This window comes from Arvicanthis niloticus, chromosome 2 (genome assembly GCF_011762505.2).
Source record: "Arvicanthis niloticus isolate mArvNil1 chromosome 2, mArvNil1.pat.X, whole genome shotgun sequence".
NCBI classification, from domain to species: Eukaryota; Metazoa; Chordata; class Mammalia; order Rodentia; family Muridae; genus Arvicanthis; species Arvicanthis niloticus.
Genome location: NC_047659.1, coordinates 135,891,791 through 136,001,477, shown reverse-complemented (window position 1 = coordinate 136,001,477; position 109,687 = coordinate 135,891,791). Strand labels below are relative to the sequence as shown.

The 109,687-nt window shown below is 45.9% G+C and overlaps 2 protein-coding genes across 5 annotated transcripts; both read right to left on the bottom strand.

The window, feature by feature from the left end:
- Positions 1-3,434: 3,434 nt before the first annotated feature.
- Arfgef2 (ARF guanine nucleotide exchange factor 2) lies at positions 3,435-85,282 on the bottom strand. Of its 4 annotated transcripts, none has more exons than XM_034494264.2 (39): positions 84,980-85,282; positions 70,176-70,206; positions 69,507-69,630; positions 63,853-63,999; positions 62,695-62,874; positions 62,008-62,263; positions 55,739-55,807; positions 52,526-52,677; positions 49,331-49,461; positions 47,018-47,252; positions 46,239-46,338; positions 44,219-44,358; positions 42,567-42,675; positions 40,996-41,179; positions 38,395-38,506; positions 37,701-37,906; positions 35,535-35,619; positions 35,255-35,426; positions 34,238-34,389; positions 32,605-32,733; positions 31,482-31,640; positions 30,467-30,614; positions 29,267-29,366; positions 29,076-29,116; positions 28,806-28,975; positions 26,924-27,075; positions 25,660-25,832; positions 24,382-24,542; positions 22,651-22,781; positions 22,328-22,457; positions 18,000-18,135; positions 16,692-16,830; positions 16,530-16,584; positions 13,838-13,952; positions 10,426-10,556; positions 7,560-7,728; positions 6,080-6,218; positions 4,365-4,482; positions 3,435-4,011 (listed from the first exon to the last, which is right to left on the bottom strand). In XM_034494264.2, exons 1-39 carry the CDS (start codon positions 85,098-85,100, stop codon positions 3,835-3,837), a joined length of 5,379 nt encoding a protein of 1,792 aa, XP_034350155.1. In that variant the 5' UTR covers positions 85,101-85,282; the 3' UTR covers positions 3,435-3,834. The 4 variants fall into 4 exon arrangements, with proteins under 4 accessions (XP_034350155.1, XP_076786377.1, XP_076786378.1 ...); XM_076930262.1 differs by having other exon boundaries at positions 52,526-52,674; XM_076930263.1 differs by lacking the exon at positions 55,739-55,807.
- A 17,652-nt stretch (positions 85,283-102,934) lies between these two features.
- LOC117703631 (EKC/KEOPS complex subunit Tp53rkb-like) lies at positions 102,935-105,409 on the bottom strand. Its single transcript, XM_034495378.2, has 2 exons — positions 105,093-105,409; positions 102,935-103,717 (listed from the first exon to the last, which is right to left on the bottom strand). Exons 1-2 carry the CDS (start codon positions 105,400-105,402, stop codon positions 103,239-103,241), a joined length of 789 nt encoding a protein of 262 aa, XP_034351269.2. The 5' UTR covers positions 105,403-105,409; the 3' UTR covers positions 102,935-103,238.
- Positions 105,410-109,687: the final 4,278 nt, after the last annotated feature.

Here is a 109,687-nt window from a genome sequence, read left to right as displayed (position 1 = left end):
GGGAACTAAAAGCTGGAGAAGGCACTGCAGCTCCTGGGCATGGCATGGCATGGCTGGCTCCTGGAGCCTCGAACTCCCAACAAGTATGAGGACACACCGTGACTAACAGGCTACCCAAACAATGAAGCCCAGCAAATAGAATGCTCCAGGAATCTCAAGTTAGGAGACAAAAAAAGCCCGGACCCGCTCGGGGACAACCCCCCCCCCCCCCCACCGCAAGACTTGCTAGACTACCTTGCAAGGATCTGAGAAAACGTGAGTCAGTGGTTGGTGGGACCACATACCTTGACCAGGACTGCGGTTACGAATATTGCTTGCCTTCTGCTTTAATTTTTATTTTATGATTGTGTAGCTGTGTGGGAGCATCAAGGCCAGAGGAACCTTTGTGGAGTGAGTTCTCTGTCTCCCCCTTTACATGGGCCCAGAGGTCAGACCCAGGTCACCAGCTTGCTGGACAAGCACTTTTACCCAAGCTATCTTCTCTGCCTGGAGCCAAATCCTACTCCCAGCTGGAAACTGCGAGTTTGTGTCTGCCATGGCAACAAACTCAAACTAGCCCAACCCATGGCTTGATAGGATAAAAGTGACGACCTTAGGCGCAGCTTTACTGTTTAAAACTTTATTGATTTTCCACCTGATCAAAGCATGGGGTATTTAACAGTATTATACATAATATTTTTACATAGAAAACTTTACATAGCATTTCATATTATATAATTCTGCTTTATTCTTTCAAAAATGTTTACATCCATTGGGCAAGGAATGCTTTTCATTAAATCACCAATATTAAATGCACTTAATCATTGTGTATAGATGAAATCAAAGAAGCTGGTAACTAACTCAGACATTTTTAAAGAGCAAAAACATACATCTTGCACATAAATGTTTGATGCAAATATGCAAGATAAAATTTTTTAAAAATTAGAACACTGAGAAAACCCACATGTTGGAAGAGTGTCATTTTCTGAGAGTAAGGGTTTCCAGAGGGAGTCATTCCTTAGATGCTCAGCTTCAGTGCATTTGTCTCCCAAACCACAAAGCCACTGGGAGCACAGCTGAAGGTCACACTCGAGCTCCAGGTGTTTCCACCTCACCACAAACAGTGACACAGAGTCCAGAAGGATCCATGTCTACTGCACCCAGTATCCATTAGCCTTGTAGCAACAAAGAGCTGAGTGGGGCGGCCATGCCTACCTGTGTCAGCACGTTCTTTTAATAACTAGAAAGACAACTAAACATACAGCCAGAATCACAAAAGAACAACAAAAAGTGTTTAGGCTTTTTTTGAGGGGCTTCTTTACAGATTCTCTAAATTTTGTACAAAAGTCACGGGTTGGAGAAAGGTGTTGTGTTTCCAGATATTAGTATACAATTTCATAATGTCTGTTCTTTGGTTGTACGTGAGGGAGGGTGTGTTTGACTCTGAGGTTGCACATCGGAAATCACGTCTCCCATTCATTGTTGGTCACATGCCAAAGCTGGTGATTTCCTTAACAGACAAGAACAAAACTGCTCGGAGCAGCAGCTTGGGAACAGAAATTTCTTTAGAGAACCCAGTACACACAGCCAACATTTAAAGCATTCTGAAAAAGAAGTAAGGCCTTGGAAGACGCTACGCCATTGCTCCTGTGCTACAGCGGGGCAGCATCCACGTGAGGATCCAGTGCTGCCCCCATCTGCGCTGGTGTCTGGTGGGCTCCAGCTACATTGGCCATGAACAGACTTGTTCACCACAAGGAATTTATACTGCATGGCTTGTTTCTGGAGGTCAGGGATGCCACTGGCCACTGAAGAGAAAAATTACCCTGAATGGTTTTACATCATTTTAAAAGATCTATTGCTAGACAGTTTAAATGCATCACTCAGAAAAGTTCATCTTTTACAGAACAAAATTATAAAGAAATTCAAGCTGAGAATCTTAGCAAGAAGAAAATACATCGACACATTCCCTACCATGTAAGGGGCAAAAAATTACAGAGGCGGCAGGGGACAATGAGGGCACTGGGCTAGTGTAGATGAACGAAATGTCACAGGACAGGGGAGGGAAAGCCACCAGTCAGGGACACAGCTTAGGCGGGTTGCACCCACTGAACGTGCATGCATGTCCCGATTACATGCGTGGTACAAATGCTGCAGGAACACAACAGCTGAGGGCCTGCTGAGCAGTAACACCAGAGAGCACATCTCAGCCTGGTGCCATGAAAAGCTACACTGGATTCCAGGACGTGTCAGTGAAATGTGCTCACATTCTCCAATCAGTAACGTTCTCCCACAGGCCCTCAGCCTGCTTCCACCCCCCCCCCCCCACTTTGGTAGAGAAATTAAAATACTTTTGAGGAAAGAAAAGCGTACACGTTCTGCTGGCCAGACTGAGCATGTGCCAAGGCTGTCAAAAACAAGAGAGAAAATAGCAAAAGCACCAGGAATCCCTCTCTAGAAAGAAAAAAGGGTCCAGTTTCACAGACACATTCCCAGGGAAAACTAACTTCTAAGGCACCAGAGTTGACATCAATACAACCCCAATTCGTAGGACTCGATGTAGGCAGAAGTCTGACTTTCCAACACACTTCACGACACAGTTTAGCCTCTCAGTGATGCTCCAGGTGAGCGGAGGGTGTGAGCAGACAAGAAAGCATGTGTTCTTTTTCTCATGGGCTCCAAATCGATTAAGCTTCTAGCTTGGCTGCTGTGGGTGTTGGGAGCACCCAGATTTTGTTCTATTTTGGTTCTGGACACCACACCATTACCAACATAAGGATCCCAGAATCTAATCTTGCCTAAGAATTCAGCTCCCAGCTCACGCTAACAGAAGCTCTAGGTGCTACCTCTGTTACTGCCACAGCCCAGCTGTGCAGGTCCCACAGGGGCTCCGGTTCCACTCATGATTCATGGCTGAGAGGGACACACAAACTGTCCTTCCCTCTGACATCCCTTTAGCAGGGACTGCAAAGCAGCCATACTAACACTCTGCTGAGGTAAAAACTAAAAAGGTTTACTCAAAGATAAACCAACTCAGGGTAAGTTACTTCATTTTTATCATCATTTCATAGTCTAGATTTCAGGAAAAGATGTGCAATGCATTCTGGAAAATTTAACGGAACATCCACCCACAAATACTTCAAGGAAGGCTAATACCTTCTTTAGATTATTTTTTTCCTATAGACTTTGTCTCCCCAAGTTACTAAACTGGGGAGCCACGAGGCACTACATTTTCTTTAAACCTTGCAAGCTTTTAAGTCTACTAAACTCTGCCTTTAATCAAATTTTTAATAATATATCTTTGTAAAATATTTTAGAAATCACTCAAACAATTACAAAACAAGACATAAGGAACACTCCTCTTTCCCTATCTTTATCTAGGCTGACCCAAAACTGACACAAACATTCAAACTTCTCTAACACATTCAAACAACAAAACACCGAGTGTACTTAGGTGGCTGTTAGCTATTACAAGGAATTTTATTAACATACTCGCTAATAAACACGAACCTATACAGCAATGCTCATTGCTTCTCAGGAGAGTGACTTCCTCCAACAAAACATTTATGGCCAGTCTTAGAGGTCGGCGAGGAAGTGGTGGCATTCACAACGACAGGTCTGATAGTTCAGTCAGTGAAATGGAATGACAGATGGCACAGACTCCCCACCCACTGAGTTACTGGGATGTGACAGTTTAATGAGACACTGTGAGCCTCCGCTGGGGACTGTGCTGACCAGGGGCCAGGCCACTGCTCTCCAGGTCCAACCCCAACATGGTGGGTGTCCCTTCGTTGGCCAGCTGGGACGGCATGGCGGGTACTCTGCAGAACCACAGCAGTGGCCGTGGACCCAGTGCTACCAGGCTGATGACAGTGCTGCTGGCACTTGCGACGGCTCTTCTGGGATCCATATCTTATACACCAGGCCTATCCGCAGGAAGAACTTTCTCAGAACTGCTCGGAGCTCAGGGATCAGGTCAAACTGCATAATTTCACACAGGTAGGGGTAGTACATTGACGCATGTGCTTTGAACTTGCGGGGGAAGCAGAAAGCCAAGTTAGCCATAGAATTTTTTTCATTATAATAGTCTTGCTGTCCTCACTAGGCTTCTTTCATTCTGTAAAGTAGGCTTTAGTCTACGCCACCACTGCATGGTCTCAAGCCTCTTTTCCTGTACTGAGACCATCAGCACTATCCCCAACAGCCACACACGGTCCACACTTCATCCCTTCTCAGCGGGGGTTCCTGGGAAAAGCCATTTTCTGAAGGCACCCACTTTCCTAATGAACTGTCTCCAACAATCATCTCAACTGGAGGAAAAGCACCCCGCCCCCGCCCCGCCCCCGAGACCAGAGCCTAATGGAGAAGAAGAGCTCACTTTGTACCTTTTCATCGTTTATCTTGAGGGTTTTGGTTAGAAGTAACAGCAGGAGGCTCGTCCATGCTTCCCGATGGCTCTCCGAGTTCACAGTAATGAAATAGGCAAGCGCTTCACTGCACACACTAGACGTAAGAGACAAGCTTGTCAAGACAGTAGTCGGCATGACACACCCAGCAGACAGCCAGATTCTTTCAGCAGTCTACTGAATACACACTGGCTGGGCCGGCCTGGGCAAAGCAGCAGGCCCTCACTTCTGCCAGATGCCAGCATGGCTCTGGAGCGGCTAGTGCAGCCCTGTCAGCCCACAGCACACTCACTGCTCCTCACTGTTATTGAGGCCCTCCTCACTCCATAGCCTCGTCAGACTGTTCCTAGATTTAAACGTTACACCACAACCCTGACTAGAGAAGCTAGGAGGCAATGCAGGTGATTACCCTTTAGGCCTGAGTTAGGAAATGACCTCTTATGGGTCTGGGGAGAGTGAGGCAGGAGAATTGTGAGTTCAAGACCAGCTTGAGGTCACATATAGGGAAGACTGTCACCGGAAAGGGTGGGAAAGAACTATTTTCTTTCTTTTAATTAAATAACGCTTTCAGCAGAGACTTCTTAGTGCTGGGTGTGCTGGTGCACACATGTAATCTCAACAGTTAGAAGGTAGAGGCAGGAGACCAGGAATTCAATGTCATCCTCAGCTTTATGGTCAGTCTGAGGCCAGCCTGGGCTACGTGAGACCCTATCTCAAAAGACCAAACAAAAGTCAATTATATTTTTACTGTTAGACAACTGGAAAGAGAATAAAATTGTAACAGTAAAAGAGGAGGGAAGAATTCCATTATTTTAGAGGACACATGACTACTGTAGCCTAGTCTCCTCTTCCCTCTCTATTTCTGGGGTGTGTGTGCATACAACGCTAAGAGATGAACCTAGAATGTCACATATGGTAGGCAAGTGCTCTACTTTGTACTCAGCCCTTCTCCCCAAATGGCTGTCAATATTCCATTATAGAATACACCAACACTAATATATTGATAATTGATACACCCACTTGGCAGTTAAGATCACTGAATGACCCGAGTGCTGCGGTGCTGTGCTGGAGACTGCTGCCTTCCTGCCAGATCATCGCTGTGTGCTCATGTTTCAGGAGTTCAGCAGTACAACATGCACAAGGCCAAATTCACAGCCCAGCATCAAAGAAAACCACAAAACCCGAGGCTCTCCAGCCTTCTGGTGATGCCCAGGAAGTGGGTGGAAATTGGTAGCCTTCTGCTTGCATTGTGGCACTTGTGTGTGCTCATCCTGCTAACCCTATGATCCCCCTCCTCCTCGGAGGAAGGAATGAAGGGGTGCCAGGGCTCATGGTCGATCCATGGACCTCTACCCAGGAGGGCCGGTAACCTACCCTCCCTCTGTCTCAGGACTCAGAGATCAGCCCCAGGGAGGAGCTGGAACACAAGGCGGTAGCCCTGCCCACTCTGCTCAGCATCCTCCAAGCTGAAGTGATGAGGCAGCAGAAGCCAGCCAGTCAGGGCTCCTTACTGAGTAGAGATTTCTCACCTGCTCTTTTGTATGTAGTCCTGGCTGGCCTGAAACTCAGAGAGATGCATTGCTTCTGCCCCTCAAGCACCAGCATAGAAGGTGTGCACCACCACACCTCCCCCCCCCCTCCTCTCTCTTCCATTCACAGAGTTAGGATATGAAAATAACAGGAAAGGATCTCACGTTAGAAGTCGCTGCTGTATCTCGCCCCAGGAGTCCCTGCGGTCCTCATCCACATACATGCGAAACAGGATCCTCAGGCAGCAGGCCAGGCTGCTGGTTTCTTGTTTGAGAAGATTCGGTTTGGACTTGCCCTTGAAGCCTAGAGACAAGGCAATCACATCAGCTGTGCACGTTACCAGCCAGGACTGAGCCAGCGACTCTGCAGGTGACCTGTGCAGATGCTGGCATAGTTCTTCACGTGCTTGGGGAAGCCATTAGTCTCCTATTAAGTCTCTCTTAAGAATGCAACTGCTCAAGGCGTCTAGAGGGCTCAGCAGGTAAAGGCACTTACTACGTGTGTGCAAGCCTGGAGACCTGAGTTACAGTCCCCAGAACCCACATAAAGGTAGAAAGAGAGAGAGAAGTGACTCCACAAAGTTGTTCTCTGACCTCCACAACACACACGCTATGACATGTGTACACTCTCATATCATGCACATACAATTTTTAAATTTTAAAGAAAGAATGCTAGCACCTTTTTAAAGTTAATGGCTTTTTTTATTTGCCTACAAAATACATATAAAAACACAATTTAAAAAGAAAAAAGTATAAAAATCCCAGTCAGCCAGGGATGTGCCAAACACTCTGAACAAAACTCCCTACAGACAATGGCATGGACAAGACCCTCCCACAGAAAAAAGACATTCTCAGTGTGGTTTAAAATGGTGGCTTAAGCCAGGAATGGTAGCACACGCCTTTAATCCCAGCACTTAGGAGGCAGGAGGATCTCTAAGATAGAAGCCAGCTTGGTCTACAGAGTGAGTTCCAGGACAGCCAGGGCTACACAGAGAAAGCCTGTGTCAACAAACAAACAAGCAAACAAATGAACACCTCAGGATGAGGCATAGTGGCACACACCTATAATCCCAGTAATCAGGAGGCTGAGACAGGGGGACTACTGTGAGTTTCAGACTAGCCTGAGCTACCAGCAAATTCTAGGTTAGCCAGGGTGATAGCAAAAAAAAGAATTTTGTTTCAACAAAACAGGCATCTGGGGAGAATGTTAAGGGATGGAAACAAAAGTCTATACTGTGTCTCTGCAAAGTTCAGAATAGTAAAATTAGACTTTCCACCCTTGGAAAAATAAATACTATCTAAAAATATAGGTTAGAGAGATGGCTCAGGAGTTAAGAGTCTCTCAGAGTTAAGGTCTTCCAGAACACTCAGGTTCAGTACCCAGTATGTACATGGAGGCTCACAACTCTAAAACTCCATTTCCCAGGGATCCAGTCCCTTCTAACCTCCTTGGACACCAGGCATGTAGGATACAAGGCATAAATGCAGGCAAAACACTCAATCATACACATAATGAAATTAAAAGCATATTAAAATGAATTTAAAAGCATATTAAAGTATCAGAATTCTCCAAAGGCTTTGGTGTTTCAAGGTGTGGCCAGTGTGGCCTGTCACAAGTCACGAGTCATAAGCCTGTGTGCCTCACCAGCTCGCCAGAGGACGGTCCGCTGCTCATAGTTGGAGTTGAAGGCCTTGGAGAAGGAATGGGACTCCTGCAAGCAGTCCAGCAGCTTGAAGAGGTGCTGGGATGACATGAACTTGTACATGCCCTGATTCTCCGTCTCGATGTGGATATCAGCATCTAGTGTGTCTTGCTGGAGGAAAGAAACAAGATGGTGAGTGAAGAGCTTAATGGGGACTGAGGCATTCGGGGAAGGCAGACAAGGCATTCCAGTTCTCCCAGAGTCACCCTTGGAACCGTCCACTCAAGAGTCTGTGTCTGACTGGGAACACGTCCTGAGTGGCTGTGTGCTGTCTCTGTGGCATCAGCGGGTGTGTGTCCAGCATCACTACAGCACTGTGGGTGTCTGTGTGACAAAAGGAAGGCCTGAGTTCCACGCGTAACTGAACAGCACAGAAAGGAAGCAGAGCCTAGCTCGTCCTTGGAGCTCAGGCGATCACTCAAGCCCGTGACTGCTGTCAGCTGACCATGTATAAAGTACTCCAAATTGTTAGTCAATGTGGAGCCTAAAATCTGAGACACACCCAGAGAGTTCTGAAGTTCTTGAGATTTCTAGGAATCAGCTGTAGCCTTCATAAGAGGTGAAGAGAGAAGACAATAAAACTTCCTAAATTGATCTGTAACTCTGGAGCACTCCTTATCAAACTCCCACTGATGCTACATGTGCAGACACGCACCTGTATCCCAGCTGAGACAGGATGATTGCAACTCACATCAAGGCTAGCCTGGGCTACACATGAGTTCCAGGCCAGTCTGACCTATACAGTGAGACCCTACTTTAACAAAGCTGATGTTAAACTCCATACGTGATCTGGATTGGCCAGTAAATCTTGAAAGTGAATTGGAGGGCTGAAATATTGAAAAATATTAGAGGGATGACATGCCCTGCTTCCAAAACAAATACTAAAAAGCTCCAGTAATCAGGATAGTGTGGTGCTGGCACACAGGTGAATTAGTCAGCACGAAGACATAAGAAATAGCCCTTATAATAATGGTAAACTGACGTCTAACACAAGTGCCAGGAAAATTCACCAGGGAAAGAAAAGACTATATCAGACAGTGCTGAGGACATGTGACCATCACACGCCAGAGACAAAAGGCAGGTCCCACCTTACGCCATTAACAAGAACTATAGTGCAGTTAAAGATCCAAGAGAAAACTTTACACTAAGAGCTCTTTTTCCCCCGAGACTGGGTCTCTTTTACATAGCGCTGGCTGTCCTAGAACTCACTCAGTACATTAGACCAGCCTAGAATTCAGAGATTCAACTGCCTCTGCCTCCCAAGTGTTGGGATTAGAAGTGTGCACCACCATATCGGGCCACTTAAATAAACCTCTTTCCAAGGGATCTGGTGCCCTCTTCTGGCTTCCTTGGGCAGCAGGCACGCACTAAGTACACAGATACTCATTTAGGCAAAGCACCCACACAAATAAAATTTAAAAAAGAAAAACCCATAAAACCTCTTAAAACATAGTTTTATAGCTAAGCATGGTGCTGGGCACCTGTAACTGCACTGGGGCCGTAAAGTTGGTGAACTGAACAACAACAAACCCACAAAAGCCAACGGAGCACGACTGTCAGCTTCAATCTTTGTGAACTTGAACTGGAGAATGTTTTCCTAAATCTGACATCAAAACCACAAAGGACAAAGAAAACTGGTGACGTGACCCTGGACCTCTTCTTCTCTTTTTTTGTGTTTCAAAGAAACTGAAAATGATCTCGGCATAGTGGCACACAACTTTATTCCCAGCACTCAGGAGGCAGAGGCAGGCAGATTTCTGTGGGCCAGCCTGGTCACACACTCTATATGAGATGCTCTGAACAGGCAAATCCAGAGACAGACATCTGATGAGTAACTCAGGGTCAGGAAGGAGAGACCACTGACGGCTGTGGTGTTGTTCTCACAGGGGTCAACACATTCTCAAAGGGCACTGGCAGTGTCTGCACACCGTTGTAAAAGCACATAACTAAACTGCACAGTTAACAAAGTAAAAATAAAACCATGTGTTTAATCCCAGCACTTGGGAGGCAGAGGCATGTGGATCTCTGAGTTTGAGGTCAGCCAGTCCACAGAGCAAGTTCCAGGACAGCCAGGGCTACATGGAGAAACCCTGTCTCGAAAAACAGGCTTGGCAGCAAATGCTCACCCAGTGAGCCGTATCACTGGCTTCAGGGCGTTCTACATACACACTGTCCCTCTCTTGTTTTTGTTTTCTTTTTATCCTCTGGCTTGATTTTCTGTTTGTGATTTTTGAAACAAGGTCCCTTGTAGCTCAGGCTAGCTTCAAACTGGCTATGTAGACAAATGTGTAGCCTTGGGCTTAGGGTCCTCTGCTTCCATCTCCCAACTACTGGGATTACAAGTGTGCCTCACTATACCAGGCTTGCTCTCCTAACAGTTATTGGTGGTTGTTTAAAAAGAGGTCTCCCTCTAGCCCAGGAAGGCCTTGAACTCATGTCAAGTCTCTGACCTTAGCCTACTGAGTGCTGGGATCTCAGGCATGTGACCTCACATGGCTTCCCCATCCCCAGTTATGGGTGGAGAAATCGTACAGCAAGGGCAGAAAGTCATCCCAATGATTACTCTCCCTAGCACCAAGAGAGGGGTGGCATCTGAACAGAGCTGTAGCTCAGGGGATCACAGAGCAAGCTTTGACTTCCAGTGCTCTGTCTCTGTGGCATATGCTGTCTCCTGGTGCCCGATCTTCAGGGGCCAACACAATGAGGATGATGGGCTGGGGACGGACCATCCGTGCTGGCTCCACCATGCTGCGGCTGCTCAGACTCCCACTGACAAGACTGCTCCAGCCCAGGCCCTGGGGTGCTCACCTGGGCAGCCACCATGTGCTCTGCATCCTCCTTTTTGCTGGTTGCAGGGTAGAACACGATGTTGTCAATGGTCTGTATCAGCTCCAGCTGAACCACACACTTGATGAGGAGGCTGGCCAGCAGTTTCTGATCTATATCAGATGATAAAAATTAACCCTGATGATGACTTAGCACTCACTGAGCTCCCCCTGTGTACCCAGCACTTCTTGGTGCTGGGGCATCGCCATAGATAATAACTCTGCCTCCCGTTCCCGAGCACCGAAGACACGAGCTAACACTTAAGAGAGACACCCACTGGCAGATGGGGCAAAGAGTAGCATCAAGGTTGAATTGCAAGTTTAAATAAGATGCCAGGAAATGTCTGTCCAAAATATGGTTATGAAACAACAAAAGAAGAAAAAAAGAAAAAGGGATGTGGGAAAAGAGGGAAATTAAGACAAATTGGAAAAGAAGGCAACCACAAGGTCTGCAGGGGAGCTGACTGTGGATCCTGGGTTGTCAGCCACAGCTCTCGGCCATCACAGTGTGCACTGCACCCTCCTGGCAGGTGGGCAGGCTGCAATGCCAGCCAGCCAGCCAGCCAGCCTCTGTGAGCAGGCTCGCCTCAGCTTGGGTGGGAGAGTGGGCAGCAGGAGAGCTCTTCTAAGTTCTCAGTTTGGGGCCACTGTTTGACAGTGCAGTCTTCTGCACGTCCGATTTCTCTGTGCCTGCTCTTTAGGGTACTGGACCCATGAGGGTCTGGATTTGATTCACACCCCTGGGAGGGAGGGTATGAGGAGGTACTCTGTGGGGTGGTGAAGCTTTCACTGGTCAGAGTTCTTTATCCTGACTTCCCTGTTCACATCCACAGTGAGGCTTCTGCCACTGAAGACTGACTCCATCTACCCTCGTGTCTCCAACTCCAGAGGTTTAGGCAACTCAAGTGTTGGCTGATTTATGATCCACTATGGTAAAATGAAAGACTTTCTCCCAGTGCATGAGAGAACTAAGATGGGGGAAGTTCTGTATAGCTGTAGATAGGAAGATAGAAAGCAGCTGTCTTCTGGTTTTTAAACATGGGTGTAACAGTCTACAACCATGGAACACTGCTCTATGCAGAATGTTCCCACTTTTGAGGGGCCAAGGATTCAGTTCTGTGCTAGAATGTTTCCTTGGCATGTGACTTCTTGGGTTCAGTCTCCAGCAACACCTAAAATAGTTTTTGTTGTTGAATGTGTATGAATGTTTTGCCTGCATGTATGTCTGTTTCCCATGTGCATGCCTGGTACTCATAGAGCTGACAAGAAGCCACTAGGTTATGAACCTCCATGCAAAAATGAGAACCAAATTCAGGTCCTCTAAGACAGCAGCCAGTGCTCTTAGCTGCTGAGTCATCTCTCCAGCCACCTAATGAATTTTAACTTTGAAATTGGCCAGGAATGGTGGCACACTTCTAATTCTAGCACTTGGGAAGCACAGGTGGATGCAGCTCTGTGAGATCCAAGTCACCCTGGTCTAAAGAGCAAGCTCCAGGACAGCCACGCCTACATGGAGAGGCCTTGTCTCAAACACACAAACAAACAAAAAGCTAAGCTATACAGCCAGGGCATGGTGGCCATATCACTCTGGAGGCTGAGGCAGAAGTGGGAGGACTGCAGGTTCAGGCCAGCTGGACTGTGATACTAGATTCTGTCTCAAAAACAAAACAAAAAAGAAATTCTATAAAGATCTGGGGCTCAGAGGGGAGGGAGGAGAAAGAATTGACTGTTGGCTGGAGGCACAGCAGCGGCTCTGGGCCAAACACCTCTCCAGACACAGACATCTAGCTGCCCTGAGTTTTCTCCTATGGGAAGGAATTTAGACCTGACCCTGTCCAACTAATGTCCGTAGCTAGAGGCGATGAATTATCAGACACCTGTCTCCCCTGAATGTGGAGGGGACTGGCTGTGAGCAGTTTCCAAAGGACAGTACCTCAGTCCCTGGAGGCTTTTTAGTGGATTTCAAGGTGACTTATATTCCTTCAAAAGATAAAGGGATCACACTCTGCTTTATTCTACTGTGGTGCAACCTGACATGTGAAGAATGGGATGGAATTGTTCTGAAGATAAAGCATAGGGGTCCCCACTTCAGACAGAATGGAACACTTTGAAGTTCTGATTCCTTAGTCTGCCAAAGGCATGTGTATGTGGCCCTGACTACTACATATTGGTAAGTTATACTACCTGTCATTCAAATGCAAAGTGGCTTCTTCAAAGGCCAGCAGAAGAGTAAATGACAGTGCCTGGCACATCACATCAAAGGTCTGACAGTGCAGCTCAGGATGGCCTGGAACTGGCTATACAGATCAAAGTAGAGGCATCAGATCCAGAGATCCACCTGCTAGAATCTAAGGCATGCATCACCATGCCCTACATCAAGTCCAGTTCTTTTGTTCAAAGATTTATTTCTTTTATGTGTGTGGGAGTGATGTCTACATCATCACTCTGTGATGTCTTGTGGTGTCTGGACACCACAAGAGGGAATTGGATCCCATGGGACTACAGTTATAGATGGTTATGGGCCACCATGTGGATGCTGGGAATCTAGGATCCCTGAAGAATGGCCAGTGCTTATAACCACTGAGCCATCTCTCCCATCCACATTCCAATTCTTAAAGCTGCTTTCAGAAAGAGAGAGAGACTCCCCATGAGCGTCACTAAGAGACAAACCAGAGAAATGACTGGGATTGGTTTGCAGAGCACCCACAGCCCCAGGTAAGTGTGAGAGACACATAGTGGGCCCTCAGGCACATGGAAAAGGTTCCAGTCAATCATAATTTAAAACAGAAAATCATTCCAAAGACAGGATTTTATTGAGGTATTCCCAAAGATCATGCAAGCAGGTGTAACCTTAACAGATGTCAATTTGGAAACATCTGTCAAAAATCAATGCTCTTGTCACCCTACCCCAGAGCTAGTTAATTTCTAGGAATTTTCTAACTAGTGATGTGTTAAAATATGTCATGCAGAACAGTACACAGGGTGATAGTCACAAATAAAGTAATAAAACCATAAGTGTCCATTATTAAGACCCATTTAAACAAAGATGCTTCTGTTGGAATAATATGAAAAAACGTGCCAACTTTATGTATCGATAGCTAACAACGCACTAAGTGAAAAGTGGATAGCGCACACTATCCCATAACTGCACAGAAGGGGAGGGGCATATGTGTGCTGGTACATATGTGAATGTGTATGTATGTACATGTATTAGAACACATATGGATGAAGTGACTGCAGAGAGAGCCTGGCAACACTGTGGCACAGAAGAGAGAAGGAGCGGGAGGGAGGTGTATCCTCTGGCACCTATGTGCTTTCCAAATATGTGAGTCACACAAATGTGTTGTCCAACTAAAATAAATAAGTAAAAACGCACCCAGAACAAAAGGTCTTACTTGCATACGGTACTCCCTTCCAGCTGTCATCAGTGGGGTTGGACAGCTGGCTCTGTCCTCTCTCGGAGGCGTTTCTGTCTATGCTGCTTAAAGACTGGCGGTCCAGGTCCACATCCTAATGTAAACCAGAAAAGAATAACAATGTTCGCTGCTTTTCAGGGTCCAGCGCAGATACGACTCTCAACATCAAGGATCCATGTTAAATTCAGTTAAAATTTCACATTCTCCTATTTAAACTCAAGACATTTCTCTACACATTATAGAGATGAGTGTGACAGATTCTTTCCTTTCTTTGCTTTCTATCTCTTCCTTCCTTTCCTTCCTTCCTTCCTTTCCACCCCTTCCCCCCTCAACAGGGTTTCTCTGTGTTCTCTCAAGACAGCTTTGGCTGTCCTGGAACTCACTCTGTAGACCAGGCTGGTTTTGAACTCAAAGATCCACCTGCCTCTGCCCTCTGAGTGCTGTGATTAAAGATGTGTGCCATCACCACCAGGCCCGAGTGTGACAGATAAAAATTAGGTCAAGTTCAAAATTAAATAAAAAATGTTGTAGCTGTTTCTTTTCTTCTACTGATATTAAAATGAAAATTTAAAAACAAAATTAAAAAAAAAAAGTGCAGGGTTCCCTTCAGAACAAGATGTGGAACTCTGAGCTCCTTCAGCATCATGTCTCTCTGGATGCTGTCATGCTTCCTGCCTTGATGATAATGGACAGAACCTCTGAACCTGTGAGCCAGCCCCAATTAAATGTTGTCCTTTATAAGAAAACAAGAAAGCCACCAAGATGGCCCAGCAGGTAGATAAGGGTGCCTGCCCTGAGCACCATGACCCATGTGATGGAAACAAAGACCTCACTCCTGCAAGGCTTCTTTTTACCTCCTAAGTGTCCCAAGCAGCAGACATACTTCTCTCTCTCTCTCTCTCTCTCTCTCTCTCTCTCTCTCTCTCTCTCTCTCTCACACACACACACACACAGAATTAAAGAAGAAAATGTTTATTTTTAAATGTTTTGAAAGACAAGGTTCCCATTCCGTAACCCTGGCTGACCTGATCACTCTGTAGATCAGGCTGCGCTTGAATTCACAGAGACCCACTTGCCCTTGCCTACTGAGTGCGGGAGGTCAGTGCGAGAGGTGAGTACCACCACACCCAGCAGAACTAGATGTTTAAATACCATGCTTTACTTTGAACTGAATAAACTCGTGGGCAGTGAGATGGCTCAGGAGATAAATGCACTTGCTACTCTGTACGATGACCTAGGTTCATCCCTGGAGCCTGCATGGTGAAGCCTAACTCTTCTAGCTGTCTTCTAGCCTATACCACACACGCACAGACACACACACACACAATATTTCCAAAAACTTCAAGAATAAAAACTGAATAAATTTTGACTTCACCCATCTTCAAGTTTAAGCCCCAAATCCTTTTCAAATCTAATGGTTATTTTGAAATCTTAGTGTTATTTGGGAATGCAAATCAATAATTCTCAAATTCATATACCTTCATGCAGAAGTGGTAAAACAGTTTTAAAGTGAGATTTAATTTAGACCTTTGAGGGCTGAAGAGCTGGCTTAGCGGTTAAGAGTGCTGACTGTTCTTACAGAGGACCACAGTGTGGTTCCTGGCACCACCCGGTGACTTTCTAACCTCCTTTAACTCCAATTCCAGGGGATCCAATGCCCCTTCTGGCCTCATTACACTCTCACACACAAATCTACACTCACACATATACACATAATTACAATTTTTAAAATCAGAATTTATGTGACTTCACACTAACTATAAAGCAATCATTTCTTTGGTGAGTAGGGCACTGTTAACTCAGGACAACAACAAGCAAGAAGCCGCTCATAACAGTCACCAGAGCTGTTTCCAGAGAGAATAAACAACAGCAATATGCAGCTCAAGAGAGGGCCATTATGAAAGATTTAAAGACACAGACACATGCTCACAGGCTTTGCACCCATCCCTCTTCATGGCAGCTGAGTTCGAGACCATGGCAAATGCAGACACAGAAGATAAGCAACAAATGCACACAGTGTTTTCTACTGCAGAAGGAGATTCTTGTTTTGTCTTCAGACAGGGTAACCTTGGCTGTCCTGGAACTTGTTCTATAGAACAGGCTGGCCTCAAACTCACAGAAAATCACCTACCTGTTGCCTCCTGAGTGCTGGGATTAAAGGTGTGCCACTACTGCCCACAGGAGACTATTTTAAAAAGTACTTTCTGTACTTTGTAGGAAATGATAAAAGCCTATTAATTCTCTTGGGGGCACAGAGAGGCTCACTATGTATTCTCTGGCTGGTCTAGAACTCAGAGATCTGCCTGTTTCTGCCCTAAGTGCTGGGATCAAAGGTGTGTGTGCACCATCACACCCAGAAGACATATTAATTTTAGGTTGTACAAACTTTTTCATTCTCATAAGAAAACTTCAAAACACATAGGCTGACTACTGTTTTAAATTACATTTTATTTGCTTATTTTATGTATTAGGGTTGGGCAGGAGGGGGCCTTGTGCCTGTGAGGGGTCTGAGGACAACTTGCACGGGTCACTTCCCTCTCTCGACCATGTGGGTTAGGGCACTGAACTCAGGTCACTGGCTGGGTGGCAAGCACCTTTACCCACTGAGCCGTCTCATCAGCCTAGGCTGATGAACCTTGTTGAGATATAAGAAGAGAATAAAGGAACCTACCAGATGTCTATCTGACACCTCCTCCTCCATCCCCGCAGGTCTCCACGTCAGCAAACTTAAGGGAACAGGAGAGAAGCGGAGATCAGCATCCGTGGCACCTGGAAGCCTGGCGATAGACAGCTCCAGGTCACACGGACACGTCCCACATGCCTTAGCACTTACACATGTGGGATGGTGGTTTTGAAAATATCCAGCATGCAATTGCAGGTTTCATCCCAGACAGCAGGGCTGAACTTCTCTCCATTGGATATCACTAGGTTCTCTAAGCAATTCGTACCTGATCGGGCCAACTGCTCATTATCTGTAAAATTCAACAGCATCTGTCATTCAATTTTAACTGTTGTCCTGATACCAACCAAACAGGATCCAGGGCTGACAGGTCCATGGTCTCTATCTGACACTGTGAGGTGGGGATTGTAGCTGGAGGTCTATAGGCTTTAATGAGGCAGGCTATGCAGAGTCAACTGCTATAGCTGAAGGATGCCATCCCAGGGATCTCTTCTGGCCTTCATGGACATTCGGCACACACATGGTGCACAGACATACATGTAGGAAGAATACCCATGCACATATAATTTAAAAAATAAAAAAATAGTTTTTTAAAGAAGTACAATGATTCTGTCAGTTTTGCCGAGGGGCGTTTTGTAACTTTAACTGGTTCACATGCAGGAAATGGCATAAGATGCATGAAAATGGTATTTCCGATTTAATCACTAACTACCTTTCCAATTTTTGATATCAAAATAGTACAACTATTTGCTGCCTCCTTTAAAACGCTGTCATTTTCACCAGAAGGGCATGGTGGCACACACCTTTGACCCCAGCACCTGGGATGCAGAGGTAGGCAGATCTCTGTGACTCTGAGGCCAGTCTAGCCTACAAATCGAGTTCCAGTACAGCTAGGGCTACACAGAGAAGGAAAAAAGGAGTCACTTTTCAAAAAATCGTAATTGAATTTAACTTGCCCTAGGCCAAAATGGGATCCAGTCTGAAGGATACATGATGTCTATCTGGTATACCCAAAATGGGATCCAGTCTGAAGGATACATGATGTCTATCTGGTATACCCTGACATGAACACAACACCACTCAAACAAAAGGATGTCCAACGATGGAGCTACCAACAGTCACTCCAAAAGTACTTTAAAAAACAGTTTACTACAAAAAATTACAAACACATAAAACTTGAAAGAAGGGAGTTGGGGGAATGGCGCATGGACACACGGATGGACAGACACAGGCTGGGAGGAGAGGAGGAAGGGAAGGGAATTTAAAAAAACTTGAAAGCACAAAAGTGCATATCACCTTTTAAAACAAAAACAACAAAATCCATCTTTAAAATGTGCTTTATAAACCAGCCTGGGAAGGGACTAGTGGATTAAACTGTACACAGTGCCCCTTGGCATTGCATTAGTTTCCCGTAAATATTGTGTAAGAGGAAACACTGCCCTCCCCCCACTTAGTGAATACCTTGTTTCACACACCACTGCAGCTGTGCAAACACATCAGAGAGAAGCACTTCATTCAAAGCCTCGTAGAACTGGGTGAATACATCACAAATAGCGTACAGTGCATGATTGCAGGTGGTCGTCATCCACTCTGATTTCTGAAAGAAAAAAAAAGACATCTTCAAAACCAACAACTCTGGGGTGAGATGACTACTCTTGTAAGCTAGACTGTCATTTACAGTAAGTATGAACATCTCCAAACTGTCCACGCCCACTCACTCAGAACCACTATCTCCACGGTCAGATCTTACAGAAACAGGTGTGTGAGCAAATGTTTGCCAAAAAAGATGTCCACTCTGAAAACTACATAGTGTGATACACTCCACAAATACTCAACTGTCCCTTAAAATAATACGGGAAAATGAGAACAACTTCATACAGGCTGGAGAGACGGCTCAGCAGAGCACGTGCAGGCACTCATAAGAGCTGGAGTTCCGATCCCATACCCTGGTAACAAGCTTGCCATCCCAGCCACCATTACTCCACGTCTGTGGGAAGGGCTGAAGGCAATTCAGCACTGTGCGTGCCAAGTGGAGAAAGTGGGAGCCTCACATTCACCAGGAGACCCTGACTCAAAGTAATAGTGGAATATGAAAGAAGAGGTCACCAACACCTTATCCTGGCCTATGTGTGTGTGCACATTCATGAACGCACGCGCACATACACACACACACACATTTACACAGTCATAGAAAAGGGAAGTGTCACTAAACAGGATTCTCAAAGTAAAAGTCAGAAGGAAACAAAACTGAAACCCTGGTAACTTAAGAGCTGAAGTAAAGACCGCACACGTGCTGGCCAGCAGGGCCCAACCCCTGACCAAGAAGACATTTGCAACTGACAGCTGCCAGTAAAGGGGAAATCTGCTTTCCTCAATGGAGTGACACCGAGTATGGGAGTCATACTCGGAGTGTGTGTGTGTGTGTGTGTGTGTGTATTTTTTAAGACAAAGAGAAGAACGAAGTCGGGTACACAGGAGAATGTGGGAACAGTTAGAGGAGGGGAAAAACACAATCAAAATATATTGTGTGAGAAAAATTTTAAGCTGGATATCAGTGGTGCACATCTTTAATACTAGTATCTGGGAGGCAGAAGCAGGCAGATTTTTGGGAGTTTGAGGCTAGCCTGATCTACATATTGAGTTCTAGGATAGCCAGGGCTGTTACAAAGAAAAAAAACCAAACCAAACCAAACCAAAAACCCTGTTTCAACAGCACTGCCTCCAATACCCCTCCTCCACAAAAAAAACCTAAATTAAAAAGAAAATAAAGATACCAATGAAAAAGTGACCTCTAGGCTCATCCATGCTAGAGGATGAGATCCTGTTTCAAAAAACAAACACACTAATAAACCAACCAACAAACAAACAAAACCAACCAAATCCAGCCCCTCAACAAACAAAAAGAAGAGGAAGCAACTGGGAAAAGGCCATGACACCAGACAAAAAGCCAGGTCACACTAGACAGAATGTGGTCATCAGCAGTGGCAGGACACATGTGACCTAGGTGGCCAGGAAGAGCCGCTGCATGTGCAGAACACTGACGTAATTAAAGTGTAAAGGGCTGCAGTGGTGTGGAGAAACAGGATTCCCCACACTTTGCTGACAGGCATGCAAGCAGCCTGGTGTATGGACATGAGTGCAGAAGGAAGGTCTCCAGCCTTCTTGTCCCCAAGAGATGAGAACCCAAGAGCAAGTGATTTTAAGAAGCATCACTTCAGAGCTGAGGTGGCAGTGTAGCCGGGGAAAATCCTTGCCCAGCAAGTATGAGGACTGATTTTATTTCCTAGAATCTATGTAAAAAGCCAGTGCCGGGGTTGGGTGTTACAGAAACAAAACCCTGGAGCTGGATTCCACGATGTACCAGGAGGTAGCTTCCTGCATGCTAGCTAAACATTTTTCTGAAATGAAGATTTACCTACTTTATGATGAGGAAAAATTTACTCTAACATTAAAGAACAAGACAAATTTCTACACTATGACCTCAACTGTATCAACTGTTGGAGCAGGAAAACACAACCCAGTGGTAGCTTTGTTTCTAGGTAATAAAGGATTTAACTCTGTGTCCAGAATAGTTCATCAGTACATGTTATTTTTATGCTGACGTGAGGAGGAAATGATGTTCCTGAAATAATAATTTAACAAAGGACCAGTCAGGTGGTAGTGGCACACACCTGAAATTTCAGCACTCAGGAGGCAGAGGCAGGTGGATATCTATGAGTTCAAGGACAGCCTGGTCTACAAACTTAAGTTCCAGGTCAGCCAGGGCTACACAGAGAAATTCTGTCTTAAAAAGCCAAAAAAGAAAAAAAGAAAAGAGGAGGGGCTGTGCTTGTTTTATCCGTGTGTTTCTGCTATTGCTGACCCTCCACTGTGAGTCCCATGGGACCAGGTCAGAGTGTGGAACACAGAAGAGGAGTAGTCACGAGCCTGCAGAGTTGCAGGCAGTGTTCAGGGCCAGGAGGGAAAACCATGAAGTACTTCCTCTCCCTTTTCCCAGAAAAGGATCTCCCAGAACTAGCTTACACTGGTCTAGGACAGTGCTTCTGTCCACTTGTAGAAGCACCTTAAATAGTTGTGTGTTTCAAACCCCTGCTATCTGGCAACACAACCCCAAGAAGGAGAACAGCTAGGCCTTAGGCCTATCACATCCAATCACAGACAATGCTGTATACATGACATTCACTCACAGGCCATGCTGTAGACAGGACATCCACTCACAGACAATGCTATAGACATGACATCCACTCCCAGGCCACACTGTAGACATGACATCCGCTCACAGGCCATGCTATAGACATGACATCCACTCACAGACAATGCTATAGACATGACATCCACTCACAGACAATGCTGTAGACATGACATCCACTCACAGGCCATGCTGGAGACATGACATCCACTCACAGACAATGCTGTAAACATGACATCCACTCACAGACAATGCTATAGACATGACATCCATTCACAGACAATGCTGGAGACATAACATCCATTCACAGGCCATGCTGGAGACATGACATCCACTCACAGGCCATGCTGGAGACATGACATCCACTCACAGACAATGCTATAGATATGACATCCACTCACAGACAATGCTATAGACATGACATCCACTCACAGACAATGCTATAGACATGACATCCACTCACAGACAATGCTGTAGACATGACATCCACTCACAGACAATGCTGTAGACATGACATCCACTCACAGACAATGCTATAGACATAACATCCACTCACAGACAATGCTGTAGACATGACATCCACTCACAGACAATGCTGTAGACATGACATCCACTCCCAGACAATGCTATAGACATAACATCCACTCACAGACAATGCTGGAGACATGACATCCACTCACAGGCCATGCTGGAGACATGAAATCCATTCGCAGACAATGCTGTAGACATGACATCCACTCACAGGCCATGCTGGAGACATGAAATCCATTCGCAGACAATGCTATAGACATGGCATCCACTCACAGACAATGCTATAGACATAACATCCACTCACAGACAATGCTGTAGACATGACATCCACTCACAGACAATGCTGAGACATGACATCCACTCACAGACAATGCTGTAGACATGACATCCACTCACAGACAATGCTGTAGACATGACATCCACTCACAGACAATGCTGGAGACATGACATCCACTCACAGGCCATGCTGGAGACATGAAATCCATTCGCAGACAATGCTGTAGACATGACATCCACTCACAGGCCATGCTGGAGACATGAAATCCATTCGCAGACAATGCTATAGACATGGCATCCACTCACAGACAATGCTATAGACATAACATCCACTCACAGACAATGCTGTAGACATGACATCCACTCACAGACAATGCTGAGACATGACATCCACTCACAGACAATGCTGTAGACATGACATCCACTCACAGACAATGCTGAGACATGACATCCACTCACAGACAATGCTGTAGACATGACATCCACTCACAGACAATGCTGAGACATGACATCCACTCACAGACAATGCTGTAGACATGACATCCACTCACAGACAATGCTGTAGACATGACATCCACTCACAGACAATGCTGGAGACATGACATCCACTCACAGGCCATGCTGGAGACATGAAATCCATTCGCAGACAATGCTGTAGACATGACATCCACTCACAGGCCATGCTGGAGACATGAAATCCATTCGCAGACAATGCTATAGACATGGCATCCACTCACAGACAATGCTGTAGACATGACATCCACTCACAGGCCATACTGGAGACATTACCCACCTCCGACTGTTGCTCAGGGAGTTTCATGTTGTCAAAAATTCGAAACACAATTCTGAACAGGTCCTGCCACCAGTGCTTTGCAAAGGTGTGGCCATAGCTCTTCATGATTTCAAACATGACTGTGAGTCCTCTGGAGGAAAAATAAAGGACAGCAGGTGAGGAAGAAAATGTCAAACTGAGAAGGGGTGAGAAGCAAGGGGTGAGAGTGGGGAGGTGTGAACCTGGGGAGTGAGGGTGGGGAGGTATGAGCCTGGGGATGGGGCAAGAAGTGACTCATTTTAGTAACATCGACCAGTGTCCAGCTGCCCTGGAGATCCAGTTACCTTGTGCGAACATCTAACTTGCATCTGTTAATGATGCAGGAGAGCTCAAACAGGATGGGAAACCAGCCTCTGACCCAGACCCTGTCACCCGGAGCCACATTCATGTCATCACTAGTGTACTCTTGCAGTACCTGAAATGAAAATCATGTCTCAGATATAGCCTAAGCAAGCAGGAGGCAGAAAAGCAGCCACACAAAGACTGAGGCTCCAATCTTTTCCCCAAACTCTCTCTTCAGCAATATAGAAGGTCAATTCCAGAGACAGAGAGAGACATTCCCCTGCCCACTGAAGGAGTCATCCCCATGAACCTACAGACCAGAGTGAGGCAGCTCACAAGAGCCCTGGGGCAGAGAGTGTTACATTAAGAAACATGGTCACAATCAAAGGCTGCTGACCAGGTATCCAGAATTCCATGTGTTTCCAGTAACTACTGCAATACAGCACTCAGTAGCAGTAGCTTCTAGTCACAGAGTGCTTGCTATGTGCCCATTTTACTGACAAGCTGCCTGGGGCAAAGGCACTGACACCTAAGTGGCTGTCCATCATGTAGCTGCCCTACCCCCCCAAGCTCTCTACAGCGTGGTGCAAGGCCCCTGGCAACCAGGATGTCTGTTCATCATTTCAATGATTTGCAGCCTTCCTAAACTGTTTACAAATTAGAAAGATGAGACCTATAAGAAAAACCCAGCACCTTCAGAAGCAAACAGAAGGCGTCTTCTTCCTTGCTTTGCTTTTTCTTTCTCTATTTTTTCCTTTTTCTCTTTTAGAGAGGGTGGTTGTTGCATGCAAAGCTGTCACAAAGCTCCATGCCCAATCCATAGATGCAATTTGGAACTGTAATTTCTCAGTGTGTCACAGTGAGGCAAATGTCTTTTTAAAAAGATTTATTTATTTATTTTATGTATGTGAGTATACTGTCGCTGTCTTTCAGACATCTCAGAAGATGGCATCAGATGCTATTACAGATGGCTGTGAGCCACCATGTGGTTGCTGGGAATTGAACTCAGGACCTCTGGAAGAACAGTCAGTGCTCTTAACCGCTGAGCCATTTCACCAGCCCCAAATGTCATTTCTTACAAGGGAGACTTTCTTCTTTGTTTTTGAGAAAAGGTCTCATTATATAACTCTGGCTGTCCTGGAATTCATTCTTTAGACCAGGCTGATCTCAAATTCTCAGAGATCCACCTGTCTCTGCCTCCTGAGTGCTGACATTAAAGGTGTGCACCTCCACTCCTTGTTTCTATGTTTAACATTATGTCGATGGGAGTGTGCACTGAGTATGAGCTTGCAGTGTGCACTGAGTATATGAGCTTGCAGAGACCAGAAGCTGTCTGATCCTGGAGCTAGAGTTATAGGCAGCTGAGAGCTATATAATGTGGGTGGTGCTGGGATCAAACTCAGGTCCTCTGAAAGGCAGCAAACACTCTTCATCATGTCACCAAAGTCCGACTGTTTCCTTTCCTTCATAAGGAACATCTAGCTTCTTAACCTTTCTGCTTAAACATGACAGCTAGGATACTGACACCTTTTAGTTTGTGGAGAAAAGCTCAGTATGAAGAACTGCCAGGTGTAATGGTAAATGCCTGGAATCCCAGCACTCAGCAGACTGAGGCAGAAGGATTGCCTTAAGTTTGAGGCATGCACATGCAGCGCCAATGGGAAGGGCTCTGTCAGTAGTTTTGGCCCCATGACTTTCTGGACTGCCCATAGAAGCAAGAAAGGGAGACACACCCGAGGCCTCTCTGAGACATATTTCCCACAGAAGCGGATGAGCCGGATAGCCTCCATGCTGGTGTCAGGGAAAGCTGCGTTGCAGGCAAACTCAGACAAGCACTTCACAGCATCCTGGAAGGAGTCGATGGCTGCAGGAAAGTGGTGCTGGAAGATGGTGGCTGGGGAGACAAAGGCAGCAAGGTTTGGAAACGGACATCAGGGACAACTGCCTTCGAGAATCCAGTCACAGCAGGGCTGCTGAGAAGAGAAGGCTTCTCATAGCTCACATATTGCCGCTGTGCCTCCATTTCCTCTGATAAAATGGAGGAAACAAAGTCTCAGTAGTTCTGTTTACAATGTCCATGAACACAACTATGGAATACTAAACGTCTGCTCCCAGGGGAAACAGAAGCTTCCCATGACCCTGTCTTACTCATTAACCAGTGACCAAGAACTTGTCTGTGTTTTTTTTTTTTAAAGAATATATATATATATATATATATATATATATATATATATATATATATGTATTATATATGTATTATATATATTCTCTTCAGACACACCACACCAGCAGAGGGCATCAGATATCATTACAGATGGTTGTGAGCCACCATGTGGTTGCTGGGAATTGAACTCAGGACCTCTGGAAGAACAGTCAGTGCTCTTAACTGCTGAGCCATCTCTCCAGCCCCCCTTGTTCTTGACGCCTTGTCTAACAGGTACTGTTAAAACATCAGCACTAAACCAACAGTCAATAGCATTGCAACTCCTGCCTACAGCAAGCTTGTCTTTCTGTACAAGACACATCAATACATACTCTAGGCTCAGCATCATGCTCTGGACCAATTTCAAAGTGAAATCACCAACAGAAAGCATGAGAAGGTGAAAACTGTGGCACGTGGCAGACTGCAGAAGGACCTCTGCATGCCGTGAGGGGAGAGCCGCCTTCGTCTATCTCAGCTCAGAGCGCATCTTAGTGACTTGGGGTTTTGCTCTTCTACATACTCTTGTGTTCTCAAAAGACCACAAAAGCAGAGGGAGAGCGGTGGGGGTCAGGTCCACCTTGTGGACCAGACATGAGACTTGCTAGGATTGAGAACTGACTGTATCTCATTCTCTAGACTGTTGTAAAGATGAACACATGCCAAGTGCTTTCAACCATGCCAGCATGTTTATCTCATCATGGCAGAACTTGAGCAAGGAAGTCCCCACAATAGTAAGATGGACAACTAAGAAGAGGTCACCTGCTAGACTTCAAGTGAGATGTCAGCCAGGTGAAACTGAGACACTTACAGACGATATGGCCTGTGGTTTGGAAGGCCAGCTCCACAATGTTCCCATCGTGGTCAGAGGCGGCCTGGTGGAACACAGCAAAGATGTTCTTCCAGCCCGAGCGGATGTTGGCTGCCTGGGAGCTCACCATCTGGGCGATGCATCGGATCACCATGTCCCGGATGGTAGGGGACCTGGCGAGAGGTGGGAGGGTGGGAAGATAGAGACACTCTGACCTCTCATCACGTTAGAAAACTATGTTTGAAAGCACATCATAATGTATACTCGCTTAGCTCAGCTCTCCTATCCCACTCTGGAATCAGAGTGACCACCCTGCAGCCATAAGGTTAAGAAGAAAGTGCTACTCAATGTCACACAGAATCAGGGAATGGAGGGATCTGGGTTTATAAGGATTTGGGCTGTGGAGCCAGAGCTGGGGCTAGGTATCTCTGACTTCTTGCTCAACAATATACTGCCTGTGGCTGAAGCCACTCTGTTGGCTTTTGTGCCTTGCCCACATTTCAGTCAGTGACTCACCATGCTACCAAATCTTTGAAACAAGGTCTATGTTCATGCTAAACACACAACAAGGATTGGAGATACAGTATTTTACATTTACTAGTACGTGATGCTAGGATGAATGGTTCAGTCCCTGCCATTGCAGCAAGTTTAGACACATAGTGTCTGAATACTTGTGACGGATGCGCATGCATGCCGGCAAAGCTAGGAAGCCACACAGTCATGGGCAAACCCTGGTATCTCACAAACGGGAAGAAGCAGGCTGCACAGGCCGGTGTTCACTGACCACATGGCAGCCACTCGGAGAAGGCAAAGAGAAAGCCCACAAAGTAAAAATGTGACTGGCAGCAAAGAAGGGCTGACTTTGAAACTTCATAAAACAGGATTTCTGGTTGTTTTCTACACAGATTTTTCAAATTTCTTGGAGATGTGTGTGTGTGTGTGTATATATATATATATATATATATATATATATATATATACATACATATTTTCTTATGCAAGTACACACATATATGTCTGTGTATCTGTGTGTGTATGTGGGGAGATACATGCTGGGGATGAGAACAGACCTTCAGACATTCTAAGCAGGGGCAAAGATAATCCCAATTCTTTGAACTATTCATTGATAAAAGGAGTTTTTATCCATTTGTTCAACACTACCACCAAGAAGACAGAAGAGAAGTCATCATGTGGTTAGTGGTGAGAGAGACTTAAGACACCGACAGGGAGTGAGACCCAGGCCCTTCACAATGATGTGCACTACCTGTTTTTCTTCATAATATGTTCAAATGGCCTCAGAAAATCCTTCTGAAACCGGAAGTTGGCTAATTCTCCCTTCTCCAGAAACTTCATGGAGAGTTGCCGCAGTGAGTCAACAGCAAAGATGGCCACATCTTCATTGGGGTTACAGCCGACCTGGCAGGACAGGAAGCGAAAAGTAGGTTCAGCGGGACAGCAAAGGCAGGCAGCCCCTGCAATCTCTGCTGGACGCACATCTAGATACAGAAAATGCTACTTCTTGGCTAAGACCTGTCTATTGTTGTGCAAGTGTCACAATGACAGAGCAGCCAGCCTCTTGCCTCCTTCCTTGGCTGGGATTACATGTGTGCACCACATGGCAGCATGTGCTTGTTCTTTCTTTCCTTTTAGGTATTTGTTATTTTGGGTATGTATGTAGTATATGCATGTGGAGGGGAGAGGTTGAAGTTGGATGTGTTCCTCTGCTGTTTTCCACCTTATTGTCTGAGCCAGGGTTGCTCACTAATCCTGAGCCCACTGATTGGTTACATCAGCTGGCCAGTGAGCTCTAAGGAGCTTATGTCTGCCACTACCTGAGGTCACAGATGTGCCCTGCCTAGTCGAGCCTGTCTGTGGGTTCTTGGATCAAACACAGGTGCTCATGCTTGCATGACAGGAACTTGAGACTGAGTCACGGCTCCAGCCCTCTCAACAGAATGAAACTTTGAGTAGAGAAGTATAGTCACACTGGCCTATGCCAGCAGCTAACTGATTTAGAATGGCTGTCCTGGATGCCTCCTGGCTTGTCTCTGACTTACAAACAAGTGACAGTTTTAACAGTAGCAATGGGAGCCTGTGTGTAAGGAATTCTGATGCCCAACAGTGTGTGAGCATGACTTCACAGTGGGTTGTAGGAAGGACCATACGGCTCCCCATGCCACCAAGCCCCAGCAGGTGTCCAGCTACTACAGTAACATTTGTGATGTTAGCCTTACTGGATATGGGTTATTTTTAAATCAGAGGAGCAATAATATGTGCATGGCTGTGCATGGTGGTGCAGGGTGGTACATGCCCTTAATCTCCCTCCACACTTGAGAGAGAGAGGCAGGAGGATCTTCTGTGGGTTTCAAGTCAACCTGATCTACATAACGAGATCCAGGACAGTAGAGATATAGTGAAACTGCCTTAAAGACCTTTAAAAAAAGAAAGAGGAAAAAAGAAAGAAAGAAAGAGAGAGAGAGAGAGAGTGAGAGAGAGAGAGTGAGAGAGAGAGAGTGAGAGAGAGAGAGAGAAAGAAAGAGAGAAAAGAAAAAGAAAAGGGGAGGGGTCATATATCCAGGCTGGCCTAGAGTTTGCTCCATAGCTACTTATGGCCATTAGTTCCGTGCTGGATCACAGGCATACAGCACCATGTCCTATGTATGCAGTCCTGGGGACTGAACTCAGGGCTCTGCGCATGGTAGACAAGCACTCTCTATCAATTGAGCTATAGTCCCAGCCATGGATATGAGTTAATATAGTATTTATTTTATTTTAATTTGTTTTATGTATGTGAGTACACTGTTGATGTCTTCAGACACACCAGAAGAGGGCATCAGACCCCATTACAGATGGTTGTGAGCCACCATGTGGTTGTTGGGAATTGAACTCAGGAGCTCTGGAAGAGCAGTCAGTGCTCTTACCCATCTCTCCAGGCCACCACTGGACTTTTAATTCATTCCACATGACTCCTATCCAAATATAAGCACAACCTTGCTCCTATCAAACTGTCCATGATTTCACAGGGAAAAATGAATGAATGACAAACTCCCCGGATGGGGCCAACGCTTCCCATTACATCCTTCATGAACTTAGCACCTGATTTCCTTCAGTGGCTGCTAAAGTGGTCTTTAGATGCAGACAGTTACCTTATTGAAGTGATCTCCAATGACATGCCATATCCGAGACCACTGCAACCGGATCCGGTTCATGTTGTAGTATGATATCTCCACAATCTTCTGCAGGCTGAACATTCGAGGATGGTGGGGAGAAGCCAGCTCATCCATGGACACAGCACACAGCCACCGGACAAAGTCAACTACAGGAGAGAGACAGCAACACATGGGAAGCCCAGTTAGTGACATTCACACAATTAAATGGGAGGCATATATTGTTGGCACAAAAGTCAAGATACATACCTATTGCATTTCCATCCAGTCTGGTAGAGCCAGTAAAAATTCTAGGAGAGAAAATTGAAATTTCTCAAGTACTCAGAAAAGGCAGAGAGGAAACATAAACAGTTACACAGATTAGAGACCACCACACCCGGAAGCTAACACGCGATGTTAGGCACAAGCAGTGGAGCATCACTGGAGAACAAAACCATCACCTGTCAACTGCGACCACCACACTCTGGGAGCTGGTTTCACCAACAGACTCCTGGAAGCTGGCCATCTGTCTTTTGTCCACACCACCACTCACCAAATTACCTAAAACATAACACAAAATCAGGAGGACTATCAGGAGGACTCCAGGCACCACCCGGTGTTCAGAACAAAGTACCCAGGCTGAGCACAGTGGTGCACACTTATATTCCTAGCATACCAGAGACAGAAGCATAAGGATCAGAAGCTTAAGGCCAGCCTCTGCTACATAGTAAGTCTGAGGCCAGCTTGGGCTACAGGAAACTTTGTTTCAAAAAGAAAAGAAAAGCACACAAACAATGGGAAGCGCCCTTGGCCTCAGGCACATACAAAGGCCATGAATGAGAACCAGGAAGCAAGTAAAACAGAAGCAAGAACAGACTCAGCTCCACTGCAGACAGTAAGGAATTTACACTCTGGGATTACCATAGATCCTTACTGCAGACTCTCCTGCCTGTGGGCAATCCCAGTGCTTAGGAAACAAACTCAAGGCAAGTGAGTAGCCCAGGACGCCTAGAAAACAGTAGCTCTTCTGCTGGGCACTGGTGGGCTGTGCAGGATTTCACTGCAGTCATCGTCCAGGGCACACAAGAAGCAGGTGCTGTCACTGCCTGTGTCCCCAGAACTTGAACTGCAGTAGCTGCACTGGCTGCTCCACTGTACTGCACCCAGCAGCCTAGGCTACCTCCCTGCCACCTGACTCTGTCACATCATTTTTCCCATGCTTCAGTTTTCTGAGTTTATACAATGGGCAGGTAGCAGTCCTCATCTCATTGGATCATTGTGAGAATCAAATGAGCTCAAATATAGAAACTGGGTGCTCAGACTGTGGCCTGGCACATCTGCTTGCCACATGGACTATTATTATCCTTACAACATGGACCAGAGTCCTTCAGCTCACAGCAGAGATGGGAACAACTATTACTCTGAGACCACAGTAGAGACAGGCAGGACAGTGAAGGCCCTACTGCAGGGAACCTTAGCATGGCCCTGCGTGGAGAAGGAACAGGAACCACCACTGGGAAAACACATGCGTTTACTCAATCACAACAAGACAGCTGAAGCAGTAAGCCCATGGAATTCACAGACAGTCCTGCTGTGACAAGAAGAGCTTCATTACTGTTAACTTGTGATTCTGTGCTGGCCAGCTGGGGCTGGTATCTTACCGAGGCCAAGACCCATGAATTCTTCTCCTGCCAGACTGTGGCCCTTCAGGCTCCCTTCTCTTTCCCGTCCAGAGCCAGAAAGGTAGCGAGTCTTCACTCCAGTTCCTATCAGCTGAGCAAGCTCCAGCTGGCTGATGCATTTCAAGATCTACGAAAGAGAAGGTGCCAGAAGTGAAGCCTTGCTTCACGGCCAGAGGATAATACAGTCTTCTGTCAGTCACTGTGTCCTGGAACACACAAATTTTTACTCTAAGAATAAAACTTGAGCCAGGTAGTGGTGGCACACACCTTTAATCTTAGCACTCGAGAGGCAGAGGCAGGCAGATGGATCGCTCAGTTCGAGGACAGCCTGCTCTACAGAGTTCCAGGAAAGCTAGAGATACACAGAGAAACTGTCTCAAACAAGCAAACAAACAAATGTGAACAATAGATAGGAGAACTGGTAAGCTGGGTTCCACACATACAGAATTACATGTGTAACTGCAAACTTCACTGAGTGCTCAACAAAGAAAGACACCGACTGGAGCAGGGCTCTCTTTCCCAGGCCACTCAGCCTGTGTGCCCAGACTCAGTTCCTGCTCCCCAACTCTGTTCCTCAGACTGCACATGGCCTCCCTGGCTTCTACACTTTTCTGTGCCATCTCTCACTTGGCCCGGGGTCTGTGCATTTCTGTTCTTTCTTTCTGGAATGCTACTTCCCCTGCTCATTCCTTCAGCTGTGAGCAGACGTGTGCCCCTTACCAAGATGATTCTCTTAAAACCTCCTGAGCATTCTCTCCAACACCACTCCACGTTGTGTTCACTGCTGCCTGTCACTGGGCCATGTGTTTAGTGATTTATTCTCTGCCATCAGTGTAGAAAGGGCATGAACTCTGTTTTCATGGGTAACTTTCAGATTCATGAGGTAAAGGAAGGCTTCACTTTACCAACCATCCAAGTGAGCAGGAGATTAAAAAAAAAAAAAAAAAAAAATCAGAGGCCTAGAGTCATCTTGAGCAAAGACAGAGATGCTTACCTCATGCCAGGAGTTGCCAAGGTAGTTGCCATCGGTGTGAGCCACAGTGATGAGTGTCTTTATGGTGTCAATGTTTTTCTGCTTCATTTCTGTGATGCTGGAGCTGGCTGTCAGCAGGGAAAAGCGAGCAAGGGCCTGAACATAAGCATCTCGTTCCAGCTGAAAGAGAAGCCCAAGGAGCGCTGTGACTCCACCCACAATGTGGCCACTCATATGGTGGGCTGGTGCACGGAGCTTTACTGCTATTTCCAAATGCACACAGTAGGCTTTTGATGCACCAGGATCCAGCTATCCCATGCTGGCATGCTTCCACCACTGGACCGCCTGAGGCTCGCTGTGCACAACTACACTTGAGAACTAGCTCTCTGCAGTGACCTTAACCATACATTATCCATCTCTCCCATGTTCCAATCAGTGTCTCTGCTGGATGCCAAGGCTATGGAATAAGCACTAACATTTACAGCAGTCCTGTAAGGGGTATAAATGAAGAGATAAGTAGACTTTGAAACCCAGCTTCAGAACCTTCAGAACCATCAAAAGAAAGATGGATGGGGACAGAAGACTGAAGTTTTCTGAACAAATCCATGGCAGATTCTCACTGACTTAGAAGCAAGGAGTAGGAAGAACCAGCCTTGTGACTGCAAAACAGCTCAAAGACTGCACTGATTTGTTTAATGTTTCAGGATTCAAACAAGGTTTATAGAAACATCAATGCTGTATTCAACCATCTGCTTTTCCAGAGCAGGCTAGGAGACAGGGAAATCATAGAAACAATGGCTTACACAAAGCAGCAGCCACTGTGGAAATGCTGAGGACAAATGGAGGGCTTCAGCCAGCTGATCACACCACACACTTTTGTAGGGAGCTATGGCCTCAGCCAGACACATAAACATCAGGGCAGGCCAATGTGACAGGTGGACAAAGAGGCTCTTTTGTCTTTGTTAAGTCAGTTTTAATCTGGACCCCAGTATTCTCCCCATTGAAGCCATTGTTAGCCCAAAGCCATGGGTTGTTTCTCAGTGGGAATGAATAAGTGGTTTGCCGAAACACTTGGTCAACTGGAAATTCCTGGTAGTTTCAAAGCTTTAACAATCTAAAGACACACACATTCACTTCTACCTACCTGCATTCCAAAGATGCAGGCAATGCGGACTGCACACCTGATGCCTTCCAAACACAGGGAGGCCACCTCCGTGTCGTCACAGTTCTGCAGGCCAATGCTATAGGCTGCCAGCAGCGGCGTCCACACCAGCTGCCAAGGAAAAGTTTCAATAACACCCACAATTTCAGCATGGCAAAGAGCACTCAGAGTGTACCACGTCCATTACAGGAAAAGCCAAGATGTCAAGTCTACTACAGCCTGACCGATCTATGTCAGTCACAGTATAAACCAGTTCTTATACACTATGGTCACTATAAATGTACTAGTTACTAAATGGGCAGTTAACATTTGCACCTACAGCATACATCACTAGTAACTCAAAGATGGTCTCTTTCCGAGGAATGTATACAGGGATTGAGAATCAGGTGTTCTAAGATTTATTTTATGCATGTATATTTTGTTTACATGTATGTCTGTCCTGTTAGTGCCTGGTGACCACTGAGGAAGAAAACAGCATCATCTTCCCGTGACACAGGAGCTGTAGATGGTTGCTAGAACAGACTCTGGCCCTCTGCAAGAGCAGCCAGTGCACTGAGAACTGAGCATCTCACCAGCCCTGTTGAATCAGTTCTTACACAGCCGGAGACAACCAGAAGCTGGCATGTAGGTTAAGCACGTGAGTGAGCTGCCTTTAATCAGTAAAACAAAGTGGGTCTCTGTGAGTCAGAGGCCAGCCTGGTCTACATAACAGTTCCAGGACAGTCAAAGCCACATAATGAGGCCCCATCTCAAAAAAAAAAAAAAAAAAAAAAAAAAAAAAAAAAAGCAAACAAAAGGAAATGAAAACAGAGAAAAAGGATGTTGGAGAATATATCAGTGGGTAAAGACTCGTCTGTCACGCCAGACAACACAAATTCAGTCTCGGGAGTCCCCAATGTGGAAGCAGAACTGACTGCAGCATGTTGACCTCTGACCTCCACAGGCAGACTGGGGCAAATGCAAACACACACCCCAGTTTAAAATTATAGTCCTTATTTACGTGTGCGTGTGTGTGTGTGTGTGTGTCTTTGCTAAACATTTATAAGTGTTCAGAGTATGTCTTTTCTTGCACTTCATCTTACTTTGAAGCCAATAAGGTGAGCTGTCACCCCAAAACTGGCCTTGTAGGCTGGGAGAGACCAGTGAGTAAAGGCACTTCCTGATGTCAACCCTGGGGCCCACATGGTAAAGGAAGAGCGCTCATTCCTATAGGCTGCCGCCTCACCCCTACATTCTACGCTGTGCACGCACATAAAAGTCACTGTAAAAACAAAACGGCCCTCTCAGAGCATCATCCCCTCAACAATTAACTCATTCCATCTCCATCAAACTATGAGCACTCTATCCTCATCCCCAGTGACAGAAAATGAACAGAGAGAGAACTACCTGACCAAGGTCACATGCTGACACAGCAGCAAAGCCAAGATTCAAACCCAGACAGCCAGACAGCCAGACAGCCAGACAGCAGAGGCTATCCATGACTGAGCTGGCACCTGCAGAAGCCAGTCCCTGGTCTTTCCTCTCCATTCTCTCCCACTGAGATCTGCCCTACACTTTATATCAGGTCAACTGCAGAATCAGGCTTGGCGACACGCTAACTTCCTAGGACACTCACTTTGAACATTGGCCGGACATGGTCCAAGTGTGTGGCACTGGTGAACGGAGCTTTGGCGTGGCTCACGGCCTCCATCAGAGCTTTGGCTGTCTTAGCCATCTGCTCCATTTCCACGTTGTACAGCAGCCGCCTCTGCTTTTCACTAGCCACATCTGCAAGGAGACAAGACACATACAGAGTGTCTGCCCTGTGCCAGGGACTGCCTCAAAAGCCTAACTAACTCACACATTCCCCAATTAGCTTGTGAACCTGCTACAAATATTACCATTTTACAGATAGGGGTGATGAAGCAGAACGGTTAGGAGGGCCTCCTCTTGGGGTAAGTAATAGCTTGGGCTTGGCCCAAGGAGTGAGCCTATAGATCCTGTGTTCAGCACTGCGCCTGAGCTTCTCAGAGACTGACAGCACACAGGGGCTCATTAAGAGTCCCAGCCACAACAGACACAATCATCTGAGTTAAAGTTTGGGGGAAGGACAATTTTGACAAAGATAGTATAGCTCTTAGATTACATATTTTAAATTCTTTCTTGTTATTAATTACAAATCTAGCATGCATCACATTATGAAGAAACCATATAATCATAATAATTAATTAATCATATTACTATTCAGATATCTAGATATTCAAATTAAATTTATCACCAGCAGCATACTTAATCATACTTTCTGATGTACTCAAAGACAGAGGTGAGCCCGCCCCCTAGACAAAGACCTACAAGCAACTGAGGATTGCTCTGGAGAGAACTAGTCTCCCCAGGGCTGAGGGGTCAGCTCTGAAATCGTGTACTTACAAGCAACACTAAACAGCCTCAGCAGGCATGTTTATACATCTGTGTGTTTTTATCTGTGTGTATATGTAACAATAACAATTTAAAGAAAAAGAGGCCATGAATCTGAGAGGGAGTGAGGGAGAGGCACTGGAGGGGATGTAAGAAGGAAGGAAAGGAAAATGGTGTCATTATACTTTAATGACGGACGTCAGTGCTGCTGGGCAGGTATGCGGCAGGCCGGCCTTACTCTGCTTGGTGGATTTCGTTGCAATTGTGTGCTCCTTTGTCTCCTTCATAGCAATCTTCTTGCCTTCTATCTCTTCGTAGATACTGGACAGATACTCCTCAGGCAGGTCTTTACTATCATTGATGCCCCGGTTCATTTTAATATACTGCTCTTTTGTCATTTTATTCTTTACCTGAAATTTAAAAAGAAGAAAAGAAAAACATTTTTTAAAATACTGAAATGCCCCAACAAATTCAGCCATGTCTGTGGCTACAATCTATATAAATTGTGGGGTATTTACCTGAGGACTGTGCAAGTCTGTAGTTAGCATAATGATGGAATATGCCAGGACATACGCAGTGTCAGCACTAGCGAACAGGGTTTGCCTGCAAGCAAAGAACCCAGATAAGAAACACAACTACAGAGAGTGGCACTAGTGGGGATGGCACTAGTGGGGACACAGGCTACTGAGAGCAGGCCTGCTGAACTGTATGATGAAGCCAGACAGTCTCTTCTAAACAAGAATTACCACCAAACAGGAGTTAACAATCCAGCCACAAAGGGAGCCCATGCATCGGAGCTTGGGCTTCTCTGGGTCGAGCGGCTTCAGATGTTTTAAAAAAGGACTTAAGGAGCATCCTGGGCCAAGAGGACAGGCAAACGAGCACAGGATGCCAAGAGACGTTCTCAAAGGTACCAAGTCTGCTACGGCTCACACTGGGATGAACAACTCTTACTCTTTATATGCCAGGGGCCTCTGGGGCCACTGGAGAGCCTCAATCTGGCAATGAGGCACTACATAAGTTTCTTTTTGGTTATTAGTTATTCACTGTTTCTATTATCCACTGTAGTACTTAACAGAGAAATACAAGGAGAAATGTTTATACTGTTTTAAAGCATATGCTTTCCAACATTTTTGTTTTAGGTAAGGAAAGTAGACACTAAGCTACATTATGTGTGAACTGAACCTGGAAATTCGTCTGTACAAACTGCCTCACCAGGAGAGAGAAATCCCAGGAAATACAGCAAAGGGAGAGCTGATAGGACCTGAATCCACTGACTAGGGCAATGAGCACGGTCTCCAGGTCCACGGAGGGCACACTTAAAGTGAGCAACAAGCCATCACATCTTCTTGTCAAGCAGTCACATCTGTTAGGTTCCAATGACCAGAGGTTGCCTCTCCTGGCCACACAGTGGGAGGGTTGGGACTGATTAATCTGACAATGGAATTGACCTGGGACAGAACTGTCATGGACTGTTCCTGGAGCAGTTCCCCAGTATGCTCAGTGTGTTCAGACACTCACAGCTGCCTATCCAGAGGGAGGCCCATGACGCCTCAGACATCTTGTCTTGGCTACTTCTTAGTTGATTAATTTCAAATTGGGATGCTAACCCTTTCAGAGCCTCAGTTTCCCTCCTGTAACACCGTAACAGGCCTGCACTGACTCAGCATGATGAATGCACAGTGTGTTCTGCTCTCAGCCTCAGTTTCCCTCCTGTAACACTGTAACAGGCCTGCACTGACTCAGCATGATGAATGCACAGAGTGTTCTGCTCTCAGCTCCTTCTCCTCCTCCCCAGTCAGTCCGCACTTCTGCTGGGTGTCATGCATTCCACGTGGACTGTTTCCACTCCTCACCGCAGGTAGGGCAAACCTTCTCTATTTCCTATGAAAACAGCAACTGACTATTAAGCAACCAAGACTAGGGCTGGCGAGATGGCTCTGCAGGTAAAGGCATTTGCCTCGATGGCCTGAGTTCAATTCCCAGAAATCACAGCAAAGTGGAAGGATCAAACTGGTTCCACAGGTGTCCTTTAACCTCTACACCCATGTCATGGCTCACGTTCTTCTACTTCATCAGACACACACATGTACAATAATAAGAAAAATAAAATTTAAAAACACAAGATAAAACCAGGTAATTGTACTTGGAAGGTTTTATTAAGCTACGTGGCCACTTCTGTAGTTTATGTATCAGCATGTAATGAAAGAAAACTAGGCATTCCGCTCCACGCTGGCTGTTCCAGTTAGAGAAGAAGTACCACTCTTTGTCTATTCCTGCTGTACCCCATGATAGCGGTTGAATCCAAGGCCTTATGCATCCAGGGCAAGTGCTCTACCACTGAACTATACCCCAGGCCTTGTTTTTGTTAGTTAAGACAAGGTAGTTCAGGCCTGTCTCTACCTCTTACCTCTCCTGCTTCTACCCCTTCAGTGTTGGCATGCCCAGCCAGCCATGAGACCGTAGACAAGTTACTTAACTTCTCTGGTCTCCAACCTCCTTGTTTGTAGTATGGGCACACAAATAAGGTTGCTGCAAAATCTCATGTGGGATACTGCTTAGCAGAGCCTGACACATAGTGAACAGACATATTAGTGTCTTAGCAGAATTGCAAGAACTAAACCTGAACCTCAAGTCAAGATAAGCGTCCGCAAAGAGGAAGCAGCAGCTGCCACAGTGCTCACCCTTGGTTACATTCTATGTATCGTGCAGCAAACTTCTCCATTAGCCGGTCAATCTTCTGTGCTTCCCCAGGCAGGCGGAAGCCCTCCAGGAATGTCCTCAGGGCTGAGACGAACTCTTTTTCACAGAAGTCCAGTTGGTCCACATAGGCATACATCACCTCCTTGTTAAACCTCGTGCTGTCTCCCAGAAACTCGCCAACCTGGGTCTAAAACAGAAACACACACTCACATCTAAAAACTGCCAAATATGGCCCACAGAAAAAATAAAATAAAAAACCCACTGATGGGGTGAATGAGGTTGGCAGTGGCTGAAAGACAAAGGCCCTAAGTGCCCACAGCAGCTGACTGCTTGGAAGCAGGGAAAGATTGGCCCTGCTTCCATATACAGGGCAGCCTGTCAGAGAGAGAGGAAGAGAAGGAGAAAAAAACTGAAGCTTACATATGGAGGGACAATAAACACACTCAGCCAGAGAACAGCTTCTAGTAATTCCTCAACCACTTTGGACTCTGATATTGTCCCCCGAAGCTGAGTGCATCCTCATCAAGGGATTCTGTCCAGTAGCAAAGGACAGTGAGGCCGCAGGAGCCGGGGTGCAGAGCAGTGTGCACTCAGGGCCAGGCACTCTGGAGGTGTAAGCCAGTGAGATGCAACATCAGCCCACAGGGTAACATGCCATACCAAGCCCCGACTTACAGAATCCAGCCTCTCCTCCTGGTGCAGAAATTGGGCAATGTCTTCTACAGCTGCTCCCAGCATGCCTTGCTCTTGGAGAAACTGGATTCCCCGTTTGGGCTTCTTATTGAAGCTATATCAAAAGGAGACAGAACACAATTGGCTTACTTAAAAATCTGGAGGAGAAAACTAGCATCTGAGGAAAACGGCTATAGAGCACCTTGAACATGAGTTAGCAGTAAGTCAAGAGTTCCATAGCTTCACCAAATTCTACCATCAAGTTTGTCCCACTAATCCATTATTTATTTACATGTGTACACATGTGATCAAGTATGGAGATCAGAGGACCACTGCAGGATTTGATTCTCTAGAACCTGTAATCACCAAGGTTGGCAGCAAGCACCTTTACCCACTGAGCCATCTCACCAGCCCTGTTGTGGCTTTGTTTTAGGTTTTCTTGAGACAGGGTCTCATTTTGCAGCCTAGGCTGGCTTCAATTCACAGAAATCTACCTGCCTCTGCCTCTGGAGTGCTTGGATAGAGTTGTCCGTCACTACACTTGGCCTTGTATTTTGTTGAGACATGGTCCTCACTATATTATACAGGCTGGCCTTGAACCCAAGGAAATCCCCTCCTCTTGAAGACTCCCAAGTTCTGAGACCACAGTACAGTACCTCCAACTGCCGACTTAGCTACCTGTCACCCATGTGCACTGAATCGTGGGCACTGAGCTGGACACAGAGCCACCTGGGATACAGGACGGTGGTAATACAAAGTTCAAACCACCGGTGAGACAGCAGCAAGTAAGGAAATTTCTTTTTATTAATTTTGTTTTTATTTTATGTACATTAGTGTTTTGACACACATGTAAATGTGTATCTGTTACATCCCCAGGACCTGGAGTCAGAGGCAGTTGTAAGCTGCTAAATGGGTACTAGGAATTAAACTCCAGTCCTCTGGTAGAGCAGCCAGTGCTCTTAACCACTGAGCTATCTCTCTAACCCCAAGTAAGGGGACCCATGAGTCAGACAGGGGTGTGTTCTTTCTGACCTCCTCCTTTCCTCTAGCATGTTTGATGACAGATGATACTGCCACAGTCATCTGAAATGACAGGTGGATCAGACATGACCAGGAGCCATCGTAACAGCCTCAAACAACCATGCTGACGTTTCCATCCTGTGTTAAATATACAGCTTAGTCCTAGATATTTACTTCATGCTTTCTAGTAAGGAGAGGCAGAACTACCTAATGGGTAAGTTCGACATTTGCTAGCTCCTGCATGGGAAAGGGATACACAGATAGGCCAGGGCCATGAAGACACAATGGGTAAGGACAGAAAAATGAGACTTGTTCAGCCAAAGTGGCTTTGGAGGCCTCCTGGAGGAAGAATAATGTCCCATGCTTGAGGGATTAAAATGAACAGAGAGCACTCAAAGAGAAGAGCGCTTCACCATAGTGACAGAGGACTGAAAACAGACAGTGGATCAGTGTGCTATCAGGGATGAGCCAGGGAGGGAGGCCCAGCTCACGCCTTAGAACAGGAAGCCGGCAGTGACTTTGGGCAGGGGAGAGGTGAGGCTCAGTTCATGTAGTCAAAGCTCAATCATTGCTCACTGTTCTCTTTGCAGTGAACTCAGCAAAAAGTGTTCCTTCAGTTGTTCTGGGGGAAACCCTTCACCCCAAGGATGGTGAGACAGGAACATGGCTCAGCACTTCCATTCAAAGCCTGAGTGCTTTGCTTCAACTGTTAAGATACGGTGCCTGCTCGTTTCTCAAATGTAGCACAAAAGATGAGGTGCTGAGGCGCATGAAACACTAGGGGGAAGCAAGGACTGAGCACCCACCACAATGATGGTATCATGGTGGCGTGCAGAACACTTAAGTCTCAAACATGTATGTCAAAATATGATGTCGGCTACAAATTACAAGTGGCTGAGAAAAACCTACCCAGTGTAAAGCAAACAGGGTGAGCACTGAGCTTCCCTGGGCGCAGACATGTTCCAGGCAGCAGGTGCTTTCTGTTTGTTTGTTTTGTCTTTACTTTCTTCAAGATTTTATTTATTGTTATTTTTGTGTATAGGTGTCCTGCCTACATGTATGTCTGCAAGCTATATGCATGTAGTAACCCTCAGAGGCCAGAAGAGGGCATCAAACCCTCTGGGGTGAGAGTTACAGATGGTTGTGTGCTGAACACTGAGCCTAAGGAGAGGACCTCTGGAAGAACCACCAGTGCTCTTAACCAATGAGCCATCTCTCCAGCCTGTTTTATTTTTTGGTGGCTTTGTTTTCTCAGAGTTTACAATGTAGCCCAATCTAGCTTTGAACTCAAGGCCATCCTCCTGCCTCAGCCTCCTAAGGGCTAGAATTACAAGCCGAAACCACTATGCCTGGTTGTTTTCTACAGTGTTTTTGTATCAGAACAGGAAATCAAGGCCTGCTGAGTTACACAAAGGCTTCTTCATCCAGAGCATCCCTCTTTCCCTCAAGCACTCCCATGCTCTTCCCTGCCTGGTGGTCAGCAGGCCCTGCACAGGTATTTGACCTGGAGTCAGCCTCTGGTGCTAGAGAAGGAGGAGCTCTGGCCAAGGCCCCGAGACGGCCCAGCACCGCAGCCACACTCACAGCTCAATGCCATGCTCAATGATTTCCTTCTGTTGTTTGATGACCTCAAACTGCTCTGGGTCATCCTGAATGGCTGTCTGGGTCCCCGAGGACACTGTGGACTCCACTGATGTCACGCTGCACCGTCTTGCCATGTCAAGGCCTTTTCCGTCCCCCATTTCCTGATCTGGGAGCCTCTCCTGACCTGCAGTGACATAAAAGCAAACAAAACCAACTAAGCAGATGGAGCAGCTGTTGCTGAGCAAGCTCTGGCTTGTTGCCCTGCTTCCCATCTACCACAGCAGCAGGCTTGCACCCGAGGGGCACGGGGGCCAAGACTATCACTTCAACACATTTCGCAGCCTCACTCGGAAATTCGTTTTACACAGAACTCAAAGGAATTCTAAAATCTCAAGTAAAGAAAATGCAAAAACAAGGCCTCTTAAACAAGCAGAAGGACTTGCCTTACCAAAATCCAAACTTCCACAACTCTACATAGCTCAAGGAGTGTGGCGTTTATGCAAAGCATGGACAAACGAATGTACGAGACCAGGAAGATCCAGCCAAATTCTGAACCAGACCCGACTCAGGGTGGTAGCAAGAATGAGGTCAGAAATAGAAGCCCAGCAGGGCCAGGTCATGGCACAGAGAGGGAGGCTTGCAATGTCTTCTTTCATGAAGCTCTAGCTCTAGGTACTGACGCCCTTTTCTGTCTGTCATGGGAACCTACGTTTATGTGCATATACTTATACACAGATATATATACAGAATAAATAAATAAATTAAAAAATATATAGGACTGGAGAGCTGGCTTAGTTAAGAGCACTCTCTGCTCTTCTAGAGGCCCAGGTTTGAGGCCTATATTAAGCAACCTACTCCAGTTCAAGGGGTGTGGCCTCATTAGTCAACACACACACACACACACACACACACACACACACACACACACACAGCATATAGATACACAAAGAACAAAAATAAATCCCTAAAAATAAATGAAATGTGTACTGGAGAGATGGCTCAGTAATTAAGAGCACTAGTTTCTCTTGCAGAGGACCTGGGTTCAATTCCTAGGACTTACATGGTAGCCTCTAACTTTCTGTAACTGCAGTTTCAGGGAATCTGACCACCTTTTCTGGCCCCCAAGGTGGGCAAAACACCCAAATACATAAAATAATATTTATAATAATAATAAATGAAATAACTAAATCCTTTGGGTGAGCAGCTCAGTGGTAAATCACTTTACTAGCATACATGAGGTTCTAGGTTCAATCTTTGATACTATAAAAAATAAAACAACTTAGCCAGGTGGTGGTGGCACATGCCTTTAATCCCAGCACTCGGGAGGGAGGCAAAGGTAGATGGATATCTGTGAGTTCAAGGCCAGCTAGGGCTACACAGAGAGACCCTGTCTTGAAAAATAAAACAAAACAACAACAAATGCCCCACCTTGCGTGCTTTTGTCAGAGAATCGTATCACAGCTACAGGAAGATAAATTAAACTCCTCAACATTCCACATGTATTGAAGAGCACAGGCTTTACAGTAATGGCAGGCTTTTAGGACATACAGCTGTCTGGCACAGTCACTCACCCAGGGTGGCCTGGTGGTTGGGATTCACATACAGGTCCTTGCTCCATTCCACCATACACTTGAGAATGGACACCAGACACTCCAGGCCTTTTTTCCTCAGACTGAGCTCCTAGAGGTTCAAAGTGAAAAGTACAGGGCCTTTACATACTTAACCATGGCCATTCTGAGGCTCTTGAGCAATCGTGTAAGGCTTCCAGGAAATCACTAACATTCAGTACGCAGACAAACCCAGGGGACTATTATGCCTACATGTGTTAACAGACCATCAAAAAGCCTAGATATCCCTAATGGTGTGAGTCCAGTGTGACCTGTGTGACTTCCTGTATCTTTTAAAAACTCCCCGTGTGCATGTCTGAATGTACATGTGTGCACATCTATGAATGCCAGAGGACAATTTGAGTACCATTCTCAAAACTGCCATTCACCTCCTTGGAGCCTCTCATGGGCCTGAAGCTCATGAAATAAGGTGGAGTAGCTGGTCAGCAAACTCAGGGATCTGCCTGTTTCCATCTCCCCAGGACACTGGGGCTCCAACTACCTGGCATCATGCTCAGCTTAGTATATAAGCTCTGGGGATCAATCTCAGATCTTCATGACTTCAACACAAGCACTTCTCCAACAGCTATGTCCCCGGCCCCATTAACTGAATTTTCAAAAAGAGTTTAGGGCTAGCAGATGCCTCAGTAATTAAGAGTATCAGCTGTACAATCATGAGACCCAGATTTGGACCTCAGCACCATTAACAAGCTGGGCGACCAGCTCGTGCCTGTAACCATGGCTTTATGAGGGGCATGATGGAGATGCTGGCTTCCTGCCTAGCCAAGGAAATAAGAGCCCGAGGTTCAGTGAGACGCCCCGCCTTAAAGAACAAGCAGAGTGTGCTACAGGAGGACTTCAGAAAGGGAAAGAAGGGAAGACAGATAACTCCATTCACTACTTGTGGGATAAAATACCATCAAGTAAACAAAATCTGAAAATATTTTAAATAACAAATTCTTCTTACCTTTGATTCTGAAAAAAAAATTATTTGGCACATGAGTGATTCTGGACAGGACATATACCCCAAACACTGATAAATGTATTTCATTTTAAGGGATACTACAGATAAATAAGAACACTAATTTTTATTAAAGAGGGGTTTTATTTTTTGATAGGGTCTCAATATATAGGCTAGGCCTGCTTGAAAGTTATGCACCTCCTGCATCCTGAGCTGGATGACAGGCTAGTACCTCCCCAGCCACATAAACAGAATTTGTTAGATTTTTAAAAATGAGCAAAAGTTCCAACTGATCTTAAACAAAACCAAAAACAAAGCCTCTCTTTAGACTCACAAGGCTTTAGGCAGCACAAATCCTCCTGTGGTCTAAGGACAGCTCTGGCCTTCCTCCAGGGAAAAGCCCAGATGCCAAGACTCTGCACATGGCACTCAGGGACCAAGAACTGCTTGTCTAGGGCACACTAGTGGGGGCGATCCCCTAACACAGGCAATGTCCTCTCTATAACACATCACCTCTTTCAAGTCATCAGAAGCTATGTCTGAGTCTTTTGTTCCCTGATGTAGACACAGACCTAGTAACAGCACATGACGGCATTCCATGATGGTCACTGAAATGAGTGACGTTTAAAGACAACTATGCACCCTGGTATTTTACCTGTAGAGGTGTCATCCCCAGCTCGTGTCCACTTCTTCCCTGAGCAATTTTGGATAGATCATTTACTAGACGCTCGAAAATGTTAGCAGCATTTAAGTCGCAGTCGTAGTTGACATAAATATCCACAACACACTGGGCATCTTGGAAAGTAACACACACATATTAGAAACCTGGACAAAGACAGATGATTATATCCTCCCTCTCCCTCTTTCCCTCTCCCTCTCTGTCTCTCTCCCTCTCCCCCTGCCCTCTCTGTTGTTGTCAGGTTGGATACTGAACCCAGGGCTTTATGCATACTAGACAAGACTTTATTGCTAAGCCCAGCTATACTTTTTTTTTCTTTTTTGAGACAGGGTTTCTCTGTGTAGCCCTGGATGTTCTGGAACTCAGTTCTATAGGCCATGCTAGCCTTAAACTCACAGAGATCTGCCTGTGTCTGCCTCCCACGTGCTGGGATAAAAGGCGTGTGCACCACACCTGGCTCCAGCTCTGCTTTCTTATTAAAGTTTCTCTGCCAAAAATTCACTCAGTAAACTTTTTATCCAAGGTGGCCACACTCTCCTCATTCTAAGTAGGAAATACATGTTGGAATCATAGGGATAGGGTGAACTGTAGGAGGAGCTAAGGTGGGAGGAGTAAAGAGAGGAAGAGAAGGAATAAGGAGAAGAAGAAGAGAAGGAAGAGGAGGAGCTAGGGGAGAGACAAGATGAGGGGGGGACATGGAGGCTGATGTTCGCTTGTCTGTAGCAGTCAAAGATAGGTGGTATATCTACATTGGGTGTTGGGTTACACCTCTGATTGTATAGGCATCTTGTTATTGATCATTACCAAATATATAGAGCCTTTGGATAATTTAAGCATTAGAGTCTCATCTTCCTATTGGGCCGCGTGGATGGTGGGATGGTCTGGGCAATGCCCAGCCTTGTAGAGACAGTATGGAAGATTGGCAGAGCCATCTCCCATGATGGCGTCTTGTGGATGACAGAGCTGGTGTTTCTGGCTGGCCATTTCTCGCTGCGGCACGCACATGGCCTCTGGCCACAGAACACAGCGGCTGAGCTAGGCAGAGCCACTGCAGCTTAGACGGTCTGCAGCTTAGATGGTCAGCTTGACCAGCGGCTGTTTTAAATAATTACTTCAACAGTGAACCTTTTTTTTTTTTTAATTTTTAAAATTGTTTGTTTTTAAGACAAGAGTTTCTCTATGTAGCCCTGCCTGCCTGTCATTTGCTCTGTAGACCAGGCTGCCTCACACTCAAAGAGATCTGGCTACCTCTGCCTCCCTGAGTGCTGGGATTAAAGCCACTACTACCTAGACTCTCTTTCTTTCTCTCTCTCTCTCCCACTCTTTCTTTCTCTCTCTCTCTCTCTCTCTCTTTCTTTCTTTCTTCCTTCCTTTCTTTCTTTCTTTCTTTCTTTCTTTCTTTCTTTCTTTCTTTCTTTCAGCATGTGTAAGCTTGGTGTGGTAGTACATGCTTTTAACTAACCCCAGTACTTGGGAGACAGAGGAAGGGGTATCTTCACGAGTCTGAAGTCAGCAAGGGCTGCTACATAGTTAGACTCAGTCTCAAAAAGGAAAAAAAATATGTATATATGTCCATGTGAAAGGTTTATGCACATGGGTACAGTGCTTAAAGTGGCCAAAAGATGGTGTCAGGTCCCCTGGAGGTAGAGTTACAGGCAGTTATAAGTCACCTGATACAGGTGCTGGGAACCAAACATGGGTCCTCTGTAAGAGGAGAAAGAGGAGCGGGCTGTGGTGATGTATGTCTCTAATCCAGCACTCAGGAGGCAGAAGGCAGAGTTGAGGCCTGGCTGGTCTGCAGTGTGAGTTCTTAAGAAGAACAAACAGAGCAGGGAGGGCTAGGGCTCTTAGCAGCTGAGTGTCAACCACCCTGTGAAAGGACCTTTAATGGAAAGATCGTCTCTCGCTAAAACACCAAAAAGAAGAATAGAAGACTGATTTGTGCTTGGCAGACAAAAGCTTCAGAAGCCATTCTGAATGTTCCAGGTGAACATACCTGCACAAATCCTCGTCAGGGTCTGAATGACCATCCATCGGTGCTCAAAAGAACTTGTGGACGTTTCTAAAATATTCAGGAAAATCTCTTTGAAAAAGACCTGTGCAGTACGAAGACAAGGGAAGAGCAATGAGCAGTCTCAATTTACAGCTCAAGATGCCTCCGAGGCTAGGCAAGTCCTCTACTAAGTGAGGCAGCCTGGGCAGAGGGCAAAGCAGGGCTACACGTGCTTAAGGAGCATGGGAGCCCAGCCTGGTTGGTGGACTGCTGGCAGGGGCTCCACCCAGAGCTGAGGAACTACAACAGGGCACATATGTTATGATTTGAGAGAAACCAGAAAGTTTTATTTGTGCAATGGAATTTCAATCTAACAATTAATTCAAATTATTTCAAACAATTCTGGCTCAGACAGACATGGGGTTGGCAGGTCTGAGCTGAGAACACAGATCATGACCATAAATCTTTGGTGAACACAACTCTTATGACATGGTCTTTCCCACTCATTCAGAAGTTCCACCAGGATGGCTATCAAATAAAGGTACCTCACTACTTAAGTGCTTGGGTTTTGTTTTGTTTTGTTTTGTTCTTTGAGACAGGTTCTCATATAGCCCAGCCTGGACCAAGTAAGCTACATAGCCTAGGCTGGCCCTGACTTCCTGATGGCCTTGTTTTTAGCTCAAGAGTTCTGGGATTACAGGCATGTGTCACGGCTGGCTCACAAGCAGACTTCTCATCTGGCATTAATGTTCCCAAATAAAAACACTAACTCAAGTATGTACCTCTATCTGCATTTTCAAGTGCATCTTGAAGTTTGAAAGAAGAGTAAGAAAAATAGCAAGTGAGAGTTCGAAGACATCAGGTACTGAGGACACGCCGTTCTTAGAAAGGGCCACACACAGGTACTGCTTAATGGCAGTGACGAACATCTCATGGCTCCTGAAGACTGGGCCAGCATTCTGTAGCACGGAGAGCAGCAGCTGCAGGGAAACCACCTTGGAACGAAGCTCATGGGACCTGCAGAGAGAATGAAAGGCAGTGATGGTACGCTGTGTGGTGCACCAGACGGGAGGCTGCTTTTTGTTTCTGTTTTGAGACAGGGTCTCACTGTGTACAGCTGACCTGGAACTCATCACCCTCCCTCTGCCTGCCAAATATTGGGCACAAACTAAAACTGTATGTTTCCTGAAAAGCCTTTGATCTTTTACCAGCTATGTGACCAAAATGACCTTTAATTCCTGACTTTCCTGTCTCTACCACCCAAAGACTTATATTACAGGAATATACACCATGTCCAGCCATGCAGAATCTCCTGAGGGCAATGATTTAAGAAATAAAAACAGCCCCTACATGCCAACAGGATGAAGGCAGAGAGCATGGGATGGGTCCCTCAGAACCTGCAGGCCCTCTTAGAACAAGAGTGGTCAATTCCTCTCCTTTTTGCCTTCCCCCAACACAGAGTGGATAACGGGCAGGACCCAGGTGAGAGTTGAGTCTGAAGAGGCAGCTCTAGGCTGTGTCCGTGCAGTTCACAAGACTCAGCCCCATACTCTTCATCTGCCATGAGACAGGGCTTGTGATTGTTAATTCTCAAAACTTCGCAGGAGCTAGAGTTACCTAGGAGATAAGCCTTTGGGTATAACTGAGGGATTTCAGATTAAGTTCATTAAGGGGAAGACTGACCCTTAATGTTTGTGGTGCCATTTCATGGGCGAGAGTTCCGGACTGTACAGAAGAGAAAATGGAGCCAAGACCCAGAGTTCATCATACTCTACTTCCTAACTGTGGATACAAAGTGACCAGCCACCTAATGCACTTGCTGCCACGCCTTCCCACCATGATGAACAACTGAGTCCTCAAACTGGGAGACAAAATAAACCTTTAAGTTTTTTAATTCAGGAATTTTGTCACAGCAATTACGTAAGTACCCAATCCCGGGGTCTTTATCCATCAGTCTCAAAGACTCCCCTGACCACTAGATCAAGTCAGAAGTTAAAAAGCCAGAAATCCACCAGGTACAGTAGTTACACATCTTTAAACCCAGCACTTGAATAACAGAGGCAGGTGAATCTCTGTGAGCTAACAGGCCAGCCTTGTCTATAGAGCAAATTCCAGGTCAGTCGGGGCTACAAAGTGAGATTCTCCATCAAAAAACAAACAAAAATAAGAAGACTGACAGGAATGATGGCTCAGTGGTCAAGAGCACTCATTGCCTGAAAACTCAGGCCCCATTCCCAGCATCCATGCAGTACCTCACAACCATCTGTAACTCCAGTTCCAGGGGGATCTGACACTCTTTTTTCCCAAGATAGGGTTTCTCTGTGCAGCCCTGGTTGGCCTCAAACTCACAGAGATCCACCTGGAGTGCTGGGGTTAAAGGTGTGTACCATCACTGCCTGGCCAGATCTGACACTCCTCTGATCTCCGAGGTCACTAGGCACACACATGGTACATATACACACTCGAAGGTCAAACACTGACACACATAACATAAAATAAACAAATCTTCAGGACTGGAGAAATGGCTCAGAGCCATGTGTTGCTTTTGCAGGGGGTGGTTCAATTCCCAGCACCCACATAGTGGTTCACAACCATCAATAACCGCAGTTCCGGAGAACCCAGGAGGCATATACACGGTGTGCATACATGCATATAGGCACAATATTCATATGTACAAAGTAAAATAAATAAAATTAAAAGAGCAATAAAGAGAAATGAAAATGTTCTAGCTGGGCATGGTAATGAATTCCTGTAATTCTAGTACTCAAGAGGATGGCGCAGGTTAGACTAAGTTACACAATGAGAAGCTGTCTCGGAACAGTCTGCAGGCATCTTGCCCCTCCACAGCCCCACAAGGACAGTAAGTCTGTTAGTCAGTAAAAAAGGTGCCACAAATTCCATATGATGACTGTTTTCAATGTACAAACCAAGATCAAACCTGGGCAGGATTCTGTACAGTGGAGACATGGAGGGGGTGTAGGGACTGCTTGGGTCTAAAAAGTGCGAAACCGTCTCACACCAATATTGTGGGGAATGACAGAACACAACCTTCCAGTTCACGGTGTGACAGATAGCCACAGCTGTTAAGAGCTTACTTTGGATCTGGTGGTCCTTCCCCAAGGGGCTTCATGGACAGCTTGCACAGGGAACGAAACACCAGGAAGGCATCCTTCTGTAGAATATGAGAGAACCTAGCAGCCACTTGATGTCCTTGAACATCAGGTTCCTAAGATTAGAAACAAAGAGAAAATCCAAGAAGAGAAGAAATTACTTCATGGAAACTTAAACTCTTATATATGTTCACCTGAGACATAGGGGGAGAAGACATAGACAGATGCCACAGTTCTGTCATCAGAGAAACTGTAAACCTTGTCGTTTACTCTTTAAAGTCTGTATGAAACCAGGTATAGACGCATGCCTGTCATTCCAACACTGGGAGGTGGAGGCTGAGGAGCTGAGTGCAAGGTTCTCCTCAACTACATAGTAAATTTTAGGTCAACCTGGGATATATAAAAACCTGTCTCAAAAAAAAAAAACAAACAAAAGCAGGCTGTGTGTGGTACACGCCTTTAGGCCCAGCACTCTGGAGCAAGAGGCAGGAGGATCTCTGTGAGTTCAAAGTCAGCCTGGTCTACAAAGTGAGTCCAGGACAGCCAGGGTTATTACACAGAGAAACTCTGTCTCAAAAAAGCAAAAGAGAGCCGGGCAGTGGTGGCATACATCTTTAGTCCCAGCACTGGGCAGGCCATGGTTGTGGGGAGTTCAAGGCCAGCCTGGTCTACAGAGTGACTTCAGGGCAGCCAGGGCTACACAGAGAAACCCTGTTTGAAAAACCAAAAACATAAAACAAAATAAAAACAAAGGCCAGTAAGACAGTTCAATGGATGACAGAGTTTGGCATACAAACCTGACAAACTGAGTTTGGTCACTGGAATCGACATGAGAGTAGGCAGGTAGAGAGTCAACTCTAGAGTTGTACTTGATCTCTCGTGTGTGTGTTATTGCACTTGATTCTAAATACACACACACATACACACACACACATACATACATACATGTATACACACTATACACACATTCTCAAGAAAGAAAGAAAGATACAGAGAAAAGAAGAGAATTAAAATTTTTTTAAATGGAAGGCTTGGAATGTAGTTTAGTTGCTAGACAGTTTGCCTCGGCAAAGGCAGGAGCATGATCCTGATGCATCCTAGTCCCTGACTACTGTGGAGGTTTATGAGAAATGTTCCAGCATTTGTGTCCCCATAGGCTATATACCCTTGGTCCTTAGCAGTCTGGAAAGGTTCTGGAATGTTTAGGAGCCTTGCTGGAGTAAGTCACTAGGGGGTGGACTTACCAAAGTTCATGTGGATGGAGGCGGTTTAAGACGGCCAAAATCCAAAGTTAATCTACGTGTTAATATAATCTACAAAGGCAATTAGATCTACTTGGTGCAGGCCATGGTAGCCCATGCCTTTAATCCCAGTACTCAGAAGGCAGAGGCAGGCAGATCTCTAAGTTCAAGACCAGCCTGGTCTACAAAGTAAGTTCCAGGACAGCCAGGGCTACTCTGTCTCGAAAAACAAAAACACAAAAAAAGAAAGAAAAGTATCTGTAAGAATTCTGAAGCCAAATGATTGGAGAAAAATGACTTACGTTTCAAAATGACCTTAAAAATATGACCTTTAGGCCTGTGTGGTGGCATATACCTTTAATCCCCGCATTCAGAGGCAGAGGCAGGCAGATCTCTTGTGACTTTGATGCTAACCTCATCTACATAGTAAGTTCCACAACAGCCATAGATACTCAAACTCTGTCTCAAAAAGTAAATAATAAATCAATATATTTAGGGGATGGAGAGTTAGCTCATTGGATAAGAGAACTTGATGCTTTTCCAGAGGACCAGGGTTTGATTCCCAGTACCCATATGGAGGTTCACAACCTCCATGGAGGGAATCTTTCACTCTGATTCCAGGCAACTGATGCCCTCTTCTGCCCTTCCCAAGCACCAGGCATGCACATGGTCTATAGACATTCATGCAGACACTCATTACATTTAAACATGATAACGTAAATATTTATAAAACAAGATAAAGCTCAATACCCTTTACACACAGAGATCCTTAGAATCTATTACAGAAAGATGGGAACCTTTCTCAATAATAAAAATTGGGCAAAAAAGCATGAATAAATAATTGCTAAGAAAGCCAAATGAAAACTAAACCTAAGTAACGTTATTACTGGCCATTAGCATAGGATTGTCAGGACATAAAGATGTAAATGAATGCTGTCATTCAATTTTAACAGAGGAAGAAAAAATGGCTTTCAACAGACTAAGGGAGGCAGGCAGGATCTGAGTAGTGCCATCCCAGTGGACCAAAGGCTGAAAGATTCCAAACATTCATCTGTTTATGAGTCTTGCTATATAGAGCCCACAGTAGCCTCGACCTTGATCCTGCTGCAGCCTTCACATTGCTGGCCTGTCAGGCCTATGTCATCATATTTGGCTAAACATTTCCTCTCTGGCTCTGTGCATATTCAAACATATACTTCTTAAAAAGTTAAATTCATACACATAAAAATACAGTTAAAAACTGTTACTCTGTAGCAGTACTTGGCTCACGCTAGACAATCACTGCATATGGGCTGATTCTCCAGCCCAGAACTCCCAAGTCCTGACCCAGTGATACTGTTTACAGAATTCTACCCTTAAAAAGAACGAAGGGCTGGGGGATGGCTTAATCGGTGAAGTGAATGCCACACAGCAAGAGAGCCTAAGTTCAGATCCCAGCACTCACAGCAGTCAGGCATGGTGTGGAGTTCAGTCACTCTGGGGCTGGTGGGGGAGGCAGGCAGAGTCTGCGCTAACCACAGTCTAGCCAACTGCTCAGCTCCAGACTTAGTTAGAGATTTTCTCTCAAAACAATAAGGTGGAGAACAGAGAAAGACATCTGACATTGATCTCTGGCCTCCACATAAGTACATGTGATACATGATACACACACACACACACACACACACACACGCACATACACACACACAGGGGATTGGGAATACATATGTATATAAGAGGCAGAGGCAGACAGATCTCTGTGAGCGCGAGGCTAGCCAAGCTATATAGTTAAGGTGTAGTGGTCTACATCACCAATATCAGAAAAGGAAAGGCTTCTGTACAGAGGATGAGAGCAGGGCTTACACCTGCAGGGCCCTCCTGCGTAGCTCACTTCTCTAACAGAGACCTAATTCTGATCCTCTAAAAACTTGCAAATGGAAGGGTGTGCACAGTAACATACCAGATTATCTGCCGAGGACAGCGACTGCCTGTCATCTGCTATGCCGTTGGTCTGTGAGTCTTCATCAACTCCAGGAGGAACAGTGCACTCCTGGCATTCGAGGGCACCCAGGACTCGGTCAGGCTCTGTCAGACCATGCTTTTCTGCTGCTTCTTAAGACATAAGTTCAAAGTCATTGACCAATGAGTGTATATCCCAAAAGGCTGCTGAACCAGATAGAACTCATCCACACTCTGTTCTGTGCACCCCTTCCTCCCCTGGCCCCACAACACAGCGGTGCTTAGGCATTCTGCATGACTCTCAACCACAGCCTCACTGCCAGGGCCACAGCAATGCAAACTCCACCCAGGGTTCACTCACATCACCCACAAAGCTGTAAAATGCAGAGCCCTGCCTATCTGTCTACTTCTGAAAAGACTGGAAGGAGCAAAGCATGAAAAACAAAGATTTTATTTAAAGACTTAATAACCCAAGAGTTAAGAGATAGTTAAAAGGCTGGTACATGCCTTTAATCCCACCACTTGGGAGGCAGGGACGGCCAGATCTCTGAGTTCGAGGCCAACCAGGTCTACAGAGTGAGTTCCAGGACAGCCAGGGCTACACAGAGAAACTAGGTCTTGAAAAACCAAACCAAAGCAAAGCAAAACCAAACTAAACCAAAATAAGCTGAAACAAAAACAAACAAACAAAAGTAAAATGAATATAGGAAGAATCTGTTAATTTCTATATACACGTGAGACTTTGAAGGACTCAACAAGCAGTCTTCAAAATGTTTCTCTGATTATAAAGTATTATATTTACATATATACATACATATACACATACATACATACGTACATACATACATACACAAATACACGTACACACATATATTTGTGTGTGTGTGTGTGTGTGTGTGTGTGTGTGTGTGTGTGTGTGTGTGTGTCTCTCAGAGGACAACTTGTGAGGGTCACCACTCTCCTTCTACCATGTATGTCTCAGGGACTGAACTCTATTCCCCAGGCATGGTGCCAGATACACATGTCCCTGCTATGCAATCTCAGTGGCCAGGAATTGTTTTACAAAGCATATATCTACTGGACTCAGTATTTAGCCAGTGCTATTCCACAACAGGCTGGGGTGTGACAAGGTGATGGACGCCAAGAGCTACTGTTTGGTTTTGTTTTTTTCTGAGACAGGATTCTCTGTAGTCCTAGCTGTCCTGGAACTCTCTTTGTAGACCAGGCCGAGTGCAAACTTACAGGGATCTACCTGCCTCTGCCTCTGCTCCAAGTGATAGGATTAAAGGCATGTGCCACCACATCTGACCTTATTGCTGCTCTTTAAAAGGTCTTGCTTGCTATATGGTTAAATAAGTGCTGGGCTCTCTGAAAGAGCTTGGCAGCACCTGAATTAGCAAAAAGAAGGCTCAGAGATGTGGTTTTCCAAGCATGACATCAGGCCTGGGATGTAATGCAGTGGCAATCTGGTAGTTGTCAGGCCCTGGATTCGATCTCCAGGCTTGGAAGTTACTATGGGTTCTCCTGCCTCAGTCTCCCAAGTGTAGATTATAGGCATGAGCCAGAACACTTAAGTAGAAAGGAACGTAAACAATGTCTCAGTGTGGACATGTACTGTTGTAGGGATATCTGATCACTCTGGGAACCCCAAGATTGTGTTATTTACTAAAAAAAAGTTGTTTCTAGTCGTGGTATAGCTCAGCTTTAGCACACACCTTAACACCTCCAGCTGGAATACAGACATGCCCTCAGTACTCACCTTTAATCCCAAAGAATGAAAGTAAAGTTAGTTAGAAGGAAGCAGCCATGTTTGAAAGAGATGTCTAAGTGAGTGGCAGACAAAGTGACAAATCAGAGAAAGATTTGACAGAATAGGATATACCCAACTCTCATGAGAAGAGGAAAGGGAAGCTACTTAAGAGAGCTGTGCAGAAGAAAGGGAGGGAGGAAGAAGAGGGGGTTTTACTGAGATGGTTTTACAGAGACTGGTTATAGAGAGAACAACCTAGATAGAGATGAAGACAGAATGAACCAGAGAATGAGAAGGAACCAGAGGATCAGAACAGATTGCTAGTGTTAATTTGTGGTCAAACAGAACAATTCAGGAGAGGCAGAAAAGGGGCAGGGGAGATTGAATCAGTCACCCTGAAGAAGAGTTTGAGTCAGAGCAGCTGAGTTGAACCAGGAAGACAGAATTCAGAAAGATCTAGGAAGGACAAGCTTATTCAGCAGTTAAGTCTGAGGCTGAAAACATGCTAGTCCTACATTATATTGTACAGAGGCTAGAAGCTTCCAGGAGTAGACCTAGGTTGGGGACGGAGGCAATAAGTCTGGGAGAGGACAATTGAATTAGGCAAATAGGGCTGGTGAGATGGCTCAGTGGTTAAGAGCACTGACTGCTCTTCCGGAGGTCATGAGTTCAAATCCCAGCAACCATATGGTGGCTCACAACCATCTGTAATGAGATCTGATGCCCTCTTATGGGGTGTCTGCAGACAGCAACAGTGTACTTACATATAATAAATAAATAAATAAATTGTTAAAAAAAAAAAAAAAGAATTAGGCAAATAAAAGATACATTTACAACATAAAAATAAAGAACTGCAACATTTTATGAAAAAGAATGAGCATTTCCATGCCCCATGGAATCAAATACATAATCATCTGTATAATACTTTATGTCTTCCATTTTAAAAATGCTGATTGTGACCTACTACTATTTTTAAGTTTCTTCCCAATTAATGGCAGACTGTTTAACAAGCAGCCACTGACGAAGGAAAGATCAGCAGGGCTGGTTCTGTAAGCTCACTGACACTGAGTGAAGCATGAGGAGAGCTGGAGGCTCACAATGAGCACAATCTCTGAGTGCCTAACAGTGCTGCTGTGGGACCACCCCACTCTATGTCTGGCCTTGACATCTCAGCAGCTCTGATGTAGAAGACATATGAAATGGACCTCTGTGTCTCCAGGTGGAGCACCTAATACTCCTGTGTAGACTGTGGTCTACATAGAAAGGCCTCAACCTAAACATAACAAAACCATCCCTGCAGCCAGATCACTGCGTGCCAAGTGCAGGCTGGGAAGTGGCAGCAGCTCGGATCTAGGAGCTGTGTGAGTCCAGTGAAGAGCAGAACACCTACCCAGATGCTGCCTGAGGGGCCTCGCAGGGCATGGGAAGAAGCATGAAGAAAGGCGGGTTGTCCTCAGCACTCACCTTTCACAGCAGATGAAACCACATCCTCTAAGATGTCCTTCACCACCTCCTGGGCTCCATCGTCAGTGCCTGCACACATCCCAAACACACACACATATGTAAGGTGTTGCCAGGGACAAGAAAAGGATGGGGAGATTATGGCTTTCTATAGAGTCCTGCTCGAGAGGGCAGAGGGGCCAGTGTGTTCCCTCCACCAGCAAATCTGCCTCAGATGCTGAACCCAAGGGAAGGGTCTGCTTGCCTTTCACGACTCTCAAGAGTACTAAAACCTTTACCATCCTTTCTCCCTTCCCAAGTCCCAGCTGCTTGGCCCAGGCCAGCCCCCACCCCACCCAGAACATGAGCTGACCTGCCCATCCGGGCAGAAAAAAGGATGAGCTTCTCTGTGCCTTCACCAAGCTCCTAACCACGGAGCTCTGCTGAGCAGCATGCTGGGCTCTGAGTCCCACAAGCCCAGAATTCACACACGCCTCCTAGCCTGACACTCGAAGACGGACTACATTTCAGATGAAATTATCCTGCCAAACAGTAAATGTTTACGTGGAAAAGGTCCAACATGTCTGATCATTAATTGGTTTATTCTTTAGAAAATTAGTCCCAAAGAAGAACTTATAGAGTGAACAGAGTGAACAGGCTCTGAACAGACATGTGGAAGTGAAGTCACCCGTTAGAAAACACTTCACTGGGCAAAAGCCATCACCTCGAGTGAGCAACACCACAGACTGCACACGCTTGCCTCAGGGAGGACTCTCCATCCACCAGCACTGCCATCGCCAGTTCTGGGCACGGCCTTTGAGGTTCTGGGAAACCGTGGTAAGGATTTTCATTTTCGACTCTCACTGAACACCTATAACCAAGTCCCCTTGGATGAGATTACTGACATCATATCCTTTTCTTAGAGGGCAAAACAGAACCTGAATGGAAAATGAGGAACAACCCTACCACAAACAGATCTTCTAAATTAATGTACTTACCTCAAAACCATGATTTAGACAGTTAAACCTCCGGTTGGTTTTCACACGTAAAAAAACTGCTCACATACCACCCATAGACTCACCTACACCGTAATTTATAGACACTAAGGCCAGATATTTCAGCTGCTTTCCCTCTTTGGTACTAGGATTGACACAGGCCTCACACATGCTGACTGGACCAGTGCTCTATCACGTGCTTCACCGGGCCCATGACTCTCTCTTCTAAGTTCCTGCTTAGTTCCAATACACTGATGCTATGACTTGATAAAACTGCGCTCACCATTTCCAATCTGTATTGCCTGCTGCACAGTACACTGCTCACAGTCAACACCCGAGAGAGTGGAGTCATGGGAGCTGAGGCCTGGGTGGCTCAGTGTGACCCAAGGCCGTAAGTGGTGGCTGATAAACGCAGACTAGCAGGTGTGTGCTGTTTACCTACCAACTACTTCTTAAAACACTCGAATCAGCCGCTAATAGTTGTTAACTGAGAGATTACTCAATAACTAACACATCTTGGTTTTACTAAAAAAAAAAAAAAACTGAAGCTAGGCCAGGTGTTGATGGCACACGCCTTTAATCCTGGCACTGAGGAGGCAGAGGCAGGAGGAACTCTGTGAGTTCCAGGCCAGCTTGGTCTGCAGAGTGAGTTCCAGGACAGCCAGGGCTACAGAGTGAGGCCCTATCTCAGAAAAGAAAAAGGAAGAGAGACTCTCTAACAATAGTATAAAGCCCTCTGAAGCCCCAGGGGGTATGGGGGAACACTGTAGCACTAGCTATAGAGAGCTTAAAGCAGAAAAGTCACAAGTGAAAGGACCCCTGGATTCCAGCACTTAAGGAGCAGAAACAGATGGATCTCTATGGATTCCAGGCCAGCCTGGTCTATAAAGTAGGTTCCAGGCCTGACAGAGCTAAAAAGTAATACTCTGTGTACACACACACACACACACACACAGGAGGATGAGAAGATGGATGAACGGATAAAGAAGGGGAGGTATCAGTGACAGAAAGAGAAGAAAAACAAAGGTTTTTTTGGTTTTTGTGTTTTGTTTTTTGTTTTTTGTTTTTGTCTTAAAAAAAAAAAAAGACCAGAGAGAACTGTTTTCCATGAAGGTAGATTCAGTAGGGCCTAGGAAAGGCTCCAGAGACAGCATGCCTGGCCCAGCTGGCAATGTGTGTGTGTGTGGGGGGGGGGGGAATTCAAGTCCCTCAAGCTCCCAAACTTCCATTCCGTCGTCTGTAAACACTATAGCTGGCCCCTGAAAAGCATTCCCTGGGTGACTCCTCTAGGCCTGTGCGTCAAGTGTGAGTGAGTGAGCTGGGAGAAGGCAGGCATTCATGCCTCCTCAGGAGGACTACCCACTCCTGTCACCTCTCTGGCCCCAGAGACTATGTCTATAATGAAATTTTCTAATTAAACAGAGAAAGCACTTTCAATTAGCTAAAGCCTTCACTATCTTTCACTTCCCAACAGAAAAATACAATTACCACATCCACATAGGCCTCTCCTTCCTGAAAAATTTCCATTTAAATAGCTTTAAGCCTTGCCCTTTTTTGAGTCTTGCAACCACTCCTCATCGCAGTCTGGCAAGGGTACAGGCTAGACCTGTAACTGCACCTGTACTAAATAACACTAGGTTCTGTGTCTGTCCATGGGCTCGGCACCCACAGATCCAACCAAATGCAGACTGGGAATACCTGGGGAGAATACATCTGCACCAAATATGCAGAGGCGCCATCATCATTCTTGGCCGTCCACACACACTGCCTTGTGCAGGGCAGCCTAACTCACCAACGGGAAAGAAGGTAACATACAGAAGGATGCTACCTGATGATCTGTATCATCATGTCACACAGCAAGAAGGCCATCACCAGATGACCCCACGCCCTTGACCTTAGCCTAGGACTGTGAGTCAAAATAAAACTCTTTTCTTTAAGAAAGAAAGAAAGAAAGAAAGAAAGAAAGAAAGAAAGAAAGACAGACAGACAAAAGTTGTGTGCTGTCCTTGGGACTCCTCCCCCTTGCTGGAGCTCTCACTTTTCCTTTTGCTGTTATAAGATTTCAGGCCTTCACTGCCCAGGGATACATTCCGGGAGGAGTATATTATCCCTGAGTCAGAGGACACTTGCTGGATTAACATTCCTCAGACCTCAGGGAAGAGAACACACCTGTGGGTGGAGAAGGCCCAAAGCGGGAAGACACATTCCTGACCACAAAGAAAGATACAAGTCATCTGGGTGGTCCCAGGAACTGGCTGACCACAAGATGAATGGTTGGGCGAGGTTATATCCTTACAAAAAATAAGTGTATAAGAGGTTTTCTGCATGACCCTGACTAAATTTAGGTTGAGACCTTTTAAGACTTTCTATTGTTTTTATGTTATGTTTCCTTGGTAACCCCCTCTTGGTTTGTGGTTCTACCCTATAAAAGCCCTCCACTCTCAGCTGATGAGGTCGACACTCCTCTTCCCCTGCGTGGGTCACGAGTCTCGGCCTCAGTCAACTGACCCGGAAATATACCTCATGCTGTTGCATCAAGAATGGTGTCTTGTGAGTTATTGGGTGGCCCTGAATTTCTGAGGCTTGAGGGAGGTCCTCCCTTCATTGGGGGGGGGGGGGGGGGGGGGGGGGGAGGGGGTCCTTACACTGTCAGTAAATGAGGTATGTGAGAAGACGTAAATAGTTCTATGTAAATACCATAATACGCCACTTTATTCATTATGTGCATGTAATGTGTGTTTTTGTGTGAAGACACACGTGCCATGGCACACATAAGGAGGAGAGAGGACAACTTGTGGAAGTTGGTTCTCTCCTTCCACCATGCGGGTCCTGGGATCAAACTCAGGTCTCCAGCCTTGGTGGCTAGTGCCTTTACCCACTGAGCCCATCTCACCAGTTCTAGAAAGCCATTCTAAACCATAAATCAATCACAGAAGGATCTGGTATCTTTGGGAGTACCTGAGGACATTCTGTTCTCAGGCCAGGAAGGCCTAACATCACTGGCTCCTGTGAACGCAGCTGCTAAGGAAAAGCCCAACACCCCTGAAGTGGGGCTCCAGCTTGATGCTTCTTCTGGATGTCACTTAAGTTTATTTCTTTCTTGCTCCCCTCAGCAACACCCCCCACCCCGCCTCTAAGACAGGGTCTCATTATGTTGCCCTAGCTGTCCTGGAACTCACTACATAGACCAGGCTGGCCTTGAACTCACAGAAACTGCTTCTGCCTCCCAAGTGCAGGGACTAAATGTGTGTGCCATCATGCCTGGCTATTGTTTTTATTTTTTTAGAAAGGATCTCTATAGCCTAGGCTGGCCTGAAACTTACAGTGATCTCCTACTCCAGTCTTCCAAGTGCCAAGATTGCAAGTATGCAAATGTGCATTTCAAGTGGGTCATTATGATGCAAACTGCATCTCAGGAAAAATGTGCTTGTAAAAGACAGACAAAAGCCAGGTGTGGTGTGTGTGCCTTTAACCCTGTACTCAGCAGGCAGAGACGAGGAGATCTCTGAGTTGGAGCCCAGCCTAGGTTACATAGTGTGTGTTTCAGGACAGCCAACGTTCTGTAGAGAGACCCTGTCTCAAAAATCCAAAAACAACAAACAAACAATATAGAGAGAACCAAAGGCTCAGAATGTGATTCATAGTAAAATGCCGGTATGCACCAAGCCCTGGGTCTAACCCCAAACACTATATAAAGTAGCCATGATGGTCCACACCTGTAATTCTAACACTCCAGAAATGGATGTAGGAGACTGGGTGATTGCTGGGACTTTCTTGTACTCTGGGCACAAAGGAATAGGGACTGACAGTAGAGGACACTTGATGCCATCCTCTGGCCTCTGGGGATACACATCCCAAATACATGCAGACACACCACACAGAAGGGCAGAGGTGGGAGGGGATAAAAACAGGAAAGGGGAAAATTTAAATTTAGAGAAAAGGACAGAGAGGTGGGCAGGGCTTAGTATCATAAGGCTCTGCAAGCAGTCAGGGCATGGAGGGCATAGCTTTTGCTCTGATTGGTAGAGAATGGGAGAATGGGGTGTTACCAGAGGGTTTCCCATAGGGAAGGTTGGGACCTCACTCATACTTTTAAAACAGCAGTACAGCTGCACCCACAACATAACACAAGAAAGCACTTTGGTGCAGCCCAGAGAGGGCTACTCTTCTGTTTGCTCAGCTACAGTTACTACTGCACTTTTTTTTTTTTTTTTTTTTTTTTTTTTTTTTTTTTTTTTTTTTTTTTTGGTTTTTCGAGACAGGGTTTCTCTGTGTAGCCCTGGCTGTCCTGGAACTCACTCTGTAGACCAGGCTGGCCTCAAACTCAGAAATCCACCTGCCTCTGCCTCCCAAGTGCTGGGATTAAAGGCGTGTGCCACCACAGCCCAGCAACTACTGCACTTTAAGATGCCCAATATGTGTGCCCTAGCTGGAGATGCTACCGTCTGAAGGCATTATCAGTCATGGAACTGATGCAGAGATGACATCACTGCAAACATGTAGAGCAAAGAATGTGAGTGAAGAACTGGAACCACCAGGACAGACAAGCAGGATGGCTAAAGACTTCTGGATCTGGTTCATACCAATGTCGGGAGAAGATGCAGATAACCCTAAGTCATCACAATTTATGCTTAATAGATCATTTACTGTTGGATTATAACAGCCCTGGCATATTATTTTGTTTAAAATGGAAACAAAGGGCCAATAAGATGGCTCAGCAAGTAAGTGTGCTTACTGCCAAGCCTGACTCCATGAGCTCTACCCTCAGGAGAGAAATGATCCCACGAGCTGTAGTCTAACCTCTCTAGGTGCCCTATGGCACATGAATATCTATGCTCATACACGAGTGCACACAAACACACAAACAAATGTTTTAAAAATTAAGCAAACCAAAAGAAAAAAAGAAGAAATCAGGTGGATTATGTTTGATGACTAGAAGAACAAGGCTGTCACCCTGCCCTCTGCCTGACCACTCACATGCTCTCCCATCTGTGTTCTAGCTCTTCAAAGGGCTCTGTGCATGGTACCAGACTGCCAAGTACTAACTGATTAATCACCTACTTAACTCTCTGTGGAGACCAAGTGCCCCAAACTGCACGGACTGTGCCATGGCTGACAGGAAGCAGCAGCAGTAGGCTCCATTCCAGGACTCCTGTCAGGCCTCACTGGCTGTGTCCCATGTAGTAAGAAAGCTGGACTCAAGGAAAGGCCAGATCAGACAAGCTCCCTCAGGATTTCCTTAACCAGCAGCCAACACTTCCCAGTGTGTCCCTCAGCCCCAGGAAGATGCCAGCTCACCCCTAGAAGGCTCGGCTCTACCAGAGATAGATGAGCCTCTTTCTCGGTGAGCCTCTCCATTTTCTGAGCTCACTTTTCCTAGGCCACTCCTGGCATGATCACCATTGGGCAATTCTGTTTTCTCAGGAGTTGTTGGTTTGCTCTGGGCCTGGCTTTGCTTCAGTCGGCTGAACTTGGGAGATCCTGCTGAGGCCTGGATCACCGGGGACTGAGGTTTTGACTGGACTGGTTTTTCCAATTCCCTGGCCTCCTGTAACTAAAACACAAGAGAGAAGGAATTCCATCTAAACAGTTCTAGCATTTTTTTTTTTTTAATGATTGCATTTTATTTAAAAAAAAAAAATTATACCAAACTATTGTTTTAAAATATTTCAAGAAGCTGATTAAACTTTTGTTCTGTTTTCCTGGGTGCTAGGATTAAACCTAGGGCCTTGTGTATACTGAGCCATATCCCAGCCCAGCATAAAGTTTTTAAAAAGAAGTAAGTCCAAAGTAAACTTAGACTGTGATGACCAAACTTCAAAACCCAAACTAAAGTTGCAATCTACTTTTAAAATTGGAAGTCTCAGAAAGAACAACTCTTCCACACACACACACACACACACACACACACACACACACACACAGGCACATATGCATGCACAGGCTGATTCAGCAGAACGTGGGGCTGGCTCAACTGTCACTCACCACTTGGTTTTCCATGCGGGTGAAGATAACATTCAGCATTTGAGTAAGCGTAGCCTTGGCGGTGGTTTGATTGATAAGGTTTTTGCTGGCCAGATAAATATTGTAGCATGTCCTCACTGTCTGCAGGATGGTGCCCTCATGGATTTCAATGTGTGGGGAAGTCACAGCAGTCAGAAGAGCCTGAGACAGATCAGAAATGGCCACATTCTTGTATGCCCACGTTCCTCCTGGGTCAACTTTCCAGAACAGTTGAGGCGTTTGTCCCCACTTCACCCTCTGCCCCTTATTTTTTGGAAGTCTCAGTCAGTAATCCTGGCTGTCCTGAACCTGGTTATATACAGGCTGGCCACAAACTTCCAGCATTTTTCCTGCCTCTGTCTCCCACGTGCTAAGATTACATGTGGTACCAACAGACCCAGCCAGATTTTTCTAAATTCTCAGGTGGTCCGGCAAACTCATCTGGCTGATTAGTACCCAGAGCCATCTTCCTACTGTTTGGAGTTTAAAAAGCAATTGCTGATTCCCTAAAACTCACATCATTTTAAGTAATTATGCTGTGCTGAAGTAGGTGTTCTAGTGCTTGCTAAAATTTTTCTTAAAAGTTTTAGAAAAAAAACCTGAAAATTCTGAATGTTAATATTGATTGAAAAAATATAAAGTGGAAAAAAAAAAAAGTAAAAACCTAAAATGAGAACGAGACCCTTCCCTTACAAAACATACACAGAGCCTGTCCCACACAGCTGAGCTACCCTAAGATCAGGAGGAAAGCCTTGGTCCACCCACTCATTCCCTGACACACTGGTTGTACTAACTCATTCCAAGCCCTTCCTGGCAGCAGACACAGAAGAGGGAAGGGCCGAGAAGACAGGAGACAGAGGCAGGTTCAGGTGTTAAGAATAGCAATGAAGACTTGTACAGCAATGGTCGATGGTCAGCTGGAATGAAAAACCTCCAGTGGATCCCAGAAAATCTCAAGCAAATGAATTCACAGTGACTCCATTGTTAGTGGAAGTGTTTACTTGGGACACACCTGGTCCCGCTCCCATATCACAACACTAACAGAAGAGCTATGGGACACATCTGACTCTTCTGCTCCAGCTCAATACCACTCAACTAACACACGGTAAGTTAAAACCCAGACCAAGTACACAAAAATACCTTAATTATTTGTAGCTGAACCCCTTCATCTGTCTGAGGGCCCTGAAAACAATTGCAAATGGTTTCAACAATCCTGTCGATCAGCCGCTTCCCAGGAGCTCCACTGTCAGGGGCATTGCCAGTGATGTGCCCATATGCGATGAGTTTCTGCATACAAAAGAGCAAGAGTTAAAAGATTCTGCCTGGCTAGACAACCAGACAGGAGGGAGGGTGGCCTTGAACTTCTGGTTCCCACGGCAGCAATTACTCCCAGGAGCCAGGCAAGCACAACTGTTCTGACCTTTACCATCCCCCAGGGTGCTCTCTGAGGCTACCTGCCAGTGCCACCTCATACCCAACCTGGACCTTGGCACAGAGAGAAACCTGAGAGACAGAGATCAAAGTGAGTACTATACCTGACTGAGATTAAGAATCATCTGAAAAAAAAAAAATCACAAAAATGCAGTTTCCTGGACTTCAACCTGGACCTACTGAACTAGAAGTTATGGGGCAGAAGCTTAGGAATCAGTTTTTTCTCTCAACTGTACAGCTTAGTCTAAAGGTCAATCCAACAAAAGGCCCAGGCTTCTAGGGCACGCCATGCTTTGACAAGCTGGTGAGGATGTGGACAGCTGCTGCTCCTTATGTAGCTGTGCTGCTGGCTGCTCACACCCCTGCCTGCTGACACTAGTAGACAAGCAAGCACTCCAGAGCTTGCCCACTGGACTGGGGGAGGGGGTCACCCTGCAGAAGCTCACAACATTTCTCAGTGGCTTTCTACACCACTAGCTACAAAACACCTTCATCCACTAAGCAGAAAAAGATGAACAGAGTGGCCTAGAGCAGAAACATGATGTACAAGGTGTGACAGAACAGACTGCCTGCCCCTCTGCTGGTCAAGCCCAACTCTGGGACCCAGAAGGAAGCGGGCAGAATGAAGGACAAGCAGAGCTGCTCATTCTCCCCAGACCTGCTGCTTGGGCTCCTGGGGGGCTGGACAAGTGTCAAATTCTGACAGTGCTTCTTCCTCCTAACATTAGGATTCAAGCTCTGCTGTGAGCACTGGGATATGAGTGGATGAGTGACTATCTCAACACCAATGTTGAGAAGGAGGTTCTCTGGAAGCAGAAAGCAGTGCGATGCTTTGGAATCACACCTAGGTCCATACCATCCCAGGCAACAAAAAAGAGAAAATGGGCTTCCACTCGGACATGGTTACATAGAAGTTGTGGCAGAAAATCATGAATTTGATACCAGCCTAGGCCATATAGCAAGAGCTTGTATCAAAAAACAAAACAGGGCCACACTTTGAATCTCAGGACCTAGAAAGCAGAAGCAGGCAGATCTCTGGTCTACATAGCAAGGTCTATGCCACAAGTAATAGATAATCAGATTCTGCCTCAAAAATAATAATACTAAATAATTAACTTTAATTAAGGGCTGGAGAAATAGTTTAGTCATTAAATGCTTGCCATGCAAGGATGAAGATTTGAATTTGATCCTCAGCACCCAGGTAAAAAGCTAGGTATATAGGATGACATGCCCTTGCAATTCCCGTGCCCAGGAGGTAGGGACAGGCAGATCCCTGAGGCTTGCTGCCCTGACAGCCGAGCCTATTATGGAACCCCAGGTGCCAACGAGAGAGCATGTCTGAAAAACCAAGGTGGACAGCTCCTGAAGAACAAAGGTCACCTTGGACTTCTCTATGTACCCACATACATCCATGCATGCCACCACAAACCCACCCAAAACCTATACCCACACACAAAGTCAACCAACAAAAAGAGCTAAAAACACAACATATGTAATAGGAATAGGACAACCAGGGTCATCATTTTTTACAGGCTTCATGTGAATAAAAAAAAAATGGGATTCGATTTTTTCATCTTTTTCTTTCTTTTGAGACAGAGACTTCTGTACACTAGACCTTGAACTTCTGACCCTCCATTCTCTGTCTCCTAAGTATTCTATGTTCTACTGGATCTCATGCCAGCTAGACAAGTAGTCTACCACAACATTTCTAGCACAAATTTAGTGCCTAACTAAAACATATTTATTATTATATTTTTATGTGGACAGTTTTGCCTGTGGAGGCCAGAAGAGAACATCAGATCTCCTGGAACTAGAGTCACACATAGATGGTTGTGAGCCACCATCTGGGTTCTGAGACTTAAATCTGAGTCCTATGGAAGAGCAGCCAATGTACTTGCAGATGAACTATCTCTCCTGCCCCAGTGTTCCTGTTATTGAGACAGGGTCTCACTGTGCAGACCTGGGTGCCTCCACCACACAGAACCCCACTTGTCTCTGCCTACACACACAATTTGTATTTAATTTTTATCTTGCCCTTTAAAAATTCTGTTTTTGAAGTCAGGTGTAGTGGTGTATATCCTAATCCCAGCACTTGGGAAGCAGAGGCTGGAGGTTCTCTGTGAGTCCAAGGCCAGCCTGGTCTACACAGTGAGTTCCAGGACAGCCAGAGCTACAGAGTAAGTCCCTGTCTTGAAAAAAAAATTCTATTTTTGTATGTTTTAAAATGAACAAAGTTCATACACACACATACATATATATACATACATATATACACATACATATGTGTGTATGTATACATGTATACATATATACATATATACACATACATATATATACACATACATATGTGTGTATATATACATGTATACATATATACATATATACATATATATGTATATATATAAAATTTTAAGTTAAAATATATTCCAAAAAATATTAATATGCAACCAGAAAAACCATTAACTTAGGAAAGACAGGCTTTGCCCCTGGGCAGTGTGGGTCACCGAGTGCTAAAGGAGGAAGCACAGGTTCCTCAGTGCTGCAGAAGCTGCAGGTTGACATCTCTAGGCTTCTCCAAGCAGGGAGGGGCATCTGTGCCAACTGTGGTCCTTACAAAGCAAACCCTAAAGCACCTTTGTCCCTGTCACCTCCAAGAGAAATGGGTAACAAGGCACAGTGTAGGTGACTTCAGCTGGCTCCACTTCTGTCAAAATCAGACTTCACCCCAGATTCTGGCCTTTGGTTTCCAAGGCATGAGCTTCCTCGACTGCCAGGAAATTCCAGTCAGACGGGCTTAGCTGGGCAGCAGAGGGTAAGCTCCTTTTCCATTCAGTCTTCCAGGCCGCCTGTCTACTTCCTAAAGCCATAAAATGGGGTACACTTTACATCCTTTACACTAAACAAGGAGACCCTAGTGTCCCTATTAAATTCCAGAGAATTCCATTCAAAGAGAGAACCAAACACCTTAAGTGTCAAGACTCCCAGGAGGCAGAAGTGAAACAGAGCTCCAAGGTTTTTTAAGTCATGCATGTACACAGAGTGAAGACACTAATGCCATCACTGAAGAATCCAGGTCACATAGTGACAGTTGAGAGCATAAAGGACCAGGTACTGAACACACGGGTCAGAAGGTCTCCGCTGCAACTACTCACCAAAGCCACAATGGCGAGACAACTGGCTAAAATAAGCAAGTAAACACACATCTCTCTGTTGCTGTGATTCAGTTATGTGCCCTAGAACCATATTCTCAAGTCCCAGAACCAAAAGTGACCATTAAAAAGTTGGGCCTGTGGGAGCTAAACAGACTTAAGGCCACAAAGGCTGGGCCCTCCCGGTGGAGTCTGTGCTCTGTAAAAACACACCAGAGGGCTTGCTCGTCCTTTAGCACAGTAAGACACAGTAAGAATATGGCACTCTACAAGTTGAGCCAGAGTCCTCACCAAATCAGGAAGGGCCTTGATCTTGGACTTCCCACCCTCCAGAGCTATGAGAGAGGACCTAGTGTTGTGTGGGACTCAGATATCACAGCCCAAGCTGAGACCACTGTGCTCCAATACAACTATCCACAAAAGCAGACAACAGATTAGATCCTAAGTATGGGGCTGGGAAGTCCTACAACCTAAAGAAGCCCCTACTTATTGGACAGGTGACTTTGAGCTGAGCCAGCCACTTTATCATCTAAGCTTCAGACTCCTTGACTCTAAAACAAGAATGCAGCAGCACTCAGAGGCAGATGCAGGCAGACCTGCAAGTTCAAGGCCAGCCTGGTCTAAGAGTGAGTTCCAGAAGAGCCAAGGCTATGCAGAGGAAACCCTGTCTCAAAACAAACAAACAAACAAACAAATGAAGACAAAAACAAGAATGAGGATTCTTTTGAGGCTTACCCACAGTGATGGAGATGAGGCACCTGGCTAGGCCAACAGCCCAGGGAAGGGGAGAGTATCACGCTTATGAAATTAATGTGTCGAGACCAGTTCCCAAACTAAACCTCATCAAGGGAAGCAAACAACTAAACTTAAGCCGATGTCAAATTTCCTCAGAAAACATTCACAGCATCAAGTATTTTAGGATGAAACAAGACTGAACCTGCCATTTGAGAATTCTTAGCTCATTAGACGCTTCACATAGGACAGAATTATCAGAATTATGTACAGAATTATCTGAAATGAGAGAAACAATTTTTCATTTGGAAGAACTGCTTCTGTGGAAAAACACACATCTGCAAGATGCTTCTCGGACCTTGTAACCCAACTCTCTAAGCAACCCTAACAGAATCATTTGTTCCCTGTTTCCTGTTGCAGGAGTTGCTGGTAACTTCAATAACATTCAAACTTCTTCCACTGATGGGATTGCCCACTAAAGTTAAGAGGTGATCAGAAACGTGGAGCTATCTAGAGAAAGCATACTATGGCTTGGGAACTTAGGCGCCTGAGCTGCCTTGTCTCTTCCATCTGTAGGACAGGCTCCCATCTCTGCATTCCTAAGTCTTCAGCAGTTAGAGAGCATCAGTGAGGAACCACAGTCAATCCTCATCGTTTGTGGACTGTTGGCCTCAAGTGTGCTCGCTCGCTCGCTCGCTCGCTCGGTTGCATTTGAAAGCCCCCAGTCAGAACTTTGGTTTACTTGTAGATATGCTCAGAACAGTGAGACCCTGAATCACAGCTGAGGTGAATGAGGAGACACAGCTTTCTTTCAGATTTTCTTCTGCATTCAAGTGTTTTTTTCTGTGATGTTTTGACTGTGTGGCTTTCAGTTTTATCCTTCATGCTCTTTAAAACACCTCCCTCGTGTGTGAGAAGGTACTTCCTAGAGTTAAGGAGCAAGAAGGCTGGGACCGCCTTACTGCAGGTATTAAATAAACTTGGTTATTAAAGCTGGCAGGGAACTCAATGTTGATGAGCCAATGGTGCAGATTAAGAGGTGTCTCTAAATAGAAACACACAGAAAATGAACATATACACTGCTCAGCTGGTCCAGACTGAAGAACATGGAGAACTGGGAACCCGAGCCTAAACTTCTTAAGGCTGATTAGTTCATGTTCATAGTGACTGCAGATCAGAACTGCCACAAATAATCAGGTGTGGCTGTGCCCGTTTCCTCACCTGAGAGTACACATCAACACCATCAACAGTGAGGCTGGGAGCAGGTCATGTGCCCACATATATCAAACACAGTCAACCTACAATTGACTGCGATTTCCCCCTGGGAAATGTGACTGTAAGGAGTGCAGGTCCCTTCCCACCAGAACATCTTCACAAAGGAGGCTTTGGACTGTTCCTGCGCCACCACCTCCAGGGCATTCTCAGTGCCAGAGCAGTACGTCAGTGGGTAATAAGCACTCACACCAAGTCTAAACAAGGTACCTGCAAGCAGTCCAGGGATGTGCTGACCACCCGAGGGGACTTGGATTGGCAGGCCAGCTCGAATGGAAGGAAATACTTGTCAGCTTCAATGAAGTTTGCCTTTGGTGGAGCAGCAGCGCCAAGCCTAGGGAAAAGCAGGAAAAGGCCAAGAGGAAGAATGAGGAAAAAAAAAAAAGCTTGCTTCTCTCCATCTTCCTCGATGCTCCCATCTTAGATTGTAAGCACTTAGTTAAAAGTGCTGGAAGTGCTATCCTGGGTCACTGTGGTTACAAGCTGAGTACATGTAACTTGAGAAAGAAACCACCAGAATGCCATGTGCAGAAAGCAAGAGCTCTGACGTGTGAGTGGACTCATTGGCACTGGATGGAATCTGCTGCAGCCATGCCAGAGCCATGTTTCTGAGCTATAACTGCTGTCCCATTAAGATAAGGAGCAAGCACTGCCAGAGCAAGCTGCCCCTTGCCACAGACAAGGTGTCTGCCTCCTTCTCAAGAGAAGGTATAAAGGCATCAACTTGGCTTTCTTTAACCAGCCCTCCAAGCACACCGCACTGGGCCAGCAGAGTGTGTGCTGCCCCTTTAAATACAAGAGTAAATAAACACACATGAAAAGGGGTTCCCATGGCCGCCACCTGCTGCACCCCCAAAAGGAGGAAGCACAGCTGCTTACCTCTGCTTTTCTAGTTCTGCTTTAATTTCATCTGGTGGAAGAAGAAAAAGCAAATTAGGATCATGGACCACTTACAGAAAAGAAAGGTTTGCTATAAGGTATCTAGAAACCATTGAAAAGAATATTTACAAGATTGTGGAACACTCAAATTTTGATATAATGTGAAGCAACAACTTATCACAGCAGTAATGGCAGCCCATGGGAGTCACTGTGCTAGGCATGTGTGTAAGTTCATGCTGCCTCCATTTAACACACACAGGACCCTGTGGTAGGCACTACTGTTCCCTCTCACCACTGACATGCTGGAACCATCCTGTGTGCACCTCTACCCTCTAGATGACAGCAGCACTTCCTGCCCCTGCAGTGTTATATTGTGCTTTGTGATAAGGTCTCACTAAGTAGCCAAGGCTAACTGGAAACTCATGATCCTCCTGCCTCAGCCTCTTAAGTGCTCCTGGGAGGTACCAGCATGCTCTCCCATAGTCTTGAATACCAAATGTTCCCAGAGCAAACTCCCTCAGTGAGAAGGAATGATTTCAGTGGAAACTCAGGCATCACGAGAAAAGAGAATTTCTCCACACTACTCATTGAGAAATGGGGAAGCAAGAATCTGAACCTATGTCTTGCCTCTGTGGTCTATGCTCTACCTTCACTGCATAGCAGGTGTTAAAATAGTTAGCATAAAACATCAACTATGCAAAACCATATACAGGAGACTGGAAACCACTTAAGAAAATACTGAAACAAGTTAGGCAAATGTTGAAAGTTACTTAAATAGTGGAGTGTGATGTTTGGTTCTTTTTAATTACACTTAGTTAGCTAGCTGGGGGAGGGTCATCAGTGAGACCAGAGAGCAACTGTCAGTTGTCAATTCACTGCTTCCACAGTGTGAGTCCCATGTATTGATCTCAGGTTGTCAGGGCTGGCAGCAGCACCTTCACCTATTAAGTCATTGTGCTGGCCCCTGCCTGCTCCTTTTTCATAGTGTTTCTGTTTTTATGTGTATGAGCATTTTGGCTACATGTATCCTGCGCACATGTGTGCTTGATGCCCAAATTCCACTGCAACTACAGAGATAGACAGTTCTGAGCCTCAATGTGGTGCTGAGAACCAAACATAGGTCCTTTAGAAGAGCATCCAGAGCTCTACACTGCTAAGGTATCTTTCCAGCCCCTTCTTTTTTTCACATTTTTCTATGACCTAAACACTTTTGAGGTCAGGACCACTGAAACAAGAAAGTATGCTATGTAAATACTCTTGGCCCCACCCACCAATCTACTCCGCGTACTCCTGTATGTTGGGCCCCGGGCACAGGTAGTATCAAAGGTGAAGGAGGGAGGCAGGAAGGGGAGAGAGGCAGGGAGGTGTGGGCAGGGAGGCAAGGAGAGAGGAAGGGAGGAAAGGAGGAAGGGAAGAAGGAAAAAAGGGAGGAAGGGAGGAAAGAACACATCATAGCCTTTCTACACACCCTCTTAAGAGCAAGCAGTCTGTGTAAGGGCAATAGACATCCTAACAGCACCAAAACATACTTCAGGAAGTTCTTAAGTTCCATTTGCTTTGTAAAATCAAATGTGCCAGCTAGAGATGGTAACATCTAACCTGGCTGGCCTACACATTCTTATTACATGCCTAACAAAACAGCAAAGAACTGCCCACGAGGCCTGTGACACTTGAGCTTGTGAAAGGAACAGTCAACATGGACCCTGTCCTTAAAGGACATAAATCATCCAAGAGTGGGGCCCCACCTCCAACAGAAGGCTACAAGACTGGCCTACAGGATGTAGCTTCCATCAACTTATGTAACACAATGGCTTTGCTTAGATGACAAGTTTGTGTGACACACCGGATGCACTCTGCTGCCAACTCAAATATAAGGTTTTCTTCTGGTCAGGAGCAGCACTCTTAGGGCTCAGTCAGTTGCATCAGATATGGCCAAGCCCATGCTAGAGGCAAGTGGTCCCTGAGTCTCCAATCATCTGTTCTGGATACCACCGGTGCTAAGTCAGTGATACACAAATCTCATCAGTACAGCCGGTCACTGTCCATGCGAGGCACCAAAACCGACAAGAGTAAATGCAGGGCTACACACTTGAAGGGCTATGTACGCCAATCAGGAAATGTCAGGAGAGGCAGCGGGCAGATGAGATCTTAGGGACAGAAGAACAGCAGCCTTCAGTGGCTGGCATTGGCAGCTCTAGAGACTCTGATTATCCCAGTGGGCAAAACCCAGACTTTACAGGAAAGTTCAGATTGCAAATCAAAGCAAATTCAGCTTTTCCATAATAACTATGCCTAGTTAAGACTGATCTCCTGGCTGCCCTGGCCATGAAGCTGCTGGCTCATGGTTTCTCTTTCAAGGAGTGGGAAGAACTCAGAAGCAATACTTTACTGGCTGCAGACACACACCTGCAGGTGACCATCAACTGAGGACAAAAGCAGGCTCTGCACAAGCTCAGTGGCTCAGCTGAAGAGCAACAAGCATCCAAGGCCAGACCTTACAGACTAGGAAATGAGAGCCAGAGAACTTTCCAGGAAGAGCTGGGATGAATCCAGGAAATCAGTCTAGAGAGCCCATGTTCATAAGCTCATGTGTCCCTAGTTCTCAAAGTATGCACAGAGAATTAATCTGTAAACTATAAACAAAACAACATATATACACAAAACCACAAAGCGCCACTAACAGTTCAAAACACAGGTGCTTTCTTCAGCTGGAAGCTAGTTTATAATCAGCTATGGAATTTCCCAATCACCTTTTCCATCAGGACTAAGCAAAAGTACATTCTAGTTAGTCCAGAGTTCTGGCTGAGGTCTGGCTTTAGCAGCACCATGACATTCTGGTTGGGACAGGCTCTGGAATCTTTAGAGAACACAATTATTTTCCCACTACAAAGAGGGAAAATAAGAAACCAGAGCAAGTGAGAGGTAGAATCTCATGACAGCCTGTGAGTGTGAAACTTAAACACAGCCAGGTTACAAGCCAACATGGACAGCTGTCAGCTGACTGGTAGCAGGTGGTTCATCAAACCTCCAGAATCTTGACTTCCTACTGTAAACACTTTGGGTGATATGAAGTAACCCCAGACCCTACAGACTAAGAGAAATTGGGTGTGGCTACTGCATGAACAACTCCAGGAAAGAAGTCCTGCCATAGTCTGACAGAGGCAAGGCAGGCACATAGCAGGTGGCAGTATCACTTCTTTAGCTCTAATCTCAAACCAAAAGCCAGTGGGAATGCACGAAGTCTCCAGTGCTGTGCAGGAGAGCTGTTGGGTGCCCTAACCTGGAACTAGTGACAGTGCTGGCTGTCATCCTCTGCAACCCAGGGTGGCAGAACAAGATACACTCTCAGCAAGGACCTCAAGGCAGGCCACACCCACTCACCACCCAAGAAGAGAACAGGGAGGATGGCTGGGAGGCGGGTGGCTGGTGGGACTCACCCTGAACTCCACTGCTTCCTGTGCTAATAGCACTGCACTCCCAGCTGCCAAGGGGGCAGCTAGCAGCAATGAGCAGGCCACAAAGGAGGGAGACAGGCCTGAACTATGGCAGCTGCAGCTAGACAGCCACAGACTTCTGCAGAGATCATCTCTGGGTGCTGCCATTATCTACAAAAACAGCACCCCCTACTCACCAGCCTCTCCTTCCCATCAGTGGCCATCATGAGCCTCACATCCAACCCTGCCCAACAATCATCATTGGCTAATCCCCTCAGACCACAGCATCCTTTCCAACAGGACAGCCACAATCTCTCCTATCTACCTCAGCCTTCAAGGCCCTCAACCACCTGCTCCTCCACCCCAAACCCACCCACAATGGTTGGACACATTCCGAATCTTGGCCCTGTGTGGAACTGGGGCACTTCTAGCTCCTGGCTAGTCTCTCTCTGTGACCTCCTCTCATTCCAGCTATCCTAACTATTCAAATGCTCCCAGAGGCCCTTACTCTGGCCAGCCAGACCTCCCCATGACTGACCCATCAGCCTTCCTCTTCCTGCATTTTCCAGGACTGCTGACAGAATGAGAGACTCAACAGCCATGACTTCTGACCTCTGGTCTCAATTTCTAGCAAAATCCCATCCTAAGATAACAATTCCACCCTCTGGTGACCTGTCCCCACCTAAGCAGACATCCAACAACAGGCAGGTCTATGATGTTACCATCACCAGCCTCAGAGGGAGCCTGAATGCACTCAATCTGTCCCTCCTACCCTGTTTCTGTGCCATGCGTACCATACATCGCTCTCCTCAGTCTCTCTCACTGATGGGCATCATCACATCCTTCCTTCATAGCTGATGTAGCAGCTTCCTGTCACAGAGAAGTTAATAGCTGGCACAAGGAGACTCCCTCAACTTCCCGTTAACAAACCTACAAAGGGTTCTGCCTGTGCCCATGCTATGATTCTCTTGTTATGGGGCAGGGAGGAGATACCTGCCCTCCCCCCCCATGCCCACCTATCCCTACTGCTTGCACTGGCCACTCTTCTCATCACAGGTTACCATCACTGCCCACTTACTGACCTTACTGTTCTGCTTTTGGCTTTCCTGTCCCTCTCTCCCACCCTACAGCTCTTCTCCACACAGCAGCCGGAGGGACTGTCTTAGAGTGTGACAGTTAATACTGTCAATTTGATAGGATCTAAAGTCACCTCGTAGCCCAGCCTCTGGGCATGCCTGTGAGACTGCCTACTTTAGACTAGCTGAGGCAGGAGAGTCACTTTAACTGTGGGCAGCACCATTTCTGGAGTCCTGGACGTAAAGAGAGAAAGCTGAGCACCAGCGCCCACCGCTCTCTGCGTCCTGACTGTGGACATGTGACTGAGGCCTCAAGCTCCCGCCACGGTGTACTGTCATTAAACTGTGAACCAAAAGAAACTCTTCCTTCTGGAAGCTGTTTTGAGGCATCACGGAGATAGGCAATGTGGGAAGTGGCTCACACTGAGGGGAGGCAATGGCCCTCATTTTCTCAACTCTCCAACAGCACGCAGCTCAGAATCCTTACGGCTCTAGTCACCACTCTGGTCTCCCCGTCCACAACTTTGGATGACACCCTCACTCCCCACCACATCCCAGGGCTCTTTCAGTCCAGGCTCACACTTGTCACCACTTCAGAGGTACCTCTCAGTATCACCAACAACTGCCACCACCGGAAGCACGTCGCTCTGCATCCCTAACCCCTTCTGTAGTTCACTCTGGGTCACTCCTCTCAGTGTTCTTCACAGTACTGCCTGGTCACTCCCAACAAACTACGCGTCAGCTCCTTTACACACGCTTCCTTGTAGAGTACAATCTCCATGCAAGCCAGCCTGTGCTGTCCACTAGAATGTGGCAGCAGACACGAGTGGGTGTTCCGAGTTGAACACCTGTGTAAACCCTCCTTTTCCTTTCTTGTGTTACTTAACCTGTCCCTCAAGTGGTTCCCTTTTCAATGACATTTAGAAAATTCCAAGTGTCTTCTACCTTAAGGAAAGAAAACTAAAGCTGAGCATGGTGACACACCTGTGATCCCAGCATTCAGGAGGTCGGAGCACAACTGCCATAAGTACCAGGCCAACCACTACTACACAGCAAGAGTCTGCCTCAAAACCAAAAAAGAGACAAACCTTCTACGGGCCACACCCCTTCTCCTGTCAGCACACCCAGATACAGCCTGTGCTCCCTGCCAGTTCCTCTCCTCCTCCTCTCACTTCTGCCCACGACAGTCTGGATTCCACCTGCAGTGCTGCACACAAACAGCTCGAGACCAGCAGTGACCATGTCGCTAGCCTGACAGGCCTGCTTCCGTGCTCCATCTTACTAGCCTCCCACAGCATCCCACTTACCAGGCCCACAATCCCAGACTCTTTCTCTGCATCTGCCCTGGGCTTCCCACCTGTCTCTTCCCTAGCTCCCTCTGTACACTCCACCTTCTCTGCCCAGGCAGGAAGAGATGCAGGTTCTTACACTAGGCCCTGACCCACTAGGCCCTGATTCTAGTCTCTAGACCAGGCCTCTTAGGAATCTCAGGCTTATCTATTCAGTCTTTTCCTATTTCATGAGTCTCACTGGATGGTGCTTGATATGGTTTGTATATGAGATGTCCTCCACAAACCCACGTTTTAAAGATGTGGTTCCCTAGATGGTGGAGCCAACTGTGGGGGTGATTAGCTCATGAGGGTGCTAACTCTATCAACAGGTTAATCCACTGGTGAATTCACACTGAGTGAGCAACCAAAGCTGGGCTTGGCTGAAGGGAGTAGATCACTTAGGGATGTGCCTCTGAAGGATGGCTTGTTCCTGGTGTCTCTGTTTCTCTCTCTCCTCCTGGCCATGAGGCGGACAGCTCTGATCTACCCTGATGGGCTTCCTCATCTCAGATCCAACAATGAAACTAGCCAGCAATGGACCGAAGCCTCTGAGACCAGGATCCCAATGATTCCACTTTTAAGTCACTCCTCTAAGATACTGGGCATAGCAACGAGACACTGATTAATATGTCCCAAGACAGATCTAGTTCCAGCTCAGACGAGCCCTCCCCTCCCCACATATATGGCTGTCCCTCTTCCCACCTGACAGTTCAGATTACTGGGTCAGGGATTTGGAGCTGGTTCAACAATTCTAGTTCTTGTGTTTTTTACACAGGTTCCTTGTGCTGTCATCACTCCAAGCTACCCACCCGTCACCAGCATGATGCTAACTGCCTCTTCCTTGATCTCAAGCCATCCCTCTAGTCTCCCTGTAAGATGTATACACAGTGGCCCAAGCCTGACTGTGCCAGCACCTTTTTCAGACTCTTCAGTATCAACCTACTGTTTTTGACCATGACCCTGTGGGGTTCTGACCCTCCTCCCCTACTACACTTGCAAGCACACTAGGCCTCAGCCACACATTGCTGTCACAGAGCCTTTGCTTATGCTGGCCTCTCTGCTAAACTGCCTCCCAACTTCTGTGCCTGCATTCATCACTCCCATCTCACTTCTCCTTAAGGACATGCTCAAGTCAGTGTCCAGTGCTCTTACAGGGGCAGGCCTCTTGCTGGTGTGGCCACAGGGTGTGACTGTGGCTGCCTCAGAGCACAGTCCTTGTTTGTTTTGCTCCTCTGGCACCAGGAGGCCAGCTGTGACACCCAAGCACATCCCTCTGAATGAGAGATCGGTAAACAGCAACAAATATGCACAGACAACTCTAGTACTGAGGGGAAGCCAACCTTTCCATCCCTCCACAGAAGGCCTGTTCTCCCCACTAACTGAAAACCTAATAAAATGCCCCAAACTAACCATAACTACCCTGCCAGGAAGCTCCAAGAATGAGTCAGCAAACGTAAAACTATTTTCTAAGATAACCCACAGGAAAGACAGTCAAGCAATCTCCTGGTAGGTTCCTTGTCCCTGCAGAGAACAGAGATAAGGAAACCTGGCTCCCAGCTGTCCATGTGAATGAAGCACACCTTTTCACAGGTCTGCTCTTCTCCGTAAGGAACAGGCTTGTTGTTTGCCTGGACACTGCTTTCAGAGTCTCCCCAGACAAGTACAAAGTATAGGTCTGGATTCATTTGCTCAGCCAGAGTCATGGATGCAGCTCCACAGACCAACTCATGAGGCAGAGAAGGGTGAGCACCCAGGTCTTCCTCCTCGGCCACACAGGCCTGAAAAACAGCAGCTCACCACCAACTCCATGCTATGCCCCTTCTTCATGGCACTAGCTCACTTAAGCCAGATCAATAGGTATTCTCATCATCTCAGGAGCAAGGCACTAAGAAACAAGATCACTAAAAGGATTAAAGTTCCCCACAATTATCAACACAACTCAATGTTCAGCTGCTGTTGCTACAAGGTGAGCTCCCTCCTGGAAACACTACAAAACTTATCAACAAAGAGCAATCTGCAGGGAGCTGAAGAGATGGCTCAGCAGTTAAGAACACATACTGCTCCTACAGAAGACCTGAGTTTGGTTGCCAGGGCCCCACATGATGGGCACCCACAACTCTTCGTCCAGGGAATCTGCTGCCACCTTCTAACTTTCATGGTGCACTCACACACACACTAAATAAATCTATTTTTAATTCAGAAGGCAGAGGCAGGTGAATCTTGGTGAGTTTGAAATCAGTCTGGTCTACAGAGTGAGTTCCAGGACAGCCAAAGATACATATACAAGAAACCTTGCCTCAAATAACAAAAACAAACCAAAAAATAAATTTTTGAAAGTTAATTTGGCCGGGTGGTGGTGGCGCACGCCTTTAATCCCAGCACTTGAGAGGCAGAGGCAGGCAGATTTCTGAGTTCGAGGACAGCCTGATCTATAGAGTGAGTTCCAGGACAGCCAGGGCTACACAGAGAAACCCTGTCTCAAAAAACCAAAAAAAAAAAAAAAAAAAAAAAAAAAAAAAAAAAAAAAAGAAAGAAAGAAAGAAAGAAAGTAAGTTAATTTTATTCTTTTGTGGTGTGTATGGGTTTTTTGACTGAATGTCTGAGCACCATGAAAGGTCAGAGCACCACAGCAGATCCCCTAGGACTGTAGCTGCAAATGGCTATGAGCCACCATGTAGGTGCTGGGGGTCAAACCCAAGTCCTCTGGAAGAGCAGCCTGTGGCCTTAGGCATCAATCGAGTCCCCTCTGGGGATTTCTTTTTAGTTTGTTTGGTGGTTTTGGTTTTGTTGTTGTTATTGTTGTTTTTGAGATTGGGTTTCTCTGTATAGCCCTGGCTGTCCTGAAACTCACTTTGTAGACCAGACTCTGTGTGTAAACTCACAGAGATCTGCCTGCCTCTGCCTCCTGAGTGCTGGGATTAAGGGTGTGCACCACCATTGCACAGCTTGTTTTTTGGTTTGTTTGTTTGTTTGTTTGTTTGTTTGTTTTTTAAGAGCAATCTACAGAGGTTATGAGCCTTGTTAGTTCAGTTTTTATGAAATATATCACTTGCAGACAAAATCCCTAATCCACGAGAATTTAATAAATTGAAGGATTTATTCTGGACAGTATTTCAATTAATTACTCTAATTATTCTTGAATCTTGAGATAAAAGTTTTTCCATAGAACCTTGGCTGGTCCAGAACTCACTCTGCAAATCAAGCTGGCCTTAAATATACAGCAACCTTCTGTCTCTGGCTCTTGAGTGTTGGGATTACAGCTGTGCACCCTGAAGCCTGACTGATCACATATGTCATTTCTAAAACGAGAGCTCAATAAATAGCAGAGCATGGCTTCCAACTCATGATCCTCCTGCCTCAGCTTCTAGAATGCTGGGATTACAGGTATGTGCCACATTAGGCAAGTAGCAATATTTTTAATATTTTTCAGATTTCACACTTAAGGTTCTTTCTAACAGTGACAAGAGGTTTTTCTTTCAAGGGATTCTGTGCTGTAAATAGAATGTCACACATGCTAACAAAGTCTTCACGCTGAGTGATGTCTCTAGGTCTAAATGCTGACCATTCCCACACAACACAGGCTTATAAATATATTTTGTAACTCTCTCTCTTCTGAATGACATTTAAGCAAGCTCAACCAACAAACCAACAACCACTACCCATGAGCCACCTCTCCTTCATCCTCCTCACAGTACAGCTAACCCCGGAGAAAGCCCTACCTGTGCCCACTGTGTCTTCACCCCAGCCGGTTTTTCACCTGCAGTATGCTCAAACAGCTCAATGGGTGGCCACTCATGGCTCACAAGCTTCTAAACTCTGGCATCAAACAGTGAGCGCAGCACGCCTGAGACTGGACTTCATCCTCCACAGCTTGAATAACTGGAAGCTGCAACTTCGTTTGCCCACCCACTGTGTAGCTGTGGGCAAACTACTCTCCTGTTTCCCACTGTAGAGTACCCCAAACAGTCATCAATCCCGAATCTGGAGAGCAGAGCTCAGGGCTGCTGATGCAAACAACACGAATCAGAAAAACCTAGCTCAGTGATGCTCATCTGAAACTACCTCCCAGCACAACAGAGACAGAGTAAAATACTGAAAAAAAACTTTTGACCAGAAGGTTTCAAATGTAACTTAGAATTCAACTACAGAAAACAGTCTCTTCACTGAAACTTCACCAGAGTACAATGACTGCTTTCAAAGGCTTCGTGGAATCCTTACCAGAACTCCAATGAGATACCAGCTCCATCATCACTGGATGAGTGACCCCTGGCTAGCCTGTTCAACTCTTAGGCCATAATGGAAGTGATAACAATAGTAAGGTCCAAACTAAAGCTCACAGTGGCACTGCGCCTGGAATCCAGACCCTTAGGATACAGCAGACAGTATACAGATGCTATAGACATGAAACCGCAGTCTGTTTCAGATGATAAATAGATACACGTTTGTTCTTTTTTTTTTTTTTTTTTTTTTGGTTTTTTGAGACAGGGTTTCTCTGTGTAGTCCTGGCTGTCCTGGAACTCACTCTGTAGACCAGGCTAGCCTCGAACTCAGAAATCCGCCTGCCTCTGCCTCCCGAGTGCTGGGATTAAAAGCGTGCGCCACCACCGCCCGGCTTATACTTTCACGATGGCTGAGCATGACAGCTAACAATTACGGAACACTTTGGCCCTTTCATATGCTTTGTGCATATTAAATTACTAAATGGATACTCTGTCTCTCAGACACACACACACAAGAGGATCATTAGGTTGATTCAGTTAAACTGTAGACAAAATTTTCCAAATTCAATTTAAAAACACTTAAGACTTTTTAATACTTACTTTTTTGATTAACCTTCCAAACTCCATACAATTTAAGAACAGAATATAAAGAGACATGGAGAAACATGGGCTTATTAAGACAATTACAAAAGGAAGGCTTTAAGAATGGAATTAAACTCCCCAACAAAGGGCTGGAGCTGAAAGGCTGTAGACAATGAACGTATGTCCAGGCTTCATTAAAGGGACAAGAGCAACAGTGTCCTTGGGGTGAAATGCTCTCACAGGCTCTTGATTCCTCCTGACGAAAAGGACACCAGCCTCGATTTGGACAGCCATCCACCTATGCATCTGATACTCAGAGAGCTGACTCACTGAGTCACTCCAGTCCTGTTCCACCCGGCTCATCACTGTTGTTACAAATGACAACTCCTGTCTTCACTGCATTTAACAAATCAGTGCTGTAAGGAACACAGCCTTCTGTCATGAAAACTTCTTTTTTCTTTATTTTTAAGAACAGAGTTATTTATCTTATGAGTGTTTGTCTACATGTATGTACGTAGTATATCATGTGTGTGACTGGTGCTCACAGAACCCAAAAGAGGGTGTTAGATCGCCGGCACTGGAGTTATAGACTGCTGTGAAGCACCTACCACACGGGTGCTGGACGTAACCAAGGCACTCGGCACTCCTAAAGCCAACTCTCCGGTCCCATAATTACACTCTTATTTATTGTATCTACAAACCAAGCAGATCAGTAAGTGACTCCTGAAAGACCTACCCAAGGTTAAAAAACACAGAATCAGAGTGCTTAAAGATCCTGTGGTAATAATCAAAACAGCAAGCATCTGCTCAACACCCACTTTACCCTCAAGAGTTTGTACATGCCAACTAACTTCATCTTAATGGTAACACTGACAAACGTGTAAGATTAACTATAAATACAGCAAGTGACGGCAGGTGATTTGAATCCAGAAAGTCTTGAATCCCAGAAGGCTCAGGCTTCTCAAGACCTGAGATGAAGCCCTGAAGCCCTCCCCCTCCCCTGACATGCTGTAACTGACTATAACCTGTCACAGAAAGACATGAAGGCCTAATGCTCTCCCCACTCCCCCAACATGCTGTAACTGGCTATAACCTGTCACAGAAAGTTTCCAGTAAGAACTCTTTATCAGTCAAGCACTCCAGCTTTCAGTGGTCACTTAGAGTTCTTATCAAACTTAATGACAATCTTTACATTATCTTTAAGCACATTATTCTTCTTGGGGTTGGAGATAGTTCAACATTTAAGAGTACCAGCTGCTCTTCCAAAGGACCCAGGTTCGATTCCCAGCACCCACAGAGCAGCTCACAATGGTTTATCTGTTCTTTAACTTCAGTTCTAAAGAACCTGACACCCTCACACAGACAGACATGCAAGCAAACACCAGTGCACATAAAATAAAAACAAATTTTTTTTTAAAAAAAAGCAAGACAAAAATAACCCCTCTGCTTTAAAAAAAAAAAAAGAAAGAAAGAAAGAAAGAAAGAAAGCACATTATACTTCTTACCCACCCCCTCACTTAGCCATGTTTCCTTATTTCTTCCTCATTTTGGGGCTCTTATGTGGGATACATGCATGGTCACATGTGTGAGTGTACTCTTGTGTTTATGTATGTATACACATGTGCATGGAGGACCAAAGTTGAGGCTGGATGTCATTCTTGATTGCTCTCCACTTAGCCAAGGCAGTGTCCTTCCCTGAACTGAAGCTCACTAATTCAGCTAGTTAGCTAGCCAGCTTGCCCCAAGAACCCCCTATATCTGCCTCCCAAGTACTTGGGATATAGGAAGCCACCACATATGCTTGCCTTATAAATACAAATGGGTTCTGGGGAGCCGAAATCTGGTCCTCACACTTCCGCTGTGAGCACTTTATCTACTGACCTACCTTTCCAGCCCCACACATTTCTCTTCTTAAATGAGGTTACTGAGACCCAAGACAAGGCCTTACATGGTAAGGGGCCACAGGTACTCTGCAGTGTTTTTACTGCTCAGAAATAAAAACGTCTTTTTACCTAGCTAAGCACATAGCTCTATCTTAAACAAGAGCTCCTTTAAACCACCCCTGGGTATGAACTCCCTGATCACTGATAACAAGCCATCCCTCCAATTTCATGTAACCTAGGTGAAGTTACTTCCTGCCAAGGCCATTTCTTACACACGTATGTGTATGCAGTAAGTACGCATGCTCACACATGAGAGCATGCATGTATAAATATATAATTCAAATGTGCATTTCTACAGCCTAAATTGGAAAAAAATCTGAACTTTTAAACAAAAAAAATGTAATCCAAAAAAAAAAAAAAAAAAAAAGAAGAAAATCTTGCCAGGCAGTGGTGGTGCACGCCTTTAGTCCCAGCACTTGGGAGACAGAGACAGGTGGATTTCTGAGTTCGAGACCAGCCTGGTCTACAGAGTGAGTTCCAGAACAGCCAGGGCTACACAGAGAAACCCTGTCTCAAAAAATAAAAAAAAGAAAAAATAAATAAAAAAAAGAAAAGAAAAATCTTATAATGTACCAGTGTTACAGCCCAGTATGACCCACAGGACAATTTTATAAAGAGATCCTAGCAATATGATATTTGATGCTAAAATTTCTGAACAAGAAATCAAAACTTAAAAGTACTATGGCAAGAATGGAGTCTAGGAGGGTTTCAACCCGAGGCTCATGCCTAACTCACAGCTGCTCTCCTAAAGCTTATGATACATTCCTGATAGAACAGAGCCCAACTCTTGGCCCTGGTTTTCAAAACAGAAAAGCTTTAACACTTAGGTCTCAGTAAATCCCTTCTACAGACTCTGAATGTCACAAGATCAGCTGCTTCTGGATTACACAGGCCTCAAGCACCTTACTACCAACGACGGTTTCTGACTCTAAGGGACTCTCAAATGCTTCCCACACCAAAACTGAACCTTATTCACGGGGAAGTGCAAAGATCACAAATCCATTCCGAGGTCTCAAGTGGACGCTCTCCTGCACCCATGGAGAAGAGTTACTAACAGAAACACAGCCTTTCTGTTTACTCAACCTTTTAGGACAGCAGGCCTTTTAACCAAATCCCATGGATTGCACAGGGTGGTGAATTAGCAGAGAGACTGCTCTGGTCAAATGTCCTGATGCTCTCTGCCCACAACTTTTTTCCTCTTGAACCTCCACACGGTGGACATTTCTTACCTTTCAGAACTGGGCTCAAATGTCACATTTTCAGAAAAAAACTACTTCCTGACCATCCAACCTAAAGCAGACCTCAGGTCCTTTGTATCACTTCTTGGTCTTTTATTTTGACAGCAGCACTTACTAGTATTGTTTTGTCTGCTCTATCAGAACATAACAAGATCCACAGAGACAAACAAGGACTCCATTTCTCCTTCATGGCCATCTCCTCAGTGCCTGCTACACAGGCTCTTGATAAGTAACTAAAGATAGGAAGACTGATTTTGGTGTCAACTACCGAGCTTTTACCTAGTTAGAGACTTCTGTCTTTCCATAATCCATGAATCCATTCAGCCAGCAAATATTTACTGAGCAACTACTGTGTGCCAAGCACTGTCATAAATGCATAGGATAACGCATTGAATAAATCAGACAAGTATCTTTGCTCTGCAGAACCTTTATTTTAGGGACCCGCCCTAAAATGAGTGTAAGTCTTACACATTGTAAGTCCAATGCCTGAAATATGGATCATCCTACATCTCTTCCAGGTGAAGCGCTCGCGGAGCCCGAATGTTCTCCAGCGAGACATTTCCAAAACAAGCCTCCGGGGTCCCTCAATACCAAGTGGACAGCTCTCTGACTTGCTCTGATCGCTCACGTGCGAGAACCCCAACCAGCAGAGTCGAGATAAAGGAAAAACTTAAGAGCTAGAGCTACTGCTTCAGAGGACTAGGAGATAGATGGTGAGGGGAGGAACCAGGAAACGGGACAAGAAGTCCTGGCAAGAGCCCTAGGCAGGGAGGCTAGAAAACCAGCCGTGGCTGTCACCAACTTGCTAGGTGACCTTGGGACAGTCTCGGCCGCCCCAACACCAGCTCCCACGGGGGCAGTAAAGCGGAAGAGGACCGGAGGGTGGGATTCGGGTTGGGAGAAGCGGAGGGCAGCAGGCCCGGAGGGTAACGGCCGTCGTGGGGAAGCCGGCGCGGGCCAGGCCGGGGTGGCTCACTCACCGAGCGCCACCTGGCAGGCCCTACGCAGCTGGGAGTGCTGGGGCCGCTTCACCTCCTTGTCAGCTAGGATCTTCTCCAGGGCCCGGGACACGAACATGCTCTTGGTCTGGCTTTCCTGCATGGCCCCGGCCTGCGGGAGCCGGCAACCCCGCGAGCCGGCGGTGCGAGCGAGCAGGAGAGCGAGGCTGAGGGCCCGGCGTCCCGGCCGGCACCGGCCGCGTCCGTGCGCGCCGCCCTGTCAGGAAGAGACGCCCCGGCCCCACGGCGCCGCCATGTTGCAACGCGTCACGTGACCACGTGACTGGTGGTGTCGCTACGTCTCCTCAGCGTCGGTCGACCCTGTGACCCCAAGGGTGGGGGCCGGCCGGGAGGCGGGGCCAGAATGGGGCGGAGCCCCGTGGGTGGGGCGGAGGCCCTGCGGTGGGGCGTGGTCTGTGTAGTTGGGGCGGGGCTTACGCGAGTTGGGCTGGTCGGGGCGTATCTAAGTAGTATAGCAGGACCAGGTAGGGAGAGTGACAAAGACTATGAAGAAGAAAATACAGGTCAAAGGCTATAGAAGTGGGCAGCCCTGAAGGAAAGGTGTAGGTGACCGGAGGTAGGAAGAGAGGTGACTAAGAGCATGCGACAAATATGCTGAGAAAAGCGAAAGAGGGAAGGAGTAAAGGGGAAAGAGAAAAACGTATAATGATAGTAGTGAGGAGAGATGGGCAAAAGGAAGAGAATGGAATGAGAGAGGCGACAGAGAGTAGAGACAGTGAAGAGAAAGGAGAAACCGGGAGATTGAAAATAGAAAGATGGTCAGAAGACGGATCCAGGAGGGGTTGAGAAATCAGGGGCAGAAAGGAGGCTCAGGGGAGTTAAGAACCAGGGCTGAGGATGAAGCCAGAAGGTAAGAGAGAGGAGGTGAGAGGAGAGAGAAGAGAGGGAAGGAAGGAAGGAAAGGAAGGGGAGGCCAGAAGGTATATTCACAGTGTTCATCCCTTCCGGATTTTCATCCCGTCAGCAAACCACGCCAGCCCTGGACCAGCCTTACACATCCACACAGTCCTGTTGCCACAGGAAAGATAGCTCCAGGCTAGCCAGTTTGTGAGCAGTAATCCTTCTGTCTCTGCCTCTCAAATGCTGGGGTGCTAGGCATACAGCACTTACGGAGTTTTACTTGTTTTTGGTTTTTTGTTGTTTTGATACATGTCTCAATGTGTATCACGGGCTGGCCTTGACCTTGAACTCAATGTCCCCTCTCTTTAGTTTCAGCCAAGACAGGGGACTGAGGTGCATATTTTACAAACCAAAGCCGACCTGGCCTCCAGGTTCTCCCAGAATCCCTCAGTCCCTACCTGGTATCCCCTGGCCCCAACCCTGAACTTTCCAACCCAAGAGTTGGGCTGCCTTTCCCCTTTCCCTTCACTCAGAGGCTCTTACAGACATTCTCTCTCTCTCTCTCTCTCTCTCTCTCTCTCTCTCTCTCTCTCTCTCTCTCTCTCTCTCTCTCCAAGCACTCTTTCTCTCTTCCCCTGGCGACTCCCTGGGCCTCCTTCCTCAGGACCAGTGAACTAACCTGAGAGCAGCTTCCCAATAAACCTGCATTTAATATAATCTAATCTGGCTTGAGTTGGCTCATTTCACCTGCGGGGAAATAACTTATCACCCTCCTCAGCTGGGATGGTAGGAGTAAGCCAGCACGCTTGAACATCTGCTAAGTGCCAGTCTGTGGCAATGCTACCAACAACTCCTCTTTTCCCTGGTCTGTTTTCATCAGCCTCCAGTATGGAGGGCAAAACAAGAAAAGAAACCAACTCAGGTGGCCAGTGTGGCGTGGCCTGAACACGAGTGGAAGGCACGGCCTGATTCCAGGGCCGCTTCCACTCCAAGGCACAACAGTACCGTGTCTTGACAGTACTGACCCCTCGCCCCTGCTTTCCCACGGGCAGCCTTGATGCTTTGTCTCACAAGCAGACAGTTGTTCCTCGTGGAAATTTCGGAAATGTCTCGTGTCACCATGTTCAAGTGCTCAACTCAAATATCCCTTGTCGCTGTGTCCCCCTAGCTGACGTTTATCATAGCATTTTCAAACCTTTTGTATTTTCAGGTTGTTGGGCTCTGTCCCTGTGGGGGGGTCTGGTCCAGAGCCAGGTGGAACACTTCAAGACTGTAAATTCCATTTATTACAAAGAGACTTTAACACTCCTGTCAAAAAAGGGAGTCTATTTCTCGATGCCCCTGCACCTGGGCTACCCTCATAACTGACAGAGTAGCTGGGCCCAGGTAGGCCTGGTCCCCTATCTTTCTTTACTCTCTGGGGCTACTGTGTGCTTCTTAGAAGAGTCCCAGAACAAAGAGGACGTAGAGAGAACCCAGGTCTAACAGCTGTAGCCCGTTCTCAGTCAACACACCAGGGGAATACAGCAGCATGACACACGCTAGTGAGAGCAGCAAAGTTGCTTAGAAAACCCATCCATCAGAGGGAAACAACAAACCCTTCTTTTAAGTCATGACAGCTGGGGGGGTGCTTGTTACACAGCAGTCAATCACTGGAATCTTTTAATCCTTATGCATTGAATGAACGAATAAAGGAAAGAATGTATGAAATTCTCAAAGTACAGTGCAGTCGTCCAAGTGATATTTTGAACCACATATCCTTCAAGGTGGTCAGACTGAGGCATTTGGGGGCCACTGCAAGGGCACAAAAGGCAAACAAGCTTTACACCCTTAACTGCTTTCAACAACTTTGTCATAAAACACCATGGAAGGTCACAAGCCCTTTACAAAGTAGGGTCCCCCATGGCTAAACCAAACAAAATGAGTGGGGCTCAAGACTGAGCCTAGAGGACCGAGAGACCTTGTTCCTCCATACAATGCCCTTTGAGTTCCCAGATCAGCCCAGGGAACACACAGACAAACTCTCAAAGCAAACATCACCTCTGTCAGTTGACCTAAATGTCATTAATCTGGGAGTTCACATAGTGTCTGATTCATAACGAGCCTCCCGGTAGCTTCCTTGAAATGACACTGCTGACGTGTTCGAGAACAGTTGCCTGGTTACTTCTGCAGACACTCAAAGGCCACTTTAGCTACAGTGGTAATTCCTCACTAGACCTTCAAGGATCTGGCAGGTACCTGAGATGGAACAAAACTCTGGGTAGCTCCATCTTCAAGACACATCCTGCCCCCACTAACTACCTCAACCATTGAGCCAGACTCCACTGAGCCTGTATGAAGACTTGTCAATAGGTTGGGAAATGTTTTAGCCAATAATCCAGGGTAAACTTGACCTATTGTCCACTGGAGCCAACATGTGATTCTTCTGTCTCACCCTTGGCAACTCAAATACTCCTAGTCCTTCAGTCTTGCTGTAAGGCTGGGACTCAGCCATGAGGCCTAGACCTATAAGATGACTGCTACAAAAACAATGCAGCAATTCCTGAGTCCTCTTAGCCCACCAAGTACAAGGCAAAGATGTTTAGGAACAAACATCTCTTTTTCTTTATCTTTGAGACAGTGTCTTCTATAGCTCAGGTTAGCCTTGAATTTCTGGTTCTCTTGCCTCCTCCTCTCTAATGCTGGGATTATAGGCATTTACTATTGGGCCTTGCCTATGTGGTTCTAAAGCTCACATGCAGACTTTCATGCATGCTGGGCAAGTGCTCTCTACAGGTTGAGCCACATCCCAGCTCGAGAAGAACATGAGTAATAAGTGGACAATTACCAAACTTTAACTCTGCTCCCCTTGAGAAAATAAACAAAAACCTGCAATTTACTGGAGCTGGAGTGGTGGCTCAGCAGTTAAGAGCGCTGTCTGCTCTTCCAAAGGTCCTGAGTTCAATTCACAACCACCACACGGTGGCTCACAACCATCTGTAATGGGATCTGATGTTTTCTTCTGGCACGCAGGCATACATGAGAGTAAAGGTACTTACGTACATAAATAAATCTTAAAACAAATACACAAACCCTGCTGTTTCCTTTGTCAGCCAGGTGGCTGGGCACCTCTGGTTCCTTCTGCCTACCTCAACATAAAGGAACCTAGCCTGTCTCACACCTTGGTCTACTTTCTCCTGTTTCCACACCATAAGATCTGCCATCCACTCTGAAAACCACGCCCCTCCTCTGCTCAAAACCTAGAGGTGGCCCCCTGTTTACTGTGGAGCAGACTCTATATTCTTCTATGGTAACAAGCTCGCACTGGCCCTGCAAGCTTTCAGACCTCATCCCCCATCTTGGATGCCAGGCTGCTTCTAGACTCCTTTGTGTTCCTTTAAGGGTTCATGAGTCAGGTAGTAGTGCCATATGCCTTTAATCCCAGCATTCAGGAGGCAGAGGCAGGTGGATCTCTGTGAATTCAAGACCAGCCTGGTCTACAGAATGAGTTCCAGAACATCCAGGACTACACAGAAACCCTATATCAAACAAAAATAAAAACAAAAAAAGTTTGGCTTATGTACTCCTGTACCTCTTGTAAGTGTTTCTCTATGAAGGCCAGGTCTCCCAAGAGTGTTTTGAAGTCTGGGGGGTGGGGTAATAAGGATTCTAAGTGTCTGACAAATGATAAACCACTGAGCTATACCTTTAGTCCTTATTTCACTTTTTATTTTGAGAGAGGTTCTCATTAAATTAGTTTAGGCTTTGAATGCAAAGTGAGTCTGGAGTTGTGATGTTCTATCTCAGCTTCCTGAGTAGTCAGGGCTACAGGCCTGTGCCATGGCTGGCATTTTGCAACTGTGTTGAGGAACTGTGTTGGAAGAATTTTAATTTCGCAACATGGATGCTCTGATCACATCCAAAGACTTTCTAGATCTGTGTGATCTGGCTGGAATGCAGACAGGCCCTTAGTACATACGTTAAATCCCAAACAATGATATCTAATTGAGGGGCAGACAAAGTGATGAATCAGGGAAAGATTTGAAAGAATGAGTCAGATACAGGATACATCCAATGTGAAGAGGGCATTGGATCCAATTACAGATGGTTGTGAGCCACCGTGGTTGCTGGGAATTGAACTCGTGACCTCTGAAAGAGCAGCCAGTGCTCTTAACCCCTGAGTCACCTCTCCATCCCCCCCCCAAAGAGCAGCACTTGGGATTCAGTCAGTTTGGTCAGTCGGTTGGAAGTCAGTGCAGTGAGTGTAGTGCAGTGGAGTTGAGTTCATTCCTGAGGTCATGCAGTTCAGTGCAGAGAGCAGAGGCAGTTGAAGTCAGAGAATAGGGAGGAGCCGGGAGATTAGAACAAATTGCCAAAGTTAGTTTGAGGCCAAGGACAGCAATTCAGTGAGAAGCTGAGAGAAGCCAGATTGAATCAGTCAGCTTGGAGAGGAATTTTGAGCCAGAACAGGTGAGAAGAATCAGCCAGCCAGAGTTCAGAAAGAATCAGAAAGGGTGAGCTTATTCAGCAGTAAGCCTCCAAGATGACAATTATATCAGGTGAATAAAAGTTTTTGGTTTTTTTGTTTGTTTGTTTGTTTGTTTTTTTGTTTTTAGAGACAGGGTTTCTCTGTATAGCTCTGGCTGTCCTGGAACTCACTCTGTAGACCAAGCTACCCTCAAACTCAGAAATCGGCCTGCCTCTGCCTCCCAAGTGCTGGGATTAAAGGCGTGCGCCACCATCGCCCGGCTAAAAGTTTTTATTATAGGGAAATACTGTTACTGTTATAGTCTGGATGTGAGAAAGCTGAAAGAACACTGCCCAGATGTGGGTCAGCGCACAGGGTAACAGTTGCATGTGTGCCATGTGACTGGGCAACCCTGGAGCTGAGAAGTGTATTAACAGGGACAGGATTTAGGAATGAAGTCTACTTTGCACAGATGCATACAGTGTGTTTTGCATAGCTTGGGTCCATCCCCCACCCTTTTCAGAGACAGAGTCTCATGTAACCCAGCTAGCCTTGATCTTGCTATGTAGCTTTGAATACTTGACTCTCCTGCTTCCAATTCCCAAGTGCTGGGATTCCAGGTGTGTTCCACTGCTCCCAGCTGCACAGTTTTCCTATAACGAAGTTTTCTAGAAATACAGCTGTCCTGAGTCAAGGGAACATGCATTTGTCTGGAATCTCACCAAATAATGCTTACCGCCTGTTGTGTTGGAACATACAATGATCAAGAACATGGTGCTGTTTCTTTCAGAACGTTGAGCAGTCTTTACAAAGTGAAGCCTTGCTGAAGGAAGTGGGGGGGAGGTCTTGAGGTTTTATAGACTGGCCGTCCTTCCTGACTGCTGTCTGCTTGTGGACTACTGATGTGGTGTGACCAGCGAGGTGAAACAAACCCCTCCTCCTTTAAGCTGCTTCTTGTCAGAGACTTTATCATAGTACTACTGAAACCCCAGGCCTCACTGGCTCCTGCTAGTAACTGCTGCAGGACTGTTGGGCCCTGCTAATTAAGGTGGAAATCTACCATTGTCCAGATAGCCTTCTGAGCTGGACACAAAATGGGGGACTCCCTTTACCAGCAGAGTTTCTCCTTCTCTGACCTTGTCTGGGGAGCTTGAAATCTCTAATGCTCTCTACCTGTGGAATGTCACATAGCCTTGGTGAAATTACCGAACCAACTCCCTTCCTCTCCCATAAGAAACCCTTTTATTTAGCAAGCACCTGAGATTCCTGAGATGCCTCCCCATGCTAATGAGGCACCTCAGTCCCCTAACCTTCAGCCAATGACCTCCCTGGATATTCCTACCCATTTACCTAAAGCTATATAATCCTTAGTTCACCCCAAACTAAGTGTACATGTACAAGCCCACCTCTCGACTCGGAGAGCTGTTTCGCTGAAGACTATTGGATAAGAAGGCCTTTGCCTAAAAGAGTTGTTACAGGAAAAGCCTCAGAAAAGGTCTCCCCACCGCCCGCCCACTCACTCCCAGTTGGACCTTGTTGTGGCTTGCCCTGGTGCTTTTTTTATTTTGATGCTAATTATGCCTCCTCAAGAGGGGCTGCCCCTGTGAGGAGGGGATCACATACTCAGACGATTTCTTCCCATTTTAACCGGTCAAATAAAGGCTAGAGCCTGAGATGGGGCAGTGGAAAGGAAAGGTGGGGCTGGAAGTTTTAAAGATGAGGAGACAGAGAAAGGTAGAGGAAGACAGAGGAAGAGGAGGTGGAAGGAAGATGGAACAAAACCACATGGCCTGGAGAAGCCTCAAGTAGCAAGAGATCTCATAGCTGGAGAATAGAGTAGTGTAGCGGTAGATCTGCCTAATCTAGGTGTACAGTTTATAAATATCATAATGGAGTTGTATGTTATTTATACAGGCTTATTGAGAGTGGAGATTTACTGCAACAGGACCTGGATCCTACAGCACTCCACCAGTTCAGGACTCCGATTCATCCTTCCAGACCAGTGTGCAGGGGCATGGTATCTGGACACCCTGAGAGGGAAGAAGCTGAGGACTTGGAACCACAGCTGGACCTCAAAACAGATACCACTCCTTCCGGTCTGGGCCCAGATACAAGAGGGCAGCTCTGCCTCCAATCACACAGAATCCAGAGGAAGCGGGGCTCCCAGGAACTCTAACCTGGGCAGTATCTTAGGTAAGTAGACAGCAACGTTCACCCCAAACAGGGAGTAACTGGGACCCACAAGGATCCAGGAAGTCACTCTCGGCCCTGAGCACTGGTTCCTTCTGGCCTGGGCCAGAGCACTGAGCAGATCTTGGGCGGCAGCTCTGCCCCCAATCTCTAAGAACCCAGAGGAAGCGGGGATCCCAGGTGCTCTAACCTGGGCAGCATCCTGTCTGCTCTTGAGCACTGAGCAGATTTTGGACCCCAGCGCTTACCCCAGTAGTTACACCCACCCCACAAAGTTCTGATACAACCAAGATAATAGGAAGACAGGCTCCAATCGGGGACAGGGCAGGTAACACTAAGGAGATACAGATGGCAAAAGGCAAGCACAAGAACATAAGCATCAGTAACCCAAGGTACTTGGCATCATTAGAACCTAGTTCTCCCACACTAGAAAGTCCTGAATTCCCCATATCACCAGGAAAGCAAGATTCAGATTTAAAATCACTTCCAATGATGATTATAGAGGACTTTAAGAAGGACATAAATAACACTCTCAAAGAATTTGAAGAGAACACAGGTAAACAGGTAGATGCCCTTAAAGAGGAAACACAAAAATCCCTTAAAGAATTACAAGAGAACACAACCAAACAGGTGAAGGAATTGAACAAAACCATCCAGGACATAAAAATGGAAATAGAAACAATCAAGAAATCACAAAGGGAGACTAAGCTGGAGATAGAAAACCTAGGAAAGAGATCAGGAGTCACAGACACAAGCATCACCAACAGAATACAAGAGATAGAAGAGAGAATCTCAGGTACAGAATATACAATAGAAAATATCAACACAACTGTCAAAGAAAATGCAAAATGCAAAAAGTTCTTAACACAAAACATCCAGGAAATCCAGGACACAGTGAGGAGACCAAACCTAAGGATAATAGGTATAGATGAGAGTAAAGATTCCCAACTTAAAGGGCCAATAAATATCTTCAGCAAAATTATAGAAGAAAACTTCCCTAATCTAAAGAAAGAGATGCCCATAAACATACAAGAAGCCTATAGAACGCCAAATAGACTAGACCAGAAAAGAAATACCTCCCGTCACATAATAATCAAAACACCAAGTGCACAAAACAAAGAAAGAATATTAAATGCAGTAAGGGAGAAAGGCCAAGTAACATATAAAGGCAGACCTATCAGAATTACACTAGACCTCTCACCAGAGACTATAAAAGCTAGAAGATGCTGGAGAGATGTCATATAGACCCTAAGAGAACACAAATGCCAGCCAAGGCTACTATACCCAGCAAAACTCTCAATTACCATAGATGGAGAAACCAAGATATTCCATGACAAAACCAAATTTACACAATATCTTTCCAGAAACCCAACATTACAAAGGATAATAGCGGGAAAGCTCCAATACAAGGAGGGAAATTATACCCTAGAAAGAACAAGAAAGTAATCCTCTTCCAACAAATCCAAAAGAAGTAAGCCACACAAAGATAACTTTACCCCTAATAACAAAAATAACAGGAGGCAACAATCACAGTTTCTTAATATCTCTTAACATCAATGGACTCAGTTCCCCAATTAATAATTAAGACATGGGCTAATGGACTGGATACATAAACAGGACCCAGCATTTTGCTGCATACAGGAAACCCACCTCAGTGCAAAGACAGACTCTACCTTAGAGTAAAAGGCTGGAAAACAATTTTTTCAAGCAAATGGTCCTAAGAAACAAGCTGGAGTAGCCATTCTAAAATCTCCAGCCTGAGAACACAAAGGGGGGGACTTATGGCTCCACCTGTATAGGTAGTTGAGGGTGGCCTTGCCAGGCATCAGTGGAAGTGGACAGCCTTGGTACCTGAAAGTTTGGATTCCCTAGTGTTGGGGAATTGCAAGAGCAGGGAGGCGGGAATGAGAGGATGGTGGGAGCACACCCTCATAGTAATTGGAAGGGGGGGATGGGGTAAGGGGTTAGGCATCAGTGGAAGTGGAGGGCCTAGGTGCCCAAAAGTTTGGATTCCCTGATGTTGGGAAATTTGAGAGCAGGAAGGCAAAAATGGGAGGATGGTGGGAGCACACCCTCATAGAAACTCCCAGAATTATATGGATTAGACATGACAGAGGCAGGCCGCCAGAAGACTAGATTCCAGAACTCAAACAAACAATTATCTTGATACTAAAATTTGTTTTGAGAATTGTATATTGCAGAATACATAGCCTTGGTGTATCTACTCATCAGGCAAGCTGAGCACACCTGCTGGAACCTCTGATGTCCTGGAATTCCAGCTGGATGCAGTGAAGACACAGTGTCAGAGGCTTATCAATTTACTCTTCCCCCAACCCCTCTTCTAATATCTCAACATCCATAATCAGCTTGAAGAAGTTAATGAAGAGTCGGCGGCCCTATTCCCTGGGCCTGGGGACTGAGGTGGTTAATATTGGGCTGTCTTTCTAGGGAAAAGTAGTGGTTTTGGTGGAACAGGGAGGATTAGCTAGGATTTATTGCATAGCCATAACCTACTGGTAGAAATATGTATAACTGTTATTAAGATGAAGTTATAATTTCTTAAATGGTACAAAATTTACTTTGATTTCAAATTTAAGGTTTTCATTGGTAGGAGCTTCTTATTGATGTAAAAGTGAGGTGAATATTGTTACTATCATAGGCATTGCACCTGTATAACACATTTAGGAATACAAGGCTTAAACCCAGTCCTTCTTTAACTTTTTTAACTTATTTGAGTTGGTTAGCCTGTGAGTTAAGGGCCTATAGCAAATTCATGGCTTTGAGTTTATTGTTAGGGTGTTTTCTATATTTTCTTTAGAAATAGCCGAGAGGAGTTAACAGACAACAGTCCAGATTATCTTACATAAATAGTTGGTTTTCAAAACATCAGATATCCACAGAACTGATGTTACAAACATTTCTGTATTAATGTTCATTTTGATTAGAGACCTGTCTGCTCCTGACAGCTTCCTGTCTTGGATTCTAAGAAGAAATCGAGCATCTTTGGAGTTACTCCAGTGGTGGTGAGACAGCCACTAGGCAAGAATTGCCTCTTTCCATCTACAAACAAATCACTGTCCAGAAAAGGACACACTTGCAGAATAGTTGACTGATTATATCTGCCAAGACAGAGTAATCAGCCCTTAATAATTCTGCATCACTAGGTCTGTCAGATGATCCTGGGCCAGAAGGCTGAAGATCAGATGCTCCAACGTTCTGTAGTATAGGTGTTCAGCGGTCTCTATAAATTGGCTATGTTTTAGAAGCTATGCTTTGTGCTTCCCATAATTTCAGTTAACTCAGTCATTCTGGATTTCTGATGGGGGTGAAAACTTATAGTCTCATAGCCAATCCTTGCTATTTACTTTGAGAGAAAAGATTTGAGAGGATGGTTTTCAGCTGACATTCATTCTAAAGCCAAGAAAAAAAGCCAGGTTCAGAACTAAGTCTTTTATTTAGAAGAGATGACAGAGGTTCTGGTTAGTCAACAAAATGATGGACTGGGTATTAGGTCTATCTTGCACCTTACTGACATAAATTGGTATAGCTATGCTCTAACTGTATCTTGAGAGAAAAGTTTTATTTTAACAGGAAGGGTGATATGTAGGAGGAGCTAAGGTGGGAGGAGTAAGGAGAGGAGGAGGAGAAGGAGAGGAGGAGCTAGTTGAGGAGAGAGAAAGAGAGGGGGGCCAGACATGGAGGTGGATGTTCGTGTGTCTCCACCAGTCAAAGATAGTTGATATATCTAGGTTGGGTATTAGGTTACACTTCTGATTAATAAGCAAAAAGGAGAAGGGGGTATGGGATAGGGGTTTTCTAGAAAGGGGAAATGGGGAAAGGGGATGGCATCTGAAATGTAAACAAAATATCCAATAAAAAAAATAAAAAATTAGGAAAAAAAACCAGATACCACATGAGACTGGTAGGACTGCAGCTGCAGCTGCAGCAGGTGCAATTGTGCCATTTGTCTATTGAATTAAAATTAGTAAATTATACACTGCTTTCCTCTGGCTCATTTTTAAGGCCATTATCATTTATTAAAACTACGAGTGTAGGAAGATGTTATTATCTATGAGTTTCTTTTCATAATAGTTACTGGAGGCCTTTGGTTACAAAATGATATGTGTACTACCCACTGAGATTGTAAGCATGCCACTGCCCCTTCCTGCCATGCAGTTTTCAGCTCAATGTCACAAAAAGAGGGCCTCTCCAATGCCCTGTCTGAAGCCCCTCCCTCACCACCTGTTTCCATAGCATCCTGTTTGCTTTCTTACTTGCAATGCATTTAGTTTGAAAGGGTGGTGTCTATCTGTTGTATATTATCTATTGCTATATGACAAATGATCTGAATACCAAATGTTTTAAAATTATACATCAGAGAGTGTGCGGGGTGCACCTCTGTGATGCCAGCTACCCAGAATCCAACCAGAAGGAGAGTGAGTTCAAGACTAGCCTGGGCAACTTGGTGAAATTAAAAAATTAACAATAATAATAGCAAAACCAATAATAACGGGTATGGTGGTGCATGCTTTTAATCCAGAACTCAGGATGCAGAGACAAGTGGATCTCTGTGAGTTTGATGTCAATCTGATATACATAGGGAGTTTCAGGACAGCCAGAGCTACATAGAGAGACTCTGTCTCTAAACAAACAAACAAACAAACAAATAGAATAAAACAAAACCAGACATGGTAGCTCACACCTATGACTCTGGCACTCTGGGAGGCTGAGGCAGGAGGACTGCTGTAAGTTTGAGGTTGGCATGGGCTATATAGCAAGACACTGACTCAAAAAAAAAATCCAAATTAAAAAAAAAGAACAAGTTAGAGAGAGAGAGAGAGAGAGAGAGAGAGAGAGAGAGAGAGAGAGACAGGCATTTATCACCCCACAGTTCCTATGGGTTGTGAGTGTGAGGCATTGTGGGAAGTTCTCTTGGGAGGGTGAATTCCCAGAGGTTCCTGCCATGCCTTCAGTGGTGGGAAGTCTTAGTCAGCCCTCTGTGCATGAAGCTGTTGGCATATGCAAAAGTGAGGGTGGGAAAGAGAGAATGGAAAGGGAAACAGAAGTGAGTTTTACCACAGCCCTCAAAACAACTCCCTGTGCAGACTGACTGGGGTATTCTGGCAACTCACACATGGTAGGTAAGGGTGTTGGTGATGTGCCCTTGCAATGATGAGCAGTACTTAACTCACGTCCCAAACACTTCAATACAGCTTCATCTTGGTGTGCACACAATGGCATTGTAGTGAATGACCAGCCCAGACACACTGTGGAATGACCAGGTGCCATCTTCAAAGTAATGTTTCCACAATGTGTTTGCTGACTTGCCCCAGGTTGCGTGATTTCAATGTCTTTGCCCAGGACACACAGTCTGGACTCTATGAAAGGAATGGCTTCAGGTGACTTATCCAAGGCCTGTGAGACCACAAATTCAATCAGCCACCAGGCATGGTAGAGCATGCCTTTGATCTCAGCACTCCAGAGATAGAGGCAGGTGGATCTGTGAGTTCAAGGGCAGCCTGGTCTACAGAGTGAGTTTCAAGACAGCCAAAGCTACATAGTAGAGAGACCATGTCTCAAACAAACAAACAAATAAACAAACAAAAAATGGATTGGAGAGATGGCTCAGTGGTTAAGAGCATTCTCTGCTCTTCCAAAGGACCTGGGTTCAATTCTCAGCACCCAAAGAAAAGCTCACAACTATCTGTAACTCTAGTTCCAAGGGATCTGACACCCTCACACCAATCATATAATTAAATAAATTACATTAAAAAAAGAATAAAACCAAACCAACCAAACAACTCCCAACAAAACAAAAACCACAAAAACAAAACAAAGGCATCTAGCTATCGCAGTTTCTAAACATGCCACGGCCCAGGTATCCCATCATTATTACAAGAATGATTAAGTAATGGTATCAGCGTCTGCTCTCTTGTTCTTCTTGAGAAACAAAAACTCCAGTTTTCTGCTTAGTCATCTGGAATAAGAATCCCTCTCTTCTAGAGCGCCAGCAGCAAGTCTTTAAGAGATTTAGTTTTAAATTGTGTGTCTGTGTGAGTATGTGAGTGTAAGTGCCATGGAGTCCACTCCATGGAGTGGAGTGCCGGCGCCGGATACTCTGGAGCTAGAGTTAACAGTCAGCTATGAGCTTCCCAGTGCGGGTGCTGGGAACTGAACTTGGGTCCTCTGGGATAGCAGTACATGATCTGTTCAGCTCCAGCAGCATTTTTTAAAAAAAGAATTATTTTAAAATTTACTCTCGGCAACTTCACACATGTATGTTGTCTTAGGGTCACTATTGCTGTAACCCTGATGATGAATCACGTGATCAAAAGCAAGTTGGGGAGGAAAGGGTTTATTTCTATTACACTTCACAGCACTCTTGGTTGAAGGAGAGCAGGATAGAAACTCAAGCAGGGCAGGAACCTGGAGGCAGAAGCCGATGTGGAGGCCAGATAGGTGCTGCTTACTGGCTTGCTCCTCCCTGCTTGCTCAACAAGCTATCTATTAGAACCCAGGACCACCAGCCCAGGGGTGGCACCACCCAAAACGGGCTGGCCTTCCCACATCAATCACTAAGAAAATATCCCGCAGGCTTGCCTACAGCCCAGTGTTACGGAAGCATTTTCTCAATTGCATTTCCTTCCTGAGATGATTATAGCTTGTGTCAAACTGACATAAAACTAGCCAGCACTTATATAATGTATCTAATTATATCCATCCCTAACTCCCTACTTTTTCTTTCTCTCCACTGAGCTCAATCAGTGCAGTCTCCTGGAATACTGACTGCTCTAGTTGGCTTCATCTTGTGCCAAAGACCAAAACTCCATCGACAGCTTTTGTAAAATAACATGCCTTTTCTAGGCCTGTGCAGGTGTGTTCCCCGGTGTGTGGGTATGGAGGTCAGAGTACGGTTGGCAGAGCTGGTCTCTATCGTGATGGTCCTAGTTATCCCTGGTGACCTGGGTCCTGCTGAAGCCACCTCACTGGGCCACCAGCAAGTTTTACTTGAACACTTCCCTCCTTCTTGCCTGGGCTGGGACTTCACTGTACGTAGACAGTATTTCTGCTTTCGGTGGACTTGGGGAGAATTGTGGCCTGATTTCCCTTGACTCGGCCTTGGATATTTTCCTCCCAGTGCAGGTGAGTAGTCACTGGCTCTTCTCCAGTTTGCCTTTAACTACTACACATACTTGTGATCACTGTTTGTCAGTCTCCCTTGTTTCTGACCATCAGTGTTCATTGCCAAGTTGACTGGATTTGGGATCCCCTGAGAGACACACCTTTGAGTGTCTGCAAGGATATTTCTAGGAGGTTTAACTGAGGAAGACCTATGCAAATGTTGCTGGCACCACTCAGATTATGTGAAGGAGAAAGCTAGCAGAGCTCCAGACTCCAACTCTGTTCCCACCCATCTACAGAAGCCTCATCACTTTCAGAGCTCGCTCCTTCCCACTATGAATTGCATCCTCTCCACCTCCTACACAAATGAACCCTTCTACTGTTAGACCGACAAGAAAATAATTTATTTTTCTTCTTTTGTCTGTCTCTCTTCCTGAAGGGACTAAATATGTAAATGAGTTTCAGATAAACAATTTTTTTTTTTTCCGAGACAGGGTTTCTCTGTGTAGCCCTGGCTGTCCTAGAACTCACTCTGTAGACCAGGCTGGCCTCGAACTCTGAGTCTCAGAGATCTGCCTGCCTCTGCCTCCCAAGTGCTGGGAGTAAAGATGTGTGCCACCACTGCCCGGCACAAATACATTTTGTTAATAGGGGTTAGGTTTGAATGATTCATTCAGGTCCCTGGAAAGTCAGGCGGGCACTGAGGAGCCCATCTCAGCTTTTATGAGACAGAATTCAGCACCTTTCAGTTTGTTTTTCTCCCTCTTGCCACTGATCAGTAGTGGAGTTGCCCCTAGGATCTCCTGGGCCCCTGATTTCCTGAGTAATGTCTCCCTGTGGCAAGGCAGCCAGTCCTGAAGGTCTGGTGTCTGGGCGTATGCTTGACTTTCAGCAGCCTGCCTTCCTCCCTGGGTGTCTGTCCCTGCATCAGCTTAGCTACCCTACCCATACCTTCAAATGGTGTCTTATTTTGTTTTCCTGGGACAGGGTTTCTCTGTGTATCCCTGGCTGTCCTAAAATTCCCTCTGTAGACCAGGCTGGGCTTGAACTCACAGAGATATGCCTGCCCCTGCCTCCTGAGTACTGGAATTAAGTACATGCATCACCACTGCCCAGCTGAGAAATTTAAAAATAATGCATACTTGTGTGTCTGTGTATTGGCATGTACCCATGTGAGTGCAGGTGTCAGTGGTGTCCAAGGGATGGTGGATGCCCTGGAGTTGGGGTCACAGGTGGTTGTGAATTATCCAGTGTGGAAGTGGGAACTAAGTAGATCCTCAGCAAGAGCAGCACACTCTTAACGGGCAAGACATTTCACCAGCATATTTTTTAGCACATAAACATAACCCTCCACGCCTACTGGGGTTCAGAGCAGGTTCAAAGCAGCGGCATTACTGTGAATGGGACTGAGGATTCTCTTCAAGATAAGAGTTATGTCTGGTTTCACCACCCACCAGTTCACACCCTCATCCATCTCAGCTGTCTACAGGTGTGTGTGCCCAATTACACTAAAGACATGTTCAGTATAGGTATTTCAGATGCTGTAGAAGCCAGGTGTCATGATGTGGTTTTTGGTTTGTTTGGGCCCCTACAGACGACTCTGAAGTGATCCCTGTACACACTAGGATGGGAGAGGGGCTTTTTTTTTTTTTTAAATGTACATTGGTATTTTGCCTATACATCTGTGTGAAGGTGTCCGATTCCCTGGAATTGGAGTTGCAGACAGTTGTGAGCTACTATGTGGTTGCTGGGAAGTGAACCCAGGCCCTCTGGAAGAACAGCCAGTGCTCTTAACCAGAGCCATCTCCACAGCCTCGGGAGAGAGGTTTCTTAGGAAAGTGAGATGGGTGTAAGGAAGCCAGAGGACACAGGAGAAGCTGGCTTCTGAAGGGAACTCTGGGCTCAGGCTTAAGACTGAACACATGAAACAACATCAGCCTTCCAGCCCTTCTTCAAGCAGCCACTCACCTGGTGAGAGCGCCAAATCCCAGCCTTCACTGGAACACATCACTGGCAACAGACTGGAGGAGCTGCAGGTCCTCTCTGGTCTGCTAAGTTATCTTTCAAACTCCGGGTTTGGGGTTCATCTCTGCCACACAAGTCTGTAGAAAACTTTGCTGGCCTGATATCCAGTCCCAACACTCCCATGCAGAACCTTCTTGAAAACACCCATCCTGACTTTTTAATCCCTTTCAGAGCCTGAAAAGCCCCAAAGGCAAGACAGTTTCCTGCATCTCAGATTCCCTAGGACTGGGGTATCATCCACCTCCCCCACTTTCTATAGACTTTAAGTCCATGAAGCTGTTCCTGTGTTGGTTTTCCCACCCCATGGTATCCTAGGGGTAAACACACCCACAAGCTATATTCTTGTAGACCTCAACTCTGTAATACTTTAATTTTCCACTGAGGAATGTAGGGATATTGTTATAGGCTAAAATGTTTAGTCCTGAGTTCAATTCCCAGCAACCACATGGTGGCTCACAGCCGTCTGTAATGAGATCTGATTCTCTCTCCTGGAGTGCAAATACACATGCAGATAGAGCCCTTACATACATAAAATAAATAAGTAAATTGGGGAAAAAAAGAGTTATGTGCTGCTGCTTTTCCACAGGACCAGAGTGTTTCTCTGCACCTACACTGGACAGCTCACATTTGATTGCAACTTGGGCTACAGGGGTTCTAGTGCCCTCTTAAGGCACCTGCATATACACATATGCACATGTGAAAATAAGCATTAAAAAATGTCTTAGCTGCCAGGCAGTGGTGGCGCATGCCACCCTGTCTTGAAAACAACAACAACAAAAAAATGTCATAGCTAAGCAGTGGTGGTGCACACCTTTAATCCCAGGACTCAGGAAGCAGAGGCAGGCAGATCTCTGAGTTTGAGGCCAGCCTGGTCTACAGAGTAAGTTCCAGGACAAACAGAGCTACACAGAGAAACCATGTCTCAGGGAAAAAAAAAAAGATAAGAGGCTGAAGAGATGTCTCAGCAGTTAACAACCCACACTGCTCTGGCAAATGACAGGATATGTATACTAGGCACTAATGCAGCCTTTGAAACCCTGCTTCAACCAGACTTAGCCCAGTCCCCACCTGCTATCACCCCATGTCCTATCTCCATTCTGCTCATTAATATAAAAATAGTTTTGTGAGCCAGTGAGATGGCTCAATGGGTAAAGGATTTTGCAGACAAGCCTAATCACCTCAATTTAATCCCAGGAATTCATATGGTAGATTCTATAATGTAGAACCAGAAATCTGACTCTCAAAAGTTCTCTGACTTCCATGTACACATCTGCACACACACAAAACAAATATAAGAAGATATAAAAATAAATATAATCATAGTTTTGTTTCTTACAGAATCAGTGCAAAGTCAGGTATGGTAGCTTATAACCACCTCCCAGCAAGGTGAGGATGTTGCCATAAATTCAAGGCTAGCCTGGGCTACCCACCCAGTTTGACCTAAAATAAATCTTATGTATATGAAGTCCCTGAGAACAGTGAGCCATGGATGGCGGTGGCCCAGCATAATCACAGATCACTTGACAACCTCATGCTCTGCTGAGGTCCAGCCTGGTCTCCATCATCCTTCACTGTGAGCCAGTCACCACAACTCCGCTACCCGACCATGGACCGCTTTCGCCCTCTCAGGCGCACCTCATCTAACTTCTTCAGCACTGGGCTGGACTTCTTGGATGAGGCACCGTAACTCTTCAGAAAGGCTTCAAACACAGTCTCGGTGTGGGGGTGCGTGCTGAGGAAGGCCTTCTCCAGGACATACAGGTCGACACCTTTATCTTCTGGCAGTCCCGAAACAAAACTCAGCCCGAAGTCGATGAGCACGAGGTGCAGCTGCTCCAGGGGCCGTTTCAGGAGCATGTTGGAGGTGGTGAGGTCCCCGTGAATGAGGTCCTCGTCGTGCATTCTGGCCAGAACCTGCCCGATCCTCTTGGCCAAGTCCATGAGGCACTCGGGTTCTTTTTCAGTCTTCATAGTGGATTGAATATAATCTCGAACAGTCACCGAGTCTTCTATTTCTTCCATATATAAGCAGTTAGAAGCATAATCCACAAAGAAGACGACAGGGGCAGCTATCCCTGTAATGGACACACGTGGTTAGCGAGTGTGTTCTTCACAAAGGTGGGCTTCACCTGCACAGGTAGACAGTTTCTCAGTCTACATCTACTTTGGAACAGAGTTTAGGAATATTGTGGAAAATGATACAATTTATCCAGAGGCTTGCCCTGTTAAAGCCCTGCAGGACTACTTCGATCTGAGACCAGTCCCGGGTAAGTCTGGAAGTACCAACACCTGCTCCTCCTTTCTCACACCTTAGGAATTCATTGCTACTCCCTAAGAACAAACAAAACAAGAAGCCAGAAGGAAAGCACCCTGCAGTCTGAGCAGTTTCTACCAGACAAGGTCACAAGTAGGAGGCTAAGCAGGGTGTCATCTTACAGGTTGATCTTTGTTCTGGAACAAACAGGTTCAAATCCCAGCTCCTCCTTATTAGTTCTGAAACCTCAAGGTTCCCTTAGCTACTCTCTGCCTCAGTCTCCACAACTGTAAAGTGCTAGCAATACCTCCAATTAACTCCAGGAGTCTCTCCTGAATGTCAACCTGGCTCAGGACACCTTCCTAGAAAGTGGAGATCTGTCCATGGTCATCAAGGTAGTCCCCATCCTGTCTGATAAAACTTACAAAGGTAAAGAAGAATATACGAACACTACTTTGTAACTCCATTGCCTCTCTAGGGCAGAAAAATACAGGCTTGTTCACTGCTGAGTTTTCCTAGTCCCCTGGCACCTATCAACCGCTAAGGAGAAAAGCACAGAAGTGTAAAAGCAAGGGCATTGGGGGTCAGGCCACCTGGTGGCTGTGAAACTTCTAAGGTAAACTTCCGGCCCTTTACCTGTCTGTGTCTCAGTTTCTCTAGAGGACAAAACTTTCGTGGGGGTAGCCAATGGGTGTTAAAAATAAATAGACGGGAGTTGTGGTAAGCAGATCTGAGTTATAGATCAGCCTGGTCTACATAGTGAGGTCCAGGAAAGCTATAGCTACAATGAGACTTCGTCTCGGAGAAACAAAGGAACAAACAAACAAAAACGATTTAATGAAGTCTGACATTTACTGAATACCACGTCAACATACAAGTCTGTATAGGCCACTCACAACATTCCTGAGATTCGATCGACTATGACTTCCGATTATAGCCCCCAAAATTGAGGCAAGGCAACTCACAGAAGGGTAGAATCTGAATAAAGAAAGTTAGTTCCAGACGCGCACCTGTCAGGACACCTGCTTAAAACTACCTTAAGCGTTGTTATTTGGTCCCGACCCAGGGAACTCGGAGCCCCGTCTGTCCCGTCCGATCCGTCTCCCGGAGCCCCGTCTGTCCCGTCCGATCCGTCTCCCCGAGCCCTGTCTGTCCCGTCCGATCCGTCTCCCGAACCCCCGTCCGGTCCTCCTCACCCGCACGGCGGCAGCGGAGCAGCGCGCGCGCCTCCTGCACCGTCCGCCGCCGGCCGAGCCGCGCCTCCAGCTCCGGGTGGCGGTAGCTCTTAGGGAAGCGGTGCTTCACCACGGCCGCCCGGCCCTGGAAGCGGCCACGGAAGACGCGAGCCTCGGCGCCCTGCTGCACCAGCTCCAGGCCGCTCAGGAAAAGGCGGCTCCGCTCGCGCGCCGCGGCCAGCGCCTCAGCCTCGGTCTCTGAAGACGCGCCGGCCATGCCTTCGGCTCCTTCGGACCCGACCGCGCCGCTTCCGCTCGCTTCGGAAATCATCCGGCCTCTTCCGCTATGAACACCGCCCCCCACAACACACTTCACCCAGCTAGAGTGGTTCCGCCTCGCGACCTTTCCGAACTGAGATCGGGAGACTTGGCCCTTCCCGAAGTTCTCCGTGAACGCTCCGCAACTTTTAGTCAACAGCTTCTCTGACTCTCTCAGGAAGCTCGTTGGTGATGCTGAATTTAAGATCCTTTCTGTTGGGGATACTCTGCTCCTTTCTACTAGCATAGAAAAATCCTTTACCTTTTAAAGACAGGATCTCACTGTGTATCTCAGGTTAGCTTTGAACTCGTGGTCCTCACACATCAAACGATGGAAACATACTCTGTAATCCAAGAGGGAAGGACAGACTAGGCAAAGCTTTCTACCTGGTGACGCCACCTGATGGCATCGGCATGTCAGCAGCTGGCACCATCCCTCTTGAGTTCCGGTTTTCTAATCTTCAGAGGCTGCCTGGTTCTGGTGGGATTGGAGTTTATCAGAATAAGAGCCTGATTACAAGATGCCGGTGGACAGTGGTCCTCTTCACATGACTTCTGTGTAGGGTAAATGGGCCAAAGAAAAAACATCCTGACTCTACCTCAAGAGTAAAACCAGGGCCAAGAAACAGAAGCCCACCAATTGCTGAGCTGGCCCAAGCTTAGGAGTTGAAATCTCACCAATCCTCACACTGGAAATCTTTACCCGGAAATATCCCTCCATTCCCAAGAAACTTCACATAAACCCTGCCTTCAGCTCAGTTCCCTGCTGCTTCTGATTTGAGCAGAGGCAGCCACCCCTGGGTTTTCCCCCTTCTAATAAATCTCTTGTGTGAGGTTTGTTGTGCAGTGAGACTTTGTGGTATTCTCTGGCTCCCGATAGCCAGTGTACCTCTCAGAGCAGTAACACTTTCGCCTAAGCAGAACTTAGCTTAGGAACACCACCCCCACCACCACTGGAGCATAGCTGTAACTTGGATTGGGGAAAACTTCCCGGGCAGCAGCCAGAACAGAGCTATAACACTTCCATAGGGGAAGCCTTTCCCTTCAGAGCTGCAACACTCACACTCTGCCCTTCCTATTCCTGGAGCCCTGTTGAAAATACAGAAGAGAAGCCCTTTGGTCTCGGGTTGCTATGGCACCAGCATCCTGGCTCTGTGGTCCCTGGGTTTCGTTCATTCACCACAGGTCCCTTTTCATACATCAGACCCTTTGTGTGGACAGAATGTGTTTCCCAGCAAAGGGCACCCAGAACCGGTTCCGTTTATATCCTCCAGTACTCAAGTTTGTAGCTTCATTATCATAATTGTTTGTGTCCACACAGCCGTCTCTATGGTGACCAAACCCATCTGAACCCTTGCCTTAGAAATCCACCATGCGAAGGGGCTGATCAGAGCCAGGCTTGCTATGTCGGGCTGAGATTAGCTCTTTAAACCTGGTTCAAACCTTTCAGTGACTCCCTATTGTGCTAAGGATAAAGACCTAAACCTTAATCAGCCCACTTGGCCCTGCAGGGAACTCCTGTATCTCTTCTAGCCCCTTCTCTCACCAGACTGCTATCTCCTATTCTCTGCAGAGCAGGGACAGAATGTTTGAGTACTGAATTCAGTTCAATGAGAGAGCTGGGCCAAGGGCCTACCACTACTAGTCCAGTGATGCACAGGATGGGCGTGTTGTATTATTCACAACTGCAGCGGCAGCATATGACATAATAAAACAACAGGGAGAATTATGTTAGACATGGGAGGCTCATGGAAGGCCATCTGAATTTATATCCAGATGCTTCTCAAGTCCTTCCTCTTCGCCAGTTCTCTCCCCAAGAAGAGGTTACATTCTGAGGAGCTGGCACTTGCTATCAGCATGCACCAGCAGGAGGTGACCCTCCTGCATCAGCAGGTGCATCCTGTGGTGGTCACACCAAGCCCCTGAACTTACAAGTGGCTTAGATGTTCACAGCTCACAATTCTGGAGATCCGAACTGTGGAGTGAGCCTCCCTGGGGAGAAGTCAGGTGCTGACAGAGCTATGTCTGTTTCTGGAAGCTCTGGGAAGCCTTTCCTGTTTCCTTGACTTTTTTGGTTTCTAGTGCCTGACAGCCTTTCTAGCATACAAAAGAAACTCAATAAATTCAGGCTGAGTTAATCACCGAATCTAAGAACAGATGGACAAAGGAAACATTCCTTCTTCGTGTGAATCGGGGTCCTGTTTATCAGCACACGAAGCTGCTCCAGGTTGTTAGTTCATAGATCCACACACATCCCAGGCATGGCTGGTGAGTCTCAATTCTGATGCTTTGGTGAGAAATTCTTTATTTCTTCTACTTCCCCCCTCCTTCTCCTCTTTTCCTTCCTCTTCTCCTCCTCCTCTGCCTACTCTTCCTCCTCCTGTTCTTCCTTCTCTACTTTTGTTTGTTTGTTTGTTTGATTGATTGATTGATACTCTGTGTAGCCCTGGCTGATGTGGAACTTGCTATGTAGACTAGGCTGGCTTCAAACTCATAGAAATCTGCCTGCCTCTGTCTCCCGTGTGCTGGAATTAAAAACCTGAACCACCACACTGAGCTGGCCCATAGATTTTGTGAGCCTCTTTCTGTGGTACCTAATGGTTATGCAGCAACTTTGTGACAGAAGTTGACTATTACAAACAAGTACAGAGAAACACATATACCTAAATATTTGCACACATACAAACACAAATATATATATATACCAACACATAAGCAAATGCAAATATACAAACACACAAGCAATGACAAATACATATACAAACACACAAGCAAACCAAAACCCTGTGTCAGAAAAGGGAAAAAAGGCACATAGCATACATAAATGAGACATACAAAATCATATATGGATTCACAAATACATACAAACACACACAAACACACATAAATGTCAGGAGCCATTTCAGGGAGAAGCTAAAAACTAGCAGGTGATCTTCCTGAAATGATTTTGCCACAAACTGTCAAAGTTAATGATGGATTTGCTTCTCTAGGAAAGACAGAAGATTTCATTTTAGGAACGTTTCCTGCTATTAATATGCTTTTCCTGTTATTATTAAATTTATATAAAAATCACTAGGTATTTGCCCACCCTTTTTTTTAACCAGATCTCTGCAGAACAATTATTAATGATGATTCTAGAAGAATTACTAAAATTATATTAGTAATTATTAACATCTTTTACAATAGGACTGCTATTAAGTCCTTTCTGATGTCAAAACTGAAATGAGAACTCTGCCAGTCTTCAAGTGTCATGAGTTAATTGCTTCTGAGATAGCAAGCAGGCATCTAAATCTTAAAGCACATTCCAAGAGGTTGTAAAACTATTATCAAAGGTCATAAAAAGAGAACTAATGATTTACTATAGGTACAAAGACAGAAGATAAAATATTGACTGGGTTTATCCATATAAAACTTACTGATACCTTAGTCATAAAGATTATGATTTTTAACTTTCAATGAACTCGTACAGCTAGTAACAGATGATGAATGTTTAGCCAGATAACTACTCTTAATGGATATGCGTGTAAAATTTCTCTGTTGTAAATGTCTTATTCAATTTATGATTTGAATTTATGTGTAAACTTGTGATGAACTTTTTATCATGTGATCATGTGTTCTGAAAGTTCTGAGAACAAAGAGAATTGGGATCCTATTTTATTAGAGAACTGAAGTTGTTTTTTTTTTTTTTTTTTAAAGCGAGAACCTTTTAGAACTTCTTTTTTTGTTTGTTTTTTTTTGTTTGTTTGGGGTTTTTTTTGTTTTTTGTTTTTTGTTTTTTTTTTGAGACAGAGTTTCTTTGTATAGCCCTGGCTGTCCTGGAACTCACTCTGTAGACCAGGCTGGCCTCGAACTCAGAAATCTGCCTGCCTCTGCCTCCCAAGTGCTGGGATTAAAGGCGTGCGCCACCACCGCCCAGCAAATCTTTTCTTTAAAAGAAAACTTTTTAGAGAGAATTTAGAAATAAAGATTAAAATCACTTTTCAAAGTGTCCCTCTTTTCTTCCTGTGACTTCAATTAGCAGGCTGGAAGTTAGAGCCACACAGTTTCTTTAGAGATGGAACAAAGACTATTCAATCCTCTGCTGTTTTAGGATGAGGTACTAAATGCCAGAGACTGCAGTTTCTGGCCTCAGGGGGACTCAGGCAGGTCAGCTACAGCAGCAAAGTGACTTAAACTTAAGATAGGTAAACATTTTATTATTAAACAGCAACCCTAAATATCTCACAAGACCAAGTCTTGCCTCTGCCAACATTCTTCCCCCACTGCTACATGAGGAAAGAACCAAGAAGAAAGAAGAA

Excerpts from the sequence above, each read along its gene's own strand:
- Arfgef2 (XM_034494264.2), bottom strand. The coding sequence starts at position 85,100 with ATGCAGGAAAGCCAGACCAAGAGCATGTTCGTGTCCCGGGCCCTGGAG. Across the intron at positions 29,367-30,466 it reads ATTCATGGGTCTTGGCCTCG|GTAATTTGGTGAGTGGTGGT; the intron begins GTAAGATACCAG and ends GTTATGTTTTAG. Across the intron at positions 16,585-16,691 it reads AAAACCACCATCCCACATGT|TTTGCTGACGTGGAGACCTG; the intron begins GTAAGTGCTAAG and ends TGTTCCCTTAAG.
- LOC117703631 (XM_034495378.2), bottom strand. The coding sequence starts at position 105,402 with ATGATTTCCGAAGCGAGCGGAAGCGGCGCGGTCGGGTCCGAAGGAGCC. Across the intron at positions 103,718-105,092 it reads GCTCCGCTGCCGCCGTGCGG|GGATAGCTGCCCCTGTCGTC; the intron begins GTGAGGAGGACC and ends TGTCCATTACAG.